The sequence below is a fragment of the Diplotaxodon limnothrissa genome, linkage group LG17 (genome assembly GCF_057381915.1).
Source record: "Diplotaxodon limnothrissa isolate DT_005_m linkage group LG17, D_limnothrissa_male_GT1.1, whole genome shotgun sequence".
Lineage (NCBI taxonomy): Eukaryota > Metazoa > Chordata > Actinopteri > Cichliformes > Cichlidae > Diplotaxodon > Diplotaxodon limnothrissa.
The window spans coordinates 13,187,469-13,329,931 of record NC_140612.1 but is presented as its reverse complement, the minus strand read 5'-3'; the positions used below and the strand labels follow the sequence as shown (position 1 = coordinate 13,329,931).

The 142,463-nt window shown below is 41.9% G+C and overlaps 10 protein-coding genes and 1 pseudogene across 12 annotated transcripts; 8 read left to right on the top strand and 3 right to left on the bottom strand.

Moving 5' to 3' along the window:
• Positions 1–42,046: 42,046 nt before the first annotated feature.
• Positions 42,047–43,600, bottom strand: LOC146614702 (uncharacterized). Its single transcript, XM_085376645.1, has one exon. It carries the CDS (start codon positions 43,598–43,600, stop codon positions 42,047–42,049), a length of 1,554 nt encoding a protein of 517 aa, XP_085232771.1.
• A 1,870-nt stretch (positions 43,601–45,470) lies between these two features.
• On the top strand, positions 45,471–50,609 carry LOC146614701 (leukocyte elastase inhibitor-like). Its single transcript, XM_085376678.1, has 7 exons — positions 45,471–45,540; positions 45,833–46,021; positions 49,194–49,331; positions 49,415–49,532; positions 49,634–49,776; positions 49,883–50,050; positions 50,202–50,609. Exons 2-7 carry the CDS (start codon positions 45,854–45,856, stop codon positions 50,607–50,609), a joined length of 1,143 nt encoding a protein of 380 aa, XP_085232804.1. The 5' UTR covers positions 45,471–45,540; positions 45,833–45,853.
• A 4,393-nt stretch (positions 50,610–55,002) lies between these two features.
• On the top strand, positions 55,003–64,360 carry LOC146614700 (leukocyte elastase inhibitor-like; annotated as a pseudogene).
• Positions 64,361–64,661: 301 nt separating this feature from the next.
• LOC146614699 (leukocyte elastase inhibitor-like) lies at positions 64,662–67,051 on the top strand. Its single transcript, XM_085376446.1, has 6 exons — positions 64,662–64,829; positions 65,576–65,713; positions 65,797–65,914; positions 66,014–66,156; positions 66,290–66,457; positions 66,627–67,051. The coding sequence occupies exons 1-6, from the start codon at positions 64,662–64,664 to the stop codon at positions 67,035–67,037; spliced, it is 1,146 nt and encodes a 381-aa protein (XP_085232572.1). The 3' UTR covers positions 67,038–67,051.
• A 1,536-nt stretch (positions 67,052–68,587) lies between these two features.
• On the top strand, positions 68,588–71,630 carry LOC146614698 (leukocyte elastase inhibitor-like). Its single transcript, XM_085376445.1, has 7 exons — positions 68,588–68,787; positions 68,926–69,109; positions 69,856–69,993; positions 70,077–70,194; positions 70,294–70,436; positions 70,570–70,737; positions 70,907–71,630. The coding sequence occupies exons 2-7, from the start codon at positions 68,942–68,944 to the stop codon at positions 71,315–71,317; spliced, it is 1,146 nt and encodes a 381-aa protein (XP_085232571.1). The 5' UTR covers positions 68,588–68,787; positions 68,926–68,941; the 3' UTR covers positions 71,318–71,630.
• Positions 71,631–78,440: 6,810 nt separating this feature from the next.
• LOC146614697 (leukocyte elastase inhibitor-like) lies at positions 78,441–82,031 on the top strand. The gene is made up of 7 exons (XM_085376463.1): positions 78,441–78,508; positions 79,183–79,366; positions 79,898–80,035; positions 80,119–80,236; positions 80,336–80,478; positions 80,612–80,779; positions 81,621–82,031. Exons 1-7 carry the CDS (start codon positions 78,441–78,443, stop codon positions 82,029–82,031), a joined length of 1,230 nt encoding a protein of 409 aa, XP_085232589.1.
• Positions 82,032–101,807: 19,776 nt separating this feature from the next.
• Positions 101,808–106,047, bottom strand: LOC146614696 (protein brambleberry-like). 2 transcript variants are annotated; one of them, XM_085376460.1, is made up of 12 exons: positions 105,805–106,047; positions 105,482–105,610; positions 105,199–105,384; positions 104,888–105,110; positions 104,391–104,507; positions 104,126–104,305; positions 103,734–103,940; positions 103,536–103,647; positions 102,808–102,869; positions 102,574–102,701; positions 102,349–102,470; positions 101,808–101,937 (listed from the first exon to the last, which is right to left on the bottom strand). In XM_085376460.1, the coding sequence occupies exons 1-12, from the start codon at positions 106,045–106,047 to the stop codon at positions 101,808–101,810; spliced, it is 1,839 nt and encodes a 612-aa protein (XP_085232586.1). The 2 variants fall into 2 exon arrangements, with proteins under 2 accessions (XP_085232586.1, XP_085232587.1); XM_085376461.1 differs by having other exon boundaries at positions 103,548–103,647.
• A 2,127-nt stretch (positions 106,048–108,174) lies between these two features.
• LOC146614695 (leukocyte elastase inhibitor-like) lies at positions 108,175–116,415 on the top strand. Its single transcript, XM_085376462.1, has 8 exons — positions 108,175–108,717; positions 112,539–112,632; positions 112,713–112,777; positions 115,036–115,173; positions 115,257–115,374; positions 115,471–115,613; positions 115,747–115,914; positions 116,005–116,415. Exons 1-8 carry the CDS (start codon positions 108,271–108,273, stop codon positions 116,413–116,415), a joined length of 1,584 nt encoding a protein of 527 aa, XP_085232588.1. The 5' UTR covers positions 108,175–108,270.
• Positions 116,416–118,582: 2,167 nt separating this feature from the next.
• LOC146614694 (GDP-L-fucose synthase-like) lies at positions 118,583–122,358 on the top strand. The gene is made up of 10 exons (XM_085375948.1): positions 118,583–118,629; positions 119,047–119,189; positions 119,267–119,381; positions 119,489–119,617; positions 119,697–119,770; positions 120,160–120,293; positions 120,415–120,546; positions 120,642–120,721; positions 120,935–121,034; positions 121,133–122,358. The coding sequence occupies exons 2-10, from the start codon at positions 119,053–119,055 to the stop codon at positions 121,186–121,188; spliced, it is 957 nt and encodes a 318-aa protein (XP_085232074.1). The 5' UTR covers positions 118,583–118,629; positions 119,047–119,052; the 3' UTR covers positions 121,189–122,358.
• Positions 122,359–125,207: 2,849 nt separating this feature from the next.
• Positions 125,208–129,440, bottom strand: LOC146614693 (protein brambleberry-like). 2 transcript variants are annotated; one of them, XM_085376366.1, is made up of 12 exons: positions 129,198–129,440; positions 128,875–129,003; positions 128,592–128,777; positions 128,276–128,498; positions 127,783–127,899; positions 127,517–127,696; positions 127,121–127,327; positions 126,923–127,034; positions 126,195–126,256; positions 125,961–126,088; positions 125,736–125,857; positions 125,208–125,337 (listed from the first exon to the last, which is right to left on the bottom strand). In XM_085376366.1, exons 1-12 carry the CDS (start codon positions 129,438–129,440, stop codon positions 125,208–125,210), a joined length of 1,839 nt encoding a protein of 612 aa, XP_085232492.1. The 2 variants fall into 2 exon arrangements, with proteins under 2 accessions (XP_085232492.1, XP_085232493.1); XM_085376367.1 differs by having other exon boundaries at positions 126,935–127,034.
• A 2,045-nt stretch (positions 129,441–131,485) lies between these two features.
• Positions 131,486–139,728, top strand: pycr3 (pyrroline-5-carboxylate reductase 3). The gene is made up of 7 exons (XM_085375995.1): positions 131,486–132,112; positions 134,624–134,717; positions 134,798–134,862; positions 137,167–137,346; positions 138,205–138,417; positions 139,282–139,374; positions 139,478–139,728. Exons 1-7 carry the CDS (start codon positions 131,666–131,668, stop codon positions 139,679–139,681), a joined length of 1,296 nt encoding a protein of 431 aa, XP_085232121.1. The 5' UTR covers positions 131,486–131,665; the 3' UTR covers positions 139,682–139,728.
• Positions 139,729–142,463: the final 2,735 nt, after the last annotated feature.

The following is a 142,463-nucleotide window of genomic DNA, read 5'->3' as shown; positions in this document are numbered from 1 at the left end:
TGGCAGCAATAATGTTGCCATTATCACCAAATTGCCAACTAAGATTTAAAATGTGACATATAAAATATAGCAGGCATCATTAGTTAGTGTACATTATCAGATTTTCTATACTCTGTTAGTCTTGCCCAAAATTGCCATGCAGTTCTCACAGCCTGGGCTTCTGTCATAACGTCTTAGTTCATTGTTTCTTACTCTTACTCTTTTTTGTCGTGCCTACTGTGTTCCTTCTATATTTGCCTTACTGAGCTGAGCTGATTTTCAGTGTTTTTATTGTTTTCCCTCATTCTTTTTGATGCCCCTGTTAGAGTCTTATTGAGTTCACCTGTACTTCATGATCCTTCTTTCTCTCCCTGGTGCATTTTTGTTATTATTCTTTTACATTTTATTAGTTATAAGTTGTCCTGGCACACTAATTTTTCACATTTTACCCCTCGTCTGTGTTGTCTGTCCTCTTGCTTGTGTAATGCACTGGTGTAGCCTCTTTTCAGCATCTAAAAGAGTTTAGCACACAGCTGGAATAGACAAATGATGGAGGGAGGAGGACTCTTGCATTTTAGTGCTTTACAATGTAAATAAACACAAATCGTCTCTTTACATGTGGACTTCAACCACTTGCCTCAGTGGCACACACAACAGTCTGCCGCTTTTTAAAAAGGCTGCTTTGTAAATAATGAATGAAGCATTTACTAATACGTTAATAATGCTTTATAGTGTGTAGTTATTATAAAGTGTTACCATAACAAGTTATTAAAGTTAAAAAATAATTTTGACAAACTAAGATTGACTTAGAAGCAAGCGTATGGACATTGACTGTAGCTCATATTCATAAAGCGATCAATCCTAGAAGTATGTATCCACTTTCTAAATAAGCAGAGCAAAGCAGTCCAGGGCTGCCATCTTGTGGCAACTGGAGCTGTATCCTGTGAAGAGCCAAATTCATTTCAGTGTGTGGTTTTATGTACTGTATGATAGACGGGCAGAGTTGAGGAGGTTCAAGTGAGCAATAAAAAAATTAAATAGACCTGCAGCGCCCTCTAGTGAGCTTGCTGTACTTCACCTGTCAAGGCCTCTTGCATGCCAACCCCAATCAATGAATGCTACGCTTTCTATGAGGCGCTGTGAACTAGAATAGTGTCTGAGAAGCTGATATTTAATTGTCAGTTGAGTCAGGAGTGAATAGAGAACCTTTTACCTAAGCCGATTAGTGTTGAATAAAACAACACTGAGTGATCCAAATCCAGATCAGTGATTCACCCGATCACAAACCTCAGTGTAATGTGTGAACAATAACAGCGAGGAGTGTAGAATGAGTGCATATTACCTGTTGGTTTCTTCCCTCCAGCTCCACATGTTTGAGCTCCCAGAAACAGCGCATGGTCTCCACCTTCTCCAGGTGTCGGTAGAAGGCCAGGCGGCCCAGGCGGAGGCTGTTGCTGCGGTTGCGGATGGCCTTCAGTCCCTCCATCTTTTCAACAATGGGAGACATGGGTATCGGTGGTGGTACAGCTGATGGGGGAGGTTTTCCATTTTTATTAGCAGAAAGGGACTCGTTACAGGGAGTCTTCTTGTCCGACCTGAAATTATGACAACCAATCATGAACCCACTCGATAAAATCTGCTGTTAGAATCATTAGTCTTAGAAATCAACACAAAAAGATTCAGTTCAGTTTATATTTGTATAGCTTTAAATCACAACAGCAGTCATCTTAGAGTTCATTATATTGTAAAGTAAAGACAATAATAACCTGGATCTCATTCCTCACCACCTCCTGAGAGACAAACATCAATGAAAATCTAATTTGAAACCACATACAGGTAAAATTATAGTTCAATTAAATTAAATTGTATTTATATAGGTCCAAACCACAACAACAGTCACCTCAAGCAACCTTATGATGCAAGAATAAGACCACAGAATAAAGCAGAGAAAGCCCCAACACACGACCCCCTTTTGAGCAAGCACTTGGTAACAGTGGGAAGGAAAACCTCCCTTTTAACAGGAAGAAACCTCTGGCAGAACCATGCAAACAGGCTTTTGTGACTGGTTTGCTAATGGCGGCTCTGAGATATGTAAAATATTAAAATGCCTGTTCTCCCTGATGCCCCCTGATATGAGTTACTGGATCCGCAAATCATTCATCAACAGGCAATGGGTTTTTTTTCCTGAAGGGCAGCTGACAGACAGAAGCACATAAAACACATGCGCAAATGCACAATCACACAACTGAAATCCAGGCTATTTGCACTGCCTTTTAAATACTTTACACACAATACTCTGTCTTTTCCTTTATTAGTATTTTTATGGCTTCAAATTGTTTGAACACTTTTCATCTAAAGTAATGTAGCAGGAAAAAAAATCAATCTGAAGCCTTTGCTTCCACTTTGGACGTTTAGAATATCATGTTAAAATCATCCATCAGGGAATATGATTAAAAAGAAATTCAGAATTAGAACTGAGCCAAGGTGCAGACAAAACGTTGCCACTGTGACTCTAGATAACTGAAAACTTATGATGCAGAGATCATGTAAATATAAACTGACAGACAGCAGTTCTGTTCAGTGATTTGAAAATTGCTTTCCCTGTAGTAATGCCACATGTAATATCAAAAGGATTGATACCTTAGTATTAGCAATATACTCTTGCTCGCTCTAATTGCTCGCTACACTGTTGAAATAGCTGTACATCCCATACGCTTTGATCCAGGCCTCCAGTGTGAAGCAGTATGTCAGATCCAAATGAGATGACTGATGATGTGGTGGAGAAATCCACTCTGACGCCTGCTAGCGACAGCTGGCTTTCTGCTGTGCTCTACCTGTTGAGCCTCTAGGGAAGTCATGGAAGATCACTGGGGATATTTATACCTCTAGAGTGTAAATGTTCCAGCTCTTCTTGACAATTACAGAGGCCAGAGAGTGGCTGCAGTTTCAGCATGGTGCATAAGCCTCTAATGAAACCTGTGTGTAACAGCCAGAGCTGTTCCTCAGCATCAGAGGCTTTCTCGGGGTAGGATTTCAGCTTCAGTGAACCAACAGAGTGGCCATGGATGCACCTGTCACTGCTTCTTATATTGGCCTTTTTTTTTCTTTTTTCTTTTTTTTACATTTGGTGATTTGTTAATAGTGGGGATATATTTAAACTGTATAATTGTTTTCTTTTATTTCTGTTCACCTTTGAATTGGTTTGTGGTAAATTGATCATTTAAACTTAGAGGTAGATGAAAGTGTGAAAATGTTTGAACAAAGTTTGCATATGTAGAATCGCAGGAAAATAACATGTCACTTTTAAAGTGCACTTGTAAGTTGTACTCCCTTCTCCAAGAACTTTCAATGAGACACGTCGTAGAACATTTGTGTGAATACTAATTTGCAAACGATCATTAACAGTTAGAGGCAAAATAGATCAACATCGCTATTAAAAAAAACCCAAATAACTGCATTGCACTTATTTGACTAAATGACTGTATTTATCTACTCGGGATGAGGATGGCAGTTAGCAGGTGGAACACAAAGCATAACTGCAGTTCATGCAAACAATGGACAACATCCTGTACCTGCAGCCTTTTGCTGAGGCGCTTCTCAAAACCAACATCCTATAAAGTGCAATTATTTACAAGCTATGCCTCTGGCTGCCACAAGGCATATCTGGCTTCATAGTTTTTTGGAGCTCACTCTATTTATAGGCAGCAAAGTATTTGAATTGTCAAAATGTCCCGTGACCTGACATTATTAGTACTTTAATTAAACTCAGTCAAGGAGAAAGAAAGAAAAGAGTCACGTGTGATGAATCAATGAAAACATAATATGTAAATAAAGATGTCTGCAGCTCTTTTTTAAAAATAAGAAGTATTTAAAACATCCTGAACGGAAGGAAAGGGAGACTTTGTTCCTGCTTAGCTGAATACAGAAAAATTCCTTCATAATACTGATTCATGGAACCAGCTTTCACAATGACTTTTTAATCAGGTGTGACCACACACAGTGCATATGGCAAAAGAAAACATGTCCACCACTTTATTTGTCAGTAAACCATGACTTCCTTTTACAAATTTCATCCTATTTTATCCTTGAGTGATGCTTAAAAACAAGTTGTTGGGGAGTCCATGTGGCTAAATCCATAAATATATTAGGTTTTTGGGGCCTATGAGCAGAACATTGTGAATTTTACATATTACTAATTGAATGCAAGCCTAAAAGCTAAGAACTATTTCTGCCACTCACTGTGAGACACACTGCCAACTGCCCTTCCTGTGGCTTCAAATCTATCTTGAAGAGGGCCTGTTTTGACTGTCAGCTGGTGCTGAGACGGCCCACAGCCCTTGCCTGTCCTGTTTGCTCTGTCAGACAGGCTGACCCTTCGGTCGTTTGTTTTATAGGGCTTTATTTTGGGTTCTCTGTAGTGCAGGGTGAAGGTCAAGGGGCGCGCTATCACCAGATATGGAAAAAACCTCAAATGGTAAAACCATTAGGAGGCATGAGCTATCAAAAGGCTTGTTGCCAGGTGGACAGGAATTAAAACTGATTAGTTTGCTTTCCATTGTGGTCGCTTTGACTCATTCCGGTTGTTGTTTCAGCCGCCCATTACATAAAGGCATTGTGGATGCGGCTGTTTCATGTACCCCCTGGCAGTGAGCATGTCCAAGCACTGCTGTAGTTTGTGTATGTTTGCTTAGCTTGGCGGCATTTAGTAATCCCTCTCTATAAAATGGCAGGGGGGTTCCTATCTGTCTTCTCCATCCTAATCCTTCCATGTAACCGACAGGACAAACTGCATGTGTCTCATAACTCTTAAAGTAGCAATGAATCATGAAGACCCTTGGGACTGTTTGAAGCCTCAAGTGTATGTTTAGATGAGCACCAGAAAACTGTTGGCATCTTTCAAAACCCCCTATGATGCCAAGTTGGCCACAAGGGTACAGTAATAACAGGAGACATCAATGTCCAAACCTGCCTTTGAAACCCAAGCTATAGATCTGAAAAATCTATTCAGATTAACTGTCCATAGTTTTAATATATGTATGATACCAATACTAGCAGGAGGAGACAGAAATGAGGTGTTTTTCAGGTGAAACTATATCTTTGTGTTAGGGATTGTTGCCAAACTCTGTGTCTATACACAGCTGTAGGTTTATTGTAACAGGTTAATTTTACAAAGTACACTGAAAAGAATCACAGTGAGGGACACAATGAAAGACAGTAGCAACAGGTGGCAATAAAACACTCCTCCCTGTCTTTTATGCCTTCTCAAATGATTGCCACAGCACAAATGCTGCCGGAGTAATAAAGTTTCCCGTCACTGTAAAGCACTAACAGGGCCATTCATAAATAACCTTAGTGGACCCTAACTGTACCCTAACCTTACTTTAGGACAGCGGTTCCCAAACTTTTTCTGCTAGGCCCCCCTTTGTTTTACAAGAAAAATGTACAAACACATCCTCCAACCACACACACCCATATTTTGCTCCATTGTGTTTATTTCACACCTCAAACATTTAGTAAACAATTAAGCAAATACAAGTAAACTGCAATAAATTACAGGTAGTAAGAAAATAAACTACTAACTCTTTTACGCTATGTCCGCACCTACATGGGTATTTTTGAACACGCAGCTGTTTCGTCCACACGTAAACGGCGTTTGGAATCACCGAAAACTGAGATTTTTTAAAACTCCTTTTTTGCGTTTATGTGTGGACGAGGAATACAGAGTTCATTACGCAACGTCAAAGGTATGTGCCCTTTGTCACGTCACGCTGTGCGCCACGTTATTGTTTACCTGAGATGAATTGCAGAATGGCAGATAGAGACAAAATACTGTTAATCTGACTATCTGCAGTTTTTACACGCTTACATACACACACGCAGTTACTGTCCCTCCATTTAGAAAGGCAGAGGCGTCACGGTGTAATTATTTTACGTGTAGTTGTTTTTTTTCCCTGTGTAATAATATTCAACATCGCTATTAATACATTTTTCAAAAAATGCCTCTGTGTGCAAAATGGGTTCAAAAACATAAATAACGGTGGGATACTGTTTGTCCGTGATTTGAACTAAGGGAACAAATCGTGGCAGGATCAGCCTGATATTATTTGTATCCCGCTGTAACTTTACTGTATAAAGAACTAACATCTCCAAAATGTCAGGAGTAGTTAGTCATTGCGGGCCCCACAATTTGGTAAGCTCTGCTTTAGGATATCTATATATATCCACTTTTACAATCAGGTAAAATGTCTTTAGCAGTGAAGTGTAGATCTGACATGGATGCCTTTAAAAGACATGGATGCCTTTCTTTTTATAGTGTCCAATACAAACATATGTTTGGGTTCCTTTCAGCTCAAAGACTGGAGCACAGGAAGGAGAATTAATCAACTTTTTCCAAATAGAGCACCGTGTACAGATTTGAGTCACAGTGAACAAATTCTGCACAATCAGTGTTTCTTGTGGCAAATTTTCAAATGCAGATCCAGAAATTATCTGCTGCTAGGTACACACACTTTGTAGTCACACTTAACTAAGATAACATTAAGTGGGGCGAGGAGACACAAAGTCGGCTGCACTTCCGTTTGCTTGCATTGTGTCCACATGTGGATGCATTTGTGTATGCAGGAAGTACCCATGCAGCCATGTGGAGGTAACCTAAGGCCAAGCTCTGTTGGGCCGTGTTTTTTATCATGCAGGCATGACACAGAAACACCAATAGGGCAAATGAGAGACCTGTTTTAAGTGTTAGGCCAGAATAGAAGGCCTTGTGCCAGTCGGCTCAAATGGGGGTGGGGTGGTGGCTTGGAATGGACAGTCTTCAATCCCAGGTTGCTATCTTTCTCTCTGGGGCCTCTGCTGTCCTGGTTTAGTAGCTGCATGGAAACAGCCATCAAAGCCTATAAACCACAGGAATGTGGGGGAGGTGTCTGTGTGTCTATATGGAGAGTAGAATATTAGGGAATATTGTCATCCATAATCAACCATATTTGTGCCTTCTCTCACACCAAATGAATGAATAAAAACAGGCTATAATATGTATATTTTAAAAAAAAAACATACAGTATTTAAAAAAGCATAGCTTTTTAAATTTCCTCAGTTAAAGGACATGCTACTCAACACCAGTGCTGATCACTAATAAAATGAAACAGCAATGCTGAACCTGAATCCCAGTCCACACTGCTTAATTAGAGGGGGCACTCAAGGGGCAGCGGTCATTACAAATGAACAGGCATCAAATTAAAAGAGTTGACCGCCCGACACTATGATATCAAGTGATCAGCAGGTTTATTTTTCTCCATCTAAACTCGACATTCTCTCCTTTTTAGCTTGCCAGCACGCTTTCATCACAGTTAAAGCCAAGGTGTGATCTGCCATCGGACTGTGGAGGTTCTCTGAGGTTGAAGCCAATTTGTTACTGAGCCCAGGCAACCCTGACATTCCATTGCAAGTGCCATATACAATATGCCTACATGTGTATTTAAATGCGTTTTAGGTGCATGGAGTTCATATGAGCACTGCCTTCTCAAAAAATGCGCAAACTATTTGCGGCCGTTGCATTAGACTTTGTGCAATCAAACAGCAGTTTCTCATATATACATGCCTAGTACGTATGCAGACTCTAATCTGATACCCATTAGGCGTATTCAGTGCCCACATCCCCTCCAATCCTTCGTGCTGACAACTACTCAGCAACCCAGGCAGTAACAGAGTGTAACCGTAGAACTTCCACACAGTGCACTTTCCAGTTTCGCCAAGAACAAAGCAGTGCTCTCCTTTTAGTCCACATCAAGAACACCTGCTTTCTGCTTTGAAACAAAGTTAAGTAGACTTCATTAATCAAATGTTCCCAATTTACTGCATTGTTACACATAAATACAGTCATGGGAACCCTTTAACTGTGTAAGAAAGAGATTTGGGATAAAGACTTGTTATATTTTACATTTCAAATATATGTTTTGTTTTTTATTTTTTCAAATAGTTTTTAAGCCAAAGCTTCCCAGAGAGTAAATCTGTCTCACATGCATACAGCATATGGGTAACTGTCACTATCAAAAATGTTTCTTTTACTATTTAAGTCAGGGATTAGAATATGACAGCGGTGAAGGATTTTCCACCTTTCTCCACAGAAAATCCTGCAGTGGTAAGGAAACAACACTCACCCTGGGTGCACATTTGCAATCACCAGAATCTTCTTTTCCTTTCCTCCCATGTCTTTCATGGGTGTGATGGAGTCCGTGTCTCCAGGTTGCCTCTCTTCCTCCACTGGTTTTCGTTTTCTTCACCAGATACTGGATGTGTTGCTTTTATTTTTTTACTTCTCTACATACACGGAGCAGCTAGGACGGAGTGACCAAATGTGACTGACAGACTGACAGATGAGGACAGATAACTCAATGGGAAGCTCTGGCTGCTTGTGGCTATCTGCGCCGGGAGCCACAGCCGCCCCGGGATAAGCACCAGAGGAGGGCGGGTGAGGGAAAAAGAGGGTGTGAGGGAGGAGGGTGGGGGGTGTCTGCTCTGGGACTCAGGGACCACAAGCAGTGAGAGAGTGGAGGAAGTGTTCCAGGGAATGTGGCTTATTATAATGGAATGAGCGGAATGCCAGAGTGCCGTGTGTGTCTGCAAGAGGAGGGATGATAGACTGAGAGAGACAGAGTGGGGGGAAGCAAGAGGTCAAAAGAGGGAGGGAGCAAGGATACAGACTGAGGTTTTAAAAATGTCTACTTGGTTTATTGTTTACTTTTATGTTTAGAGCAACATTACTATTTGATAGGAGTCACAAGTCTTTCCTCTGATCAACTGACTCTCGTTTTAACCCTATTTTGGTCTCTACCACCTATTTGATTGTTTTCTTTGTGTTGATGATGTCCTTTTTATCTGCTGACGGATATGACATCATCAACAAAACAGTAAAATGTCAAAGATATGGAACATTCTAACAAATAAAATCCCTCTAGAGCTGGGGGTTATATTGTGTATCTGTCTAACTGGCATGGAAGGTCAAGTATTGTGAGTTAGGTTGTGTTAAGTTTTATGAAACATAAGACAGACTTGTTTGAGTAAAAGAAACCAACACCAAAATTCATTAAGAGTAATATAGGACAATAGAGAGGGGAGATATATGGGGAGTAATGAAACATAATAAGCACTTGTGCCCTTTGATTTCCATCTGTTAAACCCATCTACTGGTGCCTGAGACACAACATGAAAGTGATCCACTTTCTCCAAGTCCCAAGCAGTCGCACAACCTGACTGTTGACATTTGATCATTGCTGTCTTTATTTACATATCTAATGAGTTGGGATTTGGCATCTATGGGTGGGCAAGGGCCAAAATGAAAAACAAACAAATCTAACATAACCGAGAAAACCTCGCATGCCTAAACCTACTGGCAGACATACTTGTTACAAGAGACGCTGGTTGGGAGAGGAAGGAGACAAGTGATTCCCCTTCTGCCGTGGCCCTGCCGTTAGGCGCCTTATGTTGTGGACTATCAGAAGCCGGTTGAAGAAGCTGCCACCTGTTCCACCAGTCATCACCTCACCCGTGTTCCCTCTGATTAACACACGCATGCATTCACACCTGCACTTCCTGCAGTTTCCACATTGTACAGATTTTCGCATGACTGAGAAAACAACTTTGTACTGGACTTTTATCCATTTCAGCTGAAGTCACCAGTGCTGAAGCTGCTGAAGGGGAAGGGTGCAAATAAAGCCAAACGCTTTGGGGCAAGAGTTCTTGCCTTTCTCCAGCAGAAACAGGAACTTCCTGACAGTATCAGGATCAACTTATACTGCTGTCAGATGGCTGGGTTAGATTCATCTCCATCACTTGAACTGTTTACCATTCCACATTGCTCCCACATGTCTTCATTCTTTTCTTCTACTTGTTTGTCAGCAGCATTTATAACTGATGAACATTTGAATTATGAGCCACCTTTAATAAACACACTGTACAAAAAAAGGCTTTTAAAATGTTATTTCTGAGACATTCCTAAAATAATTGCATAGAAATCATATTTGTCAGTGTAGTCATTAAAGGTGGTGATTTGCACCTGTTTTTGGACTGGGATAATAATAGTTTACTTGATGCAGGAGCAGTTGCAGAGATAAACTGAAGTAAAAACATTTTTGTATTGGTTGGCAGAGTCTCCAAGTACCCCTCCTTCTGTTTAATTAGGGCCCGCAACTGTTCTTGCATTCCCATCAATGGGAAAACATTTCACACCTGACATTTGCATCTTCTCTTTCAGGTCATCCAGTGGGACACCAAGACATTCCCAAGCCAGCTAAGACATAGGCCATGTCTACAGTAGCCTGGATAAATTTGAAAACGGCGTAAATGTCTGAAAACGCTCCGCATCCACACTATATCATTTTCAGTCGTTTTCACAGAGTTGTTCATTCACATTGAAACGGCCAAAAACGCCTACGTTCCAGTACTGCGTATGCGTGAAACGCAAGACGATTCGACCTGCCTCATTTCCGTCTGCCATTTATTTACTTTCCAGCTTTTTGAGACATCGCAGCAAAATGTTGAGGAGAAGCACCGAGTTTTTTAAATGGACTAACAATGAGGTAGAGTTGTTGCTGCGAGTAACACAAAAGTACAAAGTTGCAAAAGCGAGTGAGAATTAAAGAATTTGAAGAAAAGCTATCTGGAGCATGTACAGACTGATATTAATCTTTAATAGGGCTGTCAAAATTGAGAGCAAACAAAACAACTGCTGTGTAATGCCCTCCTATCTTAGTTTAATTGGTCACATGACTGCATCACATGACTAAAATGTGTCATCGTTTTCGAAAAGGTTCCGTTTTTGCTGTCCACACTGTGACACGAAAACGGCGTTTTCAAATGTATCTGCTTTGGAGAGTGTTTTAAAACGCTCCGTGTTTTCCTTGACCTAAAACCGTCTCAGTGTGGACGGAAAGCCAAACGCACCGAGGCCTCCTCTTGGTGATGTTCAAAACACCTCACCTATGAGGTGTCGAGGAGGTATCCTAGGCTACGTCCACACTAATGCGTTTTCGTTTGAAAACACATCGTTTTCTCTCAGTTTTGGCCTCCCGGCCACACTGAGACAGCGTTTTCCCCAAGGAAAAACGCTGCGTTTTGAAAACGCTCTTGAAAACGCATACATTTCAAAATGGAGCTGTCCCGTCGCAGTGTGGACAGCGAAAACGCAGACTTTCAAAAACGATGACGCATGTTGGTCATATAATGCAGTCATGTGACCACTTAAACCAAGATGGCAGACGGCATCGGACAGCAGTTATTTTGTTTGCTCACAAGTTTGGTAGTCGAGCCGTCTTGCGTTTCACGCATGCGCGGAACTGCAACGTCAGTGTTTTCGGCCATTTTAGTGTGGACGCGCAACACTAGTGTGAACGCGGAGCATTTTCAGACGAAAACGCCTTTTTCAAATCTATCCGGGCTAGTCAGATGCCCAAACCCAAACGCCTCACTTGGCTCTAATCCGAGCCCCTTTCAAAAGACCGAGCACCCTACCCTATAGCTTGTGATCATGGGTTTGAGGGCCAGTTGTGGGCTTCACTTTTATGCTTAGCTCTCTCTTCACCACAACAGGTCGTTACAGTCTGATTGTCATTCTCATGCTTCACTCCTTCCTCAGTCCTGAACAAGACTCTCAGATACTTGAACTCCTCCTCCTTCACACTCATCCAAAAACTGCTCCAATGCAAGCTTGAGGTCATCACCTGATGCACCCAACAGAACTACATTATCTACACACCACATGTTCAAACATGGTGTTTGCTATGGACAAACTTTGGTTAGCATGAGTCCAATTTGCAGAACACCCCTCTGTTTCAGATTGGGTAGGCCATCTCTCCCAATCACACCCTTTCAGTTCACATTGTTGTTGCCCATGTGAGCAATGAAGTCCCCCAGCAGAATGATGGAGTCCCCAGATGGAGCACTCTACAGCACCCCACCCAGTGACTCCAAGGCCTAAAACCAGCCCAAGAACCAGAGCAGTGCTCAAAGTTAGGACCTAGTTTAGTTCCACTTTAGAAATCAAACCTTGGGCTTATAGTAGGTTGGCTCAGCATTTTTTTAACCAGCATTACTTAGTTATGGCTGGCAGCTTATTTCTTTTAGAAATCTGAAATAATTGATTAGTAACATATAACTTTAATTAAGTTAGCATGCAGTCAGATGGATAAATAAGAGGATGGTCAACTAGTAAATTTAGCTCAGTGATAAATGTGGCCTGCTTAGCACATTGCTCAGGTGGTGACGTACATGCTTATCTTGCCAAGAGACCAAGACAACAGCAGCTGAATTGAAGTTGTGCTTGCTGGCAAACTCTCTCAGTTCCAGTCAGTGATTCAAAAGTGTTAACAGGTGGACTAACTAGCAAACACGATTATTGCTAAAAGGCTTAACTGAGAAACTGAGAAGATACAGAAAGCTCTGAATTTTACAAGCCTTACAGATTTTCTAATGCCTAATAATATTTATAGTGTACTTTCCTGCTCCATCCATTATATTTAACTATGTTCTTTTCAATATGGGTTCATTTTCGTACCAAGCTTCAGGCGGCTGCAAATATTATTTGACAGGCTGGTCTCGTTGCAAATAGATTACTGAAAAGTAATCTATTTATTTTTGCATGAAGTCACAAACATGACTGTCCGAATGACACTGAATCTACAATATACTTCAACGGAAGAACATTTTGTGTCTGAAGGACATGTTGATATGCCCACACTTCAACTGGGATTCATCACCATTGCAAGAAAAAAATTACAAGAAAACCAGACATTTGAAACAGTTACAACCAAAACAGTTATCTTTTTTTAACCTGGTTGTTTTTCATGCTTAAACCCAACCAAGTAATTTTGAATGATTTAAAACGTTCCAATTTTAACCTTAGCGACAGCTCCCTTTGATACCTTTCATCTAAAGTTTGTGACCAACAATGTAAAGAAGTCTGAGTGAGCTGTAAATAACATGTTTGTTTGTATGCATTATATTACACTTTTTCGCATAATCTTAAGCACAAAGCCGAAAGATTTATTTAGTTGATTCAGATTTAGATTTAGTTGCTTCATTTAAAGGAGTTGTTGGACACATATAAATAATTAATAGTTAAAGGACACTTTGTTTGCCTAAAATACAAACTCAGTTTTATTAAAAATTGTACGATCTCATTTTAAGGAAAAAAAGAAACACACCTACCACACACAAAAACAACTTTTTTAAGCAGCCATTTCAGCTTCTTAATGTGCTTCAGCACATCTGAAATGTGCACCAGGCTTACACTGGATTTTCTCATTGTCATCTGTTCTGCTGATTATCATCATCTATTGTTCTCTTGACCTCCTAATCAGTGGGCTCAAACTCTAAACATGATATTTAGACTTCCAGCTCTGAGTCCTTCCTCATGTCCTCCTTTCCCTCCACCTTCTTCCTCTGTGATAAGTGGGCACACTGGTGCTTGTTGCTGTAGGGTTTAGTAGTACTTTTCATCTGTCCAACAGTGTCACCCAGGGCCAAATGTTTGCATTCCACTTATGATATATATAGCACACACTCAATTAAATTATCTTGGGACAATAGTAGTGTATGCCACAGGAAATAGGACAGAGTATTGCCACACTCTTTGTAAATCATAGTAATCCAGTACAAGAACGGTTGTGAACCTGTCTTGTACTGGAAAATGTCAACAAGACAAGTTAAATCTAAATTTAAAGATGCTTTTTACAAAGGACAAACGGTCAGCTGCTAGCTGTCATCTCTGCTCCTGCATTCTTTTTTAAAAGGCCTTTCAAGAGCCAACATGTTAGCTTTCACAGCATAGCCACAAAACACCTGTTTTTCATTTGTACATACAGTAAAGCTGTTCCATGAAAAACTCTTGCCAGTTTTCCTTCAATTTAAATTTTCAGTTGACATGACAGATAGTGATTTTATAAATAAACAGTAAATGTGTCAACAACAGGAATGGGATTGATTGTGTTAAGATACTGTTTGTTCTTCTGTTTCGTCAGTTCTGTACGGATTTTCATAAATGTAATTCATACCTTTCCATAACACATAATTTGAAAAATTAAATATTCACATGAATGAATCATACTTGTTATTTATCTCTTGTGACATGAAGTTCGTGCTTCATGTACAACAAGGACATTGGAATGTCATGCAGATTGGCGAAATGTATGGTATGGTATGGGAGCCATACCTGGGAATCCCACAGGCAAATGGGAACCACAAAGAGGGTGCTGGGAAAGCTGCAACCACCAAGTACCTGCAGAGAGTAAGGAAAGTCCTGAGGAGTGAGCTGAATGGTAAGAACAAGATCTGGGCAATCAACACCTACGCCCTGCTGTGATCAGGTACCCTGCTGGGATAATAAGATGGCCAAAGGAGGGTTTCACCCTCAGATTGTAGACTAAGCGGAAGGACCAAGGACTAGTGAGTGAACATCCACAAGTACATCAGAAATACTGCGATGACTGACAATGTGAATACCTCAGGCAGCAGAAACCCAAGAAAGAGGAGGAACCATCATGGAAGGACAAGCCCCTGCACGGTGTGTAGAGGACAGAGGAAGGTCCACAAAGCTGGTCTGAAAGACAGGACAGTGGCACAGAGGCACTAATCATGGCAGCACAGGAACAAGCTCTGAGCACAAGAGCCATAGAGGCTGGGGTCTATCACACCACGCAAGACCCCAGGTGCAGGCTTTGTAAATAAGCCCCCGAGACAATCCAGCACATAACAGTAGGGTGCAAGATGCTAGCTGGCAGGGCATGCATGGAACACCATTACCAAGTTGCCGGGATAGTACATAGGAACATCTGTGCTGAGTATGGCCTGGAAGTCCCAAGGTCAAAATGGGAGACGCCCCCAAGGGTGGTGGAGAATGACTGAGCTAAGATCCAGATACAGATGGCTAACCAACTGAACATAGTAGCGGTAGACAAGTAAAGGAAGATGGCTGCAATGATAGCCGTAGCGATACTGAATGACAGCAACGTCAGGAAGAAGGAACATGAGAAGCTGAAGAAGTACCAAGGGCTCAGAGAAGAGCTCGAGATGATGTGGAGGAGGAAGGGAACAGTGGTCCCAGTATTAATCGGAGCGCTCGGTGAAGTGGCCCCCCTACATAAGGACCCTTGAAAGCCCTTTAGTACCAATTTCAGCATTGCTGACAATATCCATCCTTTTTATTATGACAGACATCTTTTGATGGCTGCTTCCAGCAGGAAAACTCACAATGTCACAAAGTTTAAATCATCTCAAGCTGCCTTCTAGAAATCTGAAAAAGTTCACTGTACTGAAATGGCTTCCACAGTCACCAAATCACAATCCAACAAATTACCTTTGGGATGTGGAGGACGTGCAGCAACTGTATGATGCAATCATGTCAGTGTGGACCAAAATCTCTGATGAATGTTTCCAGCTTTTTAAATCTATGCCACGAAAAATCAAAACACAAGGAGGTCCTACCCAGTACTAGCAATGACAGGAGTTTATTAAAAGCCCTAAAAAGAACAGAACAATTTTTACAATTACACATAGCATAGTAAAGTTTTTGAGACACATGTTTTCGACAAGGGCACTGACATCACAGAAAGTGCAAATCTTTCAGCCACTGACTGCACGTGAGCTGCAAAATACACAACGCATACTTTAAAGGCTGATGGTTGACACACAGAACACTTGACATAGATTTCCAGGGGCCTTGCTTAATCTTACGTGGAATTTCAATCAGAAGTGTGGATTCCTTAGTGATCCCTGAGAAGGTCACAGTTGTGTGGGCACACAATGAGCCTGGCATAGCAGCTGACCACAGTGGTCGGCTGCAGAGGTTGCATCCCCTGAATGACAGAATTAAGGGCACATGGGTTGGCTTTGCTCCGAAATGCATTTGAGGAGGATGGGGTTGGTCAGTGGAGTACATGGCATGATCTCATATCTACAAATTTGCAGCATGTTTTTTGATCCTGCTGCCTAGTTGCCATTTTTAAATGGAAAATAAATAGGCATAGACATGAGGCTGTCTGCTCAGGGATTTTTTAATGTTATGTTAAGACCCTCAATGCATGTTCCACAAATATTACAGCTGTTGACATCAATTCCTAATGGAACAAGCTGTCAGTATTTTGGACTGGCAACATAAAAAGGAAAAAAATAAGAGTATATAAAACAAACAGGTACAAATTCTATGGGGAAAAAACATTTTCAGTGAAGCTAAATAGCTTGGAAAATCAGGGTAACACAGAAAGAGATGGGACACAGTGTTCATGCTCTGTTGGTAGTTTCATACATGGCAGCTGCAGAATCTGTATCAAATATGTAACACCTTATTTAATTGCATCTAGGGAACATTAATGCTAGGGTTATAAGGTCAGTATTGTAAACATGCAGCTATCTGGGGTATCGGTGATCTCTCATTTGCCAGGGTCTGTTCAGCATGTGCTCAGGCTGATATACACACACTCGCACAAACTTCACTGACAACTTAAACCCACTAACCTGCCATGCATGAACTTGTACCCTGAGTCATTAATGGACCAGTGGAGTGGTGGGTGATCAAGCAGCAGAGAATTAGCACCCAGCTCTGCATCTCCACCGGGCATTTTAGCTCCTTTTGGCACTTGTGTTTGGATTTTCAGAAGCTAAGTGTCTTTATGTTAAAAAGAATCAAACATCAAACATATCATAAATATGCCAACTTGGGGGGTAAAGTCATGCCAGTTTGTATAAACTGTAAAACTCGAGTGTTGTGTATTTTACAACACTCATGAACCATACAGAATGTATTGGAGTAACTTATTTAATTTTACGTGAAATGCAGTGTTTTTCTAACTAAGAGCAGTGAATAGCTTTAGCTATTAACAGGACATCTAGCTATTAACCTTGTTAATAGCTTAGGAACACTCTTTTTTTTTTTAAATCAGCATAGCTGTGAGTCTGTTGACCTTTTACTAACTAAACACTAAAAATCACATCAAACATTCACAAGAATCAAAGGACATTTCTGTGTGTCGAAAGACAGACAACAAAACGTAGCAGTTGACAAATGTAAAAGTCACATGTAATCTTCAGTTCTATATGCCAACTAAATTAGAACCAAGAGAATGATGAATATTCAAACCAATGTTAAATGAATGCTAATGTTCTGTGCTTTGAGGATGGACCCGGTGGCAGTGGGCGTTTCCCTTAGCTTAACAGGGATTCTGGAGGATGGAGGAAATACACATGGTTATGACTAGGGTTAGGGTAAAAGAAAAGCACACATTAACATGATAACGCATTTCATGATCAGCATGTTCCATTTCTACTTCTTTGATTTCACCTCACAAAGCATGGCCAGAGTCAAACCTGTAGCTGACTAAGAACTCCAAACTCCAAAGAGAATAGTTCAGCATTTAACTTGTTATATGGTTATATTTATATACATGTATATACAATAGTTCCATAACTTCATGTAGTTGTAGTTGTAGCTGAAAGTCCTTGGCTGACATCAGACATTGCTGTGGAACATCATCATTATGTCTTTTTATATTCTACAATGGGGTTTTTCCTGCTGTGGTCTAGTAGGCTGGCTTAGGTGACACTAGCCTCAATTTGTGTTGTAATATGTGCCTCAGGAGAACCTGATCATTTAAGCCATACTGTCTGAGAGTTAAGAACTGTTTAACTGTGCTTCTGGGATATTAGTGTGCCCTAAATGTGCAGGCTGAAGGACAAAGGTAGTAAGTTAAACACCCCTCACATACACACACTCCTTCCCCTGCCTTTGCCTCCTGCTGGTGGTGTAAAGCTGGTCTGCTTTCATCTCACTCTCGTAAATAAGTCAAAATAACAATGATGAGATTTATGAAAGGTCAGGCACTCTTCCAACATGGCCCCCCTGTTGCTGACAAGTGCAACATATTGAAGAGAGAAGTGTAACACCATCAAATACTGGGTCAGGGAAAGGCACAGAACATACAGTTCAAAATACCAAAGGAACTACACGACTGTCTCCAATGAAAATCAGCTTTTTAATCCTGTGTACATATCCATATGCTAAATGAACTGTCTATTACATAGAGCCTCATTCACACAAGCACTTTATCTATCTAAAATTCACACCCGACGAAAGGATCGGAGAGCAACTTGGGGTTCAGTATCTTAAAGCCACCCACTCTCTCTTTTTTCATGCTAGAAGAATATCATGAAAAGAACAAGCTACCAGTATCAAATTTAGGCATTTTAATTTGGAATTGACTCAGTGGACTCAGAAAACTGGGGTTATGTAGCAAACCTGAGGAACCAACCCTGTCACTTTGGTGTGGCTAACCTGTCAGAACTTCCAATCAGGTAAAAACGTTTCTGTAACACTAGGAAGACATTCACATAGATGTTGCAGTACAGACTGCAGCAGTTTTACAGTGTTTGAGCAGAGTCGGCTGCAGATAAAGGAGGAGACCGAAATAGAAATCAGTGTCTATGTTTATAGATCCACCCAGAGGGAGTAAATGTGTAGAGTTATATCTCAGCCACTTTGAGCCTTGCAGGGATTTTAAGACTGTATGACAAAGGCACAAAATTAAGATTATTCATTTATAGCTGGATAATATAGTTTGTTATCAATACACAAATAAACTGTGTATCTTATTATTATTAAAAGTTTCGTTTCACCCCAGTACCTTTATCATTATGTCTACGTTGTAACAAAAAATGTTCAGTTAACATTTGCAGACATTTTCCCTGTAACTCTGTCTTTCTAACATTTGTTCAAAATGTTATTTATGTAATGCTGAGCAGTTCATTTAAAGAATGAGCCAGCTCTCCCGCTGACCCTTGTAGGTACCCCCGTTCCCTGGAATCCACCAATGGCAGGGGGACAGGGATCATACGGACCTGGGGCCACAGGTGCAGCAGCACCTCGAAGCCCCACAGAGCCTGGGGCAGCCCACACGACCCCACCGCAGAGGAAAAGTACACCCACACCAGCATTCAATGGACTCCCAAACTACATAAGACAATAGACACCCAAGTTGAGTTCATCCTCCACTTCTGCTACAGTGGGGCAAAAAAGTATTTAACCAGCCACCGATTGTGCAAGTTCCCCCACTTAAAATGATGACAGAGGTCAGTAATTTGCACCAGAGGTACACTTCAACTGTGAGAGACAGAATGTGAAAAAAAAAATCCATGAATTCACATGGTAGGATTTGTAAAGAATTTATTCGTAAATTAGGGTGGAAAATAAGTATTTGGTCACCTCAAACAAGGAAAATCTCTGGCTCTCACAGACCTGTAACGTCTTCTGTAAGAAGCTTTTCTGTCCCCCACTCGTTACCTGTATGAATGGCACCTGTTTGAACTCATCATCTGTATAAAAGACACCTGTCCACAGCCTCAAACAGTCAGACTCCAAACTCCGCCATGGCCAAGACCAAAGAGCTTTCGAAGGACACCAGGAAAAGTATTGTAGACCTGCACCAGACTGGGAAGAGTGAATCTACAATAGGCAAGCAGCTTGGTGTGAAAAAATCAACTGTGGGAGCAATCATCAGAAAATGGAAGACATACAAGACCACTGATAATCTCCCTCGATCTGGGGCTCCACGCAAGATCTCATCCCGTGGGGTCAAAATGATCATGAGAACAGTGAGCAAAGATCCCAGAACCACACGGGGGGACCTGGTGAATGACCTGCAGAGAGCTGGGACCAAAGTAACAAAGGTCACCATCAGTAACACACTACAACGGCAGGGAATCAAATCCCGCAGTGCCAGACGTGTTCCGCTGCTGAAGCCAGTGCATGTCCAGGCCCGTCTGAAGTTTGCCAGAGAGCACATGGATGATACAGCAGAGGATTGGGAGAATGTCATGTGGTCAGATGAAACCAAAGTAGAACTTCTTGGTATAAACTCAACTCGTCGTGTTTGGAGGAAGAAGAATACTGAGTTGCATCCCAAGAACACCATACTTACTGTGAAGCATGGGGGTGGAAACATCATGCTATGGGGCTGTTTTTCTGCCAAGGGGACAGGACGACTGATCCGTGTTAAGGACAGAATGAATGGGGCCATGTATCGTGAAAGTTTGAGCCAAAACCTCCTTCCATCAGTGAGAACTTTGAAGATGAAACGAGGCTGGGTCTTCCAACATGACAATGATCCAAAACACACCGCCCGGGCAACAAAGGAGTGGCTCCGTAAGAAGCATTTGAAAGTCCTGGAGTGGCCTAGCCAGTCTCCAGACCTCAACCCCATAGAAAATCTGTGGCGGGAGTTGAAAGTCCGTGTTGCTCGGCGACAGCCCCAAAACATCACTGCTCTCGAGAAGATCTGCATGGAGGAATGGGCCAAAATACCAGCTACTGTGTGTGCAAACCTGGTAAAGACCTATAGTAAACGTTTGACCTCTGTTATTGCCAACAAAGGTTATGTTACAAAGTATTGAGTTGTATTTTTGTTATTGACCAAATACTTATTTTCCACCCTGATTTACGAATAAATTCTTTACAAATCCTACCATGTGGATTCATGGATTTTTTTTTCACATTCTGTCTCTCACAGTTGAAGTGTACCTCTGGTGCAAATTACTGACCTCTGTCATCATTTTAGGTGGGGGAACTTGCACAATCGGTGGCTGACTAAATACTTTTTTGCCCCACTGTATATCCCTCCCCCACCTGCAGAGGGGGCAGTGATTCTAGCTTAAAGGTACTCTGCAGGTTGTTAAATGTCATGTTTGCGTTTGTCAGGTGTTCTGTTTAAAGAAAACACTTTGGAGCCACTTGGATGTATACAAACAAATTCACAAGAGGACCAAACTGATTTGAAGGAAAATAAAAATGCTCAAATTTTAAAGATTGTGAGTTATTTTTACGGGCAGAAATCTGTGCAATCAGAAACTGAATTTGAATAAGTTCAATTCGAATTTGAATTGCTCGGATTGAATCTGAATTGTAACTTGAATAAATGCTTTTACAAACTGAATATGAATTACCCCAATTTGAAATTAAATTTATTGGTTTGAAAATGATCATCACTAAATTGAATTGAATTTTATATTTTGAAAATGAATTCATTTGCTTTGAAACTGTATTTTATCGTTTAAAAGTTAGCTCTCGAATAATTTCAGATTCACTTCTCACCATTCAGTTTCAGTCCTACAATTCAGTTTTTGGGACTTACATCCGGTTCCGGTTCAAGAGTAGTCGAGCGCAGATTAATAGAACTATGTTTTACTAGCGGACCGAAAGTGTTACTGAAGGTAATCTACAGCGTCTTGAGCTGAATTAAGACTTCAGAAGTCATTCGTCATGTCGAATGACCAGCGGATAAACTCTCAGGTTGGTAATAAATGTATTACATGTATAAGAAGAAGTGTCATGTTAACAAATGATAGCCGTACAGTAACTTTTATCCTTATTGTAGCTGTTAGCTAAAAACGCTAATTTAGCATAGTTTGCCCTAGATTCAGCTTTGACAAACAAATATGATCGACTGTTTCTAGTAGAATTCCAGAGTTGTCATCTTGTACCCTCTGAGAGTACCCCCTCTGTATGCTTGTAGAGACCCCTACAGTAGGGAAACATGCAAAACGGTATCCAAACCTTTGTATTTTAGCTTTATTTATGTCTTATACAGCATCCCAACTCTTTAGCTAACTTAACTTTAGCTAAAGTGAATAGTTAGTCTAATTCATGTCAAAGCTAAATCCAGAGCAAACTACGCTAAATTAGCATTTTCAGCTAACAGCTGCAATAAGGATAAAAGTTACTGTACGGCTATCATTTGTTAACATGACGCTTGTTCTTATGTAATACATTTATTACCAACCTGAGAGTTCATCCGCTGGTCATTCGACATGACGAATGACTTCTGAAGTCTTAATTCAGCTCAAGACGCTGTAGATTCCCGTCAGTAACACTTTCGGTCCGCTAGTAAAATGTAGTTCTATTAATCTGCGCTCGACTACTCTTGAACCGGAACCGGATTTAAGTCCCAAAAAAACTGAATTGTAGAACTTAAACTGAATGGTGAGAAGTGAATCTGAAATTATTCGAGAGCTAAATTTTAAATGATAAAATACCGTTTCAAAGCAAATGAATTCATTTTCAAAATATAAAATTCAATTCAATTTAGTGATGATCATTTTCAAACCAATAAATTTAATTTCAAATTGGGGTAATTCATATTCAGTTTGTAAAAGCATTTATTCAAGTTACAATTCAGATTCAATCCGAGCAATTCAAATTCGAATTGAACTTATTCAAATTCAGTTTCCGATGGCACAGATTTCTGCCCATATATTTTGTTCATGTGTTAGATGAAATATAATGACATGCTGTCAATGACATGCTGTCATTATATTTTAGTCAAGTTTTTGAGTTGAAGAGAATACAAGGATATTTATTGAGTTGCAGTGAAAGAAAGTGCCTGTAATGTAAATAGAATTTTCCATTTTATAGTTAAAGGAAATGTCTGTAAATAGTAAAGAAGGACATACTGTAAATCTACAGAATTTTCCATTTTACCATGTACAGAAAAGTCCATGAACTTACATGAAAAACAGAAAATGTCATTGTAGAAAATTACAAGGAATTTTTTTGTTGAATATTTTTTTATAGTGCACTGCCTTTTGATACTGGAGCATGCTGACAGGACACAAAGATTATTCTGCTGTTAACAGAAATGCCAGTGCAGGAAAACAACACTTCAGAGATGGATGTTAGGAGAGGTAGAGTTTTTGTGTTTTCTGAAACAATCTCTGGATAGTCTACCTCTTTGAATAAATGTTTGTTTTTATCAGTCTTTACATCATACACACAGACTCTAATCAGGTTTCTGCAGTAATGAACATGGAGAAAAAACACAAAACAAAAGAGCCCCCCTCAAAAGCAGTAGTATGTGACTCTGGCTTCCTCTTGTGGTGAATACATGTTTATTCAGACTTAAGTTTCAGGATTTCTGCATCAGATCTTTTTTTTTAATTAACTGACTAAGGCTAGTTATTTTTATTCCACCTCTCATTGTGAAAACAAAAAACAATAAAAAGAGAAAAAATAGAAACAGACGTGACCTGACAAAAAGCAACTTTAGGCGTCTACGTCACCAAGGTCCTCACCTGGACACTGGCCAGGCTGTATTTCCTGAGGAGGCTGAAGAAATTTGGTATGTCGGCCAAGATCCTCAGCAGGTTCTACAGCTGCACTCTGGAGAGCACCAGGACCCCGCTACCCTCTCTGCAGAGCATCTACCATCGCAGAGTCTAGAGGCTGCCTCCATCTTCAAAGCCCACACACACCCCCAACACAGACTGTTCACACTTCTCCCCTCACGACGAAGGTTTAGAAGGAGAAATCCAGAACATCTCGACTCATCAACTCCTTCTTCCCCACTGCTATCAGACTCTTGAACAGCTGACCTATTTTAACAGTAATAATAATTTTTTGCACATCAGGTCATCTTACTTATCAAACCAGCATATTAAGCTCAAAGCTCTTTTGCACACACATCTGTCTACTTCAATTTTGTTGTCTCCATTTATTTATTCATACTATTTGTATTTATCTGTTCTAGTTCTATTTGTATATATTAACCAGCATCTGTGTGTGGAAAAAATTTCATTGTACAGAGAAATGCTTTTCTTTGTACACATGACAATACACACTTTGAATCCTTGAATCCTTTGAACATAAAATGTAAACATCAGATAAAACATTCATATATTAAAGAGATTAAATAAATCATTTTGTTTAAGTGATTATTAAAGAAACAATTTTTTTTTCACATTTGGACATCAGATACATCAGACACCCTCAAGCAGGTGACCCAGTTGGGTATCCAGGTAATCTGCTGTCCTCTGCAGATCCACTGCCACCTGCAGGATACTTCTGCTGCTTACTGGGCCTTGAGATGCCTAAAACCAGGGGTGTCAAACTCCAGGCCTCGAGGGCTGGTGTTGTGCAGGTTTTAGATCTCACCCAGGGTCAACACACCTGAATCAAATGATTAGTTCATTAACAGGCTTCTGGAGAACTTTAACACATTTCGGCTGTGTCCCAATTCAGGGTCTGCGTCCCAATTCAGGGTCTGCACGCTTGAAGTACGCATTTTAAGTGCGATTACGTCACCGCCACGCGACGACGGCTGTCCCAATTCGAAGTGTACTTCAAATGCATACTCCAAATGCGCCGTCGATTTCCCCAAATATCAAGCGTGGTCCGGTGCACGCTTCGTGGTCCCATATATCCCACAATTCATAGCGCGGCGGTGGGTATGGATAATTTTTCCGCAAAACACGGCAGAAGGGAGCGGCCGAAGAGTGAAGTGTCAAAAGTAAGTACTGAATATGACGTCACTTATTTATGTGCGAATGTTTAATAATGACGAACATTAAAACATTACTGTTGGCCACATGTCGGCAAAGTTGTGTGACATTAGCGATGTTTGTACTTTCAGCGTTAACTTGGTTTTAAAGCATATATGTATATATATATATATATATATATATATATATATATATATATATATATATATATATATATATGTATATATATATATATATATATATATATATATATATATATATATATATATATATATATATATATATATATATGCTAAGCAAGCCTACCGCAGACATGAGCGAGACAGATAAATATGAAGGCATGCCGGCTCGGACGTCGCCCGGATCAACAAGGTCCGCGTCAGGTGTTGAGGAACCAGGGCACCCTGACGAAAAGTGGGCTACTGGAACAAGAAGGCATCGGTGGGCAAGAGACGAAAACAGGGCGTTGTTGGAATGCTACTACGCAAGTAACCCCGGCGGAAGGGGCTACATGAATAGGATGAGGGACCTATGGATTCTTCGATACCCAACATCCACAATGACGGCGAAACAACTAGTAGCTCAGTGTTCCAACATTCGAAAGAAAGGACTGCTCTCACAGCTAGAGATTGACGAGGTACAACACAAATGCTACGGCAAGGAGGAGTCAGGACGCCAGGTCAGGGGGGCGATATCATCACCCCCACCCGAGATTGGGTACATAGCCCCAAGTGCGATAGGAGAAGGATCGTTGAGTGTGAGAGGAACTGACCTGAAAAATAGGATCATGGCCAAGCTTGAAACCTGGATCCCCCGTAGCCGGTTACCAAGATTACGTGAAGTACCCTCAGAAGGTCTGCTAGATGATGTTAATGCAGCACTACGGGCAATACCTACAACCACGATTACCGACACTAACAAGCTGATCTACAATACGGCAGCAGTGATCAGTGAGATGCTTGGCTACAAGTTGAACAGCGACAAGGGGCAGTACCCTCCATGGAGAAGGAGGCTAGAGGGCAAGATCAAAGTAGCACGGAGGGAGGTTAGCCAACTAACGGAGTTGCAGAAAGGTGCGACAAATAAGGTGCCTAAGAAATACAGCAAGCTGTCCATATCTGAGGCCTTGGAAACTGCCAAGCAAAGACTCACAGCCTTGGCCAGCCGCTTGAGGAGGTACACCAGAGAGATAGAAGGCAGGAGAATAAACCAGCTGTTCTCCACAGAACCAGCAAAGGTGTACTCTCAGTGGCAAGGGAACAATAAGAGAACAGCACCACCAAGGCTGGAGACGGAGCAATACTGGAAGAGCATATGGGAGAAGGATGCAACCCATAACGGCAATGCTCAGTGGCTAGAGGATCTGAGGGCAGACCACAGCGACCTCCCTGAACAGGGTCCAGTAACCATCACAGTGGCAGATATCCAAGAAAGGGTCTCCAGTATGAAGAGTCGGACAGCACCAGGGCCCGACATGGTTCACGCCTACTGGCTGAAGAAGCTGACTGCACTCCACGAGCGTCTGGCAGCACAAATGAACCAGCTGCTAGTTAACGAGAGACACCCGGAATGGCTAACTGAAGGCCGGACGGTCCTGATCCCCAAGGACCCCAAGAAGGGACCGGTCCCCTCCAACTACCGACCAATAACCTGCCTCAGTACTACATGGAAACTCCTGTCAGGCATCATATCGGCTAAGATGAACAGGCACATGGGTCAATACATGAGCGGGACACAGAAAGGAATTGGCAAGAATACCAGAGGCGCAAAACACCAGCTACTGGTAGACAGAACAATCAGCCGAGACTGCAAGACCAGACTGACCAACCTGTGCACTGCCTGGATTGATTACAAGAAGGCCTATGACTCAATGCCCCACAGCTGGATACTGGAATGCCTAGAATTGTACAAGATCAATGGGACCCTAAGAGCCTTCATCAGGAACTCAATGGGGATGTGGCGTACAACACTAGAGGCCAACTCCAAGCCCATAGCACAAGTCACCATCAAGTGCGGGATCTACCAAGGAGATGCTCTGTCCCCACTGCTGTTCTGCATAGGCCTGAACCCCCTCAGTGAGATCATTAACAAGGCTGGCTACGGATACCGACTAAGGAACGGAGCAGTTGTCAGCCACCTCCTGTACATGGATGACATCAAGCTGTATGCCAAGAGTGAACGAGACATCGATTCACTGATCCACACTACCAGGCTATACAGCAATGACATTGGAATGTCGTTCGGACTGGAGAAGTGTAGCCGGATGGTAACAAAGAGAGGGAAGGTAGTCAGAACTGAGGGGATTGAACTACCAGAAGGCAACATTGCAGACATAGAGGACAGTTACAAGTACCTGGGGATCCCACAGGCGAATGGGAACCATGAAGAGGCCGCTAGAAAAGCTGCAACCACCAAGTACCTGCAGAGGGTCAGGCAAGTCCTGAGGAGTCAGCTGAATGGTAAGAACAAGATCCGGGCCATCAACACGTACGCCCTGCCCGTGATCAGGTACCCTGCTGGGGTAATAGGCTGGCCAAAGGAGGAGATAGAAGCCACTGACATCAAGACAAGAAAGCTCCTTACCATGCATGGAGGGTTTCACCCCAAGTCCAGCACCCTGAGGCTGTACGCTAAGCGGAAGGAAGGGGGCCGGGGACTGGTGAGTGTCAGCACCACAGTCCAGGATGAGACAAGGAACATCCAAGAATACATTGGGAAGATGGCCCCAACTGACCGAGTGCTCAGTGAATACCTCAGGCAGCAGAAACCCAAGAAAGAGGAGGGAGACGAGGAACCATCATGGAAGGACAGGCCCCTGCATGGTATGTACCACCAGCAGATAGAGGAGGTGGCTGATATCCAGAAATCCTACCAGTGGCTGGACAAAGCTGGACTGAAAGACAGCACAGAGGCACTAATCATGGCAGCACAAGAACAAGCTCTGAGCACAAGATCCATAGAGGCTGGGGTCTATCACACCAGGCAAGACCCCAGGTGCAGGCTGTGTAAAGATGCCCCAGAGACAATCCAGCACATAACAGCAGGGTGCAAGATGCTAGCAGGCAAGGCATACATGGAACGCCATAACGAAGTGGCCGGCATAGTGTACAGGAACATCTGTGCTGAGTACAACCTGGAAGTCCCAAGGTCAAAATGGGAGATGCCCCCAAGGGTGGTGGAGAATGACCGAGCTACGATCCTGTGGGACTTCCAGATACAGACGGACAAAATGGTGGTGGCTAACCAACCGGACATAGTGGTGGTAGACAAACAGAAGAAGGCGGCCGTAGTGATCGATGTAGCGGTACTGAATGACAGCAATATCAGGAAGAAGGAACACGAGAAGCTGGAGAAATACCAAGGGCTCAGAGAAGAGCTCGAGAGGATGTGGAGGGTGAAGGTAACGGTGGTCCCCGTGGTAATCGGAGCACTAGGTGCGGTGACTCCCAAGCTAGGCGAGTGGCTCCAGCAGATCCCGGGAACAACATCGGAGATCTCTGTCCAGAAGAGCGCAGTCCTGGGAACAGCTAAGATACTGCGCAGGACCCTCAAGCTCCCAGGCCTCTGGTAGAGGACCCGAGCTTGAAGGATAAACCGCCCGCAGTATATATATATACACACACATATATATATATATATATATATATATATATATAGAGAGAGAGAGAGAGAGAGAGAGATATATGGATAGATAGATATATCTCATAATAATCTGACAATACTATAATATTGGCCATATTATATTTACATTACCACATTGAGATGATTTTAGTCTCATGAACAACATTAGCTAATTGTTATTTACTAACGAATCTTAAATGACTGTTCAGCACAGAAATAAAGCCCAACAATCATGTTTTACAGTCCCGTGGTCTCAGCCTCAGATACTCAACTAATCAAAGTGATGTCATGACAAAAATTAATGACCAAAAAAACCATTTTTTTCTCCTTCATTTATGTCAAACAAAGCTGTATGAAACGTTTCTCGTGGTTAGTATCGTGGTTGCTAGGCAACCTGAACAGCGCGACAAAGACTAGACCGTCCCATTTCACAAGCCTCTCACTTCCGCACTTCTCGTACTTATAGTACGCACCGTACGTAGTACGCGTAGTGCGCGTACTTCAAGCGTGCAGACCCTGAATTGGGACACAGCCGTTGAGGAGGTAATTTAGCCATTTAAATCAGCTTTCTTGGATCAAGGACACATCTAAAACCGGCAGGACACCGGCCCTGGAGGCCTGGATTCGACACCTGTGCCTAAAACAGAATGGGCTGCAATATTGGGGGCCCTGGGTTGCTGACCCAGTGCTTTGTGTTTAATTATAATTTTAAATCATTGTTATTCATGGTTTTAGTTCTTTTGAGGTTATTTTTGTTTTTCTAGTTTCAGTCAATGTGCCTTACCAGTATCCGTGTTACTACTCTGTGCTGTTTCTCCTGTCCCATGGTTCATCCCTCTGTTTAGTATCAAGTCTGTACGTCTGTGCCTGTCGTCCTGTTTTATTTTGGTAGTCTGTGTGTAACACACCCCAAGCAAGAGGGCGGCTGACAGATTATGTCTGGTTCTGAAAAAAACAGATAAATTATGAGATGGACGACAGGTAGTGTGTTTCCTCTCTCGCTTCTGCCAGATCTTTATTTAAACACATTCATGTGTTCACAACAGGTTGCAAAAACTTCTTAACATCTCTGTCTCACATTCCCAAAGCCCAAAATCAGAATAAACTAAAATAGTATAATAATAGTATAAACAAAAATCTAAACAGTCATCTCTGTTGTTTATTACTAAGAGCTATAAATCACACTTTTTTTCACACATCGTTTGATAAAGCAAACATTCCAGTATTGTACCATATACTAATGGCGTATCTGTGTAGTGGAAATCTCCACATCAACATTGCAGAGCGATCAGAATTATTATAGGTTATTACACTAACTTTAGACAATAACAGTGACAACATATCAAACTGTCTCTGCGAACACATTAACTCAAATATACAGGAGCCGTGGTGTACTTTTGTTACAAGAGGGTGCCTTAAGTTTAGAAAACAACAAAGCTAACAGCTACTCTAGGATGTGGCGAGCTAAGCTAGCTCCTACTCTCGATCGTAACACATTTCAATGAGCAAAACAGACGAATACAGATCCCAGCAAAACAAACTGCTGGTCAGGTTTTACCCTTATTTGGCATGTAAATTATGTGGACCACATGTGTGGCCTTATTACTTACTAACCTGAAAAAAACAGATAAATTATGAGATGGACGACAGGTAGTGTGTTTCCTCTCTCGCTTCTGCCAGATCTGAAGACGAGCAGTAGCGTCACACTAAACCATCTCACTGGGGCGGAAGTGCCCCCTTGTGGCGTAACTAGGGATCACACCACATGTTGGATCTCCAACAAAAATCACAAGATTAAGGCCCTTCCTTAACAAAACTACACCTAAAAGCTTATACAATGTACAAAAATTAAATCACATAATGTGACCACACATTACAGTGTGTCACATGTGTCCTATGTTAATGTGTCGGGTTTTGCTTCCCTTGTCTCGTTAGCCCTGATTTGTCCTAGCTTTATTTCTCTCCTGTCTCCCATTCCCTGATTGCTCCTTCTGTGTATTTAAACCCTGTGTTTTTCGTGGTCTGTGTTGTGATCTCCCTTGTTCTGTACTGTGTGCTCTGTCTGCCAAGCCTGTTTAGTTTATTTGTAGTTTCAGTTTAGTTCGTTTTTGTGTCTAGCAATAAAGCTGTTTTTGAGTGCATCTTTGCCTGCCGTGAGTCTGCACTTTAGATCCACCATTCCTGCCTGCACACAGCCTTCACTTGACATGCAAACCCTCTGCATATGACGTTACGGGCCAAGACCTTGCTCAAAATCCCACACTTTGGTAATGCATTCATCTCCTATCTCTGTGTACTTTATTGTCCTTTTAAAACATTGTATGGGGGTGTATTACATCAAGTTTTATTTAAAGAACAGCAAATTGAGATCAAATGTTGGGGATATTTTGTAGATGTCTTTACTTTATCCTTGATTTGATAATGATGAATACTTTATTGATCCCTGTGGGGAAATTCCTCCCTGCATTTAATCCATTCACTCAGTGAAGCAGTGGGCAGCCACCAATCTAGCGCCCAGCAATGTGTATGGATGGTACCTTGCTCAGGGTGGCCTTTCATTGAACCGTTCGAATTCCCGACCATGGGGCCACCACTCTACCTACTGAGCTATCCCTGCCTCCCCTATTTACCTGCAATAGCTCAAGAACTGTTTCAGCCAAAATCTGTATTTTTTTCGTAAACGAAAAGAAAAAAACTGATTTAAAAAAAAGCAAAAAAAAAAAAAACCCATTAGAATTTCTGTTAAAGACCAGCTTTTGAATTGATAGTTAAACAATGCAGTGGAAGGAGAGTTACAAGAGAAATGGTAACATAACAGAGAGACTTGGAGTCTAACAGCTGTCATTAATCAGGGAGGTTTATCACAGAGGTGGGACCAAGTCATTGTTTTGCAAGTCTCAAGTAAGTCTCAAGTCTTTATCCTCAAGTCTCAAGTCAAGTCTCAAGTAATGTCAGGCAAGTCACAGTCGAGTCTCAAGTCACTGGTGTAAAAGTCCAAGTAAAGTCACAAGTCTGAAATTTTGAATTTCAAGTCCTTTCGAGTATTTAAAAAAAAAACGAAAAAAGAATGTTGCAGTTATGCTAAATGTAAATATTAGACCATGTAATTTTTAAATCTGTGTTTTTCTCAACACATGACAAAATAGTGAACTTAGAAAATATACACAAATTGTGAAATTGCACCTCTTTAAAATGCAGCTCAATTAAACCTAGCTCCAAGAATAATTTTCACCGACAGTTCTGAGATAAGCTGCATGTTATTCTTGGATGCGCTTGTAGGACCGGCTTTAAAATCGCATGACAAAAATATCATACACATTAAAAAAAACTGCATCACCAACGTAGCCTGGACAACATTTGCTAGTTAGATGAAGTCAGCTATCTCATCGTAGCATATTTATATGCATATTTATAATCATACGGTTCTTGGAGTGAGTGCATACACTCATGAAGTTTAGTAACTTCAGGTCACTGCAACAAGCCCAGGTACAGTTTACCGACGGATGGGTGCAGGACCTTGAAATGCACCGTGTAGAAAGTAAAGACCATCGTACGTATCATAAGTTTACCAGTCTCACAAATCGTTGTCATAAATACACATTCGTTAACCGTTTATTAATATAACCTTTGAGCTCAACGGTAATTAATTAGTAGTGGAAATAATTTCTGGTACGCGTTACAGAAATGTAGCAGTGACAATAATACTGTATGCTGTAATCGTACTGGGCAATTAGTGATACAAAACAACTGTTTTATCCTGTGAATAAAAGTATGTTTTTGTCAATGCACCATAATAACAGAAGCGAAACACAATATTGTGTCAGGACAATTCACTATTTATGCACAATAAATAAAGGAGCATAGCGCGACAATTTCTGTTCAGCGCCAGACTTGCTTGTAACCTATATCACCAATTATGTTATGAAAATGACGCATTAACTACTACAGCAGACTGACCTTTGTGGAAATGCTTGGAGCAGACTAACCTGTGAGCTGGAGTGTTCTGGGACGTTATATTTGGTCTTTGAATGGCTGCGATCCAGGCCATCCGTCGCCTCTTTGTTACTTCGGAAACATGGCTCGAACAATTTCTCTTCAACGACGTAATCCGATAACAACCGATTTCTCTACCTGTCGGCTTCCCGTGGCTGTCATGTGACCGGCTATTGCAGTTAATAATACAACAGCTTCTTGCCATTTTTGTGTTTCTTTTTATCGCTGTATAACTGATTTTAATTAAAAGCCTGCGTGCGCTAGTACCTCTTGCCACGAGTTCCCAGAATCCTTTGTGGTTCTACCCCAGAATGACATCACATTTTCAATCTCTATATAATATGCATGTTACATTTTATATTTGGGGTGAAATATCAAGTCTTTTCAAGTAAACCGGTTCAAGTCCAATTCAAGTCCCAGGTCATTGGTGTAAAAGTCCAAGTCAAGTCACAAGTCTTACAACATTTTTTCAAGTCAAGTCTAAAGTCATAAAATTAATGACTCGAGTCTGACTCGAGTCCAAGTCATGTGACTCGAGTCCACACCTCTGATAGAAGCCACTAGAAACAAACTATTCCAGCCTAATTGATGACATTTATGGCATTTGTTTTCTGTGCTGACTGATATGCTGCTCGGTGCTTTGCTGCCTGCTTTTAAATCAGGTGTCACTCTGAACATAAACACAAGCTACATGTGATGTCTCTGATGTGTATCTGTTTCTACCCGTGCTGATGCTAGCATGACTAAAGCTAGCCAAGCAGCAGTAAATATGTGAAGCAAGGCAGAAGGATATACTCATCAAACAAACAGGATCATAAGAATATAAAACCACGAGCACTACAAATGTAACAGAAATATGTTGACATAAAATGGCATGTTATTTGAAATCTACACGAAACAATGACACAACTACTTTTTTTCAATTTTTTCAATTTATTTATTTTTTACCAATTGTCCAAATTAGTCTGTGATTGGCCTTAGTGTGACAGAAATCATATTTATATACAACTAAATATGACTCAGCAAACATGTTTTAAATGGATGATTCCTCACTTGATGACGAATGATCCATTTCCATATTTGCTGAGTCTTAAATTTGATGTCAGTGAACTTTTCAGTGGTTGGTGTTAAAAAAAAAGCCCCCAAATCCCCTATGAGCAAGCACTTGGCGACAGTGGAGAGGAAAAACTCCCTCTTAATAGGGAGAAACCTCTGACAGAACCGGGCTCAGGAAGGGGTGGCCTTCTGTCTTGACCGAGAGGGGTTCAAATGTTCACTGACAATTTAGTTGTATATAAATATGATTTTTAGGACTTGATGTTGACACCAATTATGTGAAATTGGGGACGCGCACAGTTCCGCTTCTTCTTGTTCTTCTTCTTCCTTGGCGGAATCTCTGGCAGGCTCTTAACTTCAGTCTTGAGTTCAGCCACCTTGACATTGAGCATTTTCTGTTTGTCTTGTAGACTTTGCAAAGATTCCTGTACAGAAAATGCAGCTGACTCTTCTTTTTCTATCTTCTGTTGTTCTGTGGTGTCTTTTTCTTTCTGAGGCTCCTGCAGAGACCTTGCAGTGGATGGCCGTGAGTCCTCTTTTTCCATCTTCTCCTGTTCTCCAGTCTCGTTTTCTTTCGGAAGCTCAAATTTGTGCATTTCATTTGCAGCAGTGGAATTTTGTTCTTTGTGCTGCTGTGGGATTTTAAGTGAGGAAGCTTTGGCCCCTTTCAGCTCTCGCTCCAGAGACTCTAGCTTCAAATCATGAAGGGCCTTGTTGGGGCAGAGCTGGGATTTCAGGTCACTGATTTCCAGGTTGAGTGTCTCCTGCTCCTGCCTATGTTTAACGGCCTGCTCTTCAAGCTGATTTTGAGCTGCTAGGAGCTGTTTCTGGAGCATCTCAATCTGCTCTTGCTGAATCCTACATTTGAGCTCAAATTCAGCCTCCTTAGAGGACTTCAGTCCTACAGAGTCAGTGTGTGAAGCCTCTGTGGTTGGAGTGGCAGACTCCACACACTGCTCTGTGGTAGGGTGGCTGATTTGGTCCTGCAGGGTAGCAATCACCTCATCCAATATGACCATAGCTTCATTGTCACTTGCGAGAGTGTCTGTCTCACTGATGTCATAGGTCTTATTACTAGAAGCCTCTTCCAGCTGCTCTATGAGGCCTTTAATCGTTTCCTCGTGATTTCGCTCGTTCTCGTGAATTTCTTCACGAAGTTTGTTCACCTGAAACTGGTGATAAGAGGCCCTCTTGTTTGCACCTACCATTTTACAGTAAAGGTCGTTCTGATGGTATTGGGAGGCTTCCAGTTGGTGTCTGAGAGCAGCAATCTCGTGCCAGGGATTAAACGGGGTCCCTCCATTAGGCACAGGGTTTGGTCTGCTGGGGTTCTTCCCATTTCTCTCTCTCTCCATGTCCTCCTTTGCATTTGAAATGGGGAGGGATTCAGCCTTTTCTTTTTCAGGAGTGGCTCCAGTGTTTTTTTGCATTTCTTCATTTTTCGGGTTTGCTCCATCACCCGTGCTGCTTTGAGCTTCAAGAAGAGCCCGGGCATATGCCCGAGTAATTGGTCTTTTTGGTTCTTCAGCCACTCTTTTCTGTTTTTGCTTTTTTTGTTTCTTTGGTTTCACAACTGTTTCCTTTGGTGGTTGTGCCACAGGAGACTTTTTAGTATTTGGTTGTGCGGCTTTATCAACCTCAGGTTTTGGTGTGATGACCATTTCTATTTTTGCTTCTGCCATTGTAGATGCGTCAGCGTGTGCGTCTGCGTTTCTCTGCGTCCGCCTTGTCTTTGTTTTAACAACCAGGTTGCTTTGTGTTTCTGCCATCCGAGATCCACTAAAGTTGGTTGAACGTCTCCCCTATTTATAGGGTTTTCCAGTAGAATGTGCACTGTGACATCACAGGCTGTTCCTGTGATGCGCTGTTCCTTTGAAGTGCCATGATTGGAACAATTCAAAATAAAATGCCCACAAACCTAATGTAAAGGAAAGGCTTTTATTTTGTAGCACATACTGAATTAACACTATAAAAGCTACTCTACAGGAATTGCAGTAAAAAATAAAACAAAAGCAAAATATGTTTTTTAAATGGTTGTTAAAAAAAACTAACCAAAGTAGAAGACAACTGTTTAGTGGAAAGTATTCGACATTCTAGAGATTCTCAGGCATAATAACTTCTTTCATAATTTTAACAAGGACAGGTAGAAAACGTTCATATTTAGTGAAAGATATTTATTAACATTATCCAATGAGAGTTACTGAATGTCTGTAGGCAGTGAGATCTTGGTGGTTGATGAGGCGACAGAATGTCATCTATGTTTTGTTTTAAATTCAGTTTCAATGCTGAATCTAAGAAACAACAGACTGCAGAGGGAGACTTTAATAGAGGCTTACTAACTCTTACTATCATATACATTGTGGAAAAATCTGTCTTTATTTAGCATAATATATTTGTTATAAGCACTAAATATGTTTTATGATTAACTGATGAACACTAACGTACCAAGCTGAAAATTCTGCTCACCAGTCAGCAGCTTATATTCACAAAAAACGGATAAATCTGCGATCCATGCAACTCTAACCAGCAGAGGTGGGACCAAGTCATTGTTTTGCAAGTCTCAAGTAAGTCTCAAGTCTTTATCCTCAAGTCTCAAGTCAAGTCTCAAGTAATGTCAGGCAAGTCACAGTCGAGTCTCAAGTCACTGGTGTAAAAGTCCAAGTAAAGTCACAAGTCTGAAATTTTGAATTTCAAGTCCTTTCGAGTATTTAAAAAAAAAAACGAAAAAAAGAATGTTGCAGTTATGCTAAATGTAAATATTAGACCATGTAATTTTTAAATCTGTGTTTTTCTCAACACATGACAAAATAGTGAACTTAGAAAATATACACAAATTGTGAAATTGCACCTCTTTAAAATGCAGCTCAATTAAACCTAGCTCCAAGGATAATTTTCACCGACAGTTCTGAGATAAGCTGCATGTTATTCTTGGATGCGCTTGTAGGACCGGCTTTAAAATCGCATGACAAAAATATCATACACATTAAAAAAAACTGCATCACCAACGTAGCCTGGACAACATTTGCTAGTTAGATGAAGTCAGCTATCTCATCGTAGCATATTTATATGCATATTTATAATTATACGGTTCTTGGAGTGAGTGCACACACTCGTGAAGTTTAGTAACTTCCGGTCACTGCAACAAGCCCAGGTACAGTTTACCGACGGATGGGTGCAGGACCTTGAAATGCACCGTGTAGAACGAAAGACCATCGTACATATCATAAGTTTACCAGTCTCACAAATCGTTGTCATAAACACACATTCATTAACCGTTTATTAATATAACCTTTGAGCTCAACGGTAATTAATTAGTAGTGGAAATAATTTCTGGTACGCGTTACAGAAATGTAGCAGTGACAATAATACTGTATGCTGTAATCGTACTGGGCAATTAGTGATACAAAACAACTGTTTTATCCTGTGAATAAAAGTATGTTTTTGTCAATGCACCATAATAACAGAAGCAAAACACAATATTGTGTCAGGACAATTCACTATTTATGCACAATAAATAAAGGAGCATAGCGCGACAATTTCTGTTCAGCGCCAGACTTGCTTGTAACCTATATCACCAATTATGTTATGAAAATGACGCATTAACTACTACAGCAGACTGACCTTTGTGGAAATGCTTGGAGCAGACTAACCTGTGAGCTGGAGTGTTCTGGGACGTTATATTTGGTCTTTGAATGGCTGCGATCCAGGCCATCCGTCGCCTGTTTGTCACTTCGGAAACATGGCTCGAACAATTTCTCTTCAACGACGTAATCCGATAACAACCGATTTCTCTACCTGTCGGCTTCCCGTGGCTGTCATGTGACCGGCTATTGCAGTTAATAATACAACAGCTTCTTGCCATTTTTTGTGTTTCTTTTTATCGCTGTATAACTGATTTCAATTAAAAGCCTGCGTGCGCTAGTACCTCTTGCCACGAGTTCCCAGAATCCTTTGTGGTTCTACCCCAGAATGACATCACATTTTCAATCTCTATATAATATGCATGTTACATTTTATATTTGGGGTAAAATATCAAGTCTTTTCAAGTAAACCGGTTCAAGTCCAATTCAAGTCCCAGGTCATTGGTGTAAAAGTCCAAGTCAAGTCACAAGTCTTACAACATTTTTTCAAGTCAAGTCTAAAGTCATAAAATTAATGACTCGAGTCTGACTCGAGTCCAAGTCATGTGACTCGAGTCCACACCTCTGGTTTATCATGTGTCTGTGGCTAACAAAGCTTTAGCATACAGTGAGCCTTTGTGTAAGTCACTGTACACAGTGAATCACACAGCCACACCTGTGTGACCTCTGCTCCATCCTACCTGCCTACGCATACTGTTTATTAAAAATAATAATAATTAGCCATTGCAGGTGATACAAAAAGTTGTACTGTGACATAAAGACAAAAGTAAGAGCTTCATTTAGTTTCACTGGAGTCAATACAGTACACACAGACAGCTTTCAGAAAGGCACGTTTTTTGTGAGGTAAACTTCACATTTAACGCTTTGCAACTTCAAACCCCCTCTATCTGGAATCCTGAAAACCAAACTTAAATAAATATTTACACTAAAAAAGAGTGGTAGTTTTCACATCTGAGTAAGTAGTACTATGTACTTAATGAATCTTTACTTATATGCTGTATACCACATATTTGGACTGTAATTAGTGATTACAGGACGTTATTTAAATATAGTAAATGCAGTTAATGTACTGAATGTACCGTCCACTACTGAATCTGCACACCAGAGAAAGTAAAATAACCACATCATCAGCAAAGGTTACTAAAGGTCAATTACATTGGTAGTTGCCTCAAAGCACTTTATATTGCAAGGTAACGACCCTACAATAATACAGAGAAATCCCCAACAATCACACAAGCCCCTTTGATCAAGTACTTGCAACAGTGGGAGGGAAAAACTCCCATTTAACAGGAAGAAACCTGCGGCAGGACCAGGCTCAGAGGGTGCAGCCATCTGGTCTGACCAGTTGGGAGCGAGGGGAGGAAGATAGGACATTGGACACAATGTGTAGGAGAGCCAGCGATTCAAAATGCCTAATGATAGGGAGTGAAAAGAGGTGAATGAGCTTTGTCAAAATGGCAAGTTTTAAGGCAAATCTTAAAAGTAGAGAAGGTGTCTGTCTTCTGAATCCAAACTGGGAGCTGGTTCCATAGAAGAGGGGCCTGAAAGCTGAAGATTCTTCCATCCATTCTGCATTTAAACATCCTAGGAGGTACCTACAAGTGCTCTGCTGTTTATCTTTTGTACAATGCTCAGTGACCGCCAGCTAACCTACTGCTTCTGCATAAAGAGAGACTGATATGTACAATATGTGTTCTGCACAGCCTCCCCTAGCACTGCACCCTAAACCACCTACCCTGTTTCTCCTCCCACAGCTGAGCTGAGCCAAGAACCACATCCCGTACCCACAAACTGGCTTTTTATTAACAGAGATTTCGCACGTTTGTACCGAAAAAAGAAACAAAGATAGAGGAAACAAACAGTCATGCATTAGCTTTGGAAAGCTGCTGGGTATAGGAGTTATTGTTCCTGTGTATTCACAGTACAATACAGAATTGACCACACTACCAAATTGTGCAAACTCAAAGTTAAGACACGTTAAAACATGATTCACTTTCCAGCAGACCAACCACACCCATTCTGGATAGATACCAATTAAAATACTCATTTAAAGGTCTACTTAATCCGCAGCTAGCTGTACCATGAACGTTTTCTTTAACATGTCTTTATTTATTTTTTATACCTACGATAAAGATAATGGCAATCCCACAAAAGTACTACTGATTCGTCACTTCTCTGGGAAATATTGTCACCATTCCCAGAAAGCCCCTCTGACATCAGGGTGTGAACAGGATAAAGGTTTAAAGTTCGTGGAGGTTGTTTAAACTCTTTTTCATTCTCAATGAAATGAGCATAATTAAGAAATATATTTAGATTTCTCCTTCTTCTTCTGGCCACAAGCAATTTAAAGCTATTTCATCATTCTACATGTCTTGATAGTAATTGTGGAATATACTAGGCACAGGTACACGCACACACAGGTCTTTATCGCCAAGTTCCACATTTATTTACACTTTCACACACTGATACTATCGCACAGAATGACAGCTGTGCATCCCAGCTGATGTGTGTCTCTTTTTCTCCTCTCCTGCTCCTCTCCGTCTCACTATAACACAGGGGAGGGAAACCATCATCAGTCCATAAACAACATCAGCTGTTCTTACCGGCCTCGCAGCGCCGCCCTGATGAGCCTTCCGCTCCACTCCTCCCCTGCAGCTGCGCCCGGGGCCACGCCTCCGCCACACACCCCCACCGCCCGTTCGAGGCCGGGGAGCCGTCCGGCCGAGCCAACTCCCCCCCCCCGCGAGCGAGAGAGGAAATCGGCCACTGCCATCTGCGCCCCCGGCCTATGGACCACCTTGAACTTAAAGGGCTGCAACGCCAGATACCACCGGGTGATCCGGGCGTTGGCATCCTTCATGCGGTGGAGCCACTGCAGCGGGGCGTGGTCCGAACAGAGGGTGAATGAGCGTCCCAGGAGGTAATAGCGCAGGGAGCCGACCGCCCACCGGATGGCCAGGCACTCCTTCTCCACGGTGCTGTACCGGCGCTCGCGCTCTGCTAGCTTCCGGCTGATGTATAGGACAGGGCGGTCGGCCCCCCTTACCTGCTGGGACAAAACGGCTCCCAGCCCTCTGTCCGAGGCGTCAGTCTGCAGAACAAAAGGGAGGGAAAAGCAGCGGCTCCCCACAGAGAGCCTTTTTCACCTGCACAAACGCCGCCTGGCACGGCCCGTCCACTGGACCAGATCCGGGGCCCCCTTTCGAGTGAGATCGGTCAGGGGGCTGGTGAGCTGCGCAAACCCCGGCACAAAGCGACGATAGTAACCCGCCAACCCCAAGAACCGTCTCACCTCCTTTTTCGTCCTGGGGCGCGGGCAGGATGCGATAGCCGCCGTCTTCTCCACCTGTGGACGCACCTGCCCGCCCCCCAGGTGGTACCCCAGATACTGCACCTCCCTCCGTCCAACCGCGCACTTCTTCGGATTGGCCGTGAGCCCCGCCCCCCTCAGGGACTCCAGGACCGCGGCCACCCGCAGCACATGCTCCGCCCAGGTGTCGCTGTGGATGATCACGTCATCCAGGTAGGCGGCAGCATACGCTGCGTGCGGACGCAGTACCCGGTCCATGAGACGCTGGAAAGTGGCCGGGGCCCCGAACAGGCCAAACGGAAGTGTCACGAACTGGTACAAACCGTACGGAGTGGAGAAGGCCGTTTTCTCCCTGGCCTCGGCAGACAAGGGAATCTGCCAATAGCCCTTGGTTAAGTCCAGTGTCGTGAAAAAGCGGGCCGTGCCTAACCGGTCCAGGAGCTCGTCGACCCGAGGCATGGGGTAGGCATCAAAGCGTGACACTTCGTTCACCCTGCGATAGTCGACACAGAACCGTATAGACCCATCCTTCTTCGCCACCAGAACGATGGGGCTACACCAGGCGCTGTGCGACTCTTCTGTTACTCCCATCCTCAGCATTTCCGCCAATTCCCTCTGCACGATTTTTCGCTTGTGCTCCGGGAGCCTGTAGGGCCGTGAACGCACCGTCACGCCAGGCTGCGTCACGAAATGGTGCTCGATGAGGGACGTCCGGCCGGGCAGGGGGGAGAACACGTCCGCAAAACGCTGTTGCAACGCGACAACATCCGCCCTCTGGGCCTGTGTGAGATGGTCATCACAAGGGAGGGAGGCGGGAATGATAGAATTTGGCACCTCAGGCCCCAACTCATCTCTCTCCTTCACCAAGCTCACCAGAGAAGCGGTTTCAACCTCTCGCCACAGTTTGAGGAGATTGAGGTGATAAATCTGCGTGGCTCCTCCCCTGTCCGACCGAGCGACCTCATAGTCCACGTCCCCGACTCGCCGTGTGACCACAAAGGGTCCTTGCCACTTGGCGAGCAACTTCGAGCTGGAAGTAGGGAGTAACACAAGCACTTTATCTCCCGGTGAAAATTGCCTGAGCCTAGCCCCTCTGTCATACAGGCGTTGCTGACGCTGCTGAGCCTGGAGCAAATTCTCCCGTGACAACCTCCCCAAAGTGTGGAGTTTTGCTCTCAGGTCCAACACGTACTGAATCTCATTTTTGGCGGGGCTCGGACCGTCCTCCCAGCTTTCTTTAATCAGGTCGAGCACCCCACGTGGCCTCCTGCCGAACAGCAGTTCAAAGGGAGAAAATCCCGTGGAGGCCTGGGGCACCTCCCGCACTGCGAATAACAGAGGGTCTAGCCAGTGATCCCAATTGCGTTCATCCTCGTTAATGAACTTCCGAATCATGGACTTTAAAGTCTTATTCAGCCGCTCCACCAGCCCGTCAGTCTGAGGGTGGTAGACGCTGGTCCGAATAGATTTAATGCCCAGTAATTCGTACAGTTCCCGCAGTGTACGAGACATAAACGACGTGCCCTGGTCAGTCAGTATCTCTTTCGGGATTCCGACTCGGGAGATGACCTGAAACAGTGCCTGCGCCACACTCTTTGCAGAGATGGTGCGCAGCGGAACTGCTTCCGGGTACCGCGTTGCGTAATCCACCAAGACTAACACAAAGCGGTAGCCGCGTGCACTCCGGTGAAACGGCCCGATGAGGTCCATGCCGATGCGCTCAAACGGGACCTCAATGAGGGGGAGAGGGCGCAGCGGCGCCTTCGGTATGGCCGGCTGGTTAACAAGTTGGCAGTCCGGGCAGGACGCGCACCAGCGGCGCACATCCGCTCGGATGCCCGGCCAATAAAATCGGGCCGTTATTCGCTCCAGAGTTTTCTCATAGCCCATATGCCCTGCCATGGGGTTATAGTGGGCCGCCTGGAAAAGCGTTTCCCGGCGGCCCTGCGGCACCAACAACTGGGTGTGTGTTTCCTCTGTCTGAGTGTCACGACTCACTCGATATAATCGGTCGTTTAATAAGACGAAACGCGGGTAGGTCTGCGCGGCCTCAGGGCGCACCACGTGACCATCAATAGCCATCACTTGGTCAAAGGCTGAGCGTAGGGTGCCGTCACGAGACTGCTCCAGTGGGAAATCACCCATGGGAGACACTTCCGGGGCCGGCGGGACGTCCCGTGAGGGACCCGCCGGCTCCTCCCCCCCCGGAGTCAGTGTCGGACGACCCCGCGTCACCGCTGAACGCCGCGCACACGCTACACCCCGCTTCCGGTCGTGATCGCACCCCCGCGTACTGCCCCAGTAGCTGATGAAACCCCGGCCAATTGGTACCCAGAATCAGGGGGTGCGACAGGCGCGGGCTAACCGCCGCCGTTACTCTATGCGTTTTGCCCTTATACTTTAATAACAGCGGCACTATGGGATACCTGTGAACGTCACCATGCACACACCTCACCTCCACCCATTCTGCCTCCAGCAATGCCCCGGGGCGAACCAAGCTTTGGTGTACGAGGGTCTGCGTGCAGCCCGTGTCCACCAACGCCTGGCGTATACCCCCTCGAGTCCTTACCGGAATACTGTATGTCCCTCCTGGACCGGGGGAGGGTGCTGGGGCGCCAGCAACACGAAACACCTGCCCCACTTCCATAAGCGGACAATCCCTCCTCAGGTGCCCCGGCTGCCCGCACTTCCAACACTCCGGCCCCGGCGTCTGTGCTGCTCTCCGTGGCTCGGGGGCGGCTCCACTTGGCTCGGCTGCCCTGGACGGCACCAACGCCGCGAAAGGGTTAGTGGGGCTCAGCGCCGGCAGCCGCTCTGCCTGCCCTGGTGCCGGCACACGGCGCCTCGGGGCCGGCACCGGGGCCTGTTTGTTCGGCCTCCGTCCGGCGTCCCCGGGTTCCCCTGCTCCAGCGGCAATGTGGTCCTCCGCCAGCGTCACCGCTACCTCCAAGCTTGCGGGCCGGTGGCACCGGACCCATCTCGCCGTCTCCGCTGGCAATCCCTCCGTGAACTGCTCCAGCACCACCTTGTCCACCAGCTTCGTCTCCCCCTCCGATGTTCCCGGTTGCAGCCAGCGTACCGCCGCGTCGCGCAGCTGCCGGGCCCAGGCGAATGGTCGGTCCGTTGTAGCCAGCCGACAGGCCCGGAACCGCCGGCGGTGGTCTTCGGCGGTGAGCCCTAGCCTGTCCACCACCGCCCGGCTCACGTCCGCGAAGCTGCTCCTCGACGCCGGAGGCAGACTCAGGGCCGCTGTTTGTGCCTCCCCGGACAGCAGGGGGAGCAGCCGCGGAGCCCACTCCTCCCGCGGCCATTGGCAAGCCTCCGCCGTGGCACGGAAGGTCTCCAAAAAAACCTGTGGGTCGTCCCCGTCCCCCATCCGGGGCACCGCCACCGACAGTGGCGAGGGCTTCGGCGTGGCAGCGGCCCCGACCAGCCGCTCCAGAACTTGCGTCTGCCGGTCCGTCTGCTCCCGCAGCGCGGCCAGGTGGGCACGCTGGTCGGCCGCCTGATCCCGGCTCATCGTCGCCATCTCCGCCAGCATCTGCGCCAAGAATTGCAGAGGCTGGGCGGGTGGCGCGGCCTGTGGGTCGGACATTTCCCCACCGGCACTTTCCTGGGTTTTGGCACCACTTGTGGAATATACTAGGCACAGGTACACGCACACACAGGTCTTTATCGCCAAGTTCCACATTTATTTACACTTTCACACACTGATACTATCGCACAGAATGACAGCTGTGCATCCCAGCTGATGTGTGTCTCTTTTTCTCCTCTCCTGCTCCTCTCCGTCTCACTATAACACAGGGGAGGGAAACCATCATCAGTCCATAAACAACATCAGCTGTTCTTACCGGCCTCGCAGCGCCGCCCTGATGAGCCTTCCGCTCCACTCCTCCCCTGCAGCTGCGCCCGGGGCCACGCCTCCGCCACAGTAATATAACAGTAAAACAGGGAAACTTAACCTTTTACTTGTTGTCATTGAATATAATTTACAAGTACCCACACTTACTGGTTTAAGCTACAAATTTATACTTGTATTTCATTTTAATGTGCTTTCTATCTTACATTCCCACACATTTACACACTGATTAACACATCAAGAGTAACTCAAGGTTCAATATCTTTCCCAAGGATACTTTGGTACACAGACTGGAACAGCCACAGATTGGAGCATCAACCTCCAGATTAGTAAATGACTTGTTTTGGCTGTAGCATTATAGTTTGCCCTTATTTTATAAAATACTCTCTTGTGCTGCCAGTTCACCTAGTCCATATTTGTGATTAGTAACACCTTCCCTCTCACATGAATGTGCTCATAACTGGAATGGGTAAGCCTGACTTTATGACCACCAGCTCGTGATTGCTTAGCCTGAATGATGTAAGCGTACAAGTGAAAAAAGATAAGGAAAAGATATTGTGAAATATCCTGGATAGTGGTAAGAGCCATGGGTCCTACTCACATTCTTCCCATATTAGCTAGTTGAAATTAAGCTTCATTAAGCATGAATGTTTTTCCCCAATCGGGACAAAAGACTGGTTATTGCGTCCTGTCTGATTCACAGTGTTTCTATGATGCAGATGGAGATTTTCAAGGATAATTCTGATACTAAAATATTGTGAAATAACATTGTATTCTCCACCAAGCTGAAAATCTACCTCGCAGTGTATATAAGACTAAACCAGGGGTGTCAGACTCTTTTTACATCGTTGGCCATATACAGCCCACTTTGATCTTAGTGGGCCAGACCAGTAAAAGTGTCCTTTCTGTTACTGTACAGAAGTTTATTTCCACATTTAATCCTGGCGATATCCTAATATAAGAAAAAGGTGCAATTAAATCTGTATGTTGTTTTGTACTTGACAGAGAAATGCTGCAGCACTAAATGAAAGAAATCTGCATGATTCGTTGGTTTTAAATTGTAAGAAATAAATGTGTAAAACTGCAGAAAAAGTTCTGGTAGCTCATTGTCCAGACTGCCCTGTGAGTTTTTTCTTCTTTTACCTATAGTTGCAATAATCACGCAGTAATTTCTATAATAGAAAGAAAAACAGAAACTTCGTCCAATGGGCCTGATTGGAGTGTTTGTTTGCCTGATTCTGGTTTAGACTATAGTTTGAAGACATTACACAGATTTACATTAAAAAAAGTGAACTCTGCTTTGTCAGCAAGTGTTACGCTAGTTGCCACTCAGGTAGATCGGTGGGGTTTTGTCTTGGTAAGCTCACCACGTAATCTTTGAACAGTATAAAAAAAACCCATATATTAAATAAACACACGTGAAAAAACTGGATGGGAGTTTTGTGTGGTGCCGACAGCACAGTGTGGTGTTCTACAGGTTGTACAAACACGTCCACAGCTCTGTCCAACTGCATTTTTGTTTCTTCCTCAGTATAATACCGTGTTTTGTCACCGTCAGTGACTTATCGCCCATTCACGCGTTCCACCCACCCACACTGAAGCCTGTCCTGTCACACCACGCTGTGCGCTCTGTATAAATGAGCAGCGGTCAGCCTGCGGATCCCCTCACCGTTTCTAGGATATTTTGGGGACATTTTGCCTTCCTTTACGTTTTGCTTTCACTTTCCCTGTTTTTGTGCGAGCAAACCGTACTTCAGCCGCAGGAACATCCGGTAATGTAAAAACAACTTCTGCTTTCGTAACAACGCACATCGAGCGACGAGCTGTATTTGAGATGCGTATTTACGCCTGCTAAAGTTGACGTGTGACGGTTTAAATCCCGGTAACTTGCCTTATACTTTTATCCCGTGTTTTACATTCAGCTGCTTTTTGAATTTGCTCTATGTTTCTGTAGTGACGGTTTAGGGTGTTTAAAATGTAAAGGTTCATATGCATTGCGGATTGTGTTACATGACAAAATGCGTATAGTGCATTATTTATTTTTAGTTTTGTTGCACTTTACAGGAAAACCGTACGTCGTCAGCCATGTCCGCCGTCAGCAGCTCAAACACAGTCTTTGCCTTGGAGCTGTTCCGCACTCTGAGCCAGGCAAACTCTGCCGGGAACATCTTTATCTCTCCTCTGAGCATCAGCTCAGCCCTGGCCATGGTCTACCTGGGAGCTAAAGGAGACACTGCAGCTCAGATGGCTCAGGTCAGCTCACTGTCACTTGTTCCCTGCACTGCATTTTTGCACAACTTTTAGTAGTCCTAAATAAAGTAGTGATACATTATGAGAGTTAAAATATATATATATATATATATATATATATATATATATATATATATATATATATATATATATATATATATATATATATATAGCTTGTGACTTTTGCACTTAGTCTATCAGTATTGGCCCAAATACCCGCCTAACCATAAACTGAAAGGTGTGTCCTGGGAGAGGCACTGAAACAGCATCTGGACTTTGACCTCAATAAACGCCTCTCAACAAGATATCTATTGTTTGCTTAAAAAACAGAACACTGTAAAAGAAAAACTAGCAGGTGAACATTAATTTCAGTTTAAAAAAACAGTTTGGTTTTGACAGCTTTAATCCATAGTTATAAATCCTCGCTTGTCCTTTACATAGAATAATGACTTTTATACTGGGAGAGTTTCATCTAATACAGTTTAATCTCCAGTGTGACAGGCAGCAGGCTAATGAATGAATGATATTAGTATCAGTTTCACAATTTGGATTAGAAACCTCAATTTAAAAAAAAACTGCAAAGAAGATGATTAACTTCCAGATAAGACTAATGTGTGTAACAACAGCACAAACAAATCATGGGTTATTTTTAGAGACTCTTTCTGCATTGAAGTACTCCCCGAATAGAATGGAGTACATGGATACAAATCTTGAAAGATTGATGTACATATTTGTGTACGTCAATCACCAAGGGCCATTAGCGTGCTGCCTGCTGTAACCCATAATTTCCTTTGGGATTAATAAAGTATTCTGATTCTGATGTCGCATTAAAATAGATAGAAGCTTCAAAAGTGCCTTACTCAGTGGTTAACCCTCTCAAGGCAGGCGTTGCAGATTTGCAACAGTTAAAAGCTAACAATCTGATTACCCCACATACGTATTTTATGAGGGTTTTTTTTACTCAGAAATACCACTGCAGGTATTCTTTTGTGCATTAGCAACAAAAACTTAATTTGAGCCTGAGAGGGTAAAATGGGTCAGTGTTTTTTGTTTATCTATGTTTTTATTTATTTATTTATTTGGCCATAACTGTGGAATGAGAGCAGATCTGCATAAGTTGTGGTTGTGGTACTTCACCATCTAGCTAGCAATACTGGAAAGGAGCAAGCATAAAGGGAGTGATGTTTTTTGAGTGGCAGGTAGTCTTAAAGGCAAGGTTTCTATCAGCTCAATAAATATCAGCAAGCACACAAACTGTTTGTGTGGAGTTTGTCTCACAGTGTGTTGTTACCTAAAGGTCCAGCTGCTGAATTTCACAGAGGGAGAACAGAAAGAGAGCTAGCTGTTTTGTTTTGATGATATTGTGCTGCTAATCAAACTGAGGTAGACGACCTGTGTTATTTAAAGACTACATTACAATGCTCTGCAGTTTAGTGCAGGATAAACAGGTTAGATTGCAGTACAGCATTAACTGAATTCCTCCTTCATTCCAGTTTTTTACTGTCTAGTATAAAGACAACATAAACAGTGTACTGCCAGTGTAGAGGATGGAAGTCAGCCAGCACAACTTCTGCTGACATGTTGTTGAATTTGGTTGTGTAAATCCACAACGAGCAGTAAACCTCAGAGCAACAGGAGCCCAGATCAGCTGATCACAGCTCGTACATTAAGAAAATCTAAAACTCACAATAGAAATTATTGCGAGTTGAGATTCTTTCCCCCACGCTGAGCTAATGTGACCGATTTTAGGGTTCCCTCATCTTTCTGTATCCCAGTTTTCTCATTCTTCTTTCAAAAGTCTTGTTTCTGTTTTTATTTTGGTTAAATAAAATGTTTTTTCAAGGTGCACCATGTGAACGTTAATTTTTATCACTTGGTTGAAGGCTGAGCGCAGGGTGTCCTTCCAAGACTGCTCCGGCAGAAACTCTTCCAGGAGTGAATAACTCAAGCCGGCAGCGCCACACGACCCCGCATCACCACTTAGCGCAGCACAGACGCTGCAGGTTATTATACCCCGGCCAATCTGTCCCCAGAATTAAGGGATGTGTCAGCTGTGGGTTAACTCCAGCCTTTACTCTATGTGTTTTGCCCTTGTATTTAATTTGCAGCTGCACTATGGGATGTTCATGTATGTCTCCATGCACACAGCTAAGCTCCACCCACTCTGCCTCCAACAATTCCCTGGTTCGAATCAGTGTTTGGTGAACCAGGGTCTGCGTGCAGCCCATGTCCACCAAGGCCTGGTGTATACCCCCTTGACACCTTACTGGTACGCTGTATACCCCTCTCAGATCAAGGAGAGGGTGTGTAGCCACCAGGACCTGTGGAGAAAAAGCAGAGGCAAGCAGGTTAATGCCTCTCGCAGCTCCGTGGCGGTGGGCCATGGTGGTGAAGAACTCCTCCAGCCAATGGGACGCTTCCGCTGTGGCCCAAAAGACCTCCAGGAAGGCATGGGGGCCATCTCCCTTTCCCGTATGGTAGTGGGACACAGCTGGGAGCGGCAGATGTGTCGGCAAATAGCCAGCCCGAGCGACCTGATGCTCGACTATATTCAGATGCTCGACTGGTCCTACAGCTGTTCCAACTGGCGGTGAAACACTGAAGCATTCTCCCGCTGCATAGCCGCAAGCTAGGCCATTTTCCGGGCCTGCCCCGGCAAAGGTGTTGAACGTTTATAGGTGTTTTTTTGACATGGGTTTTTTTTGACCTACTTCGTTCGCGCAGCTTTTCAGATGCCTTCTCCTTTCAGCACTCCACATGGCTTCCTACTCCGGTCCCAGCAACATCCTTAAAAGGAGAGACATGATTTGATGATGGTCAGGTGTGTGAGTCAGCCTCTCCTGACACCACATCCTGAAACCACTGCTCCACCCCTCCCCTGCAGCTAAACCACAAAAATTTAGCTGCAATAAGAATTTTTGGAAACTGGGACAGTGGTCAAGCACATGAATAATAAAGTCTAGCATATTACATCATAATAGCCTCCTATAGACATGAAAAATAAATATTAAATATATTAACAGCATATAACAGTTTCACAATAAGGCTTATTATTAAACCTGATGCTGAAAGAATAAAGTTGTCCAGTTTCTACCTTTGGACCATAAATTGTTACATTAGGGTCGCTCAGGCTCAGTGTCACATCCTTTCAGTCTTTGTCTTCAATGCCACACAGGCCCTCTCATTCAGCTCAGGTGAAGGCGTCCATGCAGACTTCCAGAAACTGAACGCTGACATCAACTCACCATCTGCATCCTACATCCTGAAACTAGCCAACCGTCTTTATGGAGAAAACACTGCCCACTTCCTCCCAGTGAGTGTCCACATCAATGATTCTCTTCATAAAGTTCTTCATTACAAAGACTGGATTAATAAACAGATGTCTGCTCTCTGCAGGACTTCCTTGACGCCACACAGAAGTACTACCAGGCAGACCTGAAGACTGTGGACTTCATCGGAGCTCCAGAGGCGTGCAGAGCAGAGATCAACAGCTGGGTCGAGCAGCAGACAGAAAGTGAGAATGTGCATCTTCCACAGCCTGAACAGCAGGGAATCATTTTAGCATCCTCTGTGGATTATAATGAAATATTGTTGTGTTTCTGTATTTCCTTTCAGATAAGATAAAAGACCTTCTGAAGCCAGGAACAGTACGCTCAAATACCAGACTGGCTCTGGTCAATGCTGTCTACTTCAAGGGCAACTGGAAGAACCCGTTTGATGAGGCAAACACCAAAGAGATGCCCTTTAAAGTCAAACAGGTAAAAATTAAATGTAATCCTGTTTTAAGTATGGGGACATACAGTTTAAACAGAGAAAGCAATTTAACTCAAGTAAGATGGATTTCTTGTGTTTGCTGTTTGTCAGAATGAGACCGTACCAGTCCAGATGATGTACCAGATGAAGAAGCTTCCCTACAACTACATTCATGACCATGGTCTGCAGATCCTGGAGTTGCCCTACGTGAATGAGGAGCTCAGCATGTTTGTTCTTCTGCCTGCAGAGTCCTCAGACGGCTCAGACCCTCTGCTGAAGGTAAAGAACTTAGTAATAAATACCTATAAAGAAAAGTCAGCGTTTTGCTTTATTATCAAAGTTTTATGACTATAGAGTAGCTCTCAGGTGATGTTTACAATGTTAAAATTAAACAACAAAGATGCCATAAAATGTATTAACTGTGTTCCAGCTGGAGAAGGAGCTAACACAGGAGAGGCTGAACGAATGGACCGACAGGAAAAACATGGATGTTGATTCAGAAGTTGTCCTTCACCTGCCAAAGTTCAAGCTGGAGGAAGACTACGAGCTGAATGATCCTCTGGCTAAACTGGGTATGAAGAACGTGTTCTGTGCAGGAAGCGCTGACCTGTCTGGCATGAACGGTGAAGGGGGGCTCTTCCTGTCTACGGTGGCCCACAAGGCCTTTGTGGAGGTGAACGAGGAGGGCACAGAGGCCGCTGCAGCCACAGCTGGAATGGTAGCATTCTGCATGTTGAGGGAGGAACACTTCAGAGCAGATCACCCCTTCCTCTTCTTTATCAGACACAATAAGACCAAGTCCATCCTGTTCTTTGGCAGATTCTCATCTCCTCAGTAGAGGAAAAGGATGGTTCAAATTAAAATAAAACATCTTAAAAACAGTATAAATGAAGCCTTTATTTTGTGATGTTGACTTAATTAAGAAATTGTATTTTTGCTTTATTCGTGAATAAAGTTTGATTATTTTACATTAAGTCATTCTTAATTACGTTGGGTTTTTGTGGGGGGGGGGGGGGGGGGGGTAATATTGGAAACAGTGGCTGTAGAAATGAATGTAGAAATTAAGGCTTTTAATCGGTCCAGTCTTTTATTAGTTTATTTTGAACAGAATGGTATTGTGGCACAGATTGCATCGACACAGCTTCTCAGTTGCACACAGTTCTTTATTTATAAAAACACTGATGCACTCTGCTTCTCAAACAAGTCACAAGTCCGGCTCTTGTTTTACTTTTTTTACTACAAGAATACTATATAATACACTAAAGATCAGTATGGGATTAAAACTACTTGTAAAGTGAACAGAATTGTCTGTGTTGTCCCTTAGACCAGAAAACCTTTTTCATATTTTTGTTGCTCACAGCATTTCTGCTGAAAATCATAAACCTTATGACTTTCTAGTCACCCATTTTTGTCCCTAAAAGCCCATTTGTTTTTGCTGAGTGTCCATCATTGAGTGGCTCTTTAGCTAAAAGGTGTGGACCGTGTCAGGTCCTGGTGTTTTTAGCTCTTTATGCCTCAGACTCCTTGTTGAAGTCTCGATATGTGATATAGATTAGTTTTGTTCAGCTATTAAAACCATTAGCCATTTGATGCTGGTGTAGTGTGATGCTTCTTTCTAACAGACATCTCTCCAGTTTTGCTCAGTCTCAGCTTCGGGAGGGCCTCCCCTTGTGCCATTGCTCCCTCGTAGCTGGGAATTCATCCTTGACAAGTCTTTGAAAAACATTATTCTCTAAAAAAAAAAGAAGAAATAAAGGTCATAAAAACTTTATTTATCCCAAATGGAAATGTACTGTCTGACATAGCTCATCTGCTATTTTCATGAAAAATAAAATGCGTGATGGCTGTGGGTGTGAATGGTTTTAGAGAGAGAGGAGTCTTCCAGTACTGATTTTCTTTGTTTGATTAAGTTGCTGCAAAGTGGCTGATCAGAGTTATTAAGGATGGCTCTTTAGTGTGCATATTCTATTGTTCTAGACCAGCAGCCAGAGTTCTGACTCTTTTTTTATTATTAGATTATAAAGCCTCACTTATGGACATATTGCACTTCTTTTTTTTAACCCAAGACCTGACTGAGCTAAGGCCATAGCCAACTAACTCTTAATAACAAGCTGCCAACAAGCCAACTCCCTCTGGCCTTTTGGATCTTGGTTTCAAACCTTCCATCACATATAAAGCAGTCATTGCGCTTTGTATTCAGAATCTTATAGCAAAGTATCTCCAGGGCTAAAGACTAATGGGATAATGTTGCAGTGACATATAAGGTTTATTGGTTTCTGAGGCTGGTAGTGGCAATCTTATCTCAAGACCTCACAGTAGAGCACTTCACTTCCAGACTGCAGGCTTACTTGTGGTTCCTACAGTAGCGGTTTTTGATACGGGCGACACGGGCGGTTGCTCGGGGCGGCATCGTGGTGGGGGGCGGCATCACGGGCATCGGCAGAAAAAAAAAAAAAAGAATGCTCGTACTCATGCTGCCCCGACGTCAGCCAGCGCATATTGGGAATGGCATAGCCACCGATCGGTTTTCTATCGCCCATTTCCTGGGAGTAAGGGAGCCCTTCGTCTGCGAGGTGCGCCTGCTGCTTGCGGCGCAGAGAGGAGAGGGCGGGGCGGCGGGGGATTCTCTGACCGGCTGGAGCAGCATCTAAAAACCAACTCGCAAAATAAAACAAAATAAAAACAAACCAACAAACACGAAAACAGCAGACATTATGATACAGACTTAGAAAGTGAGCGCGAGAGCCCTCGGTCAAAGTAAACTTTATTGTCATCTCCGCTACATACAGAGCAATATATAGAGAGACGAGACGACGAGGCTCCAGTTACAGCAGTGCAAGTAAACAAACAATATATATAATAAGAGTAAGAAAATAAATATACACTTTAGGACTCGGGGTAAAGGGATCAATAACAATTTAAAATTTACAGTTTGATGATTTAAAGTCTCACACACAACCCGTCAAAAGGGGAGGGGGCCCTGCTGCTTCCAAATAGAGCGTATTTCATTTATAATGTTGTAAATCCAAGCCCATGATTTGAATCCTGGGTTGTGTGAAATTTCAGAAATGCACCCTAGACAAAGTGAATCTGTGAACTAAGGTTTAGGTGTGTTAGGACATGTTGTGGTGATCCATGGATTGAGGGATGGGTGTTCATACTGGAGTAAAAAATTAAAACCAATGGAAGATGGACAAGAAAAGTTCAAAGCCATCAGGTGCTCAGTTTAGAAAAAAGAGAAAAGAAGAGGAAGAGAAACGAGCAAAAGATACAGGTAAGCAGATGTGTCATTGGATAATGGCAGGACATCCTGAAACAATCAGAATACTTTATTAATCCCTAAGGAAATTATGTGTGTTACATTTGCTGCAAGAAGAAATGGTAAAAATAGTAACAGTAACAGACTAAACTCCAAACAATACATTATGTTACAGATTTTAATATTAATTAGTCAATTGTCAATTGTTGATTTGTCCTGTTCTCATTGTATGACGAATTATGATGGCTGTTTGGTAGCCGTTTGCATACTAGGCATACTCTCTCTCTCTTCATATGTGTGTGTGTGTGTACAACAGCTTTATGTTAATGTACAATCCTTAATATGTTTTGTCTGTGTGTGTGTGTGTGTGTGTGGGGGGGGGGGGGGGGGGGGGGGGGGCGCCAGAGGGAGTGTTCGCCCAGGGCACCAAACAGGCTAGGACCGCCACTGGGTTCCTAGGATATTTAAAAGTAGAATCGGGGGCAGAGCCTCCTGCTTCCAGGCTCCTCCTCTCCAGCTTCTAACTTGGATTCAGCAGACAGACACCCAGGTTTAAAACAGGGGTGTCAAACTCAATTGCATAGGGGGCCAAAACTCAAGGCACACTTTATGTTGCAGGCCAAACAAGATAAACATTTTTTAAACACACTAAAACAATGTTGTTGTTTTTTTAACATAAATATGAATAAAAACAGACAGGAATATTATTCCAGAATAAATAAACTTAAAAAAATAAACTTTAACTTTAAATATTTTGCTCTCCATAAAAATATATCCTGTCACAATTATGCAAATTAGAAATATGAACATGCTGCCAAAAACCACAGAAAAAATAAATGAAAGCATACACAAGGTTGGAGCCGCATGTAGACGGAGCAAAGTCCGCTGACTTGGTTCAACATTACTTGGCAACAGGGAAAGTGAGGCAGCTTGCACTGGTGCATTTGTGACAGTTTCACTTGAAATGCCTTCACCGCATCATACATGCCATGTCCATGAACTGACAGATTTCCTTGCTGAGCTCAAAAACTCTATTGAGAGCTTTTCCCCAACTCAGCCAACAGACCTCAGTATGATAAGGAATGTCGGCAAACTCTGAATCTATTTCCCACATAAAAGACTGAAATTGAAGGTGATTTAAACTTTTAGCCCAGATAAAATTTACGGTTTGCGTTACGGTGATCATTACATGCTCCATCATTTTTAGGACTGTACCACACAGCGTTTCCTGGTCTGTGATGCAGTGATATGCTGTTAACTCACCGGTACAGTTCTCCTCCTGCATCTTTACTAGATCCTACATCCTGCACAACACCAGCTCGATCTGTTGTCCCAGGGCAGTTTCATGTCGGTTACACTTTGACATACGTTTCAAAAAAAAAAAAAGTATTTTCCTGTCGTTGTCCCGTGCATCGATTTAGTTTCTAATATTTACACTCCACGGATGAAGATGGTCAGCTGTGCAATGTCCATCATATCTGTACTTTCATCCACAGCAAGAGAGTATGCAATGAAGTTTTTGCTTCTTTCACACAACTGTGTTCTTAAATCAGGCTCACATTTGCCAAAATCTGCGTTTTGTCTGGACACAAGACGTCGCACACCTTCATCATGCAGCTCTTCAGAGTGGTACTGGGCTGATTTGGCTATCTAACAAGGGACTGCAGTTAGACTCGTGTCTCAACATTTAAATGAGGTAGTCCGCTGGATTTGTCTTCGTTTTAGTAGCTTGTAGTCTCATATAAGTGAGCAGAGAGTCGTTGCTGACAAGTTTCTGAAACGGGCTGCACCGTGTCCGGTGTCTTAGGTTCAGTGGGTGGGGCAGCTCCGGTTGTTTCTGTCTGTATGCGCTCTCCTAAAAAAGTCACTTTTTCTCTATGCTTTAATCTAAAGTCTCTTGTTGTGTTTCCGGTATGTAATGATGTAGCAGTTTAAACGGTTGTTTGCATGTTACAGGAAAACACCATCAGCCATGTCCGCCGTCAGCAGCTCAAACACAGCCTTTGTCTTGGAGCTGTTCGGCACTCTGAACCAGACAGACCCTGCTGGAAACATCCTTGTTTCCCCTCTGAGCAAGGATGGACCATGGCCAGGGCTACCTGGGAGCTAAAGGAGACACTGCAGCTCAGATGGCTCAGGTCAGCTCACTGCACAGGCACCACGCCATCAGTTGATCTCCTAGCATGTTGATCTCCTAGCATGTTGATCTCCTAGCATGATGCCTGTGCAACTTCAAGACCTCGTTGCATTTTAAAAGCAGTCAGTCTGACCTGTTTTCACAAAACGTCTTGTCAGATGTGGCCGTCTGCGTTTTTCCATATAGAAAAAAAAACATTTCTGTTTTGTTTTTTTTGTCTCTATAAAAAACACACATTGCTGCTGTCTATAGATAAACTGCATAATCTCTCACCCTCAGTAAGTTTATGAATAAATAAAATTCACCTTTTGGTATTTAGTTAAACGTGTTTCAAAAGCTTGTGGGAAACAAGCTATTTGCCAGAGGTCAATGGGTCAGTGTTTTTTGTTTATTTATGTTTTTATTTATTTAATTGGCTACAACTGTGGCATGAATGCAGATCTCCATAAGTTGTGGTTCACCATCTAGCTAGCTGACAGGGGATTTCTAAAAATCTTTAAAAACAGGAAGTGGTTTAGTAGCTGAATAAGTTCATCACAAAAGTATTTAGGTGAAAAGTCACATAGACATGTAGATTGCTTAGTAAACAGAAAAAGCACATTTCATGAAGCTGGTCAAATTATATAAAAACAAAAATCCCTTGACACTAGCAATACTGGAAAGGAGCAAGCATAAGTCTCACAGTGTGTTGCAGCTAAAGGTCAAGCTGCTGAATTTCACAGAGGGAGAAAAGAAACAGCTAGCTGTTTTGTTTTGTTTTGTTTTGATGACATTGTGAAACATGCTGCTAATCAAAATGAGGTAGACGAACTGTGTTATTTAAAGACTGCATTACATTACAATGCTCTGCAGTTTAGTGCAGGATAAACAGGTTAGACATGTCTGACTAGTGCACAGTGGCTGTGGTGCAGAGTATAACAGAGATGAATGTATAGCACTTTACTAGTCCCTAAGGACCCCAAAGCGCTTTACACATCCAGTCATCCACCCATTGGTGATGGCAAGCTACATTGTAGCCACAGCCATCCTGGGGCGCACTGACAGAGGCGAGGCTGCCGGACACTGGCACCACCAGTAGGCGCCAGTGAAGTGTCTTGCCCAAGGACACAACAACTGAGACTGTCCAAGCCGGGGCTCGAACCGGCAACCTTCCGATTACAAGGCAAACTCCCAACTCTTGAGCCACGATCGCCTGAATTTGAAGCTCAGCTGATGATGCTTGAATTTAGTAACTGAAGAAGAAGAAGAATCTTTTAATTGTCCAACAAGGGAAAATTTGGGTGTAACAGCAGCAAGAAAGACACATATACAAACAAACAGCACACAAGCCACAGAACAGAAACATACACAATTTTTACATATTTATATCAAGGACAATGGTTACCAAAAACAGAGTACTGTACCGTTATTAAATTCAATAAAATTAAATACAGATAAGAGGCAAACCCTGGTTATAGTGTGAATCGGTTGATAAAATAGTACAAGTTACTGCACTGATGTAAACATCTATGTTTGTTGGGAGCAGTTCTGATTGTACAGTCTGACAGCTGATTTAAAATCTCTCCGATTCACAAGGTCCTGATTTAATCCCCGATTCAGAGAAATTTATCAGTACTGAGACTTGCGAGACTTCATCAGAGGTGTGAGCATCACAGCAGATGCCTTTGTGTCAAAGTAACCGAGGATAAAACACATTTCTGCGGTATTGAACAGCGGAAATGAGGCTTACTTGTCGGAGGTCATTTGTGGGGGGGGACAGCGTAACAAGCAAACAAATAATCGGAAAACAGACATTTGAGATGGGAAACTGTTCTTGAAGTACTGAGAGACAGAGCTGTGCAGGAAGTGTGAAGTTTATCGTGGTGGAAGAAAAACAGCAAAAGTAAGAGGGAATTAATGACGATGTTTATCAAATGTGAAGCGCAGTTTGGATCTTATTTTGCTGCTGGTTCAGTGAATTTTGGTCAGAGTGACAAAACCTGCAGCTTCAGAATCTGTGAGCCATCGGCTTTCAGCCCTGACGGCGTGTCCGTGTACGTGTTGTTGGGTGAGAAAGCCGACATCTCAGTTTCTGATGCGTCGGGTCTGTGCTTGGTGTTTACGTCTTTGTGTGGAATCCGTTTATTTGCTCTCATTTGCTGTTTCAGCTGTTTGGTGGTTGTTGAAATGAAAGATTTAACCTGAGATTCTGGCATTTCTGGCAAAATATATTTATATTTAAAAATCGATTCATATTTAATGAATTAATATCCATTATTCAAGCTAAAATTGATTTTAATCGATAAATCGATAATTGAAACCCAGCCCTCTCCTCAACATGTCTTGAAGTTCTCCAGAGGTAATGAACTAATCATTTGATTCAGGTGTGCTGACCCCGGGTGACATCTAAAACCTGCAGGAGACCTGCCCTTGAAGCCCGGAGGTCCCCACCTCTGGTCTAGTATAAAGACAACATAAACAGTGTACTGCCAGTGCAGAGGGTGGAATCCATCAGGACAACTTCTGCTAACATCTTGTTGAATTGTGTAAATTCACAAAGAGCAGTAAACCTCAGAGCAGTAGTAGCTCAGATCAGCTGATCACAGCCTGTACGTTAAGAAAATCTAAAACTCACAATAGAAATTGTTATGAGTTGTGATTCTTTTCCCCACATTGAGCCACTGTGACCGATTTTAGGGTTCCCTCATCTTTCTGCATCCCACTTTGTCTCTGAGTAGGGAATGGGACAAAGTCACACTCTACAATGTAGGCAGCATAAAAACAAAGGTATTTTTTCCCATATTTTATTTTATTCATCTTCTACTTAACTGATTCAAGCTGAGGACATTTCTTAGAATTAAGATAAAGTTTGTTCCCTTCTTCTAATATTATTTTATTTGTACACTCAATAAACACTTCCATCAAAGCCTCAATAGGCAAGTTGTAGTAACAGTTTTTAAAGGATATTTCCTTTAAAAAAATGTAGTTAGTTTTCCATTACTAATGTCATTTCAGTTAATTTAAGATTTTATTTCAAAAGTCTCGTTTCTATTTTTATTTTGGTTAACTAAGATGTTTTGGTGCTAAACCCTGATATATTGCCAGTGCCAAGCAAATGCTTTACACTTGCAGCTTTTCTGTAAGAACCACTGCAAAACATGCAGTGGTTCTGAACCTTAACTCTATGGATGTGCAAATAACATATATCAAACTGGCTTTAGTAGCAAAAGAAGTAGATCTTCCACATGTTCATCCCATGTTAGTGTATTGTTAGTGTGTTGAAAACAAACCATTATTTAAGATTGTAACCAGAATAAGGACCCATCCACACTATAGACTATATGCATTAATACATACAGAAATACATGAAGTCTGGGTATACAAGTCTGGACTAAGTCTTCTTTCAGAAAAGACCGCAGGAGTTGGGTTAACTGTCTTTAACTAAGTTCCACAGAAGAATTGTTTACATCAGAGATCTTTCCGGGCTCAATCCAAATTTGGTGCAGCCATACTTGAACTTATTGTTATGGAATATACAGTAGGTGTGACTTATGAGCATGATTTTCTGAAAACAGAAACAGGCAATATCATAATTAGTAGAGTCACAATCACATCTACTCATCACCGCAATATCTCAGTGTCCACAAGGGGTCACTGTAGACCAGTGTTTCCCAACCACTGTGCTGGCGCATAGTGCCGTGAGAGATGATCAAGTGTTACGTTGAAGATTATCTGGTTCCTGCGACCGGCGTGAGTAACTTGCAGAACAATTACGTTGTCTTCCACTAGCAGGCAGTACAACTACCTGCTCTAATTAAATTAGTTGCCAACTGCCTAAGAAAACGAAGAAGAAATGACATAATGGTCATGCTGTTAGACGATACAGCGTGTGCAATAGCAACAGAAAAGAAAAAGTAGTCAATCTGACCTGGGCCCTGGAGAAATTTCTCACCTGGATGAAGGCCCTAGCATGAGTAGTGGTCAGAAAAAAACAACAAAAAAGTTATACTGGGGACAAACTGAGCTAATTCTTCTATACCTGGTGCGCGGGGAAAAATTGTCAGTATCCTTTTTTTGTCATTTTTGTTTGGTGGTATGCCGTGTGATTATTATTATTTTTTTTTTTTCATAGACAAAGCGCTGTACACAAAGATTAAAATAAACAGAAAGTTAAGTAACAAAATAGACAATATACACAATATAAAAGATTAATAGTAAATGAAAATTTAAAAAGTGTTGATCAACAGAAGGCTTGTTTAAAAAGAAAAGTTTTTAACTGCTTTTTAAAGGATTCCACAGAGTCAACCAAACGTAGTTGTGGTGGTAAACTGTTCCACAGCCTTGGTGCCACAGACTGAAAGCATCTGTCCCCTTTGGTCTTCAGTCGTGTACGGGTAACAACCAACAAACTCTGAGTCTGTGAGCAGAGACAAGCAGCAGCAGTATATTTTATGAGAAGCTTGGATAAATGATCTGGGTCCTGGCCGTTTAGTGCATTTAGTGTTAAAACAAGAATTTTAAAGTGTATTCTAAAATCAATTGGGAGCCAATGTAAGGAATATAAAATAGGAGTAATGTGAGCACGCTTGCTAGAAGATGTTAGTAGCCTGGCCGCTGCATTTTGTATAGTTTGGAGGTGAGAAAGAGATGATTTGTCCAGGCTGGTAAACAGGGAATTACAATAATCTAAACGTGATGACACAAATGCATGAACAATTTTTTCCATGTTGGTAGGATTATTTGGTACTAAGTACTGAGGCATAACCTTAACATGTACAAAACCATCATACCCTTATCATACAGTAAACCTTCCAAAGGGAATATAACTTACAGGACAAGGTCTTTTGGGGGTTTTTTTGGGGGGGGGGGGGTTCTTACTTTTCTTTTTTTCTGAAAAATTAAAGTTGTCCAGTTTCTACCTTTGGACCATAAATGGTTACGTTAGGGTCACTCAGGCTCAGTGTCACATCCTTTCAGTCTTTGTCTTCAATGCCACACAGGCCCTCTCATTCAGCTCAGGTGAAGGCGTCCATGCAGACTTCCAGAAACTGAACGCTGACATCAACTCACCATCTGCATCCTACATCCTGAAACTAGCCAACCGTCTTAATGGAGAAAACACTGCCCACTTCCTCCCAGTGAGTGTCCACATCAATGATTCTCTTCATAAAGTTCTTCATTACAAAGACTGGATTAATAAACAGATGTCTGCTCTCTGCAGGACTTCCTTTTTTTTTTTCTTTTTTTTTTTTGTGTCCCGTTTGGATCTATAGCCATCAGAATTGTTGTCTTGAGGCCAAGAAAGATGCCAAGCGGATTTATTTTACCAAGTGGATCATCATGGCCTTGCCATATTGGTCCATTTGATTGACCTTTATTATAATTATGAATTTATTTTATTTTCAGTTACAAACGGGACAGACATGACAGGGGGAAAGAATGAAAGAAAGAGAAGGAGAGAAAGAAAGAAAACCAAAGGGGAGAAGAGACGGTGAGAAGGGGGGGGAAGAGAGAGAAAAAAAACAAACAAACAAAAAAAAAAACAACTCCTGGGTCACCTGTATGGAGAAAAAAACAGAGGAGACAGCAAACAACAAAGAGCAACATAATAAGAAAAAAAAAAGCACCATCACAATAAACTAGCTAGCCGTAGATATTATTTAGTTACTAAATAATAAACGATATTGTGCAGCACGCAAGATAGACAGCGCACATTGTGCTTTGAGGCAGCAGCCAAGAAAGCTGTAGTCCGCGTCTGTGAATACCCATGTGTACACCTGTGTGCATACCTGTGTGGATCAGCATGCTTGCATTCCAAAGGTTTCTCCATGTAACGATCTGCTAGGGAGTGAGGGGAGCCACAGCCCTGTCCTCTATGGTATGAAGCAGGTATGGAGGAGATCAAAACTCCAGACATCCAGAGGCCCCCAGAACACAAGAGACCAAGGAAGACCAACAGAGGGGCAGCCGCGCCACTGTCCCAGTAAGAGCTGAGGAGAGTCCCAGATGAGGGCTCACTCAGCAGCCGCGGAGCAGAAGCCAGGGGGAGTTGCAGTGACGCGCCCGTGAACTCCGCCGGCAGCCAGCTGTGCCTGAGTGACCGAGCCCCAGGCCGAGAGGCCGGGGGCACCCCACCTCCGAAGTGGCCCGAGCGAGCCCCAATAAGTGGCCGCCAAGGAGTGAGCCGGTGTGTACCCGGACGCCCCCAGATACAAAGAACCACCAACGCACCAACACCTGAGGGAGTCCGCCACCGGCAGGGGAAGTGGTGGTGGGTGGAGATAGGCCTCCAAACCTTGGAGGGCCCGAGATGTCCCCAGAGAGGTGGCGTCTGATACCCAACCTGACATATAGACACAGACATACAGGCACACACAGACACAAACATCCATTCCCACCCTCATGCTCTCATGTGCACTTCACACTCAACCGACGTGGAGACAGACATAAAGAGACGCTGTACACACGATCACACTCCCCAAGCGTACTCTACAAACCGGGTCTAGGTACTCTTGCCCCTGGAGGGGGGAACCGCACCCAGACCCAGGTGGTGTTACCCTTTTCCCTGCGGTGGGGAGAGGCAGACCGCCCCGACTCCGCAGCAGCAGGGAGGCCCCACACCCCAGACCGCAGCCGGACGGCCAACTCCTCCTAGCCCCCCAGCAGGCCGCAGAGAACGGGGGTGAGAAAAGACTCCAAACCTCCCTCCACCCGCTCATTGTAGTGTTGATGCATGTGTGTTCTAAGGTGCAATTAAAACCCAGGAGGGCATGGAGCTACCTGCCAGAGAGCAGCAGGTAAGCGCATAGTCCCTCCTGCTAGCCCTCAATGTCTACGTGTATTTAAAATTGAGAGGTGGGCAACGATGCCAGGGGTGAGGTGTACACCCTGATGGTAACTTGGATTCCGTGTATCGTGCCCACCCCCAAGATCCTATATGTATGCGTAATGAGAGTGTGAGTAATGTGAATGTCTAAGTTGTGGGATAAAATTGAGGCAGAGGCAGCCAGAAGGGGACAGAGGGGGGGGGGTAGCCTCCTCTGCACCCTGGTGACATACCCCTACTCCAAGGCCCTGCATGTGTGGGTGGTTGTGGTGGAGCGGGAAGAGGGAGGCAGCTGGAGATGGGGAGGAAAGGAAGGGAGGGGCAGGTGACCCCTCCCTGGGGTCAGCTCCCCCACTGACCCCAGTAGGCACTCCCATACTCCGCGACCCGCCAGGGAAAGGGGGCCCAGGCCCATCCAGACCGGGGCCCAGCGCAGCAGCGCCCCCCGGCCCCACAGAGCCCGGGACAGTCCACCCAACCCCACCACAGAGAAAACTGCACCCACCCCACCATCCACTCGTCTTCCAGACTACATGAGACAATAGACGCCCAGGCTGAGATCTTCCTCCACCTCTCCTGTATCTCCCCCTCCTGCAGAGAGTTCCTGAGGGGAGGAAAGCTCCTGCAAGGTTTGACAATCTCCCCCACCGGTTAAAGAGCCCCACAGGCGGCTCGACACACCGGCGGCACCCTGCGCCAGGGATGGGCCCCCATGCACCCACCCGCCCACAACCCCGGCAACACAAACCAGGACCCAAGGCCCCGAGGCCCGGCCAGGGCCCCGGCCCAGAGACGGAGCGCCCCCAGACCCCCACGCCCATCCCGGACCCACCCAGGGGCAGACAGGCTACCAGGTCAGTAACCCACGTCCATCAGCACAGACCCTCCCCTAGCCCCGCTGCACGCAGCAGGGCTGCAGGACTTCCTTGAAGCCACACAGAAGTACTACCAGGCAGACCTGAAGACTGTGGACTTCATCGGAGCTCCAGAGGCGTGCAGAGCAGAGATCAACAGCTGGGTCGAGCAGCAGACAGAAAGTGAGACTGTGCATCTTCCACAGCCTGAACAGCAGGGAATCATTTTAGCATCCTCTGTGGATTATAATGAAATATTGTTGTGTTTCTGTATTTCCTGTCAGATAAGATAAAAGACCTTCTGAAGCCAGGAACAGTCAACGCAGATACTAGACTGGCTCTGGTCAATGCTGTCTACTTCAAGGGCAACTGGAAAAACCCGTTTAAAGGGGCAAACACCAAAGAGATGCCCTTTAAAATCAAACAGGTAGAAATTTAACTGAAGGATACAAGATCTGGACACAAAGTCTGAATACAGGAAACTGTGTCAAATGTTTAAGGTAAACACCATCAGAAGCTTTATGATAACATGATCTGGTCGCCTGGATTTCCTGTGTGTCAGAATGAGACCGTACCAGTCCAGATGATGCACCAGAGGAAGAAGCTTCCCTACAACTACATTGCTGACCATGATTTGCAGATCCTGGAGCTGCCCTATGTGGGTGAGGAGCTCAGCATGTTCATTCTGCTGCCTAAGGAGTCCTCAGACGGCTCAGACCCTCTGCTGAAGGTACACAGCCTAGAAACAACTTCCTGTAAAGAAAAGACACAAAAACTCTTCTGCTTCACTTCAGTTTACTTTATTGAATTTGATCACTTAAGAATTGAACAGACCGCTCCTGATTTCATGTATAAAATGAATTTAAATATGAGCGAAAGAAATATGACAAAATGTATTAACTGTGTTCCAGCTGGAGAAGAAGCTAACACAGGAGAGGCTGAATGAATGGACCGACAGGAAAAACATGGAAGTTCATTCAGAAGTTCTTGTTCACCTGCCAAAGCTCAAGCTGGAGGAAGACTATGAGCTGAATGATCCTCTGGCTAAACTGGGTATGAAGGACGTGTTCTGTGCAGGAAGCACTGACGTGTCTGGCATGAACGGTGAAGGGGGGCTCTTCCTGTCTACGATGGCCCACAAGGCCTTTGTGGAGGTGAACGAGGAGGGCACAGAGGCCACTGCACCACTGGGCATGCAACAGCTAGGTAAGAAAAGTCCTTCTTCCCCAGATGACACATACATATGTCAGAAATAATGATTCACATTATAGAGAACACTCTGATTCATCAACTTACAGTCTGGGATTTTATTTCCCATCAGAGTTGAGCATTCTCAGTTCAGATTTTCCCATGAGATTTAGTAATGATGTTCTCTGGAAAATGAGCCATAACCAGTAAGACTGGACCGCCCTTGTTCCTTCCACCAACCTTATTTATACAGAGAGAAGGACTACAGTCAGTCTCCTGTCTCACCACAGTTCTGTGCTCTTGTAAATCAGGTAGTCCTCTGGATTTTTCCTTGTTTTATGTGTGAGTGTATTTTTACTTTTCTTTGTCTTGTCATTTTGCTTTGACTTTTTTCGCACACAGCGAGTCAAGTATGGTTGAGTCATAGACACCAGCTAATGTGATAACAGCTCAGGCTGTTAAAAAATGCAAAGCTGACTGGTGTACAGATAACTCTGATAGGAATCCTTTGATTTTCTTTATTCTCCAGCAGTGCTGGTGTTACTTCCGGTAAGGTTTTTTCTCATTGCTTTAAGTCTCTTGTTATGTTTTCAGTATGTAATGCTGTAGCAGTTTAAACGGTTGTTTGCAGGAAAACAACATCAGCCATGTCCGCCGTCAGCAGCTCAAACACAGCCTTTGCCTTGGAGCTGTTCCGCACTCTGAGCCAGGCAAACTCTGTCGGGAACATCTTTGTCTCTCCTCTGAGCATCAGCTCAGCCCTGGCCATGGTCTACCTGGGAGCTAAAGGAGACACTGCAGCTCAGATGGCTCAGGTCAGCTCACTGTCACTTGTTAGTTGCACCGCGCTGTCAGTTGATCAGCCAGCATGATTGCAACTTCAAGCCCTCGTTGTATTTTAAAAGCAGTTACGGAAGCGTTGAGCTGCCACCCAGGCAAAAGAAAAATCGAACTATATCACGTTATAACGTCAAAAATTCATTGTTCTAACAATATACCATCATGTAAATAACATATGAAGCTAGAATGTTATATAAATGGCATGAAAGTCCATAAAACGCACAAGCAGTATAGTTACTGAGAGCATGATGTTCAGTGAGACTGACAGTATGTTAAAGGTTATTACGGGGCGATCGTGGCTCAAGAGTTGGGAGTTCGCCTTGTAATCGGAAGGTTGCCGGTTCGAGCCCCGGCTTGGACAGTCTTGGTTGTTGTGTCCTTGGGCAAGACACTTCACCCGTTGCCTACTGGTGGTGGTCAGAGGGCCCGGTGGCGCCAGTGTCTGTCAGTGCGCCCCAGGGTGGCTGTGGCTACAATGTAGCTTGCCATCACCAGTGTGTGAATGTGTGCGTGAATGGGTGGATGACTAGATATGTAAAGCGCTTTGGGGTCCTTAGGGACTAGTAAAGCGCTATATAAATACAGGCCATTTACCATTATTAAACCTGATGCTGAAAGAATAAAGTTGTCCAGTTTCTACCTTTGGACCATAAATTGTTACATTAGGGTCGCTCAGGCTCAGTGTCACATCCTTTCAGTCTTTGTCTTCAATGCCACACAGGCCCTCTCATTCAGCTCAGGTGAAGGCGTCCATGCAGACTTCCAGAAACTGAACGCTGACATCAACTCACCATCTGGATCCTACATCCTGAAACTAGCCAACCGTCTTTATGGAGAAAACACTGCCCACTTCCTCCCAGTGAGTGTCCACATCAATGATTCTCTTCATAAAGTTCTTCATTACAAAGACTGGATTAATAAACAGATGTCTGCTCTCTGCAGGACTTCCTTGACGCCACACAGAAGTACTACCAGGCAGACCTGAAGACTGTGGACTTCATCGGAGCTCCAGAGGCGTGCAGAGCAGAGATCAACAGCTGGGTCGAGCAGCAGACAGAAAGTGAGAATGTGCATCTTCCACAGCCTGAACAGCAGGGAATCATTTTAGCATCCTCTGTGGATTATAATGAAATATTGTTGTTTCTGTATTTCCTTTCAGATAAGATAAAAGACCTTCTGAAGCCAGGAACAGTAAACGCAGATACCAGACTGGCTCTGGTCAATGCTGTCTACTTCAAGGGCAACTGGAAGAACCCGTTTAAAGAGGCAAACACCAAAGAGATGCCCTTTAAAATCAAACAGGTAGAAATTTAACTGAAGGTTACAAAATCTGGACTCAAAGTCTGAATACAGGAAACTGTAAAATGTTTAAGGTAAACACCATCAGAAGCTTTATGATAACATGATCTGGTCGCCTGGATTTCCTGTGTGTCAGAATGAGACCGTACCAGTCCAGATGATGCACCAGAGGAAGGAGCTTCCCTACAACTACATTGCTGACCATGATTTGCAGATCCTGGAGCTGCCCTATGTGGGTGAGGAGCTCAGCATGTTCATTCTGCTGCCTAAGGAGTCCTCAGACGGCTCAGGCCCTCTGCTGAAGGTACACAGCCTAGAAACAACTTCCTGTAAAGAAAAGACACAAAAACTCTTCTGCTTCACTTCAGTTTACTTAAATTTGATCATTTAACAGACCGCTTCTGATTTCGTGTATAAAATGAATTTAAATATGAGCAAAAGAAATATGACAAAATGTATTAACTGTGTTCCAGCTGGAGAAGGAGCTAACACAGGAGAGGCTGAATGAATGGACCGACAGGAAAAACATGAGCACCCATTCAGAAGTTGTCCTTCACCTGCCAAAGTTCAAGCTGGAGGAAGACTACGAGCTGAATGATCCTCTGGCTAAACTGGGTATGAAGAACGTGTTCTGTGCAGGAAGCGCTGACCTGTCTGGCATGAACGGTGAAGGGGGGCTCTTCCTGTCTACGATGGCCCACAAGGCCTTTGTGGAGGTGAACGAGGAGGGCACAGAGGCCGCTGCAGCCACAGGTGCTGTGTTCATGCTACTTTGTGATATACCGGACACACACTTCAGAGCAGATCACCCCTTCCTCTTCTTCATCAGACACAACAAGACCAAGTCCATCCTGTTCTTTGGCAGATTCTCATCTCCTGAGTAGACAGAAGCAGCAGAGGAAAATGATGGTGCAATCCAAATTAAAATAAATCTTTGAAATAAAGTAAATGGAATTTTGTATTGTGACGTTTTGCTAATTACGAACTCTTTTCATTACATTGTTTTTTAAATAAAATAGATGGTACTTGTATAAAAGCACAAGTTCTAGCAGATTTAGAGAACATAGATACTGTGTCCTTCAGACTGAAGAGGAAACTCCAACTTATTATCAAGAGTCTGCATCTCTGATGGTATGATGGTGCATTAGTATCTATGGAATGGGCAGCTAACAACGAATAACCATAACGGGACAGGGCAGGAGTAAACACCGTGATGTACACTGACGGGAGACTATCAAAGTAAAACAGGAAGTACACCGAGACAGAGACTGGAGGGGGAGAGAGAACATGAGGGAGAGCACAGACATGCCAGGCAGGGGAAACATGATGGAACAAAACAGGGAGAGGAAACAAAGCACAAGAACTCACAATTAAATAAAGGAAGACATACAGAGGGCAAAGACACAAGGGGGAGTCTAATAAACTAAACAGAACAATCTAGGAACCATAGAATAAATCCTTAAAATAATAAACTTAATATAATACAAAAATGCAAGAAAACTGAGAACGCTGGTTCAAAATGACCCAGAACCATAACATAGAGTCTGAGATCAGATGCATATAATACCAATGACAGTTGGAGAGCAGCGTGGAGCCACTGTTATTTTTATGTTCCTCAGGCTGTAGAAAGCAACATACAGCACACCACTTTAACATTCTGATAGAAGCTTTATACATACAGCCTTGACATGAGAAGAATCAGCTGCAGATAAAGGAGAGACAGAACTGGTAATCAGTTTGTATATAACAATAGATCCATGTGCACTGAGAGAGGTAAAGGTGCAGCAATATCAGGAGAGGAATTTTGATAGAGAGAGCAGGGCATCTCAACAAAATGGAAATTATGACTTTGATCTTATGATCAATTTCAATGGGCACTGCACTAAATAGTTGACTCCTCATGGGAGACACAAGTTTAGTAATAAACAGAGCCAGTGAGAGTGAGTGGATTTAAGAAAGTGAGTGACTCAGGTGTGTCAGTAGGTTTGGCATCTGTTTTTGAGTGTGGGGGAGAGCTAGAAATGTTTACTTTTAATGCTAAGCAAGGAATATTCATGATTTATTTCCAAAACTTCCATATGATCTGCAATTTGTAGCAGATCTACTGACTATCACATAGCAGCTGGAGCAGTCTCAAATGGAGGTCAGTCCACTACTGCCACCTGTGGCCAAGTGCCATAGTTTACTACAAGATTAATTTGTGACACATCTGCAGTAGAGGCTGAGTGGCTGCACTTACATCTGGATCATTCAAATCGACCCACACACATGTTGAAAGATACGATGCCAGCAATGTGGATTGTCAGGACCAAATCCAATCATTAAGCAAAGACAACAGGGATCATTTGTTTCTGTTTACCTGCAAACCAAAACTTGGCCACGCCCCCTCTCGTGACATCACGCTCCGAAGCCCTTTCCTCTTCCGTAGGATCGTCCTTCTTCAATCCTCCAACTTTATTTACACCCAGCAAAGAACTGCAGTTAGACTAATATCTCACCCTGTAAATCGGGTATTCTGCTGGATTTGTCTTCGTTTTATGTGTGTGGGAATAAAGTAGCTTGTAGTTCAGATAAACGAGTCGCTGTTGACAAGTTTCTGAAACGGGCTGCGCCGTGTCCGGTGTCTTAGCTTCAGTGAGTTGGGCGGTGGTTTCTGTCTGTATGCGCTCTCCTGAAAAAGTCACTTTTTCTCGTTGCTTTAATATAAAGTCTTCTGTTGTGTTTCCAGTAGGTAATGCTGTAGCAGTTTAAACGGTTGTTTGCATGTTACAGGAAAACACCATCAGCCATGTCCGCCGTCAGCAGCTCAAACACAGCCTTTGCCTTGGAGCTGTTCCGCACTCTGAACCAGGCAAACCCTGCTGGAAACATCTTTGTCTCTCCTCTGAGCATCAGCTCAGCCCTGGCCATGGTCTACCTGGGAGCTAAAGGAGACACTGCAGCTCAGATGGCTCAGGTCAGCTCACTGTCACTTGTTAGTTGCACCGCGCTGTCAGTTGATCAGCCAGCATGATTGCAACTTCAAGCCCTCGTTGTATTTTAAAAGCAGTTACGGAAGCGTTGAGCTGCCACCCAGGCAAAAGAAAAATCGAACTATATCACGTTATAACGTCAAAAATTCATTGTTCTAACAATATACCATCATGTAAATAACATATGAAGCTAGAATGTTATATAAATGGCATGAAAGTCCATAAAACGCACAAGCAGTATAGTTACTGAGAGCATGATGTTCAGTGAGACTGACAGTATGTTAAAGGTTATTACGGGGCGATCGTGGCTCAAGAGTTGGGAGTTCGCCTTGTAATCGGAAGGTTGCCGGTTCGAGCCCCGGCTTGGACAGTCTTGGTTGTTGTGTCCTTGGGCAAGACACTTCACCCGTTGCCTACTGGTGGTGGTCAGAGGGCCCGGTGGCGCCAGTGTCTGTCAGTGCGCCCCAGGGTGGCTGTGGCTACAATGTAGCTTGCCATCACCAGTGTGTGAATGTGTGCGTGAATGGGTGGATGACTGGATATGTAAAGCGCTTTGGGGTCCTTAGGGACTAGTAAAGCGCTATATAAATACAGGCCATTTACCATTATTAAACCTGATGCTGAAAGAATAAAGTTGTCCAGTTTCTACCTTTGGACCATAAATTGTTACATTAGGGTCGCTCAGGCTCAGTGTCACATCCTTTCAGTCTTTGTCTTCAATGCCACACAGGCCCTCTCATTCAGCTCAGGTGAAGGCGTCCATGCAGACTTCCAGAAACTGAACGCTGACATCAACTCACCATCTGCATCCTACATCCTGAAACTAGCCAACCGTCTTTATGGAGAAAACACTGCCCACTTCCTCCCAGTGAGTGTCCACATCAATGATTCTCTTCATAAAGTTCTTCATTACAAAGACTGGATTAATAAACAGATGTCTGCTCTCTGCAGGACTTCCTTGACACCACACAGAAGTACTACCAGGCAGACCTGAAGACTGTGGACTTCATCGGAGCTCCAGAGGCGTGCAGAGCAGAGATCAACAGCTGGGTCGAGCAGCAGACAGAAAGTGAGAATGTGCATCTTCCACAGCCTGAACAGCAGGGAATCATTTTAGCATCCTCTGTGGATTATAATGAAATATTGTTGTTTCTGTATTTCCTTTCAGATAAGATAAAAGACCTTCTGAAGCCAGGAACAGTAAACGCAGATACCAGACTGGCTCTGGTCAATGCTGTCTACTTCAAGGGCAACTGGAAGAACCCGTTTAAAGAGGCAAACACCAAAGAGATGCCCTTTAAAATCAAACAGGTAGAAATTTAACTGAAGGTTACAAAATCTGGACTCAAAGTCTGAATACAGGAAACTGTAAAATGTTTAAGGTAAACACCATCAGAAGCTTTATGATAACATGATCTGGTCGCCTGGATTTCCTGTGTGTCAGAATGAGACCGTACCAGTCCAGATGATGCACCAGAGGAAGGAGCTTCCCTACAACTACATTGCTGACCATGATTTGCAGATCCTGGAGCTGCCCTATGTGGGTGAGGAGCTCAGCATGTTCATTCTGCTGCCTAAGGAGTCCTCAGACGGCTCAGGCCCTCTGCTGAAGGTACACAGCCTAGAAACAACTTCCTGTAAAGAAAAGACACAAAAACTCTTCTGCTTCACTTCAGTTTACTTAAATTTGATCATTTAACAGACCGCTTCTGATTTCATGTATAAAATGAATTTAAATATGAGCAAAAGAAATATGACAAAATGTATTAACTGTATTCCAGCTGGAGAAGGAGCTAACACAGGAGAGGCTGAATGAATGGACCGACAGGAAAAACATGGATGTTGATTCAGAAGTTGTCCTTCACCTGCCAAAGTTCAAGCTGGAGGAAGACTACGAGCTGAATGATCCTCTGGCTAAACTGGGTATGAAGAACGTGTTCTGTGCAGGAAGGGCTGACCTGTCTGGCATGAACGGTGAAGGGGGGCTCTTCCTGTCTACGGTGGCCCACAAGGCCTTTGTGGAGGTGAACGAGGAGGGCACAGAGGCCGCTGCAGCCACAGGTGCTATGATCAGCGCTTGTTGTTATATACCGGACACACACTTCACAGCAGATCACCCCTTCCTCTTCTTCATCAGACACAATAAGACCAAGTCCATCCTGTTCTTTGGCAGATTCTCATCTCCTCAGTAGACAGAAGCAGCAGTTATTACAGCAGCATATTTGTCAGAGAAGGCCTTTTATGTTACACCATGATGACGCTAAATTGCATACTGCAGGTATTACAGCCACAATGAAAAATGAGCAGTAACAATATCACAAAAAGCATCTAGCAGCTGCTTTTTTCACATGTTTACAGAATTGTTAAAAGACGAGGGAATGCTACACAGTGGCAAACGCTTTGTACCAACTTTTTTGAGACAGTCATGATGCTCGTTACTCAAAATTATCAGTTTTTCTCAGTTTACACATCTGATGTGTTTTCTGTGTTTTGCTGAGAATAAAATGTGGGAAAATCATTGCAGACTTTTTTTTTTTACATTTTACATAGTATGTCAACATTTTTTGAAATTGGGGTTATACATTAAACACAGAGCATCACAGACTTTACTGATATCTGATTAACTCCACTGCTTACGCTGTTCAGTATCAACATTTCTCAAATGGTGCTCAGGCCTGCAGGGCTGTAGCACACACTACAGATATACATGACATCATTAGTCACCTGTCCAGTCCAGATTATGTAGATGAAGTAGAAGCCCTGCAAATACAATCCATGAAAATGATGGAGAGCACAGATTTAAACCATGCGGCACAAAGGCTGATGGTTCAGAGAAGGCAGGCAAGAAGATGATTGGACTGCAGTAACGACAGTAACAAGTGACAGTGACAGCCAAGACTGAATACATGTGACATGTGGGATTCAGACAGCCAAGCAGGTGACGCAGACAACATTTAATGGACAGTGAGCAAAGAAAGATGTGCAGCATTTAATCATTAACATGCACAGAAACTCCACATGTGGCTACACAAAGCAAAACCTGTATAGACTTATGAAGTTACACTTTGCAGAAAATCAGCAGGAGAGATTACACAATGGATTTTAATATAAAAGGCTCAATATGGTGGATTGAATGAACTTCCATACAATGACTCATGTGGATATATCATCCTCAGAACCGAGTACAAAAGAATCTTTCCATTGAACTTTTTTTTGTCACCCACCCAAACACATCAGATATCAATGGGAAGCCCAGGATGGCTTCTATTTAGTAGATCAGGACATAGTAAGATATCTCAAATGAGTCAAAAGACAGACTAAAAACAAATGTCCATTGCACAGGAAATAAATGAATAAGCTGGTTCTCAGGAGGATATGAAAGCAATGCTAAATGTACCTCCCTATCAGGAAACAGTGACACAGTAGTGTGCAAGGATGATGCAAACATATGAATCCTGCCTGTCGCTGAAGCAGTGTCGTGGTTATGAAAGAGCCTCGGGCATCTAGGTCCAGCAAATAAGTCCCTGAGCCCCCTCAGCAGAAATCTGAAATTGTACAACACACATTGACATAATTTTGAAATGAAAAACCTAAAAACCCGAATGCTGATAAACTATTTCAGTGGCAATCATGATAACCACCATGACTGAGGAGGTGGGTGTGATACAAATTTCTTTATTTTATTATGATCAAATGTTTCACTTTAGTAATAGTAATATCACTTTTTGTGTCATGTAGTTATATACATATATGATAGCATCACATATGTGTTTTATGCTTTATTACACAAACACAGTTAGGTCATTGTGAGTAAGTTAGAGACATCCAGGCGTTGTGGGGATTAGACAGATAGTGGAACTCCTTCTCCTTTACTCATGGAAGGAGGAGGCTTCAGGAAGTTAATCTTTAGGTGACGGTTAAGTAAAAAACAAGGTCATAACTCTCTCAGGGAGGATAAGCTAAAGGTATAGGCCCATGTGATGTGGCAATGTGTAAGTGTTGTGGAATGTCTTTGTCTGTATGTTTTGTCACTTTGCATACAAGGCACGCACAAGGCAGTGCCCATCTTCAGACGGGCGCTGCCTTGTGCGCTGCCTTTGGCGTTTAACCAGAGTGCTCTCTCTGCTGCAGCATATTATTAAACCAAATCAAAAGGAACGTCTTGATGCACGCTCAATCATCCAGGTAAGTAAATCCCAAAAAGTTGATTCTGTTCATCTGAACGTAGCGTTTTCAGTGGGAGAAACATTTCATCGCTCTTTCAAGTGACTTCCTCAGTCTCAGCTGACTGCAGGTTTCCCCAATCTTATAAACAGTACATTTGCATAATGACTGAAACTAGCACCACTGAATGAACAATGGCCTGGGAGGTCAGTTTCTAGATCATTAGTATGAAAATTCTCATGAACATTGATCAAAAACCACTGATCAAAGCTCATTGATCAAGGACCGCTGATCAATGGCCATGAGTACCATTCACAGACAGTTGGGGAATGGCTGCAAAGGGAAGAACGCTGGTTTAAGCGTGGAGTCAAGGAGACCATTTGGGTGAAAAGGGAAAGACCATCTCTGAATCGAGGAGGGGGCCTAAGGGTACATCTTTCACCATCTTACAATGCTGTGATTGCAGCCATTCCCTTTTCGTTACTGTTCGTCTGATTTTAGGTCCGCTCCATAAACACACCAGCGTACCCCATCGTGACACGAGGTTCTAAACACTATCAATCACGGCCATACTGATGAGGGTTAACTCAATGATCCAGCATTGACTGAAGCTCAGGTGCAGCTACCTCCAGCACCGGAACACTTCTGGGTTGAGAGGTCGCTTCGACGACACAAACAAAAACAGCGCACATGGACACAACGGGCAGGTAGGCCACGGAAGACTGCCGGCCCCTGACGGTTCCTCCCAATCATGCCCCTGGAAGTCTCACTGTAGTTTCCCACATGAGAGTTGAAGTCTCTCAGTAAGACAATGCAGTCATTTCACTAAATGCTTCTATATTAACGTGAAGCTGCCGCAACCTGAGTGGGATGAAGGGAAGCTTGTGGAATGACCAGGCTGAAAATGCGAGCTCGTTAACATACTGGCCTATTGATGCCAGTATTGAGCTGACTTATGTTGAGTGCGGGTTTGCTAGAAAAATATTGCAGTCATATTTAAATTGATCACTAATTGGTGCTAAAAGAGTGACTGACCATTGCATTTGCTTTGGGTAAACCGAGCATGAAAATACCTGAAACACCAAGGCCACATAAAGCAAGTTCACAAGAATACACAACTCTGAGAATTTCCAAACTTTTTTTTTCTCTAAAAAATCACATCTTAGGGATGACAGTGTTGACATTCATTTAAAACAAATATGCTCTCAATTAAAACACATAATTATATAGCATTGCCAACACACAGGCTCAATGTTTGAATGAATGCAGAGTATATAAAGGAAAATGGAAACAGCCTATAACATGCATTGTGTTTGGCAAGTGATGTACATGTGTATATATCAGTGGCTGTCAATAAAGTTTCTCTCTCTCAGACTGCGTTCAAGTCCAGAAAATGGCAAACGCCTCTGTGTTTATTCCCCCGTAATTATCCTCAGTGCAGTCTAGATAATACACTGGAAAACTTTCCAATGAGTCAAGCAGGAAGGACTATGCATTCCAAATGAGCAACAAGGAGCCGCTGTTATTTTTATGTTCCTCAGGCTGTAGACAGCAACATACAGCACACCACTTTAACATTCTGATAGAAGCTTTATACATACAGCCTTGACATGAGAAGAATCAGCTGCAGATGAAGGAGAGACAGAACTGGTAATCAGTTTGTATATGATAATAGATCCATGTGCACTGAGAGAGGTAAAGGTGCAGCAATATCAGGAGAGGAATTTTGATAGAGAGAGCAGGGCATCTCAACAAAATGGAAATTATGACTTTGGTCTTATGATCAATTTCAGTGGGCACTGCACTAAATAGTTAACTCCTCATGGGAGACACAAATATGTAAAAAAAAAAAAAAAAAAAAAAAAAGTAAAGTCGTTTTTGCCGTTGAAAGAAACGGACTCACATTAATTACCTCAAACTGGCAATAAAGTATTTGCTGGAACTAAGACATGATAAAATATGGACATGGATACAGAGGTCTGAAATGAAAAGCCAGTGCACTGCAATGTCCTTAAACCTGCATTCTTTTTAATGGGCAGCAGTTAGCATTACTTATGGTTGCAAAAAGTTTCACTTCTACACAATACTGTGAGGCCAAAAAGATTACGGTTCCACAGAGAGGCCGGGCCCTCTCACAAGCTCTCTATCGCCATCTGCTGACACTCTAAAACCTCCATCACTCCCACACTGTATGCAGCTGTGTGTGCCGCTGTTCTTTCATGGAAAGGAGAACTTTTGGCTGTTTTACAGTTATTGAATGATTTTAGTTATTTTTTAATATATGACACTTTCATCTGTAACAGTTAAAGTTAAAAGTTTTAAGAATAACCATCACTTCAATATGCTTCCTATCAGCAATGAAGAAAAAAAATTATTTTAGTGTTGTTCTTTGTTTGTGTTTGTTTTTTTGTTTTTAGATTTAACATATTCATTGCTCGAAAAACAAACTCACCCTGAAGATCAAGAATGCCCATCATGAAGAAGAAGAAAGCTGGATACCAGAATCAGGAAAGCCTTGAAGGATGTTAGCCGGCTAACAGAGGTACAAGAGGGCATCATGAGATACAGGTCCTGGATGATGTAACAGACGAAGAAACAATAACACCAGTTAGCAATGAGGAAACATTTCCGGCCAGAACACAGGAGTATTTTATAGAGGAATGTACGTATGTGCATATGTTGTACGAGCAATAGGGGAGACCGGGGATAGTTGTAACGTGGGTCAGTTGTAACACTTCCAGTTTCTCCAATCAGGGCTAAGTTTCAAATGATGTGACTCATCCTGTGCATGCCCAATTCAGTTCTGCTATCACATGTGAAAAATCAGCACATTTTGTCAAACACAGACAGTTTAACATGAAAAAAAGTAATTTGTATGCCAAAAAGTAAGTTTTTCTACTTTATTTCAATTTCTAATAGCATTATCTGCTTTGCAGTTAAACTCATCAAACTTAAATTATGTTATTTGTATGTCTATGGGGATATATTCTGTGTAAGTCTTTAGAGCTAATGTTTTAGCCGTTGGCTGTAATGTTAGCTAGTTCATGGCTATAGGAGTCTGGGTCAGTTGTAACAGCAACAGTCTGGGTCAGTTGTAACAATAATGCAGATGTTGCAACTTACCACACTATTACTTTAACTTATATTGAACAAGTTGGGGCAACGACATCAGCAGAGAGAGGTTCACTGGTCGCTTTTGTATATGTGGTTAATGCCATTGGCAACACAATTCCTCCACTGTTTGTGTTCCCACACATACATTATGCAGACCACTGTGTCAGAGATGGACCAGTAGGAAGTACTGGTAGTGGAAATAAATCAGGATGGATGCAAGAAACAGATTTCCTCATCTTTCTGAAGCACTTTGCAAACCACACCTTAAACGAGCTCCAATTTACAGACAGAAATGTCAAAAATGTTACAACTATCCCCGGTCTCCCCTATGTGAGTTTTTCCTTTTTGGGGTTAAGAGGGTTGGTTTAAAATGCACACACTGCATTGGTGCACGGTCGTGGGGCGTGACTCATGGGTGTGTATTGGGCAATAAATGTTGTTGCACTCACCTGTTCAGCGCACCTGCTGTTTGATGAGCAGAGAGGTATGGTGAGCATGGGGTAAAACTTTCTGTTGACCGCAACTGAATGCGCAGTGTGTTTGATTCTGTGGGTGGATATCGCAATTTGGCATAATAATTGGTGTAAAGCTTTGAGAGTGCCAGTCATCTTTCTTTGTGGAGTCTGTGCATTTGTTTTATATTGGGTCCCATGTAGGGGAGACCGGGGATAGTTGTAACATTTTTGACATTTCTGTCTGTAAATTGGAGCTCGTTTAAGGTAGTGGATTCAAAATGTAATGCAAAGTATTTACATGTGTCGGCTATTAAATAGTGCAGCTATTTTCTCTGCAGCACAATTACCCATTGCATGGTATGGCCTCAAACACAAAGAGTGAAATGTTACAATTAACCCCATAGTCTGGGTTAGTTGTAACATATCCTGGGGTGAAATCTAACACAATGAAATAAGGGTACTGACAAAATATTAGAGTGTGTGTGTGTGTGTGTGTGTGTGTGTGCCAGAATGCAGAAATCTAGCTTTTGAACATATTCCAACCCCCAAAAAAGACAAATTATGGAATTTCCTGCAACTGAATATTTCATTAATTTTGGTTGGTCTTCCTTGAGTTTGGCCTCATTGGCTCAGTGGGCATTATAACCTACAACTCTTGCACCAATTTTAAACATAACAATGAAGCTGAAAAAATGTAGTTGTTCACCAGCATCGCAATCCCATTATTTTTTTTTATCATGGCTTACCTTTGTGTGGTTTGCAAAGTGCTTCAGAAAGATGAGGAAATCTGTTTCTTGCATCCATCCTGATTTATTTCCACTACCAGTACTTCCTACTGGTCCATCTCTGACACAGTGGTCTGCATAATGTATGTGTGGGAACACAAACAGTGGAGGAATTGTGTTGCCAATGGCATTAACCACATATACAAAAGCGACCAGTGAACCTCTCTCTGCTGATGTCGTTGCCCCAACTTGTTCAATATCAGTTAAAGTAATAGTGTGGTAAGTTGCAACATCTGCATTATTGTTACAACTGACCCAGACTGTTGCTGTTACAACTGACCCAGACTGTTGCTGTTACAACTGACCCAGACTGTTGCTGTTACAACTGACCCAGACTCCTATAGCCATGAACTAGCTAACATTACAGCCAACGGCTAAAACACTAGCTCTAAAGACCTACATAGAATATATCCCCATAGACATACAAATAACATAATTTAAGTTTGATGAGTTTAACTGCAAAGCAGATAATGCTATTAAACATTGAAATAAAGTAGAAAAACTTACTTTTTGGCATACAAATTACTTTTTTTCATGTTAAACTGTCTGTGTTTGACAAAATGTGCTGATTTTTCACATGTGATAGCAGAACTGAATTGGGCATGCACAGGATGAGTCACATCATTTGAAACTTAGCCCTGATTGGAGAAACTGGAAGTGTTACAACTGACCCACGTTACAACTATCCCCGGTCTCCCCTACTGATGTGTGGTTTGAATAGTATAATGGTTGAATAAAGAGAACAGTAGCTCAGAAGTGCATTTCCTGCGTTGTTGTTGCATGTCGTCAGTATCCCCATGTTTAGCCTTCCGCGGCCGTTGGTTTGGAGAATAATAATCAGATCGGAGAGGAGGCACTTTGTTCTGTGAGTTCAACTTACAGTCCGAGATTAGAGCCAGACTGTAAAATGTGCTATTTAGAACAGGCTCCATGTCTCGTAGGAACTAAATGAATAACCGATGAGCTGCATTACAGGAACTTCATTCTCTGAAACATTCCCATCAGCCATTCCCGTCAGAGGCGATCGATCGAGTTCAGGTTTACACACGAGATCTAGTCATGCTGTTCTCTGTAAAATAAGCCATCACCAGAAGAGGATTCCACTGGAAACAGAAAGAAGTGGGGACGAGCTTTCTTACAGAATTCTGAGATTAAAGTCCCCACTTTTTTCTTCTTGTTTTTAAAGCCCTGATCGTCTTCCGTAGGACCGCATTTCTTTATTCCACCAACCTTATTTACACGCTTTCCTCATTCCTGTGCTCATCCTCGTTTTATGTGTCTACGAGTTTCACTTATCGTTCTCTTATCTTTGAGTTTGGTCACAGAAATCAGCTTTGTGAAAACAGCTCAGGTTGTTAAAATAAATGCACAGCTGGCAGATGATTGGGGTGATTTTCTATATTCTCCCAGCAGTGCTGGTGTTACTTCCTGAAGTGTGTTGTGTTTTGTTTTTTCCCCCTCATTGCTTTAATATAAAGTCTTCTGTTGTTTCCGATATGTAATGTTGTTGCAGTTTAAACTGTTGTTTGCATGTTACAGGAAAACAACATCAGCCATGTCCGCCATCAGCAGCTCAAACACAGCCTTTGCCTTGGAGCTGTTCCGCACTCTGAGCCAGACAAACCCTGCTGGAAACATCTTTGTCTCTCCTCTGAGCATCGGCGCAGCCCTGGCCACGGTCTACGAGGGAGCCAAAGGAGACACTGCAGCTCAGATTACTCAGGTCAGCTCACTGTCACTTGTTCCCTGCACCACCATCAGTTAATCAGCCAGCATGCCTGTGAAACTTTAAATGTCTTGTCAGATGTGGCTGACTGCTTTTTGTTCTGATTTTTGTTTTTTATTTTGCTTTTTATATATATTTATATTTTCAGAAAAAATTCACACCTTGTGAGACTAGTGCTGTCTTATAAACTTTCTTTTCAGTAGGTTTATGATTGGACAGAATTCAACTTTTGGGGTTTTGTTACGTGTTTGAAAAGGTTTGTTTATGTGGCCAAAACACTGATGTTCCCAGTCTGACATCAGCAATTTGTGTTTATAAATGGCATCAGAGTCCATAAAACCTACAAACAGTGTAGTGAGTGAGAGCATGATGTTCAGTGAGACTGACATTATGTTAAAGGTTATTATTAAACCTGATGCTGAAAGAATAAAGTTGTCCAGTTTCTGCCTTTGGACCATAAATTGTTACATTAGGGTCGCTCAGGCTCAGTGTCACATCCTTTCAGTCTTTGTCTTCAATGCCACACAGGCCCTCTCATTCAGCTCAGGTGAAGGCGTCCATGCAAACTTCCAGAAACTGAACGCTGACATCAACTCACCGTCTGCATCCTACATCCTGAAACTAGCCAACCGTCTTTATGGAGAAAACATTGCCCACTTCCTCCCAGTGAGTGTCCACATCAATGATTCTCTTCATAAAGTTCTTCATTACAAAGACTGGATTAATAAACAGATGTCTGCTCTCTGCAGGACTTCATTGACGTCACACATAGGAACTACCTGGCAGACCCGATAACTGTTGACTTCATCGGAGCTCCAGAGGCGTGCAGAGCAGCGATCAACAGCTGGGTCGAGCAGCAGACAGAAAGTGAGACTGTGCATCTTCCACAGCCTGAACAGCAGGGAATCATTTTAGCATCCTCTGTGAATTATAATGAAATATTGTTGTTTTGGTATTTCCTTTCAGATAAGATAAAAGACCTTCTGAAGCCAGGAACAGTCAACAAAGATACCAGACTGGCTCTGGTCAATGCTGTCTACTTCAAGGGCAACTGGAAGAACCCGTTTAAAGAGGCAAACACCAAAGAGATGCCCTTTGAAATCAGACAGGTAGAAATTTAACTGAAGGTTACAAATTCTGGACTCAAAGTCTGAATACAGGAAACTGTAAAATGTTTAAGGTAAACACCATCAGAAGCTTTATGATAACATGATCTGGTCGCCTGGATTTCCTGTGTGTCAGAATGAGACCGTACCAGTCCAGATGATGCACCAGAGGAAGAAGCTTCCCTACAACTACATTGCTGACCATGATTTGCAGATCCTGGAGCTGCCCTATGTGGGTGATGAGCTCAGCATGTTCATTCTGCTGCCTAAGGAGTCCTCAGACGGCTCAGGCCCTCTGCTGAAGGTACACAGCCTAGAAACAAGTTCCTGTGAGGAAAAGCCACGAAAACCTCTTCTTGTACCATCCCTGATTGAATGATGGTCTCTTATACTGATGCTTCACAGAATTTTTATTAGAGGTGTGGTTCACTGAAACATTTGGTAAAGATGCTGTCAAAAACCCAACATATTAATACCATAAAATTAAAATATTAAGGAAACACTCATTTCTCCTGCACACTAACTATAACATGAACTTCAAATTTACACTTTATATCATCAATCTTATGCATATTTTTCACCTCTCAATCCTACATAATCAAAGGGTGGTAAGTCCTTTCACTAGAAACTAAAATTCTTTTATGACATTGCTTCAGTTCAACCGCTTTGCTCTTACTTTAATAGCTTACAAAAACTCTAAACAACATCTTGATTGCACATAACCTATTACATTAAAAGTAACATTATCAAAACTCGTGCCACTGTCAGCCGGGTATTAATTAATACAGACAAAATGATGATCTGTCTTCGTAAGGCCATATTGTAAAACCCACGTTATTAACAAACCTTCATCTTGTGTTTTGCGCTAGTTTCCTGTTTCAAAATAAAACCAAAGTAGTTCCAAAACAATTCAATTCAGTAAAACTTTATTGATCCTGAAGGTTGACCCTGAAGGAAATTGGCCTATATAAATATACATGTCAACATTACCAAATTATGTCTGGCCAAATTAGGTCATTTACACAAATGCTTCGCTTCTGTTTACTTAAATTTGATCATTTAACAGACCGCTTCTGATTTCGTGTATAAAATGAATTTAAATATGAGCAAAAGAAATATGACAAAATGTATTAACTGTGTTCCAGCTGGAGAAGGAGCTAACACAGGAGAGGCTGAATGAATGGACCGACAGGAAAAACATGAGCACCCATTCAGAAGTTGTCCTTCACCTGCCAAAGTTCAAGCTGGAGGAAGACTACGAACTGAATGATCCTCTGGCTAAACTGGGTATGAAGAACGTGTTCTGTGCAGGAAGGGCTGACCTGTCTGGCATGAACGGTGAACCTGGGCTCTTCCTGTCTACGATGGCCCACAAGGCCTTTGTGGAGGTGAACGAGGAGGGCACAGAGGCCACTGCAGCCACAGGTGCTGTGATCAAGCTGGAGAGTTTTATACCGGACACACACTTCACAGCAGATCACCCCTTCCTCTTCTTCATCAGATATAATGAGACCAAGTCCATCCTGTTCTTTGGCAGATTCTCATCTCCTGAGTAGACAGAAGCAGCAGAGGAAGATGATGTTGCAACATAAATGAAAATTAAAAAAATCTCTGAAATGAAGTAAATGGAGTGTTGTGATGTTTTGCTAATTATAAAACTCTATTTTTCATTTTAAAAAAATGGGGGTGGGGTGTTGGGGTTTTGTTTGTTTTAAATAGATGGTATTTGTACAAGCACGAGATCTAGCAGCTTTGAGAACATGGATACTGTGTTGTGCAGCTATTATGAGTAGCCAGATTCCAATATCAGACAAATCTCGCAGCTGCTCTCATCACATGTTTACAGACTGTTGTTAAAAGAAGAGGGAATGCTACAAAGTGGCAAACACGACTCTGTGCCAGCTTTGAGACATGTTGCCATCATATTTAAAAGGCCCTTTTTGCTTAAAATTAAATCAATTTTTCTCAGTTAACACATCTCGTATGTTTTTCGTTTCACTAAGAATAAAATATGGTGACCTCATTGCAGTTGTTTACACTTTACATAGTCGCTCAAGATTTATTTATTTTTGAACTTGCCATTTTAAATTAACCACAGGTTTTAACACCATTTCTCTTGATCTGTTTCACAACAGAGCCCCACAGACTTCGCTGATATCTTATTAACTGAACTGCTTGTGCTTTTCAGTATCAACTTTTCTCAAATGATACTCAGGCCTGCATGGACGCAGGTATAAATGACATCAGTTACCTGTGATGGGACCTGATCGGTCCTTAAAGACATGCTTTGAAAGGCAATGATGCATTTTCCAATGCCATCAACTTATCTCTTTTGCTTCATATGCTTCTAAAACATCTTACAGTTCACATGACACAATGTTTTCAAAAATGAAATGCTACCACTGACAAGTTCAATGTTGAAACTTTGTAAATTGAATGTTATATATGAGTCATTGTATGAAATATGTATGTATAATAATTCCCCTCTGTGGATCGCTACCATATTGATGGAGTTTGTGTGTCCCAAGGACCCCAGGGGCTATGTTGTGGGGGGCTTTTGCCCATGGCAAATTGATCCTAGGTGACGGCCCAGACAAAGAGCAGTTCAAAAGCCCCTATCAGTAGAGGATCCAGGGAACATTTCACCCTGCCTGGGATAGGGTTACTGGGGCCCTGCCCTGGAGCCAGGTCCAGGTGGGGTGTCCGTGAGCAAGCACCTCGAGGCCAGGCCTTAGTCCAAAAAAGGGACATGGGCCTACCTGTGGGGAAGTCCCTGTTGTCTGCGGCTATATACCAAATGATAGGTCAGAGTACTGGGCCTTCTTGGACTCGGTCATCTTACTGGGAGACTTCAAAGCTCATGTGGGCACGGATAGTGATAACTGGAGAGGCGCGATTGGGAGGAACGGCCTGCCAGATCTGAACTGGAGTGATGTTCAAACATGGTGTTAGTTATGAACAAACTGTGGTTTGCACAGAAGGGTGTCCATGAGTGCACGCGGCACCAGGACACCCCAGGCTGCAGGTCAGTTTTGTAATTGTATCATCAGATCTGCGGCCACATGTTCTGGACACTTGGGCAAACTCAGGTGTTGAGCTGTCAAATGATCACCACCAGGCTTTGAGCTGAATCAGGTGGTGGGGGAGGATGCTGGACAAACCTGGAGTGCCTAAACGTAAAGTAAGGGTGTGCCTGGCAGAGACCCCCATCTGCAAGATCTTCTGCTCCCACCTCCGGCAGAGCTCTAACAGCATTCCAAGGGAGACTGGGGTCATTCTGTCTGAATGAACCATGTTCAGCATCTCCATTGCTGAAGCTGCTTCAACCCCTGAACCAGATGGTGGACACCGGAGGTGAAGGGAACCATCGGGCTCTAGAAGAAGTCCTATTGAGCTTAGTCAGCCTGTGGTACTTCGACGGCAGCTGATGGGTACCTTCAGGCCAAGCGGAACACAGCTCGGACAGTGGCTGAAGCAAAAACTCTAGTGTGGGAGCAGTTCGGAAAGGCCATGGAAGAAGACTTTCAGTTTGCCTCGAACAGATTCTGTCAAATCGTCAGGCAACTCGGGGGGTATTACCTGCCTTGTGTATCGTGCAGGTGAAGTGCTGCTCATTTCAGCTAAGGATATTGTTGAGCAGTGGAAGGAATACTTCTAGGACCTCCTTAATCCCATTGGCACGTCTTCTGTAGAGGAAGCAGAGTCTGGGGTTGAGGAGGATGACTCGTCCATCACCAGGGGTGAGGTCGTTTTAATAAACATCTCCTTGGTGGCAGGCCCCCTGGGGTGGATGAGGGTTGCCCCGAGTTCCTGAAGGCTCTGGATGTTGTAGGGTTGTCTTGGTTGACACGCCTCTACGATGCTGTGTGGAGATCAGGGGCAGTACCCCTGGATTGGCAGACCGAATAAGGGAGTGGGAGATTGACGAGACACCGACAGGTCAGCAGATCGTCCTTGACCTCCAAGTACTTACTAACATGGATGTGTAAATAAAAGAGTTTAAAACTAATTGATTGTGTTTGCTGTGTTTGCTAACAGCTGCATGACTCTCACATTTACTACATACACAAACCAAATAAAGTGTTATCAAAAAATAAAAAATAAAAATAAAAAAAATGGGGTGAGATTTCCCCTATGGAGGTGCGGGAAGATCTGATCGCCTGTTGGCGATTAGTTGAGTTATAATTTTTTATTCTTTTATTTTGACCTGAGCACTTGTGGCCATTTCCCTTGATAAGTGCATAAAAACAGGGATTATACGTCTGCATCCTCTCTATATGCAATCATGTGGGATGTTTAAGAGGCCTTAACATACAACGGAAAGCAGAGGAGAAGCACATATGTAACACTAGGAGATCATAAGGCGAATAAGGGTCCAGTCGGCCACTCGGACCGTGCACCTGAGCTCCAAATGGAGATAACTGAGCCATAATTTCTTAATACCTAACCAGCCTGTGCTTGGGGTCTGTTATGCTGGACCCCTCCTGATTTTGATCTGAAATAAAGTGTGAAATGAACTTTAATAGAGAATGTGTTTCGTTGATCTTTGACCTTGCCACATATATTATAGATACTGTGTATCTTATATGGTGACATTATTGAATGGACACGAATGGACACGACGCCCTCTACAGGAAAGGGCAGAGCAGGCTGTACCTGCTGCGGAGACTCAGGTCGTTTGGAGTGGAGGGCCCACTCCTGAAGACCTTCTATGACTCTGTTGTGGCTTCTGCTATCTTTTATGGCGTGGTCTGCTGGGGCGGCAGCATCTCTGCTGGGGACAGGAAGAGACTGAACAGGGTGATCCGAAGGGCCAGCTCTGTTCTAGGATGCCCTCTGGACCCAGTGGAGGTGGTGAGTGACAGGAGAACGGCGGCTAAGCTGTCATCCCTGATGGACAACATCTCCCACCCCATGCAGCAGACTGTGACAGCACTGAGCAGCTCCTTCAGTGGGAGACTGCGGCACCCACGGTGTGGGACGGAGAGATTTCGCAGGTCTTTCCTCCCCACTGCTGTCAGACTCCATAATAAAGACTTTAACTGATCAAGCACACACATCCATACATATGCAATAATACTAAGTGCAATAATCCTTTCTGTCATCGTTGTATTTTTACTCAGTTGTATATAGTATTTGTATTTGTATTCTATTTTTATCTTATTGTATATTTATTTTATTTTATTCTACTGTATATAGTATTTTATTTTATTCTATTCTGTACAGTTGTGTACTGTATTTATTCTTATTGTATTCTAATTTTTGCCTCATAACTTTTGCACTGTCCACTCCTGCTGTGACAAAACAAATTTCCCACGTGTGGGACTAATAAAGGTTATCTTATCTTATTCTCTTTCAAAAAAGATAATCTTTCACAGTGCAACTTTCTTTCAAACAAAGGACACAAATCCAACATATGCCCTGCTCCACAAAACAAGAAAACCTTGGTCACAACTGAACCACTCTCTTGCCTCAACACTGGCCCAATCTTCCCTTCCACCTTGGCCACTGCAGCAAAACTACTCTGCTTAGCCTTAGGGTAAAACTGAGACTTACCATTCCTAGCCTCCTTTCTGATGGCTGTCGGAGGATCCTGTATATCTCCAAACAATGGGTCACTTGCGATCTTAACTTGCCTTTCGACAAACTCAACAACATCGCAAAAAACCACTTTACGTTGAAACCTCTCCTGCAGATCGCAGACAACATTCCTCCACTTATCCCTGAGCTTATAAGGCAACTTTTTTATAACTGCTTGCATATTAGCAGAGACATCCAACTCATGCAAGGACTCAACGTCTCCCATTGCATTACAACATTGCCTTAATAAAAACCCATATTCCTGCAAAGCCTTCACATCATCAGATTTTATAGGTGGCCATTTACTGACCCTTTCAATGTAGGCAGCAGCAATTTTCAGCGAATTGCCAAAGTTCTCCTGGAGCAAAGATTTAGCTTTAGCATATCCATACTCAGCAGGCATATACTGACAGCTTCTGACCATTTCTCTTGGATGGCCTCTAGTGTATTGCTCGAGAAAATATAAACAATCCTTAGCACTGTGAGCTTGACTCTCCACCATGTGCTCAAAAGCTCTCATAAATGTTTGATATTGTAAAGGATCACCATCAAAGAACTGAATGTCACGCCTTGGTAACAAAAGCAGAGACTGCTGCTCAGCCAATAAAGTTGTAATTTCATTCTGTTTCTTCAAAACTGTGACTAGATGATCATGACCCTCACCACCTTGCACTGTATGTGTAAGAGGTTTTGATTGTGCGTGAGACTGCGACATCATCTGAGTAGTTGAAACTGCACCTGGAAATACTTGTGGCTTCGTCTCTGACTGTTCCAATGAAACGACCTTAGGCTGAGAAATATTTTTAACCTTGGGCCTTACATCCAATACATGCGCTTGATGATCACTTGCATCAACACCCTGATATGGTCGCTCTGGCAACACAGGTTTGAACGTCGGAGCATTAGGATTTAAGACACCTAAACGCCCCTGCTCTCGTTCTAAATACGAATTCATTCCATCAGATTCACCATTAACAGCACTTGAGACTCGGGACATTTCAGAAGCTTTTAAAACATTCACCTTTGCTGCTGAGGCTGCTATTTCAGTTTCTAAGTCAAGCAGCTCTTTTCTTTTCTTAAGCTGTATTTCTTGTTCTTCAAAAGCATGCTTTTCTTTCAACAACCTCTGTCGAACAAGAAGGGCAGCCATGTCAGCTTCTGCCATTATGCGTGCTGACAAGGCAGATGAAACCATTGAGCCACTGAGTGATGATTTGCTTTTCCTACAACTTTTGTTTGCAACATTAGAGATGCTATCACTTGGATTAACATCATCTATCGCAGTACCTTTACCAACATTCCCTGCGTGCCTAGAAGCACCAGAACCATTTCCAGCAGGTAATACATCAGAGGAATCAACACCAGGTGGATTTAACTGTGGCAAATCAAGCTCAGACACCTGGTTTTTGCTCTGAGGGTTTCCCTTTGCATCTTGAAGCCATTTCTTTATCTCTTCCATAAACTCGGTATTATGTGCTTGCACACTTATGAACCAAGCAATTTACTTTTTCTTGCTCTTCTTGAGGAAGCAAAGGAAGCAAGGTTTCATGCAGATGAGTTGCCTCATTAAGCAACACAGACAAATTCTCTAACTGAGCCTGAACAGTGGAAACATTATCTTCAGATTGCTTTAACTCTTTAATAACCTTTATGACCTTTTTAATTTTATTAATCTTAGTGTGATGTTCTGTTTGAAGCCTTTCAATCTGATTCTCCAAAGCATTAGCAGTTGGTTTTGGCTGTCTTTTCTTTCCATCCACATCACCACATTGTATTAATTGGTGTGTCTCCATTTTTTTCAAAACATTACAAAATCCAAACGCTGAACTGCACCTATGCCACGCAGCCTCATTCCAACACATCAACTTGATGACATTCCCTTCAATAAACCTTGGACACACACAATTAACAGGAGCAATATCCCCTCTATCTGCCTATTAAACCTAACTAACTCAACCTAGTCTTCCGTACATACTAGCGGTGGGTATTTATGTACCTCCATACCGTCAGCTGTGAGGAAGACAAACTGGATGCGTCTAACAGCATCACCATCAACACAGGAGCACCACAGGGATGTGTCCTCTCGCCACTGACCTAAGTTGAAGAGCCCCCGAGTTGGCTTGATTTCTATATTGCTTAGAATTAAGATTATTTTTATTTTTCCAATTAATGAGGACTTTTTTTTTTTTTGGCAATGCATAGTGCAGTGAAAACCATGTGGGCTATATTCTTTTCTAATCTAAGTTGCCCAACAAACACACTAAAGGGGAAGTTGGAATGTTACATTTCAGACACTTTGATAAGTCTTCACATATCTCACTCCAACAATTCTGAGCTGGTGGACAGAATCAAAGAGTGTGGATGTAATTGTCCGGTGTATTGGCTTGACAGTGTGAGCAGTTGTTGGAGGACAAAAAGACCATTTTGAACATCCGATAACCTGTATAGTGTACTCTATGTAATATTTTGTATTGAATTAACTGAAGACCGGGCTTTGTAATTAAATGAAAGGTTTTTATGCATACCTAAGTGTAACCATGATTTACATCAGCCATTGGAATGTGCTTGGTGCATTGGTAATCCTCTGTGGCATCCAATTAAACTCCCAGAATGCTAATGGGCAGACAAAGGCAGTCTTCGCTTTATCCTTCTCCTCCATTTCAATTTGGTAGTATCCTGACTTGAGGTCTAGCACTGAGAACCACTTTGATCCTGCAAGTGCGGAGAAGGTGTCTTCCAGTTTAGGCAGAGCATAAGCATCTTTGATTGTTTGCAGATTGAGTTTGCGGTAGTCAATACAAAGACGTACACTGCGGTTCTTTTTGTGCGCAACCACAATTGGAGAGGCAAATGGTGAGTCGGATTCTCTGATAACTCCGGAGTCAAGAAGTTCTTGCAGGTGTTTCCTTACAGCATCAAGATCTTGAGGATGAATTGGTCGTGGTCTTTGCTTGAAAGTGGTTGGATCAGACAATTTGATTTGGTGTTTAACTTTGTCGGTCCTGCCAAAATCCAGATTGTGTTTGGCAAATACTTCAGGAATACTGTTGAGCTTTTAAACAATGTGTTTTCTCCAGTCTGAAGTTAAAGGGGAATCTCCAAAGTTGTATTGTGGTTGAGATGGAGGTAACGACTCTGTAGACTGGTCTGAATAATGGATGTGACTTCCTGGAAGGCACTGATTTCTGCAAAGATAGCTTGAGCTGGAATGTGGATTTCATGGTCAGACTCATTACTCACTACAACAGTCAGAAAACATGGCCAACGTTGAGGTAAGTCCACAAGGCAGGTTTTTACCATGAGTCCACCAGGCAGAGAACTGGAGGTGGGGTGTTCCAGAATAACTGCTATCTCACCTTGGAATAGCCTTGTGACAAGGCATCCCTCAAGGACAGTGGTTTGGCCGGGAGTAATGGTATGTGGTTGGTCTGACTTTAAGATTACAGGAGCATACTGGTCATTTAAATTCTGGACATGGCGGAGAATTTTATAAACTGCAATGTAACCGGAACCAGTTGGCAGGAATGACTGCTCAGGGTGGGTATCACAGTGTTTGCTGTAAGCAACATCAAGAGTGTTGGTGCCAACAAGTATCATTGGGTATGATTGCTGGACATCAGGCACGACAAGGACAAGTGTATCTACATCAATGGATGGACCAAGAAAATCAGCTGGGAACGTCATGTTAATCTCAATGTATCCCAGGTAAGGTACGGCTTGTCCATTTGCTCCTTCTACTTCCAACAGATCATTTAGTGGTTTCATTGGGTGGTCTGAAAGATAAGTATTATAGAAGGCATAAGGAATGGTAGTAACCTGAGAGCCAGTATCAAGAAGACAGTTGAAATGGTTGCCCTTGATTTGAATTTGTCCTGTGCTTTTGGTCCCCACAAGCCCTTTTGGCAGCAATGGAAATTTGTTGTTCATTATGGTATCCCAGAACGGTTGCACAGTGACCAAGGCCCTGACTTTGAATCCAGAATCATCCGAGAGCTTTGTGAAATGGCTGGGATCCACAAAATAAGAACCACTCCATACCATCCAAGAAGCAATCCTGTTGAACGGTTTAACCAAACATTACTGGATATGCTAAGAACACTGACAGCTCAACAGAAATGTCATTAGAAAGATTTTGTAAAGCCCCTGGTGCATGCATACAATTGCACAAGAAATTATGTTACAGGTTTCTCACCATATGAGCTCATGTTTGGTCGCCAACCTCGCTTACCGGTGGACTTAGCCTTTGGACTACCCCTTGCCAAAGAAGGATCAACATCCCACACACAATATGTGGAAAAACTAAAGTCCCACCTGGAAGAAAGTTACAAGCTGGCCATTGAAAACTCAGAAAAAGTGATGAAACGTAACAAAAACAGATTTGATAAGAATATCACTGCATCACAGCTGAATGTTGGAGACAGAGTTCTTGTGAGGAACGTGCGGGTAAGAGGCAAACACAAGCTTGCAGATAAATGGGAGTCATCTGTGTACATTGTAGTGAAGAAAGCCGGCAATCTTCCTGTGTATACAGTTCGACCCGAAGGCCAAGACAAGCCCCTGAGGACTTTACATCGAGACCTCCTACTGCCCTGTGGGTATTTACCACCTTCTGAAAATGAAATGCTTACTAAGCAAAAGGGGAAAATGCCTGTGTTACCTGTGTCTCCTGTACATGCTGCTGCTGCTGATGATGATGATGACAATGACAAAGGGGAACTCATCTCATACCTACCCGTTCCTTTCTTTGCTGAACCTGTCACATTCACAACAACCATTGACTTACCCAATACTCCGCAATCTGTTCAAGTTATCGACCAGCCAGATGACCCTGTAGTATTGGCTACAGTGGAAGCGAACACAGAGGAACCTATACCTGTACCTGTTGAAGAGGAACAAGTTATTGATAACGAAACCTTGGAAGCTGGCTTTGAGCCAGTTGAGCTTGCAGAAACCTCTCATGATTCAGTTCAGTTCAGTTCAGTTCATTTTTATTTCAAACATTTCAAACATGTGCCTTCACAATCATTACAAAATATCATTCCATTATTTGTTTGAAAAGGAGTAGGCTGAAGTATTTACTTATTTGTCCCTACCCCCTCAAGTTTTACCTGTCATTCATTTAATTTTTTTTTTGTCTTAAATTAAACAAACAACATATGAAACATATAAACATATGAAGTAAAACAAAACATAACATACATAAATCAAAAACAAGAAATTAGCAAGCCCCACCACAGTATAGTTTCTTTCATATGAAAAATACAGAATGTGTATATTTGCAGATACACAAGTTATGGAAAAACAACAAACCAAAACAAAACAAAAAAACAAAAAAACAACCAAAAAAGAACCGCAACACCATTACCAGCAACATTACCATCCTGGGTTAACCCCGTTTTCTTCATTCTTATACTTATTTAAAATTAGGTTTTTATATTTTACTTTAAACTGTTTTATGTTTTGACTGTCTTTTATTTCTTCTGTTAGACTGTTCCATAATTTAACTCCTGAAATTGAGATTGACATAGTTCTTAAAGTTGTTCTAGCACTTTGTATTTTTAAATTCCATTTCCCTCTTAAGTTATACCCACCTTCTCTTTCTATGAACAATTTACAGATTTCTTTGGGAAGCAATTTATTTCTAACTTTATACATTATTTGCGCTGTTTTAAGCTTCACCAAGTCTTGGAATTTAATAGCTTGCATTTTGACAAAGAGTGCATTTGTATGGTCCCTGTACCCTACATTATTTATTAATCTAATGGCCCTTTTCTGTATTATAGTTATTGTTTGTGTGTTAGTTTTGTATGTGTTTCCCCAGACCTCTACACAGTAGCTCATATATGGCAGTAGTAAAGCACAGTATAAAATGTGCAGTGCTTTCTGATCCAACATATGCTTTGCTTTTCCCAGGACGGCAATGCCCCGTGCCAATTTCCCCCGAACATAAGTAATGTGTGGCTTCCAACAGAGCTTGTGGTCAATGATCACCCCAAGAAATTTTATTTCATTTACTCTTTCTAAATATACATTGTCAACACATATTTCTACTTCGATGTTTTTCTTTTGGTTTCCAAACAACATAAATTTGGTTTTATCGAGATTCAATGATAATTTATTTATATCAAACCACTTCTTTAATATCGTTAATTCCTGTGTGATCATTTCCAAAACCTGTGGCAATTCCCCACCTGCACACAGTATATTTGTGTCATCTGCAAATATTACAAACTTTAAAATCTCCGATACTCTGCAGATATCATTTAAGTACATAATAAACATTTTTGGACCCAGTACTGAACCTTGAGGTACTCCACAAGCTATATCCATCAAATTAGATTTATATTCATTTATTTGTACATATTGTTGCCTATTCCCTACATAGCTTTTTAACCATTCCAAAACCACTCCCCTAAACCCGTACTTTTCCAGTTTTTTTAATAGAATTTCATGATTAACAGTATCAAACGCCTTCTTTAGATCTAAGAAAACTCCGAGCGCATACCTCTTATTATCCATACATTCCGTTATCTTTTCCATTAAATCTATCAGTGCCAAAGCTGTTGATCTGTTGTTTCTGAACCCATACTGACTATCTGTCATTAATTCATATTTTTCCACAAAACTGTCAAATCTTTTTATGAAGAGTTTTTCCAGTATCTTAGAGAACTGGGAGAGTATTGACACTGGTCTATAGTTTGTAAAATGATGTCTTTCACCGGTTTTGTAAATGGGAATAACTTTAGCAACTTTCATTTTTTGTGGAAAAACTCCTTTTTGAAACGACAAGTTGAATATATATTTTAATGGTTTTACGATACCATCAATAACTGTCTTTACCGTTACCATATCAATATCATTCCAGTCTGTACTGGTTTTGTTCTTAAGTCCTCTAACCATGTCATAAATCTCTTTCTCTTCCACTGCTCTTAAAAACATTGAGCTACTATTCCTTTCAATATTTTCACCAGTGTCCCTTTCTATTCCATCAACCTTTATTTCTTCTGCCAGTTTTGGCCCTATGTTTACGAAGAATTCATTAAAGCCATTTACTATCTCCTCCATGTTATTAATACTTCTTGTCCCTTCTATAAAGTATCCAGGGTAATCATTATTCCTTGTTTCATTTTTGATTATTCTGTTTAATACATTCCATATATCTCTTGTGTTATCTTTATTGTGTTCTAACCTTTTAATGTAATACTCTCTTTTACAGGATCTCATTATATTAGTTAATTTATTTTTGTAAGTTTTATACTTCATTTCAGTTTCTATTGTTCTCTTTTTTATGAATTCTCGATATAAGGTATTCTTTTTTTTGCTGGCATTTTGTAGTCCTTTTGTCATCCATGGTCTTCCTGCATAGTTGTGTTTCCTATTGATTTCAATTACTGGGCAGTTTTTATCAAGTAATGTGTTAAATGTTCTTAAAAATCCTTCGTAAGCTTTATTAACTTCTGTTTGTTCATATACAATATTCCAATCTTGCTTTAAAAGTTCATTTCTAAGACAATTTAAGGTCTTCTCTGTTCTTATTCTTTTGTAAATAATCTTATGTCCATCGTTGTTCACTTTATAATGGCAATTATACGATGCAAAGACTGGTAAATGGTCACTTATATCATTGATTAACAGCCCACTTGTTATCTTTCCTTCTATTATATTTGTAAATATATTATCTAATAGAGTTGCACAATGAGATGTTATTCTGGTCGGTCTTGTTATCAGTGGAAATAAACCGATGCTGTACATGGAATCAATAAATTCTTCTGTACTCTTATTATGATTTGGATTCAATAAGTCAATATTAAAGTCCCCACAAATAAACATTCTTTTCTGATTTATATTTGTAAATAAGTCCTCCATATTATCCTTAAATATCTCAATCTTAGATCCTGGTGTTCTATATATACAACTGACAATTAGGTTTTTCCTTTTTTCTATAATTATTTCCACTGATAAACATTCCATCACTCCATCAATAACAGTTGTCATTCTTCCCATTCTTTTGTACTTTAGGTTTTTATCAATGTAAAGTGCCACCCCACCTCCTTTCTTGTTGATCCTGTCTACATGAAGGAATTCATATCCATTTATTTTAAAGTCTTCTTCTTTTCCAGGAGTTATCCAGGTCTCCGATATGGCTATCACATTGAATGGCTGTTCAAACTGTGTTATGTAGTCTTTGATGGATTGAAAGTTTGCATATAAGCTTCGACTATTAAAGTGAACCATTGTTATACCCTGTTCTACCTTGAATTCCTTTTTAAGTTGCTCATTTGTATAATAATTGCATTCATTTGTCTTATTGTTAAAGAAATTACAATCAGGATCTATGTTGCTGTCATACATCAATGTCTTATTTTCAATATCTATATGAGTTGTTAGTTGAAAATTGTCAGACATCTGCGTTGGTTGTGCACTTGGACGGTCACATCATATTTAGCACTGCTTTGCATTTATCAGTTATATTTTTCTAGCTCAGTCATCTCTTTGATGACTAGAACCTTAGCCTGCTCTGGTGTTCCATTTAACTTAATGAATATTTTACAGTCTGACGTCCAAGTTGACTGTATTTTCTTCTGTTTTCTTAATATTCTTGCTTGTCTTGCAATGTCTGCATTTTTCTTGATTAGGTGTTCATTTAAATAAACATTTGTACCTTTTAGCTTTCTTCCTTGCTTGAGCAGTTCTTTTTTCTGTTTTCTATTAACAAAACGAATGATAATGGCAGGTATTTGATTTTTTCTCGGAAGAGGATGGCATCCTTCAATATTTTTACTGTCCATTTCTATACCTTTGCTTTTAAAGAAGGCCATTACCTGCTCTTCCAAAGAGCGTAGCTCTTGCTCGGGTGGCTCCCCTCTCTCTGCTGCTGCTACCCGTGCGTATGTCTGATGCTTGGTTTCCAGTCCTGTCACTATCACATCATTTACTCTTGAATATTGTTCCAGATCTGACACCCGTCCTTCCAGCATAGCAATCTTCTTGTCCTTTTCCTCGCTCTGCCTTCTTAGTTCTTTAATATCATCCATTAAATTGAGTATCAGTTTTTGTTGTTTTGAAATTGTTGTTATTTCTTCAGACATAAAGTTTAGGGATTTCTTTATGTCCTCCAGTTCCTCCTCATTAACGTTGCTCCTCTTAGGCGGCATCTTAACGCTCCTGGGCCTGGTGGAGCAGGAGGATCCTGGGCCTAGTGGCTGCTGGAGGATCCTGGGCCTGGTGGAGCAGGAGGATCCTGGGCCTAGTGGCTGCTGGAAGAGCCTGGGCCTGGTGGCTGCTGGAGGATCCTGGGCCTGGTGAAGAAAGTCTATCTTCTGATCCAGTTATTCCAGAACCATCCAGTAATAACTTGTCACAACACTCACCTACTGAATCAGAGCCTCTGAGTCCTGAGGCAGAACCGCCCTTAAGGCACTCAACCTGCACCAGGAATCCTCCTGATCGGCTGCAGTACATCAAGCCTGGTAAGCCTCTGTTAAAGAGCGTTCAGACCTTTCTGCATGAGTTAAGTTCTGTCTTCTCCTTCGCTCTTCAAGACGATGAAGAAGAGGATACGATGCCTTCACACCTCAGCCAACCAGTCATTCACTGCCAGCCTAGTCCATGTACAAGGACGTCCATGGGATTGAGGGGGGGGGGGAGTGTAACCATGGTACCATCTGACCCCACAAGACAGAAACCTGTCTTTGAGTGAAGATTTAAGGTGACAGGAAATATAAATAATATAAATAAATGCAGCTTGAATCTTTACTGAAGCTCAGTATTTGAAACAGAGTTCATTCACTGTTGTAATAATGATTGAAATTATAACTTTAATATTGGCCATATTATATGTACATTACCAAAGGGAGATGACTTTAGTCTCATGAACAACATTAGCTAATTGTTATTTACTAGCTAATCTTAAATGACTGTTCAGTACAGAAGTGAAGCCCAATAATCATGATTTCACAGTCCCTTGGTCTCAGCCTCAGATGCTTATCAAATCAAAGCTCATGTAGAAACAAACAAACAAATGAACAAAAGATTTTTCCTTCATTTCTGTCAAACAAAGCTGTATGAAACGTTTCCAGCTGTTAGTGTCATGGTTGCTAGGCAACCTGGGCAGACGGAGGCTAGACCGTCCCATTTCACAAGCCTCGCACTTCCGGCCTTAGCGGTCTTTGCGTATGCGGCCCTGGTGGACCGTTAAGGCTGCGTACTTTAAGGCTGCAGACCCTGAATTGGGATACAGCCCTGGTTGGCGTTCTTGTCAGATATTGACAAATTACAGACTACATACCAGTTGACAGCGTGCAATAACCCGGCCGATTCATTCACCTTTACACCCTCTCTCAATCGACTCAACGGTGAGTTATTTGTTTGTTTTGTTTTGTCACAATTAATGAAAATACGGAGCCGCGGTCGCGCATTCTAAAACGCCGGTAAGCTAATGCTAGGCTAGTGACAGTAAGTGCAATTACTGGTTTGATTTATTGAATATTGTTGTTTTTGTTTATTTCACTATGGCCGAATGTTGAATTAACGTATCAAGAGTTGAGCGAGTGATTTTATTTTTGTAGTTTTGTCCGTTTTGGATGTTTTTTGTTACTTTTCTGATTAAATGCCAAAACGGCCTATGAGACTTTTGAATTGAGTTGAACTCCCTTTAGATTATTGAACTTGTTGCGCAACACCTGTGATTAAATGTGTTAATTGATTAATTTTGGATAATGTTTATTAGCTTTGATGGGACCCATGAGAATGTTTTTGTATAATAGTATTTTGAATGAAATTCATTATAAGATGACTATAATATGTTATGATTTGTTTGGTTATTGGTTTATTGATTGTTGTATAAAATATGGCATTATTTGACTTTGTTATTTATGGATTTATGGATTTTGTTTTATCATGGCAGTCGAACGCTGTTAAAATTTAATATTGAATTTTAACAGCCTGTTGGCTAAGAAGTAGTGTTGAAACCATATCCTGGGTAGGGTGAACGCAGTGGCGTGTCTAGAAAATCTTTTTTGGGGTGGCCAGGTAGGGGCACAGATTTGGAGAAGGGTGGCAGATGTAATTGGCAGATAATGTTAAACAAAAATTCTACCAACCGTTAACCATAATTCAATAATCCTATAAACCTAATAACTGGATGCGCTTTTAACTTTTATTAGAATGAGATTTTCACCACTACAGTGAAAAGTGTTTAGATACTGTGTTGATAAAGTACAAGAGATACAATCAGTGCTTTGTCAGTTTATTCAGCATTCAAGGACAAGTATTTTTACTGACATATAGTGCACATATGTTTTGGGCTAAAACATTTTTGAACATTAAACTACAAACATTTTTAACATACAATTGGCAAATTAGCCAATGCAATGCAAAACTTATTTAAACTTATTAAAATATACTGAACTTTTAATAAGACTCTGTTACATGTTAAGAAGACAAGAAGTACAAAAACATTTGTGAACAGCAGCACTTGTAGTTGCAAAATATTTATGTTTTGAAAGAGAACATTTACTCAAGTACCTACTCTATGCTTCATTAAATATTATCAATGACTTAGAATAGGTAGATCCGCCTGTTACGGTGACGGGTGGCAAAACGTGTTACAAAGTCATCCAGGCTTAATGATCTTGCCCTTTTCCTCTCAATACTCAAAACTCCAATATTGCTAAGCCTCTCATCAGTCATAGTTGTTCGTAGATGATTTTTTCTAAGCTTTAGCACTGAAAAGCTACGTTCACAAGTAGCACTGCTGACAGGTAAAGCTAAAGCTATTCGACATAAATGAAAAAGCTGATGAAACACCTCTTTGTAAGGCTCTAGGAAGGTAGTAAACCCCAAAATACTGGAGAGTTCATTCCCACACCCTGCTCTCCTTTGAACAACCTTTCTAGCTTGATACAGCTCATGTTTGAGGTCTTCAATATCACAGTCATACAGACCAGCCAAGCTTACAACTATTTCCTCTGACAAAAAGCTCTTACTCTTGGGGTTTAGTGCCTGTATACCCCGCATAATATCACAATTGGTCTTGTTGAAGCGCTTCTCCATCTCTGCATGTACATGGTTAAGAATGGGGTAAAATACTTCCCTCTTAAACTTGTCCTTGTCATCCTCCTTACACCTGTGTTGCCCGATTGGAGAATCTACAAAATAACCCTTTAGCCTGAGGCTCTCTCTCTGCATCCTTCTCTTAACTGTCTCAGAGGCAACAGTACACTGTTCTGCAATATCCATTGCGTCTTGCCACAGCTCATCAAAACAGGATTCACTTCTATATTGGTCCAAGGTGTCTTGAAGTGCATGAATTAGGTCTACAGCCTTTGCTAGATCAAGAGATGGAGACTGAAGTACATCAGAAAGCAACTTAATTTCCCCTAGAATTTTTCTAAATGTGGATAAATTGCCAATAAATGTGAGGTCAATTTGTGCCAACAGACCCCGTGCCTCCACTGATCTGTCACCTGTCACCAAATAATCCCCAAACACCTAGTTGTGCACAAGTCTGTAAATGATTCTTTAAATCAGCTGTGTTGAAGTATGGAAACATCTGAAACCAGGAGGACCAGAACTGCACATCCCTACATTGAACATGGCACAAACTTTGGTAATATTGATGTATAAAGAACAACACTGGCTGATGATGAAATGCAGTCAGCTGGCATGGCGACACTGCCAATATTAACCTGCAACCAAATCTGCAGCTCCACACAGCAATGTTACGACTTGGATTATATCTTATAACTAATAACTCTTATGCTAGCTCCCCCCCAGTAGCCTACTGAAATATTCGGCGGTTGCAATAATTCTTTAAGTGTTATTTTTTCCTTGGTATTCTAATTTCACCGAAGTTTACTAAACTCAACAAACTTAATATTACTTACCAGGACATTTATTCTCCATATTCTTTCGCTGGAAAATAGCTTTCTGTGGTATGGGCTCAAAATGTGGTCATAAATATTTTGTACTTGTAAAAAAGATTTGTGTGTGCGTAAAAAAGATTTGTATGTGTAAAAAGAATTTGTGTGTGCGTAAAAAAGATTTGTATGTGTAAAAAAGATTTGTGTGTGCGTAAAAAAGATTTGTATGTGTAAAAAAGATTTGTGTGTGTGTAAAAAAGATTTGTATGTGTAAAAAAGATTTGTGTGTGTGTGTGTGTGTAAAAAAGATTTGTGTGTGCGTAAAAAAGATTTGTGTGTGCGTAAAAAAGATTTGTATGTGTAAAAAAGATTTGTGTGTGGACTTAGAAAAAAAAAACCCTGCAAGTTACAAGTACGGATTTTTGACCCTATTTTTCTGATTGGTCAATGTCATGTCAATCACACATGTAACAATCCAATCAGAGAACAGATGGGTTAGGCTGTCAGAGGGGCGCTTTTTTGAACTGCAGGTCCTTGAAGGGTGATACAGTTTGAAGCTGGAGGATCGCTATATAAATATCCGATAGCAGCTAGGTCCCCTAACTTTCAGTAGCTGTTGAAAGGAAAAAGTTGTGGTATATCAGTGGTTAGAAATAACATTATTACTTTAGGATTAGTTTAACACAAAGTCAGGGCTGACCCAGGACCATTGCTGTGAGTCACAGTGCGCAGCATAAAAGTCCTTTCACATCGGATGCAGGATACGCTGCTAATGCTAACTGCTAACTAAAAGCAAAGGATCCAGAATTTGTTACGCTGGCTGCTGGGCTCTGTGGGTTTTTGCAGCTGCTCTACCTGTACTAGATGCACCTGCTCCTTGTCTTTTCTATCTCTGACTTTATGTCCTCTACAAGAGGTTTTTTTTTTTTTGCTAGTTCTTCAAATGCTCAATAAAAACATGTATGCTAATTCAAACCGAAGAAAGCTTTGTGATGAAGACTGTCATTTCCAAAACACTACCCACCCCCACCCCGCGGTCCGCAGTGCTGTTGAAAAGGCTGTTGAAGTCCCTGTATTAAACACGTAGACCTGTGACACAAAAATCACCAAACTTGGACGACCACAGACTGTTTTCCTTCGTGGTGATGAAGGAAAACGCTGGGTTGGCATGTAAAAGGGCATTTATTCCCTTCAAAGACCTGCAGTTCAAAAAAAGCGCCCTTCTGACAGCCAAACCCATCTGTTCTCTGATTGGATTGTTACATTTGTGATTGACATGACATTGACCAATCAGATGAAAGGAAGAAAAATAGGGTCAAAATTCGTACTTGTAACTTGCAGGGGTTTTTTTTGGCTAAGTCCACACACATTTTTTTTATGCACGCACAAATCTTTTTTTACATATACAAATTGTTTATACCAACACAAATCTTTATTTTTTTAAACACATACAAATCCTGATTTACAAGTACAAAATATTTATGACCACATTTTGAGCCCATAGGAAATGGGCTGCTTCACTCTTGTAATCCAGGTGCTGGCACAACATAACATTCAGAAATCAGAATTGTTTTGACTTAGTTTGTTATTGAAGGGTTTGGGATTTGATTGATCCAGCTTATATAATTGAGCATTATGTGGGCTAGTGTTTTGTTTTTGTTTTGTTTTTTAAACTAATCAGAGCAAAATAAATATTTTATATTTGCAATGTGTCTCAAGTGTCCTACCCTTGAAATGAAAGACATGTCACAGATTGAGATTTTTATTTCTCTATATGTTCATATGCCATAAAAACAAAACAAGGATTCAGTTCTGCTGGACAGCACTACTCATGCTTCACTTTATAACAGACACAGAACCCTGATGTATACAGAAGTGTATAGATCAGGGTTGGGGAACCTTCAGGCCTCAAGGGCCAGTGTCCTGCAGGTTTTAGATGTCCTTGATCCAACACAGCTGATTTAAATGGCTAAATTACCTCCTCAACATGTCTTGAAGTTCTCCAGAGGTAATGAACTAATATTTGATTCGGGTTTGTTGAACCAGGGTGCTATCTAAAACCTGCAGGACATCGGCCCTTGAGGAATGCAGATCCTCATACACAAACGACTGCACCTCAAAACACCAGCCTATTTAAAAACGTGAGGTTTGCAGATGGCATGGTGATCATGAGACTTGTGAAGGTTGGTGATGAGTCTGCATACCAATGAGGGGTTAAACAGCTGAACATGCTCCTTCAGGTTTCAGGGATCCAGTCTGTTGCCACCTAATACAAAATTATCAAAGAGGCCCAGAAGAGGATGGACCTCCTGCACCAGCTCAGGAGCTATTGGTCCATTTCTACTCTGCAGTAATCCAGTCTGTTTACTGCATGACCATCAGTGTATTAATCAAACCAAAGAGGACGAGAACAGACTACAGTGGACAAGTCAGGTCTGCAAGAAACGATTTGTACAAACTCAGAATTAGGAAACACTCACACCCAGGATACAACCTCTTCCAGTTCCTCCCTTTGGTAGGTGCTACAGAACAGCTTTTCACAGGCCATTGCTTACATGTTGTCTCTACTAAAACGTCCACCACAGCTTTTACTGAAACAAACCATGCAGTAAATACTCTTTGGTTATACCTTTATTACACATACTCAAATTCACATAATTCTCTCCCTCCATCTATATATAGAACCAGTTACCCACCACTATGAATAGGCTATACATGTTCATCTGTGGCACATTGCTACTGTCTGTTTCCATGTTCTCTTAGGTACATTGAAAGCAATAAAGAGCATGGAATTAAGAAAAAACTGAGCCCAGTGCAGACAGAACTTAGTAAAAACAATGTTTCATTACTGTATACAGTTTTTACAGACAACAAAGACGGCTGAGCCTGTTAAAACTGGACATACGAGGAGTGCCCCCCTTCGTGGACTCTGCAGTACTCCTGTCCTGGCACGGCTCTCTTCTTACAGACTTTTCCTCTTTTTGTGAGGCCATTGCACAGCTGACGGCCTGACACTGAGCTGAAGGCAGAAAAACAGAAAGATGCCCTTTAACAATTCATATTTCCCCTTTACTCATTATAATGAGGTTATATTGGAGGGTAATTATTAATTCCACAGTTTCAAATAATGAGGTCAGTATACATTGAAACAACTCCTATAGGCCAAAAGCTCTTGGAGACTCTTACTTCTATTTCTGTATGATTTCAGTGAAAACTGGTATCAGTAACATAGCAATGAACTGGCAGCTAGAATCCCTAACATGACATGCTCATTTCAAATGTCAGGGTTACACACACACACACACACACACACACACACACACACACACACACCAAAGTACATTAAATCACAGTCCATATAAACAATTTAGCTCTTCAAACAGAAAAAAATAAATAAATAAAATATGTGCATGTAACTGGAGCTACTGACCTGTTGCTGACTAACGATGGAGTGGGTCTTGCACTTCGTGAATCATTCCCTAAATCAGGCGAGTCAGTGACTGAATCAAAAACACCTTCCAGGTTACTCAGGGGTATATCGTAACAAAGAGCCTAAAACAGATTTCAATTAAACAATATTTGTCTTGCTTGCCACTAGTGATGCACTGAGAATACAGTTTTTGCATTTCTGAAAGCATTAACTCAGTTTGCTTACCGCTAAAGAAAGTGGCTTTGGTATAAACCTGGGAGTGGAGTGATTTGGTTTACCAATTACTGGCATAAGCCTCGACTCTGGCGTAAGCGTCCTCTGAGGTGGAGACACAGCTGATATGCCAAGTTCACCTGAACACAAACATGTTTGACAGCAAAACTGAGAAGCTGAATTTATAGAAAGAGCACTGCTCTTGAACAGGATTCACTGTAAAAAGGTTCAGCATGTGTTTCCCACCTGATAAAAAGCTGTCCGGATTCAATAGGTCGTCTTCCTCAATGATGTCATCTTTTTCATCTCTGAGCACAAAAGGATAGAAAATAGGTCCAATAGATGCAAAAGGAATCATTGTTAATTTGGTGTAGACAATAATACATGTTCTACTGCCTGAAGCTCTTACTGACCGTGTAGAGTTCAAAATTCATTTTTTACTCGAACAAATCATCAGTTACCAGTTTGAGCACTGACCAGTGAACTCAAGAGTTTCTGATTGAGTCGGATTAAATCATTAGCTAAGTTTAACATCTACAACATTGTGCTCATTTAATAAATTACTGTCTCTATATCAGGGGTCCCCAATCCCAGTCCATGAGGGCCGGTGTCCCTGCAGGTTTTAGATGTGTCCTTGATCCATCACAGCTGATTTAAATGGATAAATTACCTTCTCAACATGTCTTGAAGTTCTTGGTAATGAACTAATCATGTGATTCAGGTGTGTTGACCCAGGGTGAGATCTAAAACCTGCAGGGACACCAGCCCTCGTGGACTGGGATTGGGGACCCCTGCTCTATATTATAATTGATAGCTGCAACCAGTGTCCATCAGCAAGCAGACGTCACCCCTCTTCCATGTCCAGTTTCAAAACACCAAGATGGTGATGGCCTTAACATTCAGTGAAGTCCGTTAAATTGAACATTTTCAAAGACCAATACGCAAGTTGCAGTTCTAGTGTGCAACATACTCACTTGCAAGGCTGCTTCTGCGGTTCCACAATGGTGCACGAGCTGAGTAGCAGTGGACTGGTCAGCTTTTTCGTGATCTTGAAGCATGCCCACAGCTGATTCACAAACCAGTGACCTGCAGAAACAAAATTCACACTGTGACAAATGCTTCAGAAAACTGCAGCTAATGTATTTTCCTCATAAGTGACTTTATGTTTATACCCAGAGACAGAGTGAGCAGCAGCAGGCTGAGGCTGGTGAGATCCAGCGCTGGCTGCTGGTTGACTTCAGCAACTGCATTCAGAGGCACAGTTAGCAGCAGCATGGCTCGAGAGAAACCAGGACAGTGCAGGAATGTCAGCAGGACTGCACACAGTACAAAGTAGCCTGTGTGTGTGATGCACGTCCATATAGCTGTCAGACTTAAACCTGTTCAAGCAAAAAAGCACAAGAAAAAGAATTCTTAAGTCATACAGAAACCTTTTTTTTTAGTCAAAGAGAATGTAAAGAATTAATTTCTAAATATGTCCTGCTGACAGTCAATTATCCAACTTCTCTGTAGCAGGAAAAGACCCTATAAAAAGGGAGTGTGCCCTATGGCTGCCGTGTCTCACCTGCCCATCCGAGGTAGCCCTGGATCATGTGAAGCCTGTCCTCTATGCGGCTCTGCATCTTATCGAGGTAGTGCAGCATGCCTCCCAGGGTGCTGTTCATGCGCTCCAACTTGTTCATCAGGTCAGTGTAGTACTGGGAGGTCTGATCCTGATACTGCAGAAACTCTATCATACTGTGGTCTACTCAGCCACATACAAAAAGATATGTAAGCACATTGCTTGGGGGGGATAGTTTTATAAACTACAAATGATTTCAGCCATTTACCAATTTTCTGATAGATGTCCTGAGCTTGGTGTCTTACATCTGCCAGGTCCTTGACAATCGCCTTGTAGCTGTCCTGCACCTCAGAGCCCTGGATTTGAAGATGCTCGCTCACATTCTCTAAAATAAAAAAAATTTAAAAAAAATAAAAAAAAAAATAAGGTGGACAGAAAGAATAAAATCCATGCTACATGATGTGGCATCAGGTGTGTTTACAGAGTTTTCTTAAAGAGAATTGCAGTTCAATATTTTATCTTATTTAAAAGGGGAAAGTTAAAACTTCCAGAAGTCATTCAGCACATCGAACTGTATCAGGTCATTTTCGAGTACTTTGACAAACAGTTTCTTTTATCCATGGTCAGTAGTAAACCCATTTACAAACTGCTGCAATTTGACTGTTAGCACATGAAAAGAGCCTTTATGTCGGATTATTTGCAGTCGCGCCCAAAGTCAATTTTAACAGAATAGAATAAAAATACAGAAAAATGTAAAATTCTCACCCATTCTTTGTGTAATTCCCTGAATGAGCTGAGCTACCAACTCCTGTCCAGAGGCGATGAGAGCTTTTTCCTGACCCAGACGCTCCAGGTTGTCCCTCAGTGAACTCGTCATCTGCTCCTGGCCCTCGTGGAGCTTCCCCTGTTGAGCCTGCAGAACACTGTGGCCTTCAAGCAGCTTGTCCAGTGATGCTGCAGTCAGTTCTTTCAACTCTACCTGGCCCTCCTGTTTGAAAATGATCCATGAATCCAAGAAACCACTGATTTGCAAAATAAAAATTATTTTATTTTATTTTTTTTAAACCCAGCCTTACCTTCAGGTCCTTCATTGCATCTAGCTGGCTGGTGGCTGTGGAGATGAGTGCATTGACTGTGTGCTCTGCTCTGCGCCGGAAAAGCTGCTGTCGAGTTGCATAACAAACGGAGCGCGCTCGGTTGCTCACTATGTGGTAAGCATTCCATGTATCTGAATCCATGTCTGCTGTGCACTCTTTGATGGTCTAACACATAAAATTGAGATTAGCACACAACATTATATATTTTTTCATTATATTTTTAAAGCCATTTCTGACAAGTACTACAAGATCGTATTTTTACCATCTCCTCTGTGCATAGGTACGTCTGGCGCCCCTCAATCTCTGCCTGGCAGTTAAACAGTTCCACTCCGAGCTTTGCGAGCTTTTCTTCTGAGAGGCTGTCACAGCTCGGCTTTAGCCGAGCGATCACCTACAGGAGGAGACAAACCAGAGAAACATGATTCCTCTGTTTAAACAATGTATTGAAAACTGTGCCATGAGAATTTTATATGAAAGACACTTAATAACACTGTTGCCCAGCCTTCTCCAAACTCAAACCTAATATTGTTCAAAAACATTTTATTTGTCCATTGGATTAAATACACATTTTCAAGGCCCACATACCCTGTAATGACAGCTGTCCAATGGGCTGAGCTCCATCTGCTTTGCCTCAGCTAAAAACTTCTCATCTGCAGTTGCCATCTCAAACTGAGCGTCTTTGGCAAGATGTGCTGGAGCCACTGCAGCTGGTTGAAGAGGCGCTGCTGCTCGAGGTGCCTCTGTCAGCCTCAGCCACTCAAACAGCTCGTTGACCGCGAGACACTGACAGGCCAGCAGGAGGTGCAGGTAGTGGATGAGGTGACCCATGTCTGGATCAGAACATGACAAGGTGCACATGCAAATCATCAAACATGGGGAATACATTTCTCATAATCCCTGCAACCACACTACACTGTGCTCACTGCCCACACCATGGAGCCTGACTGGCATTTGCCAGAGAATACCAGAATTAGCTGGCCCACCACTGATGTTCTCTGCTGCACAACATTGCCTGGCCTCATGTAGCGAGAGTATGAAGGTAGTTCCTGGAAGAGGACAGAGTTGATATTACTGACTGGCCCCCCATGCTTTCCTTACCTTAATCCAGTAGAACACCTGTAGAACATTATGTTTCAACTAATTGAACACCAGCAGGTTGCATCTTAGACTGTCCGGATCTGGGAGGAGATTCCCTCAGGATACCATCACCATGCCCGGACCTTGTCAGGCATGCTTACAAGCACATTGGGAAGGGGGCAGGCAGGGGTCCATACAAATTACTAAGTACCATTATGACTAGCTGCAATTAAAATTTCCGCAAAGTGGACTAGCCTGCTGCATCATTTTTTTACTTTGATTTTCAATATGTCTTTGAATTCAGCCCTCTGTAAGGTGATCATTTTCATATCAGTGTAGATATGCAGCATGATTTTTTTTTAACCCTCAGATCTGATGTGTTGCTTTAATTTTCTTTTTTGTTGTTGAGCCGTGTACAAAAAGCAACAGAGCAAATCAGCCAACGCATCGAAACTATTGACCAGTGGAGAGAAGAACTAAAAATGTTTAACCAACTTAAATCCTGTGGATGTTAGGTGGTCGTATCGTAACACCCCTTGATAACGTGCCTAAACCACAGGGCAAAACCTGCTCAGGGACAGCTTTAGCAAAGAGCCCAAGGCAATGACCCGAGCACCAAACTGCCCAGAGCTCATTCCACTCAGACATTTATGGAAATGTCCGGACTGGTCAGAGCTGTTCTGGTGGTGAGACCGTCAGCTACAAAACATTAGCCAGGTGGTTTCAACATTGTTGATGATCTGTGCATATTTAAACGAATATTGTGACGATGTTTAGCATTTAGCATTCTGTATATGACTATAAAGTGTTTCTGCTGCATTGGATGCATTAGACAATGTGGAAATAACAACTACCATTTATTTCTCTGATTGAATGAAGATCCTACCGAGGCTTGCCCAGGCATGCCCACTGCTGCAGCGCTCTGCTGAATACTTGCAGTAACATCATTTAATTAACAAATAATCACTTTTGCATGACTTAAACGGGACGGAAACGAAGCTAATTAGCTTACTGTAAAAATGTTAAGTTGTTTTCCCCGATTTTAAAATACTGCAGTCATTAAAAAATAACAAAAAATTAGCTATCATATTTTGCGAAATGTATGAACAGTTAAAATAAAAACGCCCTATTAAATGCATAAAATAGAATAATTTGTAAACATACCTGTTGTTCAAGGAGGTCCTTGACAAGGTAAAACACTCGCCCCCGTCCCCCTCACACAGCTGATTCAAATGACAGACACTAACTTTCTTCAACCCGTTTAAATCTTCTCGTCACGACGAGGCCACAACCAATGGAATGGCAGACGTTCTTTAAAAAGGTGCGTTTCATTTATTTCACGGTTGAAACGTCCTGGACACGGCGGGAAAAAAAACCGGTATGCGCGGAATGTTTCGCAGAGGATGCTGAGCGGCGCCGCCCACCTGGAACAGCAGCGACAGTGAAGTAAAAACCAAACGAACCAACAGTGGAGCTAGAGTCAGCTGGTTGGCTCTGTGTATGCTCTGGGTGCATCCACGGTTTAAATTTAACTTCTGTTTGCGGTTGCCAAAACGCCGGATATCAGCAAATCTGAAACACAAATCAGGTGAATAAATGTCCTACCGCCAGCGTTACCCGGTTTTGTTCACGCTATCGTGTTTGTGTCACTGTGTTACTTTATAGTTGTCCAGTCAAAAAGAAACACGTGCATTGTGTTTCTAATCTAATCTCTCCTGGATTATTTTCAAGCTATTCCTATTCAGATGCATGAGCGGGGCTTTTTTTTTTTCATGTTTAGAGGGTTTAAAACGCAGAATTGTAATCCTTTTATTGATTCGGTTTTGAAGATTCCCTGCTAAATACTGCTTAAAGATTTTAAACTAGCAACATCACAACAGCTCATGCTACAGCAGGCATGCTAGCACCTATTAGCAACCTAGCCGTGTGAACGCTAGTTCGTGTGAGTTTTCATGAGACTGCATTGCTAAAACAATGGACGATTCTGGCATCAAGAAGCAGAATTGGGACGTGAAGGAAACGGAGTTGTTTCTGGAAATTCTCAAGGAGCTGGACATGAAGAAGTGCTTAGACGGAAGGAAAGTGAGGAATAACAAACTGTTCAAAGTGGCACACAGGAGAATGACAGCGGCTGGTTATCACAGATCCGTGGACCAATTAAAGTTTCGCTGGAAACTTCTCAAAAGCGCATACTACAAGTGCAAGCGAGAGCCCGACTCCCCGGCCCCAACTAAAATACAGGGCTGGTGGCGCTATGAAAAGACGATGGTCGCTATTATGGAGTCCAGACACCCTCTGGTGGGACCCGGGGTTAACTCTGACAGAAACGACGAGGTGACAGAAGAGTCAGATGGCGAAGCATCAGTACTACACTGGCCGCAGCCCTGCCCGGACAATACCACCCAGAACCTGGATTTAATTGTAGGTGTGATAACCGTGGAGGCGGTGTCGTATGTAATTTACGATGACGTAGGAGGGCCATTGTAGGTATTAAAATAACTGAAATATGGCGCCTGGGAAGACGGGGATTAATTCCTTGGAAATTCAAAATTTCGGAAAGTAAATGTGTCGAATATTCTAATTTAAAGATATAAACTTATACAACTTTCAAAAGGGAAGACGTTCAAATATTCTGGCAGTATAAAGCCCTAAATTTAGAAGGAGAGAACCGGGATACAGTAATGTGCAAAAGTCTTGAGTCACTTCTCATTCAGTTATTTTGCTAGGAAAATGTGAAATGGGTGTGATGAATTATTGAGAAATCAAAGCATGCATGAAAATACAGAATATAAGGCAAAAACAGTTTGTACAACTCTAACAAGCTTGAAAGTCAATATTTGCTTTGATTGCCTTTTGACTTCTTTGTCTTCAAGAATAGATCTCCAGGCGTCTTGAAGGAAATTTTTGCTGCTTTTTGCCTCAGTTAAGATGATCCCACACTGCTTCAGTAATGTTGAAGTTCTGGGGAGATCAGTCCATGGCTGATCACGCCCCATTGTCTTTTTTTTATTTATTTATTTATTTTTTTTATGTTCCATTGTCCAGTTATGCTTTTACTGCATTGGCCATGTGTCTGGGCTTTTGACCTGTTGAAAAATGATGCCGTTGCCAGTCAGGTTTTTTGATAGTATTGCATGGTGGATCAAAATCTGATGGTATTATGTAGTGATGGGCAGATGAAGCCCCATGAAGCACTGAAGCTTTTCATCCAATTGGTTCACCCCAACGCGAAGCTTCATGAAGCTTCATTTGCTCTAGCAGGACACCTACTGGACGTAAAAATAATAGCTGGCATGAATTTGAAGAGTGTGGCATTTTGCACACAGCCTGTAAATGTCAACAACAAAAGGAGTGTGTAAAACATGTATATTGTAGTGATGGCAGTATACTGTGTATATTTATAGTGGCAGTATGGGAAATGATTATTTGGAAATGCTTGAAATGGAAATGATCATTTACTGTGAGGTGAGGTGTGGTTGGGGTGTGGACAGTGGTTGTGCTTTTGTAACGTTGAGGTATGGACAGCTACACACTGAGGCTTTGAGCCTCAGTCCTGCCTGTTCACATTTTATTCTGTAAAAACTAAATTTTCACTGCTTTTATGACCTTTTTAGTGGGGAGAACATAGCTAGGATTTAATGATTTAACAAATCTTTTGAATCCTTTGTCCTCCACAATGCTAAATGGCTGGGAGTCCTCAATCACCATGCTAACCAGGTCTTCATCTATTTGAGATTGTTCTCCTGAGGAAAGACAATAAAGATAAAGCACAAATATAAATATCACACACGTAACTTATTACAGCTGTATAATATTGTTATATCATTTAGTAACATTACTGCATGCTATATTATCATGGCATTTGATGGCTCACCTGGTCTTGCTCCACAATCGGTGTTCCCCTTATTCTCATGCAAAGCTCTGTAGTGCCTAAGCATGGATGAGGTGTTGTTGTTATATCCCAGCTCCCTGGCACATAGAAAACACTTCACCTTGTACAAAAGTCAAGACAGCTCAACATAAATTGTATTGCACCATCAGTATCATGAAAATACATCTTCTGTAGAAATTTACATACCTTGTTGGGAGGAATAAGATCAAAATGTTCCCACACAGGGGAGGACATCCTCCTCTTCTTAGCTGGCTCCATTCTCTCCTGACTTTCTCTCCTCACTCTCATAAACCTCCAAACGGTCTCCAAACTCTCACTAACCGCAACTCTCCATCAAACACCCACATTGTGAATGAAGTCTGAGGGGTTTATATCGCTGTCATATCTCGCGGCAAAGTTCGAACCACTTCATGAACCAGTCACGTGGTACAGCCGGGCAGCGAGGCTTCGGACGTCATCATTTTCAGCTCCTCCCATAAATGAAGCAAGCCTCGATACGCGCTTCGCGGAAACGCCCCCTCCATTACTCGACACACGCTCCGAAGCCTCGATACAGAACGTCACATCACTAGTATTATGGCAGTTTTGGCAAGATCAAAAACGCCACTGGCTGAAATGCAGCCCTAAACCATGACAGAACCTCCACATGTTTTACCGATAGCTGTAGACACTAACTCTTGTACCTCTTTCCTGACCTCCTCTGGACATCATTTGAACCAAAAATTTCACATTTAGATTCATCAGTTCATAAGACCCGAGCGTCTGATTTTCAACCTAGTTCTTGTTTAATTTGCATACCTCAGCCTCCTGATTTCCCTTCCTTAACAATGGCAAACCGTCTTCCACAGAGACAATTTCTGATGAAACCGAAGAGCCCAAAGCATCACACATGCAGGGTGGAAGCAAAAGATAAAGTATTGATGGGTGACTCAAGATGTTTGCACATTACTGTAGATTCAAATATTAAAGTGTCAAATTTAAAATGGGAAGAAAAAGATTTACAAAAAATCAAAAACAGATGCACTCCAATATTGAACTTGTATGTTTGTTATGAAAAAATCAGACTACAACTAAATTTGCAAGAAAACACACCCTTTCTCTGGCTCCATAATTAAACTTAAAATGGCCCAAATATGCCATAATAGTCAGTAGATCATGCTACATGATGTCATAGTCTGCTTGTTTTTTAATACATCTGGATTACAGTATACACTGATATTAGGTGTAGCTCACTTTTTTAAATTTAAATACAGTATACCTGTCTGGCAATCAGTTCTATATTCATTAAGACTGTAATGTCAGAGTGACTCTCTCAGTTACTGAAATAAGGTGTTTCTAATATTCTGTCAGGTAAGTAACGGTCTCGAATCATTTTCCAAACAAAACATAGGAAAAGCTTTCAGTATCAACATAGTCAAATTTACATTTTTACATATACAAAAATACACTGCTTCCTATTAAAGTGTTTCCATTACAAGGGTAATTCAGATTCCTGAATTAGTAGGTATGATGTTGTGTAGAAACATGTACAACACTAATAACAACACTATAATATCGATCAACAAAAACGCAACAATTTTAATTCTATATTAATCCAGGTGTACCCCAACAAACACTTAAATTATTGTCTCTGCAACATGTGTCCAAACACCACTGTTATTTTTTCCACTGCATCTTTAGTGGGGTTTATTCATATTTTCATGTGCGCTTCTATTGACTGTCTTTGTTTAATTGGGAGACTGGCAGTTGAGTGTGAGTCACGTGTTTCTAGGTTCAGTCAAACCAACAATATTCAGTTGCTCATTGACCACATACAGTGATACAGGCTGCAGTCCAAACACGAGAGAAATCGGATGTGCACACTGACTGGTTTCTGTACTTAAGCCTTTTTTTGTCCTGCAAACCCAGAACTGGGTAAAGGATGCCGTTTCATAATGACCTATGACAGGGAAACCAGGCTGTGGCAGCATTTTACTGGAGGAGGGAGGGGAATCTGATTACTGACCACCTGTCAACTAGGATTTATCATATATGTGTGAGTTTGTTTTGTTTTTTTGCTTTAACCTGATTTCTCATAGTAATCGGGTTTCTCATATGCATGGACACAAAGATCTGAACACAAATTGATTGTCTTTGGAGTGGTGACGTTTTTAGTGTTGATTCTTGTCTGGATTCATTCCCTGAGTTTATTTATTTTTGGTCTGTAAAATGTACACAGTTTAATATCTTCAAACAACAACGTGTGAAACCCTTGTTACAGTGGAAAATGCGTCATCATGGTGATTTTTAATCACTGGCATCATGTTATCTCGATGTTCCTGCTGTAACCTGCTGCCTGCTTTGGTTTCAGATCAAAATGGACCCTGAGATGGACTCTCAGCTTAAGATTGGCTTTATCGGTGCAGGGAACATGGCGTTTGGCATCGCCAAAGGCATCTTATCCGGTGAGTGTAGAGAGAACTGAAGAAGTGAGGAGGACTGGAATGAAGGACACATTAGTATTTAATAAATGTTCTCTTTGTAGGAAATGTCCTTCCTGCAAACGTCAAAGTTAGTGCACCATCCTCAAGGAATCTGGGACGCTTTCAGGTATTGTGGAGGTTTTTTTCCATCTTGTTTATTGTTCTATCATTTAAGTTCTCAGTGTGAATCATTTTGCATTGAAGTAAGCAGTTATGGTGAAGATCAGTTTACAGTTCAGTCTAAAACTAGTGAAGCAGCCAGTTATTTTTAAGCAGCGTAAGTATTTGTAACATTTTTACCTTTTCGTAGACATGGTCCCTATTCTGGGAATCAGGTTTACTAACAACTGAATTTTTTAACTCTGAGATGAGGAAAATTCTGGCTTTTCTGTTCCAGAAAGACGGTTAACTTAAACTTTGAGTCAGTCAATCGGTAAACTCTGTGAACTTAACCTGCTCTGAGTTTCTTTCTCTTCCCTCTTGCTGCACCTAAAACGACTGACTGACATCCACGTTCATTTCTTCATTCATAAAGTCACCATCAGAGGACATACTGGAGTAAATGAAACTGCAAAAGTTTGTTTTAAAAATGCTAAAATCCCAGTTAGATGATGTGGGTTTTTTGTAATTAACATGAGCACTTTTACGATCATTCATTCGTCTATATTTAGGGATGGAAATGGCGATTACATCATTGATCTATGACCTGGTCAGAATATAAAATCTGTGCTCCCCATCTTTCTAACGCTAATACTTTGTATAATAATGCAGGTGTCAGGCTGTCAGTTAGGTTCCTGTACCGCTAACATTTACTGTAGCAATCTGTTTCAATCAAACGTATATAAAACTGATCAATGATCAATCATTTGTCCTTATTAAAAAAAAAATGTCTGCCACAGCTGGGATGTTGGGGATGATGTGACTGTGAACCTGACATGACTTTAAGGCAAAACTGCAGACAGTCTGTTTTCTAAGCAGTTCATGTTAAAATGTGGTCACAGGTTGAAATTCAGTCATTAAATGATGCCTCCATGTTTTGAAAGGTACAATGTCTGAAATTCAGAATCTGAACTCGATGTATTTTCTACTGAAAATCACCTTAAATGGTCTCATTGGGTCAGCCTGAACCAGATCCACATAAAGGTTTCTTGTCAAAGGTTATTTTAAGGATCATTAAAGCGCGTCCTGACCAGAGTCCATTTATCAGTCTCAGTGTTAATGAAGTCAGAGATCATTTTTTAAGTCAGTTCCTAGATTACGGCCATCGTCTTTCGGCTTGCATCAATAGATCAGTGCATCAAAGTTTAGTTTAGATTTTAAAAAACAAGGAAGCGTTGGATTTCTCAAGCCCGGTGTGAAACCACTGGGTTTTATGAAGGGGTATTACAATTTTTCACAAGCCCCAAATGTTTGTTTTTTTTCTTTTCAGTTGTCACTAAAGCTGACATGGGAGGTCTTCTGGCTGTCACAGCTAATCATAAGTGTGGAAAGCTGACAAACAGAAAGTAAAGTCATATCTTAGCAACACTGTGACCAATAGAAATAAAAACCTTATTGCATCTGGCCACTACAGGGCACCGCAATAAACAATACTGCATTTTCTCTTAACCCCTTGTTATTTTTGTCACTTAAGTTAACTTTGTCTCTCCTCTGAGCATCAGCTCAGGCCTGGCCATGGTCTACCTGGGAGCTAAAGGAGACACTGCAGCTCAGATCGCTCAGGTCAGCTCACTGTCACTTGTTCCCTGCACCAGCTGTCAGTTGATCGGCGAGCATGATTGTGCAACTTCAAGCCCTCATTACAGTTTAAAAGCAGTCAAATGTGGCTGTCTGTGTTTTTCTATACAGAAGAAATAATTTTATTTTGTTGTTTTGATTTGTCTTTTTATATATATATATATATATATATATATATATATATATATATATATATATAAAATATAAAAAATCTGAACTTTTTTGCTACAAGAGTGCTGGCTGGCTGAATAGTAAACTAACTAATAAACTAATAATTCTTGTCCTCGGTAGATTTATAAATAAATAAATTTTGGGGTTTCATTTAACATCTTTGAAAAGCTTAATTTTCTATGTATCCAAAACACTGAACCCCAAGATGTTTCCAGTGGGACATCAGAAATTTGTGTCTACCATATGAGGATGGAGTGTGTTATATAAATGGCATGAAAGTCCATAAAACGCACAAGCAGTATAGTTACTGAGAGCATGATGTTCAGTGAGACTGACAGTATGTTAATGGTTATTATTAAACATGATGCTGAAAGAATAAAGTTGTCCAGTTTCTACCTTTGGACCATAAATTGTTACATTAGGGTCGCTCAGGCTCAGTGTCACATCCTTTCAGTCTTTGTCTTCAATGCCACACAGGCCCTCTCATTCAGCTCAGGTGAAGGCGTCCATGCAGACTTCCAGAAACTGAACGCTGACATCAACTCACCATCTGCATCCTACATCCTGAAACTAGCCAACCGTCTTTATGGAGAAAACACTGCCCACTTCCTCCCAGTGAGTGTCCACATCAATGATTCTCTTCATAAAGTTCTTCATTACAAAGACTGGATTAATAAACAGATGTCTGCTCTCTGCAGGACTTCCTTGACGCCACACAGAAGTACTACCAGGCAGACCTGAAGACTGTGGACTTCATCGGAGCTCCAGAGGCGTGCAGAGCAGAGATCAACAGCTGGGTCGAGCAGCAGACAGAAAGTGAGAATGTGCATCTTCCACAGCCTGAACAGCAGGGAATCATTTTAGCATCCTCTGTGTAATGAAATATTGTTGTGTTTCGGTATTTCCTTTCAGATAAGATAAAAGACCTTCTGAAGCCAGGAACAGTCGACGCAGATACCAGACTGGCTCTGGTCAATGCTGTCTACTTCAAGGGCAACTGGAAGAACCCGTTTAAAGAGGCAAACACCAAAGAGATGCCCTTTAAAATCAAACAGGTAGAAATTTAACTGAAGGTTACAAAATCTGGACTCAAAGTCTGAATACAGGAAACTGTAAAATGTTTAAGGTAAACACCATCAGAAGCTTTATGATAACATGATCTGGTCGCCTGGATTTCCTGTGTGTCAGAATGAGACCGTACCAGTCCAGATGATGCACCAGAGGAAGAAGCTTCCCTACAACTACATTGCTGACCATGATTTGCAGATTCTGGAGCTGCCCTATGTGGGTGATGAGCTCAGCATGTTCATTCTGCTGCCTAAGGAGTCCTCAGACGGCTCAGGCCCTCTGCTGAAGGTACACAGCCTAGAAACAAGTTCCTGTAAAGAAAAGACACAAAAACTCTTCTGCTTCACTTCAGTTTACTTAAATTTGATCATTTAACAGACCGCTCCTGATTTCATGTATAAAATGAATTTAAATATGAGCAAAAGAAAAAACATGGAAGTTGATTTAGAAGTTCTTGTTGACCTGCCAAAGTTCAAGCTGGAGGAAGACTACGAGCTGAATGAACCTCTGACTAAACTGGGTATGAAGGACGTGTTCTGTGCAGGAAGCGCTGACCTGTCTGGCATGAACGGTGAAGGGGGGCTCTTCCTGTCTACGGTGGCCCACAAGGTCTTTGTGGAGGTGAACGAGGAGGGCACACAGGCCGCTGCAGCCACAGGTGTTGTGTCCAGGAATCTTAGTTCTGGATGGACCAGATACTTCACAGCAGATCACCCCTTCCTCTTCTTCATCAGACACAACGAGACCAAGTCCGTCCTGTTCTTTGGCAGATTCTCATCTCCTCAGTAGACAGAAGCAGCAGAGGAAGATGATGTTGCAATTCAAATAAATACATCTATGAAATAAAGTAAATGGAGTTTTGTGTTGTGATGTTTTGCTATTTATAAAACTGTATTTTTCTCTGGAACATTTTATTACTTAATCAGACACACACGTGTCTCTTTTATTAAAAACAAAATGTTCTTTTACAAAATAGATGGTACTTGTATAAAAGCACAAGTTCCACCAGCTTTAGAGAACATAGATACTGTGTCCTCCAGACTAAAGAGGAAACTCCAACTTATTATCAAGAGTCTGCAGCTCTGATGGTATGATGGTGCATCTATGAACTGGCAGTATGCTCTGGAAGGGCCCCAGCAATACTGAAAGGTATATATAGGGGTTAGAGCAACATATTTTTCAGGGAAGCCCTTGTTTGTTACAGTATACTAAACTGTAGCTATTACAACAGCAATGAAAAGTGAGCAGCTAGAATCCAAGATCGGATAAAAATCTAGTAGCTGCTCTCATCACTGTAGATGTGTCCGTCATAATAACGTTACAGACTATGCTAGGCTTTGGCCCACATCAGTCTAAAATTGTATGTAACCACAAATAACGTGTTTTGGAAACTAACTGCACAACAGGCAGCACTGTTAGTTATCTCAGAGTAGCATTTCTAATTTTGATTGAAACTGTCAGAGAAAACGGCGGCTTTGAGCAAGCCAGGATATTAGTTTACAGAGGCTGTTAAAATTATATGTCTAACATAGAAATGTTGGTGACACAATAATTTCATCCTAATGGCACTGACATATTCATAGGGTTAATTTTTGAGACAAAATCTCATGAGGTAGTCATGATTTTGCAAATATCCACCTTGTAGTGCAGTTTGCACAAAAATGCACTCACCCTACAAACAGTTGTTGTGTGGGACACCAGTAGCCCATGTCTGTTGCTGTAACATTAGTTCATGTTTAGAATAGAAAATCTCAGCTCACTGATTTGATCGGGGCAATAGTGCGCCTAAACTGTTGCATAATTTTGCTGAGAGATCTTTTACTTTGTGGTAATCTTAGATGAGTAGTTTTATGGGTAGTCATTCAGTGTTCCCTTAGTGCCAAAATATAACAGATGTTGGTGTACTATAACTGAAGTAATGATGTTAAGTCCTTAAAGTCATATTCTTTTATTGTCATGACTGTATTTGAAGCTATTTTTATTTTTGTATGATACCTGATTTATATGGAATATGACTGAAGTAAACTAAAGCCTAAAATACTTAGTCAGTCATTTGTTTAATATTAATTTAACATTATATAATTCACATATAAAACTATGAATTGTGATTTTAAATGGTTTAAAAGCATGTAGAATAGCATATGCAGGCAAGTATATTTCTCCTCTTTTTATTAAGAAGCAAAAACAAAAAGGGAAAAAAAAAGAAACAGGGCAGAGTTCGGTGGTTGAATCATCCGTCCCCACCAATGCCATAACCAAATCTACGCCCTTGGTCTAGATGCTGGTGGTTTTGAAGATGACGACTTCGACTTTGAATAAAGCTCCCACTGAGATGTCCAAGGTGAAGATGGTAAGGAGGTGGGTTTCACAAGAGTGCAACACGGAGGCTGATTTGCTCGAAAAAGGCAGGCAAGAAGATGACTGGTCTACAGTAACGTCAGTATTGAGATTGACAGTGTGGGAAAGCGGTAGTTGTGTAAAGAAGAGAAAAGTAGCTGAAGAGACAGAATGCATACACCTGGAAGAGATAAAAGTGAACCAGCAAGAAGCCTCTAGGGTCGCTGGAGGGAAGGATGGTGAATGGACAGCCTACGGAAAAGAATCTCCGTCCAGAAGGTGGCGGTAATGTACCTGAAGTGGTTTGCCAACCGTCATAAAAAGATAGAAGAAGAAGATGCAGCAGCTCAGATGGAGAGAAGACAACTGACCTAAAACCTGAGTGACGTAAAAATGAAACTAGATGTTATTGGTATACTGCAAAAGGACTCTAGAAGTAAACGCTATCAGACCTTACTTCAGTTTTTAAAAGAGAATAAATGGCTTAGGGGGAATTGAGGGTTTTTTTTCTCTTTTGAGCGACGTTCCAGTCACATTCCACACCAGTTGGTGGCGGTAATGCACCATTCAGTTCTTTGACAACCGCCAATTAAATTTAGAAGAAGAAGGAAGAGGCGACGAAGAGAAGAAACCGGCTTCTCTGTTCTGTTCTCAGCTTTCAAACAGGTAAAAGAGGTTTTTTTTTTTAATGCTAGCTTATTTGTTTAACTCTGAGTTAACGAGGATTTCTAGCACTGATATCTCGCGTTTAGGAAGAAAAGTAAACTTACGAGGTAATCAGTTTTTTACTTTGTCGAGTTCCAAGGAACGATGACGGCGATTACCGCCACCTAACAGCTAATAAGGTTAGCTTGTCTGAATGGTCGTGTGCGGTGTACGTGGCACATATGCAACTATATATATGTACAAAATCTGCTCGTTTTGTACGGGTCAGATCACCTCAGATAAAAATCAGGAAGCATCTAACAAAACACAGATAAACCTGTTAGCTTTAGAAAGTTTGACGATGTTTATAGCTTGTATCTAAATCAGAGTTTCCCTGTGATTCGTCCTGTGCTGAATTGTTCATGTTCCACTACCTAGATAAACATGAGCGATCCCATGAGGGTGTTGGTGACAGGTGCATCCGGGTTGGTGGGCAGGGCCATACAGCATGTGGTGAAAGAAGGAGGAGCCAAGGAGGGGGAGGAATGGATATTCCTGTCCTCCAAAGATGCCAACCTCATGTGAGAGTTGCTCCGCTTCAAGATAAAATGCTGTCACATGTTTTGATACTATTAACCTGCTGGTGGCCTCTCCTCAGGAATATGGACCAGACCCGGGCAGTGTTTGAGAAACACCGGCCTACGCATGTCATCCACCTGGCTGCTATGGTTGGAGGGCTTTTCAAGAACATGAAATATAACCTGGACTTCTGGGTATGAGGAACCTGTTCATCTAATTAACTCATTTAATAGAAATGCTATGATCGTAGACTATCTAGATTCATGTTTTTGATGCTCATCCTGTTTTATTTACTTTCCAGAGGAACAACATTTACATCAATGACAATGTGCTGCAGGCAGCGCATGAAGCGGGCGTGGTCAAGGTTGTTTCCTGCTTGTCCACCTGCATCTTTCCTGATAAGACGACCTATCCTATTGACGAGACCATGGTGAATATACCTCCCTGCTCTTTCTGTGCATCAGCACATTTGGAAAAGAGCAGCTCACATGCGCTTCTCTTTACTACAGATCCACAACGGTCCACCTCATGAGTCCAACTTTGGCTACGCCTATGCAAAGAGGATGATTGATGTCCACAACAGGTACGTTATGTCTTCTATGTGTCATTTCTATCCTCTACCGCATTGTGCTTTCTCTCAGCTCTCAAATCCCTCCCTGGCAGACTGGTTTAGAACAGTTCTAATTATTTTCAAGAAGTCCAGCAAGGAAGCTGTTGTCTTAAAAGATCAACAAATGCAGGGTGTTTCAAAGGGGTAAAACAATCATGATCTTGCGGCTGACCAACATAATCCCAACAGTTTTTAGTTATACTTCTGTTTAGCATGTGTATAGTTTCACAGGACATATTAGTGTTTGAGAATTCTCCAATACTGTTATGTGTCACCCTCGCATAATGCCTCTGCCTATTTTTCAGGAAATGCATTTAAAACTTTCAGCCTCATGACATTTTTTTCCTGTGTGTGCTTCACAGAGCGTATTTACAGCAGCATGGGCGTTGCTATACAGCTGTGATTCCCACTAATGTGTTTGGTCCTCATGACAACTTTAGCATCGAAGATGGTCATGTGCTACCAGGTCTTATACATAAAGCATACATTGCTCAAAGTAAGTTGTGGATTTTTAAGTCCCTAACCCCATTGTCATTCCAGCATTTCTCTTTAAGCATTTACAAGTTTTTGGTGGTGTAAATGGACATGTGACTTCATCTACATGTTGTACTGTTCAGAGGGGGGGAAACCCTTGGTGGTCTGGGGCTCTGGCACACCTAGAAGACAGTTCATCTACTCTTTGGACCTGGCTCGTCTTTTCCTCTGGGTCCTGAGGGAGTATCCAGAAGTTGAGCCAATCATTCTCTCTGGTGAGTCCTCATAGACTCTATGACTCTTTGACTATTCAATGATGATGGCAGTTTAAGGATAAGTGTTCTTATAATGCTACATCTGTTGCTTCCAGTTGGTGAGGAAGATGAAGTGTCCATCAAAGAAGCAGCAGAAGCTGTTGTTGATGCATTGGGCTTTAAAGGAGAAGTCGTGGTATCCTTTCAGTAATGCAAGTTATTTGTTTTTGACAGTGGATTTGGAAGATTAACGTTAAATTCAGTTCAGTTTTATTTATATAGCGCTAAATCACAACAGCAGTCGCCTCAAAGCGCTTTATGTTGTAAAGTAAAGACTGTAGACTACTATAGAGAAAACCCCAACATTGCTTCTTGTTGTCTCATTGTTTCCTTTACCCGTGACATTCAGTTTGACACCAGTAAAGCAGATGGACAGTTCAAAAAGACGGCCAGCAATGCAAAGCTGTGCCGGTATCTGCCAGACTTCACTTTCACCCCCTTCAACCAAGGTGCGGCTGATGTAAAGCTTGACATTTAGATGCTAACAGTGTAGAAATTTCAAAAGACTCCATCAGTTACTGACTTGCCTGGTTCTTTTCACTTGCAGCTTTAAAGGAAACCTGTGATTGGTTTGTTGCCAACTATGACACAGCCAGGAAGTGAGAAGACTGCCAAAAAAATCGGTGCTAATTCTTGTTTCATCTGCTGTTGTGTTGGTAAAGAGTCTGGTGGTGGAGAGAGAGCTCGTGGAAAACAAAGTGCTTCACAGCACAAACACAAGGCAGTTGGTGTTGAGTCTTACTGTTGTTGCCCTCTTTCTGCAGCACCATACTGTTTTGTGCTGAATGTTGGGTGCAGGACCTGGGACCCCTTTTCGGTACATGGACTCTATTTAGCTGGATTCAATCTTGGATGATTTGTCAGAATACCAGTTTGAAAAGTATTGGACTGAAATGATGCCACCGAGCCATGGTGGCATTATTCTTGTGTCAGGAACTGGTTAGAATCCTTGTCTGTGTATAAAAGGTGGGTGTAGCTGCAGGGTCTAAATTGTGAGCTAATGCAGAAGTGCTTTAAACCTGTATTCTTTTTAATGGCCAGCAGGGGGTGACTCCTGCAATTGGTCCTCGAGAGCTACCGTCCTGCAGCTTTTAGATGCATCCTTGTTCCCACACACCTGAATCAAATGAATGGCTTGTTATCAGGCCTTTGCCAAACATGATGGCATGCTGAAGAGATCAAACCATTTGATTCAGCTGTGTTGGAGTAGGGATGCATCTAAAAGCTGCAGGATAGTAGCTCTCAAGGACTGGGATTGGGCAGCCCTGTTCTACGCCCTCTAAATTCAGGTGCTTTCAGCTGGTTTTCCCATTTAGGCGCTCTTTGTATTTGCTTTTAAAAGGACTGACATTAATTATGCTGTAAAAGAAAGCTTTTCTGCCATTTTTCTACTGTCCCTCACTACATTTTTCTCTAGTCGAATTTTAAAGGGTACTGACTGAGCTACATGTAATCTTGGATGTCTTTTTTGTTTTTTTTCCTTCCCTCCCAGTTTTAACTTAAATTGCAGAGTTGCTGATTGTGGTTTCCAGTATCAGTGTTACCAGCAGGAAGAGTTCAGTCATCTCAGATTTAATCCAACTGTTTTAATCTAAACTAGTTCATCCAGCTGAGCGTGGAACGTTTTAGGAACGTACAGATCGTGGGGTCTACTGTCCTTCAGTAAAAGAAAAATGATGTCATTGTCTATTCTACGACCCGTAAGAAGAAGTTTTAGAGTTTTATTCACTGTTGTAGCGTTAATCATTTCAGCTGGGAAATTATGGGCTCAAAATGTGGTCATAAATATTTTGTACTTGTAAATCAGTTTCGTATGAGTAAAAAGAATTTGTGTGTGTATAAAAATAAAAAAATAAATTTGTGTGTGGACTTAGCCAAAAAAACCCTGCAAGTTACAAGTACGAATTTTGACCCAATTTTTCTTCCTTTCATCTGATTGGTCAATGTCATGTGAATCACAAATGTAACAATCCAATCAGAGAACGGATGGGTTTGGCTGTCGGAGGGGCGCTTTTTTGAACTGCAGGTCCTTGAAGGGTAATACAGTTTGAAGCTTGAGGATCTCTATATAAATATCCGATAGCAGCTAGGTCACCTAACTTTCAGCAGCTGTTGAAAAGATAAAGTTGTGGTATGTCAGTGGTTACAAACACCATTATTACTTTAGGATTAGTTTAACACAAAGTCAGGGCTGACCCGGGACCATTGCTGTGAGTCACAGTGCGCAGCATAAAAGTCCTTTCACATCGGACGAAGGATGTGCTGCTAATGCTAACTGCTAACTAAGAGCAAAGGATCCAGAATTTGTTGCGCTGGCTGCTGAGCTCTGTGGGTTTTTGCAGCTGCTCTACCTGTACTAGATGCACCTGCTCCTTGTCTTTTCTATCTCTGACTTTGTCCTCTACAAGAGTTTTTTTTTTTTTTTTTTGCTAGTTCTTCAAATGTTCAATAAAAACATGTATGCTAATTCAAACCGAAGAAAGCTTTGTGATGAAGACTGTCATTTCCAAAACACTACCCACCCCCACCCCGCGGTCCGCAGTGCTGTTGAAAAGGCTGTTGAAGTCCCTGTATTAAACACGTAGACCTGTGACACAAAAATCACCAAACTTGGACGACCACAGACTGTTTTCCTTCGTGGTGATGAAGGAAAACGCTGGGTTGGCATGTAAAAGGGCATTTATTCCCTTCAAAGACCTGCAGTTCAAAAAAAGCGCCCTTCTGACAGCCAAACCCATCTGTTCTCTGATTGGATTGTTACATTTGTGATTGACATGACATTGACCAATCAGATGAAAGGAAGAAAAATAGGGTCAAAATTCGTACTTGTAACTTGCAGGGGTTTTTTTTTTTGGCTAAGTCCACACACAAATTTTTTTTTATGCACGCACAAATCTTTTTTACATATACAAATTGTTTATACCAACACAAATCTTTTTTTACACATACAAATCCTGATTTACAAGTACAAAATATTTATGACCACATTTTGAGCCCATAGGAAATGGGCTGCTTCACTCTTGTAATCCAGGTGCTGGCACAACATAACATTCAGAAATCAGAATTGTTTTGACTTAGTTTGTTATTGAAGGGTTTGGGATTTGATTGATCCAGCTTATATAATTGAGCATTATGTGGGCTAGTGTTTTGTTTTGTTTTTGTTTTGTTTAAACTAATCAGAGCAAAATAAATATTTTATATTTGCAATGTGTCTCAAGTGTCCTACCCTTGAAATGAAAGACATGTCACAGATTGAGATTTTTATTTCTCTATATGTTCATATGCCATAAAAACAAAACAAGGATTCAGTTCTGCTGGACAGCACTACTCATGCTTCACTTTATAACAGACACAGAACCCTGATGTATACAGAAGTGTATAGATCAGGGTTGGGGAACCTTCAGGCCTCAAGGGCCAGTGTCCTGCAGGTTTTAGATGTCCTTGATCCAACACAGCTGATTTAAATGGCTAAATTACCTCCTCAACATGTCTTGAAGTTCTCCGGAGGTAATGAACTAATATTTGATTCGGGTTTGTTGAACCAGGGTGCTATCTAAAACCTGCAGGACATCGGCCCTTGAGGAATGCAGATCCTCATACACAAACGACTGCACCTCAAAACACCAGCCTATTTAAAAACGTGAGGTTTGCAGATGGCATGGTGATCATGAGACTTGTGAAGGTTGGTGATGAGTCTGCATACCAATGAGGGGTTAAACAGCTGAACATGCTCCTTCAGGTTTCAGGGATCCAGTCTGTTGCCACCTAATACAAAATTATCAAAGAGGCCCAGAAGAGGATGGACCTCCTGCACCAGCTCAGGAGCTATTGGTCCATTTCTACTCTGCAGTAATCCAGTCTGTTTACTGCATGACCATCAGTGTATTAATCAAACCAAAGAGGACGAGAACAGACTACAGTGGACAAGTCAGGTCTGCAAGAAACGATTTGTACAAACTCAGAATTAGGAAACACTCACACCCAGGATACAACCTCTTCCAGTTCCTCCCTTTGGTAGGTGCTACAGAACAGCTTTTCACAGGCCATTGCTTACATGTTGTCTCTACTAAAACGTCCACCACAGCTTTTACTGAAACAAACCATGCAGTAAATACTCTTTGGTTATACCTATATTACACATACTCAAATTGATTGATTGATAATTTATTTCAACATGTGAACAATATACAAGTACATTTAGAAAAGAAATGAGAAAAAAAAAATATACTATACAAATTCACATAACTCTCTCCCTCCATCTATATATAGAACCAGTTACCCACCACTATGAATAGGCTATACATGTTCATCTGTGGCACATTGCTACTGTCTGTTTCCATGTTCTCTTAGGTACATTGAAAGCATTAAAGAGCATGGAATTAAGAAAAAACTGAGCCCAGTTCCTTGTGTGTACATGCACATACTCTGACAAAGCTAATTTTGATAAGTTTATTTTTATTAAACACGAAAGCTAAATAAACGTCTAAAAACATTTAAAATATCTACAGATGTAATTTTCATTCAGCAATCTTACTGCTGTCTGCAGTGCAGACAGAACTTAGTAAAAACAATATTTCATTACTGTATACAGTTTTTACAGACAACAAAGACGGCTGAGCCTGTTAAAACTGGACATACGAGGAGTGCCCCCCTTCGTGGACTCTGCAGTACTCCTGTCCTGGCACGGCTCTCTTCTTACAGACTTTTCCTCTTTTTGTGAGGCCATTGCACAGCTGACGGCCTGACACTGAGCTGAAGGCAGAAAAACAGAAAGATGCCCTTTAACAATTCATATTTCCCCTTTACTCATTATAATGAGGTTATATTGGAGGGTAATTATTAATTCCACAGTTTCAAATAATGAGGTCAGTATACATTGAAACAACTCCTATAGGCCAAAAGCTCTTGGAGACTCTTCTATTTCTGTATGATTTCAGTGAAAACTGGTATCAGTAACATAGCAATGAACTGGCAGCTAGAATCCCTAACATGACATGCTCATTTCAAATGTCAGGGTTACACACACACACACACACACCCACCCACCCACACACCAAAGTACATTAAATCACAGTCCATATAAACAATTTAGCTCTTCAAACAGAAAAAAAATATAAATAAAATATGTGCATGTAACTGGAGCTACTGACCTGTTGCTGACTAACGATGGAGTGGGTCTTGCACTTCGTGAATCATTCCCTAAATCAGACGAGTCAGTGACTGAATCAAAAACACCTTCCAGGTTACTCAGGGGTATATCGTAACAAAGAGCCTAAAACAGATTTCAATTAAACAATATTTGTCTTGCTTGCCACTAGTGATGCACTGAGAATACAGTTTTTGCATTTCTGAAAGCATTAACTCAGTTTGCTTACCGCTGAAGAAAGTGGCTTTGGTATAAACCTGGGAGTGGAGTGATTTGGTTTACCAATTACTGGCATAAGCCTCGACTCTGGCGTAAGCGTCCTCTGAGGTGGAGACACAGCTGATATGCCAAGTTCACCTGAACACAAACATGTTTGACAGCAAAACTGAGAAGCTGAATTTATAGAAAGAGCACTGCTCTTGAACAGGATTCACTGTAAAAAGGTTCAGCATGTGTTTCCCACCTGATAAAAAGCTGTCCGGATTCAATAGGTCGTCTTCCTCAATGATGTCATCTTTTTCATCTCTGAGCACAAAAGGATAGAAAATAGGTCCAATAGATGCAAAAGGAATCATTGTTAATTTGGTGTAGACAATAATACATGTTCTACTGCCTGAAGCTCTTACTGACCGTGTAGAGTTCAAAATTCATTTTTTACTCGAACAAATCATCAGTTACCAGTTTGAGCACTGACCAGTGAACTCAAGAGTTTCTGATTGAGTCGGATTAAATCATTAGCTAAGTTTAACATCTACAACATTGTGCTCATTTAATAAATTACTGTCTCTATATCAGGGGTCCCCAATCCCAGTCCATGAGGGCCGGTGTCCCTGCAGGTTTTAGATGTGTCCTTGATCCATCACAGCTGATTTAAATGGATAAATTACCTTCTCAACATGTCTTGAAGTTCTTGGTAATGAACTAATCATGTGATTCAGGTGTGTTGACCCAGGGTGAGATCTAAAACCTGCAGGGACACCAGCCCTCGTGGACTGGGATTGGGGACCCCTGCTCTATATTATAATTGATAGCTGCAACCAGTGTCCATCAGCAAGCAGACGTCACCCCTCTTCCATGTCCAGTTTCAAAACACCAAGATGGTGATGGCCTTAACATTCAGTGAAGTCCGTTAAATTGAACATTTTCAAAGACCAATACGCAAGTTGCAGTTCTAGTGTGCAACATACTCACTTGCAAGGCTGCTTCTGCGGTTCCACAATGGTGCACGAGCTGAGTAGCAGTGGACTGGTCAGCTTTTTCGTGATCTTGAAGCATGCCCACAGCTGATTCACAAACCAGTGACCTGCAGAAACAAAATTCACACTGTGACAAATGCTTCAGAAAACTGCAGCTAATGTATTTTCCTCATAAGTGACTTTATGTTTATACCCAGAGACAGAGTGAGCAGCAGCAGGCTGAGGCTGGTGAGATCCAGCGCTGGCTGCTGGTTGACTTCAGCAACTGCATTCAGAGGCACAGTTAGCAGCAGCATGGCTCGAGAGAAACCAGGACAGTGCAGGAATGTCAGCAGGACTGCACACAGTACAAAGTAGCCTGTGTGTGTGATGCACGTCCATATAGCTGTCAGACTTAAACCTGTTCAAGCAAAAAAGCACAAGAAAAAGAATTCTTAAGTCATACAGAAACCTTTTTTTTTTTTTAGTCAAAGAGAATGTAAAGAATTAATTTCTAAATATGTCCTGCTGACAGTCAATTATCCAACTTCTCTGTAGCAGGAAAAGACCCTATAAAAAGGGAGTGTGCCCTATGGCTGCCGTGTCTCACCTGCCCATCCGAGGTAGCCCTGGATCATGTGAAGCCTGTCCTCTATGCGGCTCTGCATCTTATCGAGGTAGTGCAGCATGCCTCCCAGGGTGCTGTTCATGCGCTCCAACTTGTTCATCAGGTCAGTGTAGTACTGGGAGGTCTGATCCTGATACTGCAGAAACTCTATCATACTGTGGTCTACTCAGCCACATACAAAAAGATATGTAAGCACATTGCTTGGGGGGGGATAGTTTTATAAACTACAAATGATTTCAGCCATTTACCAATTTTCTGATAGATGTCCTGAGCTTGGTGTCTTACATCTGCCAGGTCCTTGACAATCGCCTTGTGGCTGTCCTGCACCTCAGAGCCCTGGATTTGAAGATGCTCGCTCACATTCTCTAAAATAAAAAAAAATAAAATAAAATAAAAAAATAAGGTGGACAGAAAGAATAAAATCCATGCTACATGATGTGGCATCAGGTGTGTTTACAGAGTTTTCTTAAAGAGAATTGCAGTTCAATATTTTATCTTATTTAAAAGGGGAAAGTTAAAACTTCCAGAAGTCATTCAGCACATCGAACTGTATCAGGTCATTTTCGAGTACTTTGACAAACAGTTTCTTTTATCCATGGTCAGTAGTAAACCCATTTACAAACTGCTGCAATTTGACTGTTAGCACATGAAAAGAGCCTTTATGTCGGATTATTTGCAGTCGCGCCCAAAGTCAATTTTAACAGAATAGAATAAAAATACAGAAAAATGTAAAATTCTCACCCATTCTTTGTGTAATTCCCTGAATGAGCTGAGCTACCAACTCCTGTCCAGAGGCGATGAGAGCTTTTTCCTGACCCAGACGCTCCAGGTTGTCCCTCAGTGAACTCGTCATCTGCTCCTGGCCCTCGTGGAGCTTCCCCTGTTGAGCCTGCAGAACACTGTGGCCTTCAAGCAGCTTGTCCAGTGATGCTGCAGTCAGTTCTTTCAACTCTACCTGGCCCTCCTGTTTGAAAATGATCCATGAATCCAAGAAACCACTGATTTGCAAAATAAAAATTATTTTATTTTATTTTATTTTTTTTAAACCCAGCCTTACCTTCAGGTCCTTCATTGCATCTAGCTGGCTGGTGGCTGTGGAGATGAGTGCATTGACTGTGTGCTCTGCTCTGCGCCGGAAAAGCTGCTGTCGAGTTGCATAACAAACGGAGCGCGCTCGGTTGCTCACTATGTGGTAAGCATTCCATGTATCTGAATCCATGTCTGCTGTGCACTCTTTGATGGTCTAACACATAAAATTGAGATTAGCACACAACATTATATATTTTTTCATTATATTTTTAAAGCCATTTCTGACAAGTACTACAAGATCGTATTTTTACCATCTCCTCTGTGCATAGGTACGTCTGGCGCCCCTCAATCTCCGCCTGGCAGTTAAACAGTTCCACTCCGAGCTTTGCGAGCTTTTCTTCTGAGAGGCTGTCACAGCTCGACTTTAGCCGAGCGATCACCTACAGGAGGAGACAAACCAGAGAAACATGATTCCTCTGTTTAAACAATGTATTGAAAACTGTGCCATGAGAATTTTATATGAAAGACACTTAATAACACTGTTGCCCAGCCTTCTCCAAACTCAAACCTAATATTGTTCAAAAACATTTTATTTGTCCGTTGGATTAAATACACATTTTCAAGGCCCACATACCCTGTAATGACAGCTGTCCAATGGGCTGAGCTCCATCTGCTTTGCCTCAGCTAGAAACTTCTCATCTGCAGTTGCCATCTCAAACTGAGCGTCTTTGGCAAGATGTGCTGGAGCCACTGCAGCTGGTTGAAGAGGCGCTGCTGCTCGAGGTGCCTCTGTCAGCCTCAGCCACTCAAACAGCCCGTTGACCGCGAGACACTGACAGGCCAGCAGGAGGTGCAGGTAGTGGATGAGGTGACCCATGTCTGGATCAGAACATGACAAGGTGCACATGCAAATCATCAAACATGGGAAATACATTTCTCATAATCCCTGCAACCACACTACACTGTGCTCACTGCCCACACCATGGAGCCTGACTGGCATTTGCCAGAGAATACCAGAATTAGCAGGCCCACCACTGATGTTCTCTGCTGCACAACATTGCCTGGCCTCATGTAGCGAGAGTATGAAGGTAGTTCCTGGAGGAGGACAGAGTTGATATTACTGACTGGCCCCCCATGCTTTCCTTACCTTAATCCAGTAGAACACCTGTAGAACATTATGTTTCAACTAATTGAACACCAGCAGGTTGCATCTTAGACTGTCCGGATCTGGGAGGAGATTCCCTCAGGATACCATCACCATGCCCGGACCTTGTCAGGCATGCTTACAAGCACATTGGGCAGGGGGCAGGCAGGGGTCCATACAAATTACTAAGTACCATTATGACTAGCTGCAATTAAAATTTCCGCAAAGTGGACTAGCCTGCTGCGTCATTTTTTTACTTTGATTTTCAATATGTCTTTGAATTCAGCCCTCTGTAAGGTGATCATTTTCATATCAGTGTAGATATGCAGCATGATTTTTTTTTAACCCTCAGATCTGATGTGTTGCTTTAATTTTCTTTTTAGTTGTTGAGCCGTGTACAAAAAGCAACAGAGCAAATCAGCCAACGCATCGAAACTATTGACCAGTGGAGAGAAGAACTAAAAATGTTTAACCAACTTAAATCCTGTGGATGTTAGGTGGTCGTATCGTAACACCCCTTGATAACGTGCCTAAACCACAGGGCAAAACCTGCTCAGGGACAGCTTTAGCAAAGAGCCCAAGGCAATGACCCGAGCACCAAACTGCCCAGAGCTCATTCCACTCAGGCATTTATGGAAATGTCCGGACTGGTCAGAGCTGTTCTGGTGGTGAGACCGTCAGCTACAAAACATTAGCCAGGTGGTTTCAACATTGTTGATGATCTGTGCATATTTAAACGAATATTGTGACGATGTTTAGCATTTAGCATTCTGTATATGACTATAAAGTGTTTCTGCTGCATTGGATGCATTAGACAATGTGGAAATAACAACTACCATTTATTTCTCTGATTGAATGAAGATCCTACCGAGGCTTGCCCAGGCATGCCCACTGCTGCAGCGCTCTGCTGAATACTTGCAGTAACATCATTTAATTAACAAATAATCACTTTTGCATGACTTAAACGGGACGGAAACGAAGCTAATTAGCTTACTGTAAAAATGTTAAGTTGTTTTCCCCGATTTTAAAATACTGCAGTCATTAAAAAATAACAAAAAATTAGCTATCATATTTTGCGAAATGTATGAACAGTTAAAATAAAAACGCCCTATTAAATGCATAAAATAGAATAATTTGTAAACAAATACCTGTTGTTCAAGGAGGTCCTTGACAAGGTAAAACACTCGCCCCCGTCCCCCTCACACAGCTGATTCAAATGACAGACACTAACTTTCTTCAACCCGTTTAAATCTTCTCGTCACGACGAGGCCACAACCAATGGAATGGCAGACGTTCTTTAAAAAGGTGCGTTTCATTTATTTCACGGTTGAAACGTCCTGGACACGGCGGGAAAAAAAACGGTATGCGCGGAATGTTTCGCAGAGGATGCTGAGCGGCGCCGCCCACCTGGAACAGCAGCGACAGTGAAGTAAAAACCAAACGAACCAACAGTGGAGCTAGAGTCAGCTGGTTGGCTCTGTGTATGCTCTGGGTGCATCCACGGTTTAAATTTAACTTCTGTTTGCGGTTGCCAAAACGCCGGATATCAGCAAATCTGAAACACAAATCAGGTGAATAAATGTCCTACCGCCAGCGTTACCCGGTTTTGTTCACGCTATCGTGTTTGTGTCACTCCGTGTTACTTTATAGTTGTCCAGTCAAAAAAAAACACGTGCATTGTGTTTCTAATCTAATCTCTCCTGGATTATTTTCAAGCTATTCCTATTCAGATGCATGAGCGGGGCTTTTTTTTTTCATGTTTAGAGGGTTTAAAACGCAGAATTGTAATCCTTTTATTGATTCGGTTTTGAAGATTCCGTGCTAAATACTGCTTAAAGATTTTAAACTAGCAACATCACAACAGCTCATGCTACAGCAGGCATGCTAGCACCTATTAGCAACCTAGCCGTGTGAACGCTAGTTCGTGTGAGTTTTCATGAGACTGCATTGCTAAAACAATGGACGATTCTGGCATTAAGAAGCAGAACTGGGACGTGAAGGAAACGGAGTTGTTTCTGGAAATTCTCAAGGAGCTGGACATGAAGAAGTGCTTAGACGGAAGGAAAGTGAGGAATAACAAACTGTTCAAAGTGGCACACAGGAGAATGACAGCGGCTGGTTATCACAGATCCGTGGACCAATTAAAGTTTCGCTGGAAACTTCTCAAAAGCGCATACTACAAGTGCAAGCGAGAGCCCGACTCCCCGGCCCCAACTAAAATACAGGGCTGGTGGCGCTATGAAAAGACGATGGTCGCTATTATGGAGTCCAGACACCCTCTGGTGGGACCCGGGGTTAACTCTGACAGAAACGACGAGGTGACAGAAGAGTCAGATGGCGAAGCATCAGTACTACACTGGCCGCAGCCCTGCCCGGACAATACCACCCAGAACCTGGATTTAATTGTAGGTGTGATAACCGTGGAGGCGGTGTCGTATGTAATTTACGATGACGTAGGAGGGCCATTGTAGGTATTAAAATAACTGAAATATGGCGCCTGGGAAGACGGGGATTAATTCCTTGGAAATTCAAAATTTCGGAAAGTAAATGTGTCGAATATTCTAATTTAAAGATATAAACTTATACAACTTTCAAAAGGGAAGACGTTCAAATATTCTGGCAGTATAAAGCCCTAAATTTAGAAGGAGAGAACCGGGATACAGTAATGTGCAAAAGTCTTGAGTCACTTCTCATTCAGTTATTTTGCTAGGAAAATGTGAAATGGGTGTGATGAATTATTGAGAAATCAAAGCATGCATGAAAATACAGAATATAAGGCAAAAACAGTTTGTACAACTCTAACAAGCTTGAAAGTCAATATTTGCTTTGATTGCCTTTTGACTTCTTTGTCTTCAAGAATAGATCTCCAGGCGTCTTGAAGGAAATTTTTGCTGCTTTTTGCCTCAGTTAAGATGATCCCACACTGCTTCAGTAATGTTGAAGTTCTGGGGAGATCAGTCCATGGCTGATCACGCCCCATTGTCTTTTTTTTATTTATTTATTTATTTTTTTTATGTTCCATTGTCCAGTTATGCTTTTACTGCATTGGCCATGTGTCTGGGCTTTTGACCTGTTGAAAAATGATGCCGTTGCCAGTCAGGTTTTTTGATAGTATTGCATGGTGGATCAAAATCTGATGGTATTATGGCAGTTTTGGCAAGATCAAAAACGCCACTGGCTGAAATGCAGCCCTAAACCATGACAGAACCTCCACATGTTTTACCGATAGCTGTAGACACTAACTCTTGTACCTCTTTCCTGACCTCCTCTGGACATCATTTGAACCAAAAATTTCACATTTAGATTCATCAGTTCATAAGACCCGAGCGTCTGACTTTCAACCTAGTTCTTGTTTAATTTGCATACCTCAGCCTCCTGATTTCCCTTCCTTAACAATGGCAAACCGTCTTCCACAGAGACAATTTCTGATGAAACCGAAGAGCCCAAAGCATCACACATGCAGGGTGGAAGCAAAAGATAAAGTATTGATGGGTGACTCAAGATGTTTGCACATTACTGTAGATTCAAATATTAAAGTGTCAAATTTAAAATGGGAAGAAAAAGATTTACAAAAAATCAAAAACAGATGCACTCCAATATTGAACTTGTATGTTTGTTATGAAAAAATCAGACTACAACTAAATTTGCAAGAAAACACACCCTTTCTCTGGCTCCATAATTAAACTTAAAATGGCCCAAATATGCCATAATAGTCAGTAGATCATGCTACATGATGTCATAGTCTGCTTGTTTTTTAATACATCTGGATTACAGTATCCACTGATTAGGTGTAGCTCACTTTTTTAAATTTAAATACAGTATACCTGTCTGGCAATCAGTTCTATATTCATTAAGACTGTAATGTCAGAGTGACTCTCTCAGTTACTGAAATAAGGTGTTTCTAATATTCTGTCAGGTAAGTAACGGTCTCGAATCATTTTCCAAACAAAACATAGGAAAAGCTTTCAGTATCAACATAGTCAAATTTACATTTTTACATATACAAAAATACACTGCTTCCTATTAAAGTGTTTCCATTACAAGGGTAATTCAGATTCCTGAATTAGTAGGTATGATGTTGTGTAGAAACATGTACAACACTAATAACAACACTATAATATCGATCAACAAAAACGCAACAATTTTAATTCTATATTAATCCAGGTGTACCCCAACAAACACTTAAATTATTGTCTCTGCAACATGTGTCCAAACACCACTGTTATTTTTTCCACTGCATCTTTAGTGGGGTTTATTCATATTTTCATGTGCGCTTCTATTGACTGTCTTTGTTTAATTGGGAGACTGGCAGTTGAGTGTGAGTCACGTGTTTCTAGGTTCAGTCAAACCAACAATATTCAGTTGCTCATTGACCACATACAGTGATACAGGCTGCAGTCCAAACACGAGAGAAATCGGATGTGCACACTGACTGGTTTCTGTACTTAAGCCTTTTTTTGTCCTGCAAACCCAGAACTGGGTAAAGGATGCCGTTTCATAATGACCTATGACAGGGAAACCAGGCTGTGGCAGCATTTTACTGGAGGAGGGAGGGGAATCTGATTACTGACCACCTGTCAACTAGGATTTATCATATATGTGTGAGTTTGTTTTGTTTTTTTGCTTTAACCTGATTTCTCATAGTAATCGGGTTTCTCATATGCATGGACACAAAGATCTGAACACAAATTGATTGTCTTTGGAGTGGTGACGTTTTTAGTGTTGATTCTTGTCTGGATTCATTCCCTGAGTTTATTTATTTTTGGTCTGTAAAATGTACACAGTTTAATATCTTCAAACAACAACGTGTGAAACCCTTGTTACAGTGGAAAATGCGTCATCATGGTGATTTTTAACCACTGGCATCATGTTATCTCGATGTTCCTGCTGTAACCTGCTGCCTGCTTTGGTTTCAGATCAAAATGGACCCTGAGATGGACTCTCAGCTTAAGATTGGCTTTATCGGTGCAGGGAACATGGCGTTTGGCATCGCCAAAGGCATCTTAACCGGTGAGTGTAGAGAGAACTGAAGAAGTGAGGAGGACTGGAATGAAGGACACATTAGTATTTAATAAATGTTCTCTTTGTAGGAAATGTCCTTCCTGCAAACGTCAAAGTTAGTGCACCATCCTCAAGGAATCTGGGACGCTTTCAGGTATTGTGGAGGTTTTTTTCCATCTTGTTTATTGTTCTATCATTTAAGTTCTCAGTGTGAATCATTTTGCATTGAAGTAAGCAGTTATGGTGAAGATCAGTTTACAGTTCAGTCTAAAACTAGTGAAGCAGCCAGTTATTTTTAAGCAGCGTAAGTATTTGTAACATTTTTACCTTTTCGTAGACATGGTCCCTATTCTGGGAATCAGGTTTACTAACAACTGAATTTTTTAACTCTGAGATGAGGAAAATTCTGGCTTTTCTGTTCCAGAAAGACGGTTAACTTAAACTTTGAGTCAGTCAATCGGTAAACTCTGTGAACTTAACCTGCTCTGAGTTTCTTTCTCTTCCCTCTTGCTGCACCTAAAACGACTGACTGACATCCACGTTCATTTCTTCATTCATAAAGTCACCATCAGAGGACATACTGGAGTAAATGAAACTGCAAAAGTTTGTTTTAAAAATGCTAAAATCCCAGTTAGATGATGTGGGTTTTTTGTAATTAACATGAGCACTTTTACGATCATTCATTCGTCTATATTTAGGGATGGAAATGGCGATTACATCATTGATCTATGACCTGGTCAGAATATAAAATCTGTGCTCCCCATCTTTCTAACGCTAATACTTTGTATAATAATGCAGGTGTCAGGCTGTCAGTTAGGTTCCTGTACCGCTAACATTTACTTCCCTTTATTGTAGCAATCTGTTTCAATCAAACGTATATAAAACTGATCAATGATCAATCATTTGTCCTTATTAAAAAAAAAAAATGTCTGCCACAGCTGGGATGTTGGGGATGATGTGACTGTGAACCTGACATGACTTTAAGGCAAAACTGCAGACAGTCTGTTTTCTAAGCAGTTCATGTTAAAATGTGGTCACAGGTTGAAATTCAGTCATTAAATGATGCCTCCATGTTTTGAAAGGTACAATGTCTGAAATTCAGAATCTGAACTCGATGTATTTTCTACTGAAAATCACCTTAAATGGTCTCATTGGGTCAGCCTGAACCAGATCCACATAAAGGTTTCTTGTCAAAGGTTATTTTAAGGATCATTAAAGCGCGTCCTGACCAGAGTCCATTTATCAGTCTCAGTGTTAATGAAGTCAGAGATCATTTTTTAAGTCAGTTCCTAGATTACGGCCATCGTCTTTCGGCTTGCATCAATAGATCAGTGCATCAAAGTTTAGTTTAGATTTTAAAAAACAAGGAAGCGTTGGATTTCTCAAGCCCGGTGTGAAACCACTGGGTTTTATGAAGGGGTATTACAATTTTTCACAAGCCCCAAATGTTTGTTTTTTTTTTCTTTTCAGTTGTCACTAAAGCTGACATGGGAGGTCTTCTGGCTGTCACAGCTAATCATAAGTGTGGAAAGCTGACAAACAGAAAGTAAAGTCATATCTTAGCAACACTGTGACCAATAGAAATAAAAACCTTATTGCATCTGGCCACTACAGGGCACCGCAATAAACAATACTGCATTTTCTCTTAACCCCTTGTTATTTTTGTCACTTAAGTTAACTTTGTGTGTGTTTTTACACGAACATTTAATGATTTGAATGTTATATGAATTTGCTCTTTGGAGAGGTGGTTTTTGCATTTATATATTCTTATACTGCTTGGAAATGAAATGTATACCACTTTAGATTTGGGGCCTAACCTTTCTGTCTATGACAGCTGTGGTTATTAAGCTTCAGTCTGCTGAATCTTTCCCCAAAAATGAGTCAGCAAACTGTGTTGTTGGGTTTAATCACTCGTCAGACCACTTTAGTGTTTTGTTTTTCTGTTTTCTTTTCTTTTTCCCAAAAGCATATTTTTATGGTGACTGATGAGTGTTTTACACTTTTCTCACCTGAGAATGAAAAATAATTTTCTATAACTTTTTGCAACTTTGTACTGTTCGTTGAGAGAAACAAAGTTGCTGAATAGATAATTGGATTATATCCAATAGATTTTTTTTTTTTTAAAGTTGACCCAGTAAATGATTAATTGACCATTTAAAGTTTACTCCTCTCCTCTAAACTCTTAAACAGCACTTTGCATGGCATTAAACACTGGTTTGCTAATATCACTGAAACAACACTGAGTCTGTTATCATGGCAGAGTTTTAGAAAGCAACATGAACTGTAATCATGTCATAAGCAAATAATTGTAATACTGGAGGACATCTTCCAAGTCCTAGAAATGTAAATGCTTCTGCAAAAATTAACAATATAAAGGAATTGTGTGCCATCAGCATGATTTGATCTTGTGTCCGAGCTAGTGCTTCGGCTAAGTAATATTACACCGGCTTGCTTTTAGGAGCTGGGCATTGCTGTAACTCACTCCAACATAGAGGTGGTTTGTGGGTCTGATGTGGTCTTTGTCGCAGTCAAACCTCACCTGGTTCCGCTAGTTCTCAAGGAGGTCACACAACACGTCACTGGCAGACACATGATTGTATCTGTTGCAGCAGGAGTAACACTAGCAACGTTAGAGGAGGTGAGTGCCACATAGTTTCTGGTGTCTTTTAAGGGACAGATTACCACTGAATCAGATTTGTGTTCTTCTTTTGGCTTGTAGTGTGTTTATGTCTGTACTGTCATGGTGTGAACGAGTTTTTGAGATGGCTGCAGAGATGTCTCTCTTCTCTTGTGTATAAGTTGCTCAAAGCTCCCCAATTTGTATATTTTTATTAACTCTGTAGCAGTGTCTCTTTATGGAAATCACGAACCATTATTTCAAATACCACAGATCTCTCTGAGCAGTTTCATGTTCAAGTTTTTCAAGTATTTTTTGTATACCACCTCCATCTACCAATAGAAGAGTGCAGCTAGCGAACATCAGAGTAGAGTCGCCTGTCTTCATGGGCAGAGGCACAAATAAAGGTTCCAAATAAAGGTATAGTTGTATGGAAAGAAAATAGTTCCTACCTGAAACTAATACTACACACACAAATTATATATACAGTGCTCACATGTATCAGATCATCACCCAGTTACATCTTTATGCCACAGCTGAGCTGCCCTAAATTAGCAGTCTATGTAATTACAACATCATTTGGTTCTCTAATGCTTAATCCACCAGTGTGCACAAACTCATTAATAAAGGGGATATTTTAATGCTAAAATATGATTCTTGTTCTTATGTTTTATGAAAAAGCACATTTTTCTTTATTAATATGCCAAATTATAATTGTTTACTTGCATGTTACATTTTATTAATTGCTGATTTTTTTTTTTTTTTTTTTTTTAATTCTTTTTATTTAATTGTACTTATGTGCATGCACAGATTTCATTTTAGGGTGAGCTGTAACTTTCAATGCTGATCTATCTATATTTGTCCTCTTTTAACTTCAAGCTCCTTCCTGAGAACTCTGTTGCCATCCGGCTGATGCCAAATCTACCGTGTTTAGTTCAGGAAGGTGCTCTCCTGTTTGCTCGAGGATCACACGCAAAACAGGAGGACGGCGCACTACTTCGCTCCTTGTTGCATCGCTGTGGTTTGGTGGAGGAGGGACCTGAAGCCTGGATTGACATCCATACTGGGCTGAGCGGGAGCGGAGTAGCCTTTGTGAGTGTCCTAGATTTTATTTCTTTTGGTTGGTTTATTTGTTTTATCTGAAGTCTTTTGCCGCTTTTCCATTAGTACCTACTCGGATCGACTGGTTTTCCATTGCAGCAGAGTACAACCCAATGTGTGTGGTTGTTGTTATAGCAATGTGTCCGAGCATGACATGACGTAATTAGTATGCAACTCGAACACTACAAAAAAGGTGGAAGTTCAGGCAAGAATATACGTGCTGCTCGCTCTGTGGCTTTTCGTCAGACTTGGGGAACATGGCATTGCTTTTGGTAGCCATTTAACCCGTTGCTGGGTTTCAAAAATGGTGGTTTTGATTTTCATGAACGAGATGCTCTCATAACACATCAAATGACACTCCTAACCGGCCAATCACTGGCATGCAGTCTGGTGACGTCTTGGTGCCTGTTAGGATCGCTTGGAACCCTGGTACCAGGTACTGGGACCTAATTGAAAACCGTGGTGAAAATAGGTACTAATGGAAAAGCGGCTTTTGTAACTTCTTGTTTACAATTGTAACATGAATTTCTCAGAACATACACATTGCTTTGAAGATGACGGTTGCTTATATATTCCAGGCTCCAGTTGCCTAGGTGTCCTTCTAATCTATTTACACCCAGGTCATGTGTCAATCAGTGGTATTCTTCACTGTCACTGGTAGTACCTGCCTGGAAGTTGAGCTTCCTGTGAGCACAGTTGAGCTCAGAGGTTTACCTGAGCTCACCATGGTCATGAATGTCATGTCAATTTTGGGCTTTTTATGATTTCTTTTAACTGTTCTTTTTCCAGAGTCTTTAATGACTTACTGACACAGAGTTCATGTTTTATTCTGATCAGTGAGCTTCTTCTCTGCAGGTGTATCTTTTTGCTGAAGCTCTGGCAGAAGGAGCTGTTAAAATGGGCATGCCAAGCGCTCTAGCCCACAGCATTGCCTCTCAGACTGTTCTGGTCAGTTTAACACTTTGCTCACTTCTGTTTTACAACAGTTCACTTCAGAGCTCTGACTCCTGCGTGTCCAAATATAATATTTGAAAGCTGCTATTTGCTGCAGGGTGCTGGGAGGTTGTTACGTGATTCCGGGAAGCATCCAGCTCAACTTCGCTCAGAAGTCTGCACGCCAGGTGGAACAACCATATATGGGCTTCACACACTGGAACAAGGCGGTGTGAGGGCGTCAACCATGAGTGCTGTGGAGTCCGCCACAGAGAGAGCCAGGGAACTCGGCCGAAAGTCAACAGCAGGGAGCAGAAAGTGATGGACAAATTTGCCTTTAAGAACTACTCATTAGACTTTTAACTTGATAAATACCCAACATGGAAACCTGAACTCCTTTTTTTTTTTTTTCTTCTTCTTCTCTTCTCATCACACTCAAAAAAAAAAAACCAAGTTGTCCCTTTTTTAAATCACATTTTCTCATCTTCTTTCAGTCTCTGTAAGCTAAAAGTCAACATTGGCTTAATCTTAAAATTGATTCTGACAGTTTAATATTAGACCATGACTTCTGTTTTTACATGCACTCAAATAACCCTGTCTTATTGGATTTGGATGCAAGTAAGGTACAACCCAAATTTGATTGTACCAGTATTTGTTGATATATATTCTAATAACGAAATGCTGAATAAATCCAACTTGTCACATTTACTAAAAGTCACGTGAGACTCGAAGGCTGAAGGAGAGGCTAAACGAGTAGAAAAAAAGCTGTTATGCAGACCATATTGTTCATCATCACTACAGAAGCCCCTGTTATGAACATCTTCATTGCTGTACTGCCTTACTGCTCTTGATTGGATTGTAATGTAGAGTCAGTGGATCATTTTAATCTTTTAAATTATTATTATTGTATTTAATATTTGTTTGGATAAAGCATACGTCTAAATTTTAGGATAAGAGTAATCACATTTGTGTGGCTCCAGTACAATGATAGTGTCCCAAGTATAGCTACTGTATGGTTGTGTATAACATGGTGTATGGAAAAAAAAATGGTTCTAATTTAAAAATAAGTATCAATTTTCATAAAGTGTCATGTTATCAGGTTCTGTTCCTTATTTTTCTGTTAGTTTTGGAGTCTTGAAACCAGCTATTAGCTGACAGCTCAGACTTAATTTCTGACCTTCAATACAAAAGATAACAAGCCACTGCAACAATGAGTCAGTAAGCCTAGAAAGAAACATTAATAGGCAGCCATATGGATAAATCATTTAAGATAAATTCGATAAATTCTTGTTTTAATTTGTTTTGGGAAATTATACACTGAATATTGTTAGATCTGAAGTCAGTGGTCAGCCAAGAATCTGACTGACAATGTATTACCCTTTGACTGTGGCCTGATCCACAAAGCATGTGCTGTGGGTGTAGAAGAGGGTGGACAATTTGCTGCGTCTTAGGCCACATGGAGCCCCTTCTCCATTAGCAAGGTCTCAACTTGGACCTGAGGCCCACCTCTTCCTGCTCCAGGAGAGGTGGGCCTCAGTTGGGAATTCCTCTGAAAAAGCTTGAGTTTGCATTTAGGGAGGAAAGGTCTGGTCTCTTTATAGACTGCAGCCCAGACCTGTGTACACATTAAAAAATGAATGAATGGGTGTGTGTGGATTGATGGACAAAGTCATGAGTTCACTGATAACAAAAGGCACCACAAAACTAATTGTAATCTTGAAAAATAAATTTCCAGACAAGTCCATTTAGTACCTTTTCTGGCCCTGAATAACATTACATAGTTCATCTGCCAGTGCGTCATATGAGTCAAAATTCAAGACTGTTCACTTGAACTGGCTGAACAATAGAAATAAAAAGTTCAGAGGATTTGAAATCTAGATCAAAGAGAATGAAACATTGTTTTTTTTTGTCACTGATTTGTCTATAACAGCAGATGTAAATAATTTAGAGACTTACAATAATAACTGAGTGAAGGTATCATAAACAGTAAAGCCTGTCATACTAAGACAGCGGTTGGAAATTATGAGGTGTAGCTTTAAACTGAGTTGTGACCTAATTTGGTGAGATGCAAATACTCCAGTGTCACATTTATTCCAATTTTAATATATCAAAACGACATGACATTCAACACAGAGCATGAGGCAACATTAATGATTCATACCTTCCCTCCCCCACCCGCTAAGATCACACAATCACCGCTGTTCCTTGCTTCCTCTCCGCTTCTTCCTCCTTCCCGCTGTCATTCACGACCGAAGAAACACGTTTTATCCGCTGGCCCGGCCTCACACCGACAAGACAAAAAAACCCCACAATAGTAAGTAAGCTCAACGCCGACCGACAGCCAGGTTTCAGTGTGGTTGTTAGTGGTGGGAATCTTTAAAATACATTTTGGGTAAACTGATGGATATTCAGTGGTTAACAGAGCAGGCGCTTGGCTGGGATTAGCCGTGGCTAGCAAGCTGCTAGCTGAATGAGCAGCGTGCTAGTGCTAACACTGTCGGAGCGGCAGTCACTCTTGCCGGATACCGGCTTCAGTGGCTGCTTGTGCTGGTTAGGTTTTTACGGCATTGTCAGTATTAAAAAGAAGCTCTTTAGGGCCACGTTTTAAAACAAGTAGACTTATTCCGGTGCAAATGAAATGGCTACTGCAGAATTCTAGCTAGGACCGAATTAAAGAAGATGAAAGCTGGCTAAGGTTAGCAGGGCGCGCACCTTTGGAAGTTGACAGCGCTCCTGATGCTCTGTCTTTTGTTGTTTAGCATTTGGCATGACAGGGTTTTCTACATGACGTTACACAAGTATCTTTAAGTGGAAGTGCTGCCTTGAATCCTGGAACATGGTCACTGATGAGCTTCTATACAGATCAGGGCAGGAGAGGTGAATTCTTGTTGTTCTAAATCACGTATATATTCTTTGTCAGCCACCCTCTTTAAATGTTATCAAGGAGGGACTGATGAATTAAATTATTTGTGAATGAAATTGCACCAACTATATACATGCAAGGATACTCTACATCAAAGGAGAACAAAGCATATTCTATATAATGCCACAGGGTGTCTGGGGTGATTTCATTTTTCTCCAAATTCTAAAGTCACAGGGATATC

Coding starts and splice junctions, on each gene's coding strand:
- LOC146614699 (XM_085376446.1), top strand. CDS start 64,662: ATGTCCGCCGTCAGCAGCTCAAACACAGCCTTTGCCTTGGAGCTGTTC. Junction 65,714..65,796: donor ACACTGCCCACTTCCTCCCA/GTGAGTGTCCAC, acceptor TGCTCTCTGCAG/GACTTCCTTGACGCCACACA. Junction 65,915..66,013: donor GGTCGAGCAGCAGACAGAAA/GTGAGAATGTGC, acceptor ATTTCCTTTCAG/ATAAGATAAAAGACCTTCTG.
- pycr3 (XM_085375995.1), top strand. CDS start 131,666: ATGGACGATTCTGGCATTAAGAAGCAGAACTGGGACGTGAAGGAAACG. Junction 132,113..134,623: donor CCCAGAACCTGGATTTAATT/GTAGGTGTGATA, acceptor CTTTGGTTTCAG/ATCAAAATGGACCCTGAGAT. Junction 138,418..139,281: donor GCGGGAGCGGAGTAGCCTTT/GTGAGTGTCCTA, acceptor TCTTCTCTGCAG/GTGTATCTTTTTGCTGAAGC.
- LOC146614696 (XM_085376460.1), bottom strand. CDS start 106,047: ATGGGTCACCTCATCCACTACCTGCACCTCCTGCTGGCCTGTCAGTGT. Junction 105,385..105,481: donor ACCTATGCACAGAGGAGATG/GTAAAAATACGA, acceptor TTTATGTGTTAG/ACCATCAAAGAGTGCACAGC. Junction 104,306..104,390: donor GGACATCTATCAGAAAATTG/GTAAATGGCTGA, acceptor GTGGCTGAGTAG/ACCACAGTATGATAGAGTTT.
- LOC146614694 (XM_085375948.1), top strand. CDS start 119,053: ATGAGCGATCCCATGAGGGTGTTGGTGACAGGTGCATCCGGGTTGGTG. Junction 119,190..119,266: donor TCCAAAGATGCCAACCTCAT/GTGAGAGTTGCT, acceptor GCCTCTCCTCAG/GAATATGGACCAGACCCGGG. Junction 120,547..120,641: donor TGAGCCAATCATTCTCTCTG/GTGAGTCCTCAT, acceptor TGTTGCTTCCAG/TTGGTGAGGAAGATGAAGTG.
- LOC146614697 (XM_085376463.1), top strand. CDS start 78,441: ATGTTTAGCCTTCCGCGGCCGTTGGTTTGGAGAATAATAATCAGATCG. Junction 80,036..80,118: donor ACATTGCCCACTTCCTCCCA/GTGAGTGTCCAC, acceptor TGCTCTCTGCAG/GACTTCATTGACGTCACACA. Junction 80,237..80,335: donor GGTCGAGCAGCAGACAGAAA/GTGAGACTGTGC, acceptor ATTTCCTTTCAG/ATAAGATAAAAGACCTTCTG.
- LOC146614701 (XM_085376678.1), top strand. CDS start 45,854: ATGTCCGCCGTCAGCAGCTCAAACACAGTCTTTGCCTTGGAGCTGTTC. Junction 49,533..49,633: donor GGTCGAGCAGCAGACAGAAA/GTGAGAATGTGC, acceptor ATTTCCTTTCAG/ATAAGATAAAAGACCTTCTG. Junction 50,051..50,201: donor GCTCAGACCCTCTGCTGAAG/GTAAAGAACTTA, acceptor ACTGTGTTCCAG/CTGGAGAAGGAGCTAACACA.
- LOC146614702 (XM_085376645.1), bottom strand. CDS start 43,600: ATGTGGAACTTGGCGATAAAGACCTGTGTGTGCGTGTACCTGTGCCTA.
- LOC146614698 (XM_085376445.1), top strand. CDS start 68,942: ATGTCCGCCGTCAGCAGCTCAAACACAGCCTTTGCCTTGGAGCTGTTC. Junction 70,195..70,293: donor GGTCGAGCAGCAGACAGAAA/GTGAGAATGTGC, acceptor ATTTCCTTTCAG/ATAAGATAAAAGACCTTCTG. Junction 70,437..70,569: donor TGCCCTTTAAAATCAAACAG/GTAGAAATTTAA, acceptor CCTGTGTGTCAG/AATGAGACCGTACCAGTCCA.
- LOC146614693 (XM_085376366.1), bottom strand. CDS start 129,440: ATGGGTCACCTCATCCACTACCTGCACCTCCTGCTGGCCTGTCAGTGT. Junction 128,499..128,591: donor ATGCAATGAAGGACCTGAAG/GTAAGGCTGGGT, acceptor ATTTTCAAACAG/GAGGGCCAGGTAGAGTTGAA. Junction 127,035..127,120: donor GCTGCTCACTCTGTCTCTGG/GTATAAACATAA, acceptor TTGTTTCTGCAG/GTCACTGGTTTGTGAATCAG.
- LOC146614695 (XM_085376462.1), top strand. CDS start 108,271: ATGGACGATTCTGGCATCAAGAAGCAGAATTGGGACGTGAAGGAAACG. Junction 108,718..112,538: donor CCCAGAACCTGGATTTAATT/GTAGGTGTGATA, acceptor CTTTGGTTTCAG/ATCAAAATGGACCCTGAGAT. Junction 115,614..115,746: donor TGCCCTTTAAAATCAAACAG/GTAGAAATTTAA, acceptor CCTGTGTGTCAG/AATGAGACCGTACCAGTCCA.